General features: G+C 38.6%; 9 protein-coding genes across 16 annotated transcripts in view; 4 read left to right on the top strand and 5 right to left on the bottom strand.

The window, feature by feature from the left end:
* The window catches only part of fbxl19 (F-box and leucine rich repeat protein 19), a 24437-nt gene extending 14713 nt beyond the window's left edge, over positions 1-9724 (top strand). For all 3 annotated transcript variants that reach the window (XM_018751019.1, XM_018751017.1, XM_018751018.1), the window contains 5 exons: positions 1213-2300; positions 3316-3479; positions 4698-4859; positions 5994-6212; positions 7844-9724. In XM_018751019.1, coding sequence (XP_018606535.1) covers positions 1213-2300; positions 3316-3479; positions 4698-4859; positions 5994-6212; positions 7844-8001 — 1791 coding nt within the window. In that variant the 3' untranslated portion in view covers positions 8002-9724. The remainder of the gene's footprint in view (positions 1-1212; positions 2301-3315; positions 3480-4697; positions 4860-5993; positions 6213-7843) is intronic.
* Positions 9725-13330: 3606 nt separating this feature from the next.
* Positions 13331-54314, top strand: LOC108933547 (integrin alpha-M). The gene is made up of 32 exons (XM_018750702.2): positions 13331-13423; positions 25011-25122; positions 26993-27081; positions 27504-27571; positions 27898-28012; positions 29215-29345; positions 31992-32134; positions 32326-32473; positions 33446-33572; positions 35942-36015; positions 36631-36751; positions 37253-37395; positions 38313-38453; positions 40363-40560; positions 40662-40792; positions 42324-42481; positions 43317-43483; positions 44515-44637; positions 44781-44848; positions 45982-46123; positions 46950-47048; positions 48842-48921; positions 49105-49185; positions 49321-49399; positions 49639-49746; positions 50105-50146; positions 52072-52188; positions 52435-52536; positions 52628-52663; positions 53031-53141; positions 53547-53675; positions 54102-54314. The coding sequence occupies exons 1-32, from the start codon at positions 13375-13377 to the stop codon at positions 54141-54143; spliced, it is 3474 nt and encodes a 1157-aa protein (XP_018606218.2). The 5' UTR covers positions 13331-13374; the 3' UTR covers positions 54144-54314.
* Positions 54315-55901: 1587 nt separating this feature from the next.
* LOC108933686 (nicotinate-nucleotide pyrophosphorylase [carboxylating]-like) lies at positions 55902-58848 on the top strand. The gene is made up of 5 exons (XM_018750885.2): positions 55902-55957; positions 56223-56516; positions 57408-57718; positions 58089-58220; positions 58447-58848. Exons 2-5 carry the CDS (start codon positions 56264-56266, stop codon positions 58639-58641), a joined length of 891 nt encoding a protein of 296 aa, XP_018606401.1. The 5' UTR covers positions 55902-55957; positions 56223-56263; the 3' UTR covers positions 58642-58848.
* A 1491-nt stretch (positions 58849-60339) lies between these two features.
* rnf40 (ring finger protein 40) lies at positions 60340-78656 on the bottom strand. 4 transcript variants are annotated; one of them, XM_029259085.1, is made up of 21 exons: positions 78595-78656; positions 78259-78452; positions 77662-77830; positions 76417-76584; positions 74255-74435; positions 72331-72537; positions 71864-71985; positions 71583-71729; positions 70462-70536; positions 70211-70330; positions 69004-69183; positions 66929-67064; positions 66214-66335; positions 65483-65763; positions 64867-64984; positions 64548-64697; positions 63738-63950; positions 63055-63180; positions 61527-61667; positions 61282-61383; positions 60340-61049 (listed from the first exon to the last, which is right to left on the bottom strand). In XM_029259085.1, the coding sequence occupies exons 3-21, from the start codon at positions 77803-77805 to the stop codon at positions 60873-60875; spliced, it is 2910 nt and encodes a 969-aa protein (XP_029114918.1). In that variant the 5' UTR covers positions 77806-77830; positions 78259-78452; positions 78595-78656; the 3' UTR covers positions 60340-60872. The 4 variants fall into 4 exon arrangements, with proteins under 4 accessions (XP_029114918.1, XP_018606606.1, XP_018606608.1 ...); XM_018751090.2 differs by lacking the exon at positions 78259-78452 and having other exon boundaries at positions 78595-78645; XM_018751092.2 differs by lacking the exon at positions 78595-78656 and having other exon boundaries at positions 78263-78588.
* A 2245-nt stretch (positions 78657-80901) lies between these two features.
* On the bottom strand, positions 80902-91132 carry LOC108933599 (tubby protein homolog). The gene is made up of 12 exons (XM_029259300.1): positions 91091-91132; positions 89743-89899; positions 88974-89192; positions 87762-87860; positions 87436-87440; positions 86282-86437; positions 85227-85385; positions 84380-84492; positions 84116-84230; positions 82212-82310; positions 81484-81655; positions 80902-81035 (listed from the first exon to the last, which is right to left on the bottom strand). The coding sequence occupies exons 1-12, from the start codon at positions 91130-91132 to the stop codon at positions 80902-80904; spliced, it is 1470 nt and encodes a 489-aa protein (XP_029115133.1).
* Positions 91133-92988: 1856 nt separating this feature from the next.
* On the top strand, positions 92989-102115 carry ube2m (ubiquitin conjugating enzyme E2 M). Its single transcript, XM_018750738.2, has 6 exons — positions 92989-93481; positions 94902-94996; positions 95355-95393; positions 99286-99389; positions 100664-100727; positions 100857-102115. Exons 1-6 carry the CDS (start codon positions 93367-93369, stop codon positions 100995-100997), a joined length of 558 nt encoding a protein of 185 aa, XP_018606254.1. The 5' UTR covers positions 92989-93366; the 3' UTR covers positions 100998-102115.
* A 2452-nt stretch (positions 102116-104567) lies between these two features.
* On the bottom strand, positions 104568-122065 carry nup133 (nucleoporin 133). 2 transcript variants are annotated; one of them, XM_029258792.1, is made up of 26 exons: positions 121799-122065; positions 121598-121716; positions 120925-121031; positions 120362-120466; positions 119158-119289; positions 118638-118808; positions 117657-117812; positions 117471-117541; positions 115259-115406; positions 114750-114900; positions 112751-112908; positions 112062-112150; positions 111266-111429; positions 110479-110573; positions 110069-110293; positions 109823-109945; positions 109412-109511; positions 108810-109061; positions 108371-108504; positions 107953-108111; positions 106557-106692; positions 105915-106033; positions 105504-105584; positions 105135-105199; positions 104854-104942; positions 104568-104710 (listed from the first exon to the last, which is right to left on the bottom strand). In XM_029258792.1, exons 1-26 carry the CDS (start codon positions 121933-121935, stop codon positions 104574-104576), a joined length of 3423 nt encoding a protein of 1140 aa, XP_029114625.1. In that variant the 5' UTR covers positions 121936-122065; the 3' UTR covers positions 104568-104573. The 2 variants fall into 2 exon arrangements, 1 of the variants encoding a protein (XP_029114625.1); XR_003798225.1 differs by having other exon boundaries at positions 104631-104710; positions 104854-104928.
* Positions 122066-123996: 1931 nt separating this feature from the next.
* On the bottom strand, positions 123997-130071 carry taf5l (TAF5-like RNA polymerase II, p300/CBP-associated factor (PCAF)-associated factor). Of its 2 annotated transcripts, none has more exons than XM_018750833.2 (5): positions 129914-130071; positions 128378-128519; positions 128119-128223; positions 126203-126945; positions 123997-125232 (listed from the first exon to the last, which is right to left on the bottom strand). In XM_018750833.2, exons 2-5 carry the CDS (start codon positions 128514-128516, stop codon positions 124435-124437), a joined length of 1785 nt encoding a protein of 594 aa, XP_018606349.1. In that variant the 5' UTR covers positions 128517-128519; positions 129914-130071; the 3' UTR covers positions 123997-124434. The 2 variants fall into 2 exon arrangements, with proteins under 2 accessions (XP_018606349.1, XP_018606348.1); XM_018750832.2 differs by having other exon boundaries at positions 129918-130071.
* Positions 130072-131610: 1539 nt separating this feature from the next.
* On the bottom strand, positions 131611-137490 carry LOC108933553 (acylphosphatase-2-like). Its single transcript, XM_018750711.1, has 4 exons — positions 137335-137490; positions 136872-136888; positions 136456-136565; positions 131611-132211 (listed from the first exon to the last, which is right to left on the bottom strand). The coding sequence occupies exons 1-4, from the start codon at positions 137468-137470 to the stop codon at positions 132097-132099; spliced, it is 378 nt and encodes a 125-aa protein (XP_018606227.1). The 5' UTR covers positions 137471-137490; the 3' UTR covers positions 131611-132096.
* Positions 137491-144179: the final 6689 nt, after the last annotated feature.

Genomic DNA, 144179 nt, shown 5'->3' with positions numbered 1-144179 from the left:
ATACCTTTTCTGCACAAGCTCTTAAGTGCCAAATGTTGACTGAATTATCAAAAAAAAAGGAAAAAAAAAAGAAAAAAACATGTAGCATTTGTCATCTTGTTAATGATCACTTCAACTCGTGAACACCAGACATGAGCTGCAAACATTCTGGAAGCCTTAGGAATTTAGATGATCCCACAGTCCTACTTGGTTTCAGTGCATTTTACTGGCAACTAATAGCTGGACAAAGTAATGTAGATTATTCTGCTCTGCAGCAGACACATCTGTGAAATAATAGACAAGTAAAGAAAATGCAGTTAAACAAAATTTGTAATTCATAATGCAAGCATCCATTACACTAGGAGTCAAATTATAAATTACTGTTCACATAAATGTCAAAATTATAAACTGCACAATTTTGAAAAATAAAATCCCAGATTGATTCAGCATTGTTTTAGTTTTTTTTTTTTTTAACTTTTAAGTGTAATGAGTCAGAACTCAAAAATGCAAAGGCAGAAGTGCATAACTAAATTAACAGATTCCTCTGTTTAGTAAAAATGTTCCACTAAGTTTAACTTCATATTGTCTGCATCACTCCAGCTATAGAAAGCTTTAGTCTCTTTTTTTCTTTTCCCTTCTTCCCCAAATAGCAGAATTGACAAGATTCCTCATTTCAACTCCATCTGCCTTCCTTTATTAGCACTCCTCTATATTGCTTATTGGAGCTTGATGCTGTAGTTCCAAATTAATCTGTAATGCATGCAAACCCACCACCTGTCTATTTGACATTCTAAAGCAATGTACAGTGATTACTGGCCAATATTTGACTGAATCCTTTATTTACATTTAGCTGACGCTTTTATTCAAAGTGACTTGCATTAAGCTACTTATTAGTGCTCTTTTATAAAGCTGGGGAATTTTTACTGGAGCAGTTTGGGGTAAGTACCTTGCTCAGGAGTACTATAGCCAGCATGGATTTGAACCAGTCACCAGAGGTAGCAGGTCTAACCCCTTTATCAAGGGCACAATAGCATTAGTGGCCTTAGATGAAGATCACATCACATTTTGGTAGTTATTCATGCAGAAATACAGATAATTTTAAAGGGTTCACAAACTTCTCACAACTGTAATTCATCACTGTCAGTCTCTGCTTTTCATGTAATTATTAAAAATTGATGTATAAGACCTGTTTTATATTCACCTATCCTTCTTTCCTTCTCTCTTCCACTGAAGAAACAGAAACCCAGTTCATCTGATGCAGTAGATTCAGGTGTTCCCAACACTACATCCAGCTCTTCACAAAGCTTGGCCAGCACCACTTCCCAATCTGCGTTGGCTCCCGTCAGCCAGTTGACTGACCAGCGTTCACACCAGAGAGAAAAACTAGAGCGGTTCAAGCGCATGTGTCAGCTGCTGGAGAGGGTGCGAGAATCTAGCTCTTCTAGCTCTTCTAGCTCAGAGTCTGACTCGGATTCGGAGACACCATCTGGATCAGAGGACCGCGGAGGCTCAGAGCCAAACTTGTCTCCCCCAAATAGTCACAACATGAATTCCTCTAGTGATCCGCGTGCACAGGAGCGTGAGCGGGACCGAAGACTGGCAGAGCTGGGCTTCAGTGCTAGTGAGGAATCTGATGAGGAGGGGATGGAGGACGGGGATGGAGAAGACACCAAGAAGCCCAGAAGATCAAGTGAAGGTGAGCCCAGGTACCACAAGTTGGTAGAAGAAGAGCGGGACCGAAAGCCACCCCTGTCTCCTCCCCCTTCCCCTCTCTCGTCTTCTTTTCATGATCCCCTCATCAAGCAGGAGAAAGGTGGCGGGGGCAAACGGAGCAACGGTTCAGAAACGCGCAACGGTCGAACACGTGCAGGAGCTCGGGAAAGAGAAATGCAGGAGAAGGAGAATGCAAACAACAGTGTGAGCACTAATCACTATCGGGGCAAGGGCGTAAACCGGGGATGCAAGGTCCACAATGTGGGGCAGAACCATCCAGGCTCTAACCAGCAAAATGCCACCACCAATGGGTCTGGCAGTGTGGGACCCACCGGCAACTCCATCAATCCCCCCGGTGGTTCCCGGTTGGCAGCCCGCTCTCAGTTGCTGAAGCGTAGCCCTCCCGTTGTGCTCTCTCCCCCCCGGCCCGTACAGATGGAGCGGCATTTGGTTCGCCCTCCACCAGCGTGCCCTGAACCCCATTGCTTGCCTCTAGACTGTGGTGAGTCCCATGTGATGCAGCGGGACGTGTGGCTCAGTGTCTTCCAATACCTCACCCATAGGGAGCTGTGCGTCTGCATGAGAGTCTGCCGCACGTGGAGCCGCTGGTGAGTCAGAAGTCCCCGCTGTGAATTGTTGTATGTCTTATTAGCACACAGAAGTTGAGAAGTTTTCTTGCTTTCACCTCATTTGACTTTACTCTCCCAGTTTGATGTTGTTTTGTATGTTGAATGTGCCTGAAAGAAAATCCACCATATCAAAAGCCTTTTACATGCAAATGAACCTGGGCATTAAAGTTGTATTTATCCATTTCATCTGGTGTGATGGAAAAACATAATCTGCAGATTTTAAGGTCTGTAAGCACATTTTTGACCAGCATATTTCAAGACTATTGTTATTTCTTTTCACAGTTAATAGAAGTGTTAATTGTCTCTTCGAGCAGCCCTAAATGTTCAATTGTCTTATGTGTCTAATTGTGTTGCAGTGGAGACATGTCCTGTCTGAGACATGACCTCTCTTATGCCCTTTCCTGCTGCTGTAGGCTTTGGTCGGTTGCCATGTGTTGAAAATGAATGCAGCGGCACAGCAGGTAGTGCTGCTGCTTCACAGCTCATGAACTGTTAGGGCATAGGTTCAAATCTGACTCGGTCTGTGTGGAGTTTTCATGTTCTCCGTCTTTTTTTGAATTTCCTTCCACAGTGCAAAGATATCCATGTCATGGTAATCAGTGACTGTAAATTTCCTACAGTCTGTGAATGTGTGAGTGAAAGTGTGTGACCTCCTTGCGATGGACAGGGTGTACGCTTGATTAGCCTTGTGTCCTGTGCTTCTGGGATAGGTTCTGGACCACCGTGACCCTGACTTGGACAAGTGGTTATTGGTAATAAATGAGTGTGAGAAAATGAATGGATGGGTACTGAAATTCAGTAGCAAATAATTTTTTTATACGCCTTGACAAAACATAAACATTATTCTGTCTCCATGTCCCTATTACACATTTTTCTAAATATACTTATTTTGCTGCTCACAGTATAATCCAAAAGCCTGCTATACCTACCAGCTCTGACGGTTTCAACACATTTGTGTAACAAGCCCTCTTGCTGTTCTCATTCCTCATAACAGGTGCTGTGATAAACGGCTGTGGACACAGATTGATTTGAGTCGACGACGCTCTATCACTCCACTAATGCTTAGCGGTGTAATTCGCCGGCAACCTGTCTCCCTTGACTTGGGTTATACAAACATCTCCAAGAAGCAGCTCATGTGGCTCATCAACCGTTTACAGGGTAACCAGCTTTGTCAGCATAAAATGAAAAGTTGTGTACTTAGAGTTGATAGCAATGATTTCATGTTTATTTTGATAAAACAACCAGTTGACAGCTAACGTGGGTCTTCAGTTGCCCTCTCACCTCTCATAGTTTGCTAAAGCACCATAACTATTTTCTTACAAAGCCATAATGTATAACTTTGTCACGGTATTAAAAATCAAAGAAATTAATAGTGGACATTAGTTATATTAGGGTAGCTTCAGGGTCTGATAAACATGCACAAAAGTTGTAGACCTCTTTCAGATTTGACTATTCTTTGAAGATTTAAAGATTGAAATTTGAAATTGAGAGCTTACCTACCTGGCCATCTAACTGGATAGTGAGAGATGCAGTAGCTTAAATGATCAAATTTGGCAACATTGAAATTCCTTATTGTAGGAATTTCAGAAACAGTGTATACTTTTGTACTTAGCTTGCTGAGTCCAAAATTTTCAAATGGGTATATTTTTGTGGAAAATTTTATATAACTTTTGTGTAATTGTCCAGATATTTTTTAGAAAGTCATGTCATTTCCTCTTATCTGGTATAAAGAAACATCTCTGCTTCTTTCACAGTTTGCAGGTGTCTTCAAAGGAATTTGACTTCTCATTTCCCTTTTACATATGATTTGATTTCACATGTCTTAATGAATAAAAATCTAATGCTTGAAACTTTGCTGCTGGAGGTTAGCTGTAGTTTTGGAGAAAAAACTGGATCAGCATTAGTACTTGGACAGCCAGATAGCTATTTGATATCCGTAACGTGTTTTTAAATCTCTTAAATGTGTTCTTAATTTTAAAAATTTCTCTGATTTTGATGCAGGTTCATTTTTTTTAAACTCTATTTTCTCTGGGGTTTCATTATTTCATTTTTAATATTGAGAGCACTCAATGACACTCCATGTTATTATAGAACTGTATTGTACAACTGTCAAAAGTAAAAAAGAAAACATTTATACTAGATGAAGCCAAACTTATTGTGTGTAGGGCCCGTTAGCAGAAAACTGAATCAGTACTCATGGTTATTGATTGATTAGTTAAAAACCCTGGTTTATATTTAGGTCGTTTGATTCCTATCCCAGTGATTAAAATAGAATTTTTAAAAAATTTTTTGTTAGTGTCAGATTTTGTAAGTATCAGAGTAATAACTATGATTCCTTGGTGTGCTCGTGCAACTGTCTATTCCTTTTACCCCCAGGTCTCCGTGAGCTAATTGTTTCGGGCTGCACTTGGTCTTCTGTATCAGCACTGTGTCAAGCAGCATGTCCATGCCTCTGGCTGCTGGACCTTAGTGGAGTTGAAGATCTCAAGGACTCCCAGCTGAAGGAGCTGCTAACAGCCCCTGCTGATATACGCACAGGTTGGAAGCATTTTTACTCATGCGTCACATGTTTATCACCGACAAATGTTTATGTTCTTATTCCATTCCACATTGCTTCTAAAATTCCAGCATAGCCTCATTTAGTTTTTGAAAATGGCTATTACAATTTGGTAAGTCACCTGGCAGCTAATATCCATCATTCAGCTGTAAATAGGTATAACAGAGTTTAGATTGTACAGAAGGTATATCATAAATTTAATTCTGACATAAAACCCAGCAGACACCAGTGGCTAAAACAAAGGCAGCCCTTTTTTTTTTTTTTTTTAAACTGTACGAAACAGCTCGGTGTACGTTTGATCACATTTGTAGCTGCACTTATTTTGGATGTATCTGAAATATTTTTTACATTGTACTAACTTGGGTGGATTTCTAGTTGTGGTACAGCGTTAATGTTGCTGTCTTAGCTGCATGTTTGATTGTAAGTTTGAATCTGATTCAGGGTGTGGATTGTTAGCACTTTCTCCTCGTATCTGCAGTCCAAAGACGTGCATGGAACGCTCTAGTACCCTCCCTTACAATTAATATAACACTAGTTTTTGTCATAAGTCAAGTGTGACTCTACAGCATGTACCTGCTGCATCAGAAGATTTTAATCTGGTTTAGGTCAGGACTTTGGTCTATTCCATAGCTTCAATTTTTTCTAACTGTTGTAATGTTGGTTTGCTTATGATTGTGATTGTTGTCTCTCTGCCTTTCTCCTTTAAGTTACTGACGTGAAGTAGAATTTATTTATTCAGTGATGGCAAATTGTTCAGGTCCCAATGAAACAAAACACCCACAAAATACCATTTACAGTGAAGTAATGTGTTTGGTTTTGGCAACCATAGCAGAGTCCTTGTACAAAAAGTTTAAACTTTTCATTGGTCATTCTGCAGAACATTTTCTTGGAAATCTTGAGTCATTAAGGAGCTTTTTGGCAAATTTAAAACAACCTTAGATCTTTTTAGTGCTTTCTGGCTTTCTTTTTCTTCCTTATGTCTTATTTTTGCCTTTTTTTGGTATTATAAACACTGACTTTAGCTAAGGCGAGTTTGCGCGAAGCAAGATATGTTATAAGGTCACTATGAATTCTGGATTCAGCATGTGTTCATGATGCAGTTCTCTATTTCTCAGGTAACACTGAAAACAAGGGGCGATTCCAGAATGTGACAGAGCTGCGACTGGCAAAGCTGGATGTGACGGACTCTTCTGCTCGCTTATTGGTGCGCTACCTGCCCCACTTGACCAAACTGGACCTGAGTCAGTGCAACAACATCACTGATCAGACAGTCCACACACTGACCTCGCCAACCTCCCCACTTCGGGACTGTCTCACTCACATCAGCCTGGCAGGTAAAAAAAAAAAAAAAAAAGAAAAAAACCGCCTTCAAACACGTTCAAACTGAGAGAGATGATCAACAAACCTTTCAATATATGCAAATTTACATGCATTTTACATGTGTCCACTGTTATTTTGCAGCATTGCTGTTAGAGGTATGCAATGCCCCTGTGAAACTATTTTACTCCTTTGAACCCCCCCCGATAATAAATGAAACTGGAATAAAAACTAATAATTGTATTTGATTGTATTTGTTGCAGTGAATGTTGAGGGATTGAATTTAACTTGACAGTTGTGAAATATCCCAGGCTATAATTGCACATTTGAACAAAATAAATACAGGCCTTGCTTGCCTAAGTATTCCAGTTTTCCATCATTTTGTACAGTTGTGTGATATATTGGAACTATTTAGATTAAGTATCTGTACAAGTACTTCAGTGGATTGACTGGGGCTTGAACAGAAAATTTGTAGGTTCGTGTCCTTAAGTACTAGCTGTATGCTATATTATGACGATGAATTGATTTAGTCAACAAAAAATAAATTTACAGTAAGGCAAAAAACAAAGCAGTTAGGATTTCCTCATCAAATGTTATGAAATAATGTTTTCTACTTGAGTGCTACAAAATGTGAGGGGATAGGAGGTGCATGGGATAAAAGCTGCATCTTCAGAAGTCTGTAAATCAGCCACTTGGAGGCGTGAGACTGTATAATTACATTACTTATGGGGAAAAAAAAAATCCATGGACAGCAGTACTTGTCTGAAATATATATGTATATAAATTTAACTTTATGGCTTTACTTTTTTGCATAAAATGTCCATCTTTCAAGTACTGCAGAAACAGTACTATGTGTCCTGTCATGGAGTTATAAGTGGGTAAATAAAAAGGTGTTTTAGAATTTCCGTAAGTGCTGAAACTGTTTCGCTTCCTTGCTTTTCCATCATGTAGGCTTTGTATACATAGTCAGAGCTTTTGATTAAAAAAGAAATTACTTTTAGTGTTTGCCTGTGTCTCACCACTTTATGGTGGTATAAAGACATGTCTGGTAGGATTAAGCTATAGTACATTTACATTTATTCATTTAGCTGATGCTTTTCTCTAAAGTGACTTAGTGTTAAACTGCGTACAATTATTTACCCATTTATACAGTTACATAATTTCACTGGAACAATTTAAGGTTAGTACCTTGTTTAAGGGTGCTACAGCCGAAGGTGGGATTGAAACCTGAAACCTTTGGGTCCTAAGGCAGTAGCTTTAACTACTGTGTTACCCACTGCCCATATATAGTAAATTGCAACAGCAGACAAACATGTGCTGCAACAACTATCATTCATCATAACTAGTAAAATGTCTGAATGCTTGCTCGAGTTGTGTATCACTTTGGAGACGAGTGTCTGCTAAATAAAATTCTGATTGTGTTAAACTAAAGTATTTGAGAGAGAAATGAGTTCTTGTATTAGGAAATGTAGATTGGTTAATAATCCAGTTCCAAAAAAATTTAATCCAGTTCCTGTTGAACTTGTGCAAGGTTCCCCCCCCCCATCTTTTAATAGACATATTGGTAGCTACACTGTCTACAAAGTAAAAATAATAAAACCATAGATATTCAAAGGGACACTAACAATGTTATTCTTTATTTGCACAGGATGTGTGAAGGTGACGGAGCAGTGCCTGCCCCTGTTGCGCCGCTGTGCCTCTCTGCAGAGTGTCGACCTGCGATCCTGTCGTTTAATTACCCCAGAGGCTTGCCAGTTGCCCTCTTTCTCTTGCCCTGAGGATAGACTGCTGCTAAAGAACAGCTAACAGCACACACAAACCCAAACAATGGTACCAAGAATAGAAAGGCATTCAGGGAGCAGGAACGAGAGAGAAAAAGAGAGCGAAAGAAAGTGGTCTGTTTCTGAATTTCTAGTGGTTGAATCTTTTGAATGAGCATTGAAAGTATGTAGCTACATGCTTAGAAACTGCACACCGAGTGTGTATATATGTAATTTTCTGTAAATGAACATGGATGCCACTCCTATCAGATATGTACTATAATTTCGGGCTCTCAGACTTGCAAATTTGCACTCAAAAATGTCCCTCTGTAAAACAAAAAGAATGTACTGTATATTAGGGGCTGTAAACATCAAAACCTGGTGCAAAGATGCTGGATAAATGTGCTGTGTGAGAGAGACCACGATTGTGTTTGTGTGACTTCCCAGCTAAGAACTTCAAGGCTCAAAGTATGTCCCCCTGCTGGTTTCAAGAGCCCTCAAGTCGACAAATCCATCCAAACCTGAAAACAGAATTATGTCCACTGCCTCTGTCCCAAACTGTGGAGTTTACGTAGTCTTTTTTTTTGGGACTGCTAGAGACTTGAACTCAAATTCTATCCCACTGACCTTTACTCTGTCATCCAGTGTGCCATTATCAGGTCCCCCTTCCCACTGCTGACTCTTCCAGAGTCTTCTCCCAGCTTGCTTTTTTTGCCACATTTGGTATGCACCATTGGTCTCTTGTGTTTTTAATAACGCAAAGTGAATGCAAAAGTCACAAAGCATTACTGGACAATGCACTCTACCTGACCTGCCCACACTTTTCCTCACTACTCAAAGGAATGGATTCATTAAGACCAAACTGTTCTGTACTTTTGAGATTATTCTACACAAACCTGTTATGGACTGTACTAAATTATACTCTTTAAGTGGACAGAGCCATTTTGGGTTGTACTGTACAGAGCTGAATCTGACTGTGGAAAGCTGTGTCATGTTGAAATGATTTATAATGTATTTTTAACTATCTGCCTCCCTGTATGGTACGGAATAATTTTATATGGTCATACTGGACTGATCTGTAATGTTGTTTATAGTGTTGAATTAAGTCAAATCGAACAGCAAATTATCTTAAATGGTTTTCAACATTGTTTGCATGATGTTTAAAAAGTTCATGATGGGTTCAGCCTAGTCAGAAGATGGAGGAGTCTGCCTTGTCTGCAGTTAGATGAAAAGATGTTTTATTGCAGTTTAGTCAACAGACACAGAAGTGAATATGTTGACTGTGGCACTAGGAAAGGGAAAGTATTGCTGTTCTCCACTGGACTCGTCTCTCTATATTGAACTTCTCATATTTTTTGTTGTGTTGAACCATAATGTTGGTCAACTTTTGCACTCATAATGGTGTTAGACTGGACTGGGCTGGCCTGGACTGTATAGTAGTGTCCTGTGTTTGACAACCATATTGGACTGGACAAATACACTGGACCAGTATTTTTGGCTCTCTACTTGCTTGGACATTTGCCAAATTTCAGAATTCTTGATGCGGGAAATACATTTTCCATTTCGGGCTTTGTTTTTATTAATCACTTTGTTCATAACTTTCTTCTGTTTCATTAAAATTGATTTAAATGTAACATAATGGAGAAGACCAGTTAAAAGGATCTGCAGTATGTGAAACTCAAACATGAATAAAGGCAGCTACTTAAAAGTAACTACTGTAAAATGACAAACTAAATAAAGACAAACAGGGTTTTTATAATGTTTGGTTTTCACTGATTATTTAGTGCTTAGCTAACACTTTTGTCCATCATTAAGTGTTCATACAGTGTCTTACAATTGGGTAGGTATTTTTACTGGAGAAATTCAGGGTAAGTACATCAAAGGTACAATAAGGGTATTTTGGATGTCGAGTACTACAGTAGCAAAGTGTGTCTTTTCAGGTACAAGTCCATATCCTTCACCACTGCAGTTCTGCCTGTTTCTAATAACTTATCCATGGTTGACCTGTATAAGACAATTCTCCACAACCAATGTTCTTGTTTTGGCTATTGCCTTGTTTATTTCCTTTCTTCCATTAAAATTTTAACAGATTTATGTAGCATTTATAGTATTACTTCTTGTCAAAATGATATAGGTAACATTAGAAATATAAAGCTATGCCAAGTTTTCCTAAAGCCTAGCTATGAAAATAGACCAAAGATGTCAGAATCCTATAATGTTCCTTAATATTCCTTAAGGGTCCATTGTAAGCTGGCAAAAGTATGACGGAACCCCACTGCTGAAATGCTTAATTTATGAAAATGCTGTCAAGCATAATTTTTGATTTTCTTACTTGGTATAGATGTCTAGTTGCCATGTTTTTTTTTCCCTTATTCCTTTCCTGTTTCTAATTTGTCTGTCGTCGTATTGTCTTCCCTTAGTAATTCTGTTTTGCCTGCTGCTCTGATTCACCGCCTCCGCTCTACGACTGGATATTTCTATCTGGATATTTCTTTGTTTTTATTCCCCCCCCCCCCCCCCCCCCCCCCCCCCCCGTCTCCTGGTCTTTTTTTTTTTTTTTTTTCCATATTTGTAATATTTCTTCTACCTGCATTTGACCCTTTTTTGTACTTGCCTTTATGCCCTAATGTTTCTGTCTAAGAGTCTCTACTCAAGCCTTTGGTAGCTGCTTCTCTTCTGTTTCAGTGGTGCTTGTTTTCTTGTCACATACTGCTTGCACCTTGTACTTTTTGTATCTCACAACAGCTTGCCTCTGTGACATCTCTGCTTGGATGACTGATTACCAGCTACAGTTCAACCTTTTCAAGACTGAGATCCTTCACCTCCCAGCAAGTTTGTTAGGAACTCCTATCAAACTGAAAGACATTAATTTCATCTGCTTCGTTGGTTTAGAGCCCAGGAGCAATAGTTGACTCATACCGCTGCTTCTCCCAATACATCAATGCCATAACCCTGTGCTGAACAAGTCCTGCATTGTATCACAACACATTTATGCAGCTTCTGGTCCAGGTCATGGTGATATCCTGTGTGACCTACTGTAATTCCCTAATGTCTGATTTTCAAGCCAACACTATTAAGCCCTTTCAGCTGCTAAGGAATGCCACTGAGTTGTACCATAACAAAGTTTTCCTATGCATCTCCCTTTCTTCATTGAATTCCTGTAGCTGGTGAATACTCTGGTTACAGCCTACGACACCATCAATGGACCTACTCACTGATACCTACAGGAGCTGATCACTTGCTACAACCCTGCCAGACTGCTCCATTCCACTTCTGTCTGCTTAGTGGTCACACAAGAGGTCCAAAATCAAAATACCTGAAGGTTCTGTCTTCACTGTGGTAGCATGAGCTCCATCTCACTCAGAACATCTGAATTCCTCTCAACATTCAAGGGTCTTAGAGCACATCTCTTCAGACTTGCTTCTCTCCCAATTTTCTATCTCCTCTATAAACTTTCATTATATTATGTTAAAATTAAAAAGAAAAGTCTTCTTTATACAGCTGTTTGTGTAATGCATGCTGGCAGAAATTCATCAGTACTACTGCTCTGCCAGGGCAGCTGGTAGCATAGTGGTTTGTGCTACTGTCTTTAGACACAAGGATCACAGGTTTGAATCCCAGCTGTAGTACCCTTGAGCAAGGTACTTAGCAAAAATTATAAAACTACACAGCTGTACAAATGGGTAAATAATTGTCACTTGACATTGTAAATTGTTTTGGAGAAAAGTGGCAGGTAAATGAATAAATGTAATCAACTGTATTGAAATAATTTGTCTTTTGGTGAAATGCACTTTAAAGAAAATTGCTGAATGAATAATTCAATGAAAACAACGTACCTGTTATTTCCTGTGTGTTACGCTACCCCTGCTGTTGGGCCTGTGCCTCCTGCTGGCCATCCTACTAGACTGCATGCTGCTGCTTCTCTTCTGCTGGAGCCACTGCACTAAAATCCATATTGCACCCCAGTTCACCTGAGCTCACAGTTACATCATACCCAAACACACTGCTACACTTGCTGCTTTCACTGGGCTGCCCTGAGGGCCCCTGGTTGGCCTGTCCTACCCTGTTACTCTCTGTCTCCTGTCCTTTGTTCCTTCTGCTCCTGTCTGCTGTCCTATTGCTATTGCCACTATGGCTGTTCTTCAGCCCTACCTCCTGTTCCCTAATGTTGCCAGCAGACAGTTACTAACCTTACTTTTTCGCTGTGGGCATCATTTTCTAAATAGCTTTTGCATGTTTGGTTGCCATCTAATCTGCTCATCATTTCCTCTTCATTGCTGGGAGTTTTGTGCAACGGTTGCTGCATTTTTGCTTTCAATTTGACGTAGCCCACACTTTGCCATATACTATAAATGGGTGCTCGGATAAATATTGGTAACCCAATGACAGTTAAGTCGAATGTTTAGTCATTTTGAAGGGGACCTGTATTTGCTGCCCCCTCAGAGCATGCCCTCAACGGTCCAACAGCTGCTGTACACCTTGCATATTTCCTATTCAAATCCTTGTGTTCTCTGAAAGTTTATTACACTCACTTCAAAGTGTGACTAAAGAACTAAAGTATGAGAGGTTTTTCCTAACCATTTTACATTTGTCCACCCCTCCATGCCATCTATTTTTGACTTTTTTTTTTTTTTTTTAATGACCCATGTGACTTCCCTTTGCACATCTGTTTCACCACACTTCCAGCATATTTATGCACAGATGTATAGGCATACAAAATAACTCCCACAGCCAAGATGATCATCTGAGTTGGAAGTGAGTGCAATTTCTTATACTCCACACCAAATAAATTCACAGTTTGTATAACCGGTTTCAGCAGCTGAAACCGTTGTGTCATTTGTACAGGCATATACATCTCCATTTTTATTAAGCCTTAATTAATTAATGAATATATTCTTTAGAAATCAAAGAAACCCTGTATGTGCTTTGAGAATGGGAATACTGCAGCGGCACACATATGGTACTATATGTACTGCCACATGCTTACAGTAAAATATTTAATTTTGGTTGAATATTTTAGTTAATGTGCTCATTAGGTATAAAGATGCTGTAGTAGTCATTTAAAAAGAAGGAAGAGAACTAAAAGAAACAGAAACCTGAGTGTGAAGGAACGGAAATCTACCGCAATGTGGTTGAACTCAAAATCCACCCTTCCTGCTTTTATGCTGTAAATTTGTTCCTGGGGTATTTTTTATAATGGTACAAAGATTACCACTTACACGCTCCACAATGTTTGCTATTAATTGGCTGCTTTATGTGCATGTTTTCTTAATCATATGCTGTAAGTCAGAAACAGAACAAAATTGTGAGAACGCCTTGTTTCTTTTGTGCAACGAGAGGAAACACCCTCAAAGGTTAAAGGAAGTACGAGACAAGACTGATAGTTTGCTCCATTTCACTAGAAGACAGGAAGGGAGCCATGTCTTCACCATGGTGTTTTTCTCTGCTCACATGCTTTATGCTTTTAGGTAAGACTCCATGTGCCCCCTACATCTTTTTTTTTTTTTTTTTTTTGTTCCAAAATAACCAAAATAAAGTGCTTAAGAGTTGGAACATTTCAGCTTCACTCAATCTGTTTAAAAGCTGTGCAGACCACTAGTTCTTTTTGCTATTAATAGAAAAATGAGCTCTGAAATGTGCCATTAATGTGCTACATTAGTTTGATTTTAGAGTTTTGCATTATAGCTCAATTCATGACATTGATAGAATAAAACTGAATAGATTTCTATAGCAGATGAGTGTGTTTTGGCACTTCCGTATGATGTCTATTTGTCTTATTCCGTATGAATCAGTCACGTCAAGAGGATTTCTGTAGCAGTAAATTATACATGTTGTACATGATACCATTTACCCCGTGTATAGAAGAAGTTCTGGATAGAATGGTTTTCGAGAAAGTCGATTAAAGAATTTCAGCACAACTTCTGATGAGCGGCATCCCAAACATTTCTGTTTTCTCTTTGTCTGATACCCATATTGATTTAGTTAAATTCTCATTAGATTGCCATTTGTTAATTGTTAATATGTTGTAGCTATTTTATTTTACATAATAATGTTATTTTCATAAGGTATGTAGAGCTCATTGTAAGGAATAGTTGAATCCTGCATATAAAAGTAATCAGAAGAGAATCGGTTTGTGTGAAAATGGCTTCAGATCGCTGTATTTCCAGTGTATTCATTTGTTGAGTAACACTAGCATGACAGGTAAAACTCACAATTTTGTCTAATTAATAAAATGAGTGAATGTCATTGTTAAAATGGTTTATTTTCTGTATGTTTTCCTGTACATCTTTTTTGAAAAATTTTAAAGTGAGGTATATGATTACCGGAGTCATGTCAGTAACTGGTTTTTAAAACCCTACATTATCCAAGAGCAACGGAAAGCTTTTCCCAAAAGTATCTAACAAGTACTGCAACATTTATATCAAATCGATTAGCTACATTTGAAAGGGAACTCCCAAATTCGTACGTAAAGATACACTTCGGGTTGTTCTGTAAACTAACATGATGGACAGAACAATTTTTATGTTTAATTTTTATGCATCAAAACACTCAGGTTCACCAAGAACATTTGAATTTTTCCTTGCATTTGAATTAAAGATAGTTCTGAGTGCTTCTTCATGCCTTTAGCTTTCCTAGTTTTGCACAGTCTTTGAAGATTGGTGAGGTTTCAAAGGTGGGTGTTGTATCGGAAGGGGTAAATAAAGTTTCTGTGTGGGGATAGAGGGCAGGTCTAGTGCCTCCTATTACTAATCAGAGGCAATTTATGTACTAAAGCAGATATTTAAGAAAACAAAGTAAAATGCTTCTTAGCTATTAGCATAACTTAGACTGTTTTTTTGCTAAACCATTTATCATTTGTACAACTTCCAAATGATGACGTTATGAAAAGTGATAACTGTCACACCAGTGATAGTGTGAAAAAGTCAGCCTGCTAGTACTGTACTCTGAAGTCACCAACTCCTCACATAAGGTGCTTAATTTTTTCCGTGAAATCTCTATGTTAGGTGAATTCCTGCTGCGAGGGATCACATTACCACTATTCATCGTTCAAAAGTTTCCATATGAAAAATATGTTAATATTAAGGGGCAGAGGCAACTTAGTGGTTGGGTATTGCTATGGAAGGACCTGAGCTGAAACTCCACATTCACTGCAATACCTTCGATCAAGGTACTTGAATTGATCCAGTAAAAATTACCCAGTTGTATCAATAGATAAATAATTGCAAATATGTTCACTTTGTGAGGGCGGCACAGAGGAACAGTGGGTTTGGTCGGGTCCTGCTCCCTGGCGGGTCTGGGGTTCGAGTCTCGCTTGGGGTGCCTTGTGACGGACTGGTGTCCCGTTCTGGGTGTGTCCCCTCCAGCCTTGCACCCGGTGTTGCTGGGTTAGGCTCCGGCTCGCCTCGGGACAAGCAGCTTCAGACGGCATGTGTGTATATTCACTTTGTCAGATGATTTGTCGAGAGCATCAGCTGAATTAATAAATAATGTATGGGACAAGCGGTTCAGACAATGTGTGTGTGAATCTGCTGTTTCAGTTGGGATTTATACATTTTCCTTAACAGATGGTTGTGATTGCTTGAGACTGTCAGTGTGATAGAGAATAAGTAGGAAGTGTAAAAGGTTTTATTAAATGTGGAGTGTGACCAGATTAATAAGCCACTTGGCAGAGTATGTGTCTCCGTCCATGTTTATGTGAAAAGAGAAGAGCTGCTTGTCTTTGAGTTGTGTTATGTGCCAATTTATATTATTCTGTCTGCATCCGTGTTGTTGTGAAACAGCTTTTCTTCTGATCAGCTGTAAAGCAAATTAAAGAAGAGGAGTCTAACAGGCATCATTCGAACTGCATGTGAACGCAAGCAGTAGTTGTTGGCTGGGTAATTCAGAGGCGAATAAACAAGATTTTGGCAGAAAATATCCACATTGACATCAGTGAGGGCCAAGAATCCCTTGCGTTTGCGTAACTAAGTATGTACAGTGCTGCGTAAACGTACCTCTTCCAATGTTCTCTATTTTTGTAGCTTTTTAATATTAAATCTGTTTGCATATTTTTGTCAGCTCTACTAGTGTATGAAGAGAGCTTCAGGAACAAAAAAAGACACCATTATTGTTTTACATCATTTCCTTGATGTGGAAGATAATGATGTGGAAAAAGTAATTCCCTGTAAGTGTTACTCACACTGGCTGAAGCCACTTGTCCTGAATGGGGTCACGGCAAGCAGGAGCCTAACCCGGCAATGCAGGGTGCAGGGGGGAGGGGGGAAGGGGAAGGGAACACACCCAGGATGGGACACCAGTCCATCGCAAGGCAAACCAAGCAGAACTCGAACCCCAGACCCACCAGAGAGTGGAACCTGGCCAAGCCTGCTGCGCCACCATGCCCCCTCCCCAACTATAAAGAGCTTAATTAAACAGCTGATTCAAGTCAGCTCGTTAAATAAAATCAGGTCTGATTTGGGCAGCCCTGCCCAATATAATTTTCAAATACTTAAATCCCTAAGGCAGAAGGCAAGTTGGCAAAACAAGGAGTCATAGAGGCACATTAGGCCATGCTCAAAGGATGGATAGATAGATAGATAGAACTTTGTCATTGCATAGTACAAGTACACAGCAACGAAATGCAGTTTAGCATCTACCAGAAGTGCAAATAGAATTGTGCAAATGAACAAGTGCAGTTAAAAATAAGAAATTTATGTACAACAAGTAAATAAAATAGAATATGGCAGAGAGTATGTACAGAAGCTGTTGAGCAGATAGTAGCAGGAATATATATATATAAATATCTATAGAGTGAGAGAGGGGCGTGGTGGCGCAGTGGGTTGGACCGCAGTCCTGCTCTCCGGTGGGTCTGGGGTTCAAGTCCCGCTTGGGGTGCCTTGTGACGGACTGGCGTCCCGTCCTGGGTGTGTCTCCTCCCTCTCTCCAGCCTTACGCCCTGTGTTGCCGGGTAGGCTCCGGTTCCCTGTGACCCTGTATGGGACAAGCGGTTCTGAAAATGTGTGTGTGTGTGTGTATCTATAGAGTATGTACAACAGTAGCAAGCATGATGCACTGTGTATGTACAGATAGTATACATATTATATATCTATGTTATACATATACACACACACACATTTTCAGAACCGCTCGTCCCATACGGGGTCACGGGGAACTGGAGCCTACCCGGCAACACAGGGCGTAAGGCCGGAGGGGGAAGGGGACGCACCCAGGACGGGACGCCAGTCTGTCACAAGGCACCCCAAGCAGGACTCTATACATATATATAAATATATACATTTATCCATATTATATACACATATAATATGTGTATATGATATGGATAAATGTATATATATATATGTGTGTGTGTGTGTGTGTGTGTGTATATATATATATAAAAATATAGAAATAAATGTGTGTGTGTGTGTGTGTGTGTGTGTGTGTGTGTGTGTATATATATATATATATATATATATATATATTTACATATATATGTGCGGGCATGGTGGTGCAGTGGATTGGACCAGGTCCTGCTCTCTGGTGGGTCTGGGGTTTGAATCCTGCTTGCGGTGCCTTGTGACAGACTGGCATCCCTTCCCCCTCCAGCCTTATGCCCTGAGCTGCTGGGTTAGGCTCTGGTTCCCCACAACCCTGTATGGGACAAGCGGTTCAGAAAGTGTGTGTGTGTGTGTGTGTGTAGATATACATACATATATAGATATACACAAAGATAACTAGGACATGCCATAAATGAACAATTCTTACAATTATTATTATATAGAGATAACACCAGAAATACAGGGTGGAGCAGAACCACATGACGATTAAAGGCAGTGAAAAACAATAAAAAAGGTAGTCAAAAAAAGCAAAGTATCAGTGAGACATCAGCGACCTAACAGTGAAGTGTAGAGTTCAGTAGGGTGATGATTGTAGGGAAGAAACTGGCCCTGAACCTGCTGGTTCTGGTGCGAATGGCCCTGTATCTTCTCCTGGATGGAAGGAGGTTGAACAGTTTGTGACTGGGATGTGAGGAGTCCTTGATGATTTTGTGTGCTCTGCACAAACATCTGCTCTGGTGAAGAAACTCAGTGGCAGGTAACTGTGTGCCAATGATGCATTGAGCGGTTTTCACCACCCTTTACAGAGCTTTTCTTTCGCATGCTGTAGAGCTGCTATACCACACTGTGAAAGAGTTGGTCAAGATGCTGTCAATGATGCAGAGATAAAAGTTAGTTAAAATCTCAGGGGGCAGATGAGCTTTCTTCACTGTTCTCAAGAAGTAAAGATTCTGTTGCGCCTTTCTAACCAGAATTGAGGTGTTCTCATGCCAGGACAGATCCTCAGAGATGTGGACTCTCAGGAACTTAAAGCTGGAGACATGCTCTACCTCAGTACGGTTGATGTAGAAAGGGGGGGTGTCTGCTGCTGTCAATTTCCTGAAGTCCACAATGAGCTCTTTGGTCTTCATGGCATTGAGGGTGAGGTTGTTGGTAGAGCATCATGCTGACAGGCGTTGTATCTCCTCCCTGTAGGCCGTTTCATCATTGTTACTGATCCGGCCAACCACTGTGTATCATCTGCATACTTGATGAAACTGTTAGAGTTATGCAGAGGAATACAGTCATGAGTGAACAGGGAGTAGAGCAGTGGGCTCAGCACGCAACCTTGTGGGACGCCGGTGTTCAAAATGAGGGATGAGGACATGTTATTGCCCAACCTTACAGCCTGGGGTCTGTTGGATAGAAAATCCAAAAGCCATCTGCATATGGGTGTGCAGATACCCAGGTCAGTGCGCTTTGTGATCAGTTTAGAGGGGATGACCGTGTTAAATGTGGAGCTAAAATCAATGAACAGCATCCTTATGTATGTGTTTTTGTTATCCAGATGGGTGAGGGTTGAGTGAAGAGCAGTGGAAATGGCATCCTCTGTCGACCTGTTTGGGCGGTAGGCAAACTGGTGTGGGTCCAGTGTAGGTGGGAGGCCCGCTATGAGGTGACTCAGTACCAGTTTCTCAAGGCACTTCATAACAATAGGGGTGAGTGCAACAGGACGAAAATCGTTCAGTCACTTGAAGCATTTGAATGCTTAAGCACAGGTATGATAGTGGTACTTTTCAGACATGTGGGAACAGAGGCCTGGACCAATGACAGGTCGAAAATGTCAGTGAAGACCTGTGCCAGTTGACCAGCACATGCCCTGAGCACATGCCCGGGTATGTCATCAGGGCCAGCTGACTTACATGCATCTACTCTGCTTAGTGCTGACTATACCTCAGTTGTGGAGAGTGATAGCGGGGGGTCAACAGAGGAGGAGTTAGCATTTGTGGTGTGATGTCTGATACCTTGGTCAAAGCAAGCAAAGAAGTGATTGAACTCATCTGGGAGGAAGGCATCACTAGTTGGTAGCCACTGTATTGTTGGTTTGTGGTTGGTAATAGATTGGATGCTTTTCCACATGCGTCTGGGGTCCGAGTTGTTGTGGAAGTGCTCCTCAGTGGGAAGTTTATATGAATGCTTGGCTTTTCTAATGTCCCTTTTCAGGTTGGCCCTGGCTCTGCTGTAGGCCTCTGCATCGCCAGATTTAAAAGCAGCATCTCTTGCTTTCAGCAGGAGGCAGACCTCAGAGTTCATCCACGGCTTCCGATTAGGAAAGTTTTTCACATGTTTAACGCTAGTGACGGTGACAATACACATATTGATATGGTCCATTACAAAGGATGTATAAATATCAATGTGTGTGAGTGAGTCCAAGGTGGCCTGTGAAGCGAACATATTCCAGTCAGTGTCCTGAAACTGTTGCTGTAATGAAGAAATGGCCCCCCTGGCCGTACTTTCACCGTCATCACTGATGGCTTCACACATTTGATGAGTGGTGTGTATTTGGGTAGCATGAACAAAGAGAGATGATCAGACTGACTCAAATGAGGTAGGGGAATGGCCTTGTATGCTTCAGCAATGTTTGTATATAGATGGTCCAGTGTGTTGTCCCCTCTAGTAGAGCAGGAGACATACTGATGAAATTTGGGAAGTATAGTTTTTAAGTTGGAGTGGTTGAAGTCTCCAGCAATAATAAAAGCTCTATCGGGGTGTACAGACTGTTGTTTGCTTATTGCTGCATGCAGTTCTTCCATAGCTAACTTAGCATTAACATCCGGAGGGATCTACGCTGCAGTCAAAACAATGGCTGAGAATTCTCTTGGTAAATAGAAGGGTCTGCACTTAATCATCAAATACTCTAAACGAACCAAGCAATGACTTTCAATTACAGTTGAATCTGTGCACCATGATTTGTTAACGTAAATGCACAGTCCTCCACCTTTTCGCTTACCAGAGTCCACTGCAGTTCTGTCTGCCCGGAAAACACTGCGACCCTCCAACTCAATGGCGCTGCTGGGAATGTTGGTGTTGAGCCATGTTTCCATAAAAATCATGACGTTGCATTCTTTAATCCATTCGTTTGTTGTTATCCGGAGCCGCAGTTCGTCCATTTTGTTCACCAGAGACCGTACGTTTGCAAGGGATATTTCTGAAGACCTTTAGAGAAAAGTTCCTGAAGCTTATCAGTGCTAAGAGAGGCCATCCTGCCAATATGTCTCCACAAGCAAGGTGTCGCTTTGCTCAAAAGATCCCATGAACAATATTCATGAAGTGCAGGCTTCTTTAGTCTCAGGTCCAGTCAGAATTTATGACTCCACAATGAGCAAAACACAGCAAAAATGAGATATACTGCAGAGAGATAGGCTGAAACCACTGCTCACCAAATATGAACATGAAAGCTACAGTTCACCAGAGAAGCACTTAAAAGTCTCTCAAGAGTGCCAGAAGAATATTCTGGAGGCTGATGAATCAAAAGCAGAATGTTTTGGATGACATTTACCCTGTTTCATCTGGTAAAAACCAAATGCAGCACTTCAGAATGACTGCCTTTAATAAACAATGAAGCATGGTGGTGACAGCATCATGGTCTAGAGATGTTTTGCTGTCACAGGACCTGAGTATTCTACTATCAATGAAGCAAACATGAATTCACCTTTGTATCAGGGGATTCTAAAAGACAATTTCAGGCCATCTGTCCATGAGTTGAAGCTGAAGTATAGTTTAGTCATGCAGCAAGACAAAGATTTCAAACATACAAGTAAGTCAACATCAGAATGGCTGAAGAAAACAAAATTGAAGTTATGCAATGGCCTAATCAAAATCTTGACCCAAATCAAATAGAGATATTTTGGCATAACCTGAAAAGAGCTGTTCTGGCTCAAAACCTGCAAATGTTGCTGATCTAAAGCAATTTTGCATGGACGAGTGGGCCAAAGTTCCTCTATAGCAATGTAAGATGGTGTCAACAGCTACAGGAAGTCTTCAGTTGCAGTTAATGGTGTTGCAACAAGTTACTGACTGTGAGGCGCTCACTTTTTCACACCCATGACTGTAAATTATTTTCCTTTGCAAAGGAAATGACATAAAAATGATACTCGTGTGATCTTTTTTCCCAGGCTCCGTTCATTTGCTGCAGAAACTGTCGAAAAGATCTGATCAAGTTTATTGATAAAAAGCTGCGAAAAACAGACAAAATTTTAAAGGGGAAAAATACTTTTTGACAGCACCGAATCTCTATTCCTGTGATACAAGAGTTTGAAGCAAGCCGTTCTACAGAATCAAGTACCTGTTGTACTAAGTGAAATAATCATATAACGTGTAAAAATGTCACTGTACTGAAAACATGTATTATATAGAAAAGCATATATCTTCGTAAGCTTTTGTTTTTGTTGTACAGGACCCTGTTATATGAGGACTATGTACTCAGGCAGTTAATTTGCAATGTTTTTGAATCAAGTTCACAATTCCCTTCGCTGAGGGGGAAGGAAAAAATAACTTGCAAATGATAAAAATTAAATTTTAAAATGATAAATGATTAATATGATATTTTTTTCAGTTATCACTCAAAAAATATGCATTTTCAGTTCAGTAAAGCTTATCAGATATGCAAATTAAAATTTACATTTATGCCTTTAGCTGGTGCTTTTCTCCAAAGCAACTTATAATGTAAAGGTTACAATTATTTACCCATTTATCGAACTGGGTACTTTTAATGGAGCAATTTTAGGGTGAGTACCTGGCTCAAGGGTAGTACAGCTGGAGACCAAACCTGCAACCTTTGGATCCAAGCAGTAGCACTAACCACTACACTACCAGCTGTCCTGAAAGAAAAATAAAACAATAAGAAGGGTGCAAAATTCAGTTTTATAAACCATGCTGTTGTAATTTATTCACCACATGAACCTCACATGTCATACGGCACCTAATTTTCAACACCTGCATAAACAACCCAGGTAGAATAACTTTATTGTGAGTAATCAAATTTGTTCCAACCCTGGTCCTATTCAGTCATATTAATGATACTGCTGGATAATGAGAATTACCAACCAACCAAGCAATATCAATAACCACTTGTCCCAAGCGGGGTCGCAGTGAGCTGGAGCCCATTGGGCGCAAGGCTGAAGCGGTGGGGTGAGCACACCCTGGATGGGACACCAGTCCATTGCAGGACCACAATTAATTACCCAGGCATACAGCTGGACGAAGGCACTGGAGCAATGGCACCTTGCTTAGCCACCCCAGAATGAGAATTAGAAATGTTAAAATAAATAACTATGGAGTCACCAGTTATTAGTACTTTATATGTAACAGCAGGTGAACTCCTAAGCATGGAAAACTTACTGAGTCAGAGTTAGTGTCCAGTGTGTACAGGAACAAAACTGTTATGGGGTACTAATGGTTACCCTGGACTTACACCTGAAAAACTGTTGATACAATCTCACAGGTTTACATCAGGGACAAACATTTATGGATATACGTTACGATGTAAAATTTGTTGTCAGTTTTGTTGCGCTTAAGCTCTTTTTTTTTTTTTTTTTAAATTTATTTGAATCTAGTGGTAATGTGCTAGCATGAAATACAATGATAAAGAACTATTGTTGAAATATATACAGTATTTTTTATGTGTTCAATGACATGCCCTGTATACATTCATTAATACCACTTTCAACAGAGTTCAGAAAAAATGAACATGTCTGCTTTTCCCAACACTGATTTAAACTCTTCATGTCCAGAACACAACCCTCTGTGTAGAACACTTTGGTTTTTCATATCAAACTCATGGCATAGCCATTTTCCTTATTGTCTTGTTTCAGCAAGAAATTTGGAGACAAAATGGAAAAAGCAAAAAATAGTGACATGAACTTAGCCCACACACCTTATTCACCATGGTGACTTACACTGCTTACACTGGGTCGCTCATTGATACATCAGTGGAACACACTCACTCAGTATGGGGGAACCTGAACAGCATGTCTCTGGAGGGTGGGAGGAAACCAGAGCGCCCTGAGGAAACCCATTTAGACACTGGGGGAACATGCAAACTCCACACAGACTGAGCGGGGATCAAACCTACGTCCTCTCGCACCACCCAGGAGCCGCGAGACAGCAGCACTGCTCTGCGTGCTAATGTGCTACCCTCCGTGACATATTCCAACGTTTTTAAGAACTGCAGCTGATGACAGGTTATACAATATTTCTTCCCTATCTGCTATTTTGACATTTATAGGAGCCCTTCACAGAATTTTACGATGCCTCCTTTTAGGACCCTAAAAGGCAGTACTGAGCGAGTTGGTGTGATTAAATAGAAGCGCATTGCAAAGAAAAAGGGAAATCCTGTTCTCCTCTGGCTGTCTGTCGGAATGTATCTTACTGTAGTAAGTTGTGCCTTTCCGCCATGTAGCAGCAGTCATTGCTGGTGGAGGATGTGACTTGATGCACATTCCACTGTATGGCTCTCTGAGAACTACATTCCATGTCATGTCCACCTTCCAAAGTCTATTCTAGGAGTAGAGGTAGTTTTGTTTTAATAAGGCTCATTGCTATTATTATGTTCTACATTTATTCATTTAGCCTAGGCTTTTCTTCAAAGTGACTTAAATTATTCTGATTATTTATCCATACGAGGGGGGTGCGGTGGCGCAGTGGGTTGGACCACAGTCCTGCTCTCCGGTGGGTCTGGGGTTCGAGTCCCGCTTGGGGTGCCTTGCGACGGACTGGCGTCCCGTCCTGGGTGTATCCCCTCCCCCTCCAGCCTTACGCCCTGAGTTGCCGGGTTGGGCTCCGGTTCCCCGTGACCCCGTATGGGACAAGCGGTTCTGAAAATGTGTGTGTGTGTGTGTGTGTGAACTTGTATGTGAGGCGATACCATTTGTTCAATAAGTTCATTTGTTGACTCAGTAGTCTTGATATGTTGCCAACAAGCACATTGAAGTCAAAGCTCATGTGTGTCTCATGAGGTCTACTCATAGAATTTCCTGGTAATCTGTACATGGTTGAGACAAGCAGGTCCTCTTTTTAAGTCTTCTTTCTTTGAAATCCTTCCCAGTGAAAAAAAAAGAGAAAACAATCTGTACTGGTCCATTCGTCCCTGTCAACATGTAAACACTCGGACAAAACAATACTCAGAAATCCCAGCTGTGGTTGGTGTGGTAGTGCATCCTGCTACGCTGCTTGGTCAACTGCAGAAGCAGTCATCCATCCACCACCAAGCAATTGCTGTCCCATATTCTGCCTCTGGCATGGTCCAAGGATTGGTGCTTCTGCAAATTGATGCCAGGAGAAGAACGCAGCCGTCAACACCCTAACCATCCGTACAGTTCACACACGGCAACCACAACTGCACTGATTTCCGCTGGATTCTAGCAGCACTTCCTCATTCATATAGCTGTAGTCATGCCATTCTGCCATGCTGTGTGTCTTCTACTTGCTATTCCGAACAAGGATAGCAGCACAGGCATCGATTAAAAAAATACATCACATAAATCAGAAAAACAAAAAAAAGTTTCTGCATGACAGGAAATTATTACATAGAACAACGGTTGCCACAGACATATGTCATCATTGTTTTTAGGGAGAATGAACTCTAACAATATCTGTCATGAAGAATTTTACTATACTTTTAGAATGTTTAAATTCGCTATTCACTTTAGAATCTTAAATTGTTATAATTAACTACTTGTGTCTGTGTGTATGCCAATAGCACCTCTGTCTATGGAATTCAGCATAGATGACAAAAATCCGAAAATCTTTTCAACGGATGAACCAGACTTCGGATATAAAGTCCTGCAATACAGATCTGAGCAGGAGAAATGGTAAGTCATTTCACATTTCCATTGCAGAACTTTCAACAGCACTGGCACATACTTTTTTTTTAAATTTCACACTGGCTCCTTTTGCAATGTTCCAGAGTGTTGGTGATGAACAAGGTGTTGAACATTACAGTTGTCAGAAACATGAGTGCAAGTTTTTGTGATGGACTGAAGTACAAATTATTTACAATAACTAAAGTGAAATATCAAGCAGGAGAACAAGGAAAGGGATCACAGAGGGATCACTAGAACACACAAGGGAGGGCAAACTTGACCAGTCAGATAAGTAAAAGGACACTGGATGACATTCCATAGCGAGATTCTCAGTTGGCTTCTTTTTGATGTTCTCCTTAATGGTCTAAACCTGGGAGGAGTGTGGTGCCAAGCTGTCTGGGTGGTCCATGTCAAAATCCAAAATAAGAGATGAGTCACACATGTCAAGTGAGGCACTAAAGAGTGATCCTTGGGGGAAATAGGCCTGATTCTTCTGGTAGATCTCCAGGAGAAGATCTCCTACAGCCCTCCCATCCAATGGACGATTGAATACCTCCTAGAAGTGGTGACTGAATAGGGTATATCTGGCAATAGTGGAGTGCTTCTAGATCCATGTAACTAAGGTCCTTTGGAGACCTTTACCCAATAGCAAGGAAACCATGAAGGCTATATTGGACAATCAAACAACTTGTCTCACGATTGTCTCCAATCACCAAACTTGATCTGTGAATACTGGGATGACCTCTGTTGTGTTTCTACTATGTCTAAGTTAGTTTTGCTGCTGACTGTTGACTGTATGCATATATGTTCTAAAAGTGAGTTGTAATGAATCACCTAATCTATATTGGCCTTACTAATGAAATTTGATTCTGTCACAATCCCCCTGAATTTTGAAGCAGTGTTATAATTTTAATTTTGCACTGTTTGTCTTCTATACTGTGTATTATGTATCAAACATAGTGTAGATCAAATGCTGTTATGAGATGATAATCTAAAATTGTTTCATTCCATGATTGTTTCATTAGGTGAATGAATGTGTAGCATGCTTCACAATTCGGGCAAATCCTACAAATCCTAAAGAATTTATCCAGCAAATATGCTGTGTCCGACTCTGCATTTATGAGAATATTAAAATTACTCATAAAAACTGTTTTATCACAGCTGACAACTAAATTTGCTAGAAGGCAGCTAAATTCAGCAAAATGAGAACTAAGGGCAGGGGGATGCAGTAGCGCAGTGGGTTGGACCACAGTCCTGCTCTCCGGTGGGTCTGGGGTTCAAGTCCTGCATGGGGTGCCTTGCGATGGACTGGCGTCCCATCCTGGGTGTGTCCCTTATGCCCTGTGTTACCGGGTAGGCTCCGGTTCCCCGCGACCCCCTCTGGGACGAGCGGTTCTGAAAATGTGTGTGTGTGAGAACTAAGGTCCAGGAGGAAAAAAGACACAAGATTTCTTCAGCAACACTTTATACACTAAAAACCTGTAAAATTGAGCAGAAGAAATTCCAAACTTTTGATTATGAGATGGTGATTAAGATATTATTTTTTACGTGTTAGCTTGATGTAATAATTAATCAATAATTCCTTCGCAATGAAATTGGCAGCCGCAAAGGAACATTTGATAGCATGTGTTTGCACCCTAAGGTTATAGGTTTGAATCCCATCTTTTGTACCCTTGAACAAAGTCTTTACCCTAAATTGCTAAAATTTGGTGTAAAAATGTTTACCCAGCTGTTTAAATGGGTAAATAGCTGTAAGTAGCATAGCGTGAGAAATTGCTTTGGAGAAAGGTCTCAGATAAGTAAATTGTCAGTCTATCTTTTTTTATTCTCAACGTTGATAATATGTAATGCTCCTTCATTTTTTTCTATTTACATTTAGGATTGTGGCCAGTGCACCTCTGGGAAACAATGGTACTGGAAAAGTCTACAAATGTGCTAAAGATGCCTGTGAACCACTTCATCTGGAAGGTATGCTGCTTTAAGAAGAAAATGGACTAAAAACACAAACACTGCACTAGGAATACACACATTTCTCAGGAAAATTCAAAAATACAGTTTTTTTGTAACCGTGTGACTTTGTAACTGCTTCAAGTCTCAGGTCTGGTTGTGGCACCCTTGAGCAAGGTCTTTACTCTGAAATTGCTACCATAAAAAACCCCAGCTGTATAAATGGGTAAATAATTGTACATATACAGTATAAACATTGTAAGTCATGCTGGAGAAAAGTATCAGCTAAATGAGTAAATGTGAAAATATGCATTTACAGTCCAACATAATTTATGAGATATGCAACTGAAGATGTTTAAATAAAACAATAAGAAGGAAGAAGAAGAAAAATTATGTTTTATAAACCATGTTATTCTAATTTATTGATCACATTTATTGTACAGCATCTTCTTCCATCAAATCCATTGGAATGTCCATGGCTGCCAAGTCCAGTTCCCCAGCACAATTTACAGTAAGATTTTTTGGACTATTTTGTATTATTTAAGTTTGACAATTATGACATTTAGCAGTTTTTTAAATTAAATTTCAGATTCATTTCAAGTTTAATTGAAAAACTGAGAAACCAAGATATTACCTTATTGGTCCTTAAGCACATTACTTTATGTATAACATAGGTGTGAGTTTGTCTATCTAGATGTAGGTATTATAAAGGTAAAAGAAAAATGTACTGTAGATGTACAGGATCTCGGCAATACAACAGTTTTGAATATTGTATAACCATTTTGTTTTACCTGATTAGTTTGTCGTTATTTTATGTCTTTTTTGATGTACATCCAGGCTTGCAGTCCGGGAATGATTCATGAGTGTGACAAAAACGCATATATGAATGGCATTTGCTACAATTTCAACGAACGCCTGAACTTAATTTCTAACATTACACCTTCCTTTCAAGGTACAGAAATCTTACTTTGAAATATTTTTTCCCTTCCACTTTCAGAATCAGAAGTAACGATGAAGATATTTAGCTAATCTACATGCAAGATTTTGCAAATGTTTTGAAGTGGAAATAACTTGGTCATTTTAATAATGTTTTCAGTAAATAGCTAGGTTAAAATACGGAAATAATATACCCTTTACTGTAAGAAATTTAGCATGAATTTTCTTACCAACAATGAAAAGTTTCATTATTATCAAGACGTTATATATGTACAGAACACATATTGGCAGAAAAACAAAATAAAACCAAGCTTATGTTTGTTTTGCTAATTAAAGACACATAACTGAGCAATACTTATGCTACAAACTATTTTTTCATAAATTCACCAAAAGAATTGTAGATGGAGACATGGGATTCTTGTAGCAAGTTGATGAAGAACCGCTCACTCACTTCATATTGCATTTGACTAGTTTTTGAGTAACAAACCAGCTCTTGGTCTCCGTTACTTTTGTAAATAATGAAAGCACTTTAATTGTATTTCAGGTGTTTCTGCACTTGAAACTTTTTACAGAATTGCACCATACATCCAACTGTTAATTTTCTTCTCAAGATGTAGTATGAAACTTGCAGAAGTTTCAATGTAGTCATATTCTTAGAAAGTAGGTTTAAATGAAAGCAATGTATTGTATGCACATACTGTATATATTATTCTCAGTGTGTGTGTATAGAATATAGTGTTGCTTGAAAGTATGTGAACCCTTTGTTTACCTTAGTTTTTACTATGAAATTGCTGTTTAATCAGGCCAAATCTTTACCATCTGACAAAATAGGTGTGTAATGACCAATTCATTATGTTGGTTTAGAGGAAATCATGTGTATAGAAGAAAAAGTAGTAGAGGTGCAAAAAATAAGTGAACCCCAAAATGCATTGGTTAAACCAAGGTAAGTAGAATCAGGTGTGTGAATCATAATCATTTGTCCATTTTATACATTTATTTTAAGATTTATGATTTAGATTTTAGAAGTTTATTTCAATATTTTGTACAATAGTGACCATCCCTATAGGGCTCACATACTTTCAAGCAGCACTTTACAGTATTAATATTCAGCAAGTTTTCATTCAATTTTACCCAGCTCTTGCGTTATTAATCTAACAGATTTTCATGTTCCAGTTCATTAAAACTTCAAAGAATAAATCTTATCTTCCCCTCTTCCAGAATGCACTAAGAGAAAAGTGGATTTGGTCTTCTTGTTTGATGGGTCAGAGAGTGTGACAGAAAAGGATTTTGAACAGAGCAAACGTTTCATCTTAAATATCATGAATTTCTTGAAAAACACATCAGTTCAGGTTTGATAAATTTCATACAAACATAAAATGTGTGCAAATGTCTGACATTTCTTATTCCAAATTCTTGAATTCTTAACCTGTAGCAGTTTGCATGAAACCAAAATACACACATGCACGCATGCGTGCACGCTGTCTGAAACCCTTGTCCCAAGTGGGGTCGTGGCGAACCGGAGCCTAATCTGGCAACACAGGGTGCAAGGCTGGAGGGGGAGGGGACACACCCAGGACAAGGCACCCCAAGCAGCACTTCAACCCCAGACCCACCAAAGAGCAGGACCCGGTCAAACCCGCAGCACCACCGCACCCCCCCATGAAACCAAAATACCCAAACCTAATTTTTTACTTTTGCAAGAAGTGTACAAAAGTCAAGATAAAAGTTGTATGACATATAACATTGTTCTTAAATCGGAGGTATTTACATTCTCCCTCTTGGGGCAGCTAAGCTGAAGAGAACAACTTATTTATCCTTAGTGAGAACTACCACGTCAGATTTCTAAGTGCTGACCTTCGTCTTGACTGGATCACACTGAGCTGTAAACTGTTCTAGTGATTCTAACAGGACAACATTATATCTGCAAAGAGCACCAATGAAACCCTGGCGTCCTGGAAAGCCACCATGCGGTTTGTTCCATTGTTACACACAATAATGAAGGGGCACCTTTGCCAAGAAATCTCAACATTCAATATCTCCAGTATTTCTGATTGAATTTCATCTACCAAGGTCAGCAGTTTTGGAGTTGTCTTGCTACAGCAGTAACCTTGGAGCCTGATTCTTCAAAAGACTCTGATCTCCTACAATGAGGACTGCTGGCTGGGTTCAGAATTTCTTCAAAGTACTGTATTCACTTCCAACTGATAAGGCTGGTTAAAATCACCACGGTTTCAGCATTTTTGAGAACAGCATGTGCAACAATTGACTTTGAGGGCAGGCAAACATCACTTCCCATACCCTCACCAGACTTCTTCCACATCTGGGATTTTGCTTCTGCAGATGTTGCTGCAAACAGGGGTAGAGGTTCTAGACTATAAAGGATGTCCTAAATATCATGGGATAATCCTTCTCAGCTAAAGTCTATGACAAGTTCCTGGAGATGAGGCTACGACCAGTAATCAATCGGCCAAAATTCTGGTGGAACAGTAATAATTTCATATAACCAAAGAACATTGAACAAGCTCATAATTCCTGCAGGGATCCTGGGAAGGATTTGGCAATTTGCAAATAACATTTATATGAGTTTTGGTGACCTGAAGAAGGCCTACGATTATAGGTCCAGCATATTCTGTGGGAGGTGCTGCAGAAGTAGGGGGTGCCATGTTTTTTCTAGTCAGGACCTCAGTGGGAAGATAACCAAAATCAAAATCTTTGGGTTGTAACCAAAAGAATAAGACTCTAAATACAAGCAGAGGTTATTAGTTGCCTTTTCACGGTAACTGGGCTTATAGTCTGTGGCAGGGAACAGAGCTCTGTAATCAGAGATGCCTTTCGATTAGATTGAGAGGAACTTGTCAAGGTTGTTAGGGCATCTAGCTAAAACACCTGTAAGGAGAGCTATCAGGCGTATTGCTGCTGACCCAGGACATGCTAGAAACATTATATTTCTGAGTGGGCTTGGGAAGATCTGCTAGGAGGAACTGGAGACTGCTGCATAACATTTATTCTTTCAACAGACACTTTTCTCCAAGGCAACTTCAAGGGAGGGGGGTGCAGTGGGTTGGACTGGGTCCTGCTCTCCGGTGGGTCGGGGGTTCGAGTCCCGCTTCGGATGCCTTGCGACGTACTGCCGTCCCATCCTGGGTGTGACCCCTCCCTCTCCAGCCTTATGCCCTGTGTTGCCGGGTTAGGCTCCAGCTTCCCGCGACCCCATATGGGACAAACGATTTCAGATGATGTGTGTGTGAGCTTCAGGGGAACACTAAGTAGTATTTAACTGGAACATTTTCATCCTAGGTGACATACAATGCTAAATACATTACAGCACACTACCTGCAGTTAATCACTCATCTATACACCAGAGCAATGAAACATAGTCTCTCCAACACTCACGTACTCATTCACACACATATGGGCAATTTTGAATCACCAGTTCACATGAAAGACATCTGTGGATTGTGGGAGGAAACCTACATGAACAAGGGAACAACATGCGAACTCCACACAGAATGAATGGGGATCGAAACCATGTCATCTTGTACCATCCAAACATTGTGAGACAAAAATGGAAAAAGAAGCATTGTCTCTTCTGCTTAGCCTGTTGCCACCACAACCCTCACTAAGACAAGTGGCTTAAAATGGATGGATGGATGAATTGATGCATATATGGATGAATGTTCATGAATCGGGGGTGTGGTGGCGCAGTGGGTTGGACCGCAGTCCTACTCTCCGGTGGGTCTGGGGTTCGAGTCCCGCTTGGGGTGCCTTGTGACGGACTGGCGTCCCGTCCTGGGTGCGTCCCCTTCCCCCTCTGGCCTTACGCCCTGTGTTGCCGGGTAGGCTCCGGTTCCCCGTGACCCCGTAAGGGACAAGCGGTTCTGAAAATGTGTGTGTGTGTTCATGAATCATTACATACTAGATGTCTAGTATGATGTATAGCATGCAATCATTAAACCATTTAGATTGCTTGTGAATTTCAAATTTATATTTTGCAGTTTGCAGCAGTGCAGTTCTCTATAACAGCAAAAACAGTTTTCAGCTTTACACAGTTCAAAGAAGGACAAGCAAAGAAATTGCTCAAGGAAGAAAAACAAACCAAAAGTCTTGCCAATACTTATAGTGCAATGAATTATGTTCTGTAAGTCTTTATTGATTATTTCTACTTCTCATTAGTTGCCAAGCATGCTAATGTCAGCCCCAAGAAAACCAATGTGTGTTCTTTGCTGCCCAATGCATTTGTGTAAAATGTTATCTGCGACAGCATGTGTTCTGCATAATTTTATAACTAATGTCTTTAGACAGGAAAATCATGTCTATCTTGTGTTCCAGGGGTAATGTATTGACACCAAAAGCTGGTGCTAGTCCGGATGCCACTCAGGTATTTGTCATCATTGCAGCTCAAATACCTACTGATGTGGACAGTTACAGGATTGCTGAAACCATTAAGTCGAAAAATATCATACAATACGTCATCACGGTAAGAGAAAGACAGTTGTTTTTCTGGAAAGTAATTTCAAACTATTTTTAAAAATAATTTGTTTTTGGGAATTGATACAGTAAAGAGTTAAGCAGGTGCAGTTCTGGTGGGTAAATAGTTGCACAGCTGATAAATTTGTACCAACAAACTTTACTTAGGTCTAAGCAGTTAATTAATTGCGTATGGAAACTATACTTCACCAGTAACATTTTGAATTCTTTCAAAGGTGAATATAATCAAAACTCCGGCGACATTAAAAAGAACAACCTGTTTAAATTAAAATGTTTTAATTCCTCTGAAGGGGTTATGCTTAGTATGGCTGTGTTTGTAAATGCCTGCTTTGCTCAGAGTTCACCTGACAATCAAACTAATCCTCTGAGTTACCAGTCTTCTCTCTCATCACTACACTACCTGCATGGATCATTTATGGATATTGAAGAATTTATTTTTTAGAACTTCTTATGGAAAAAAAAATGTAAGCCACCCCATATGTCAATGTAATACAAAGAATATCCTCTTTATCAAACTGCAGAGAAGTGAAAAAACATGCAGATCCCACTAGAAAGTTTTGCCATTTAAAAATGTAAATTTGGTCATTTTCAATGTCCAAATGAAATTCTGTGGGTGACAATTACAAGCTTTGCATGCAAAAAAGACCCACATACACACAGCTGAAGCAGTTCTATGTAGGAGAATGGTCCAAAAGTCCTCCTTGTGAAATACACACACACAGTTATTTATGCCAAATGGACAAGAAATGAAAGCAGGGATATACTTACTGAATTTTGTTTTCTCAACAAAAAAACACCCATCTGAATTTTATTACAGTGTCCGTTCTCCTAATGGCGTTCCCTAGCTTCCTAATGCTTTCAACTTTACACAGTGTCTGTTGATATCTGTTGTTTCAAGCCAACTTCACCACACTCTATAACTATGATTTCATTCATTTTCCTTCCTTCTGTTCTTCGGCAGGTGGGACGATCTATTCCAAACATTGAATCACTGGCATCGGATAAGAACAACGTTTTTTCTATTAATGACTACAGCGGACTGGAAGGGATTCTAAAAAAGTTACAAATAAAGATCTACAACATTGAAGGTACGGGTGTTCTCGTAATACAGTGACTATGAAAAGTATTTACCCAAATAAAAAAAAATTAAAAAATGGTTTAATTTTGAAATTTGTACTGTTGATCAACACAAAACTCTGTTAGTTCATTGTCTGGTTTTATTTTGAATAACAAAACTTTGCTTTTATTTGATTTGTGTGTCAGTGGTAAGGATTTCCAGTTAAAACTATTCTGAATTCATTCAGTAAAAATGTGCCAAAAGAGGTTTTTTGTATCCTCTGTATGTCTACCTTGTGACCAGTATCAAGCCATCAATGTCTCAGTTAATGTTTGACTGCTGGCTACATTCTGCTCTAAAAGCTCAGTGTTTGCTTTCTAGAAGGTGGTATTTGTAAATCAGTTTCTATGTTTAGTACCTATATTTCATTCTGTTTCTCGGATACTAAAGAAAATGAAAATATCTAAATTTGTTGGTAAAGGTAAGTGGTGATAATCCTCTAATAGAAATTCTATCCTAAATACAAAAGGAGAATGGAACCCAATGAATTGTAATGAACTCTGGTTTGGTGAATCCAAGGGCAAAGATGATTCATTTACAGCAACAATGACCAAGAACATGTACAAACTTGAAAAACTTACTATACCAAAACAAGACTTAACAAGACTATGACCAAACAACTGGATTGCTTTCATGACAAGAGATCAGATCACTAGGACTCTGAGACTTTTCTAACAATTTAGACTCCATGTGGAATTCCTTCAGCTGCTCTTGTTTGGAGTCTGAAAAGGCTTTGATGATGATTAGTGGTGGTGACACTATGGGGCTGGGTAAATCCTAGAGGATACTGGCAGTCCAGATGTCAATGTGAGTCATTATCTTACAAGATTTGGTAGACCACTGATAAAGAACTAGTATTATCATGTTGTGTCATTTGGACACTGGAAGATCTATGATGATGTGTGTCATCAGGTGGGACCTAGGTCTGCATGGTTTGAGGAAAGGTTCCAATAGCCCTGCTGCATATTGTTTGCTAAAAGTACAAATTGCACAAATATTCTGATGTCCTGGTGAAGAGTTGGCCTCTAATAGCTTTATAAAACCAGTTTAGTTTGGGTTGCTGGGATGACATGTGGCTGGGGCACAGTGAGTTCACTTGAGTAGCTGGGGCCAGAGAGAGGCTCGAATATATACCTTCTCTGATATGCACTCCATCTATCCACGGTCCTTGCAGAACAAAAGCAGTGAGGCCTCAGCAAGCTTCATGGCTTCTACCATCTTCCAGAATACTGGCAACAATAGCACTTGACAGACATTTAACTGGTTGGAGCACTCGTGTTCTTTTCACTCTTCAACTCTGTATGCGAGTTTGAAAATGAAGTTGTCATTAAGCCTTCTTCTGTGACTTGCCTGGAGTGCTGTCTTATTGAAGACACGCACAATTGCCAAAGATAAGGGTTCCAGCACATATTCTTCTGCTATCTGCTTCCCTGATGAATGTCCAGAATCCAGTCAGAATCTATTTGTTCAAAACTGCTTTGGCCCACCCAGTGCCTTGCTGGTGGGTACTGAGATCACAACAGGAGCTTTTATACACTCCGAACTGAATGCCTTGAGTTTGTATGAAAGTACAAGTCACACTGGAGGAGGAAACCCAGGCAGCACTGCCATACCTTCCCGTCACACCTGCCCAGTACTGCAAGCCACATGTATTGCAGTAGAGCTCCCAGTACTGATGGTTGTGATGACTGGGTTGTCTGTGCCATGATTTAGCCAGAGTTGCCCAATAGGAGGATGCGCAGCAATTTTTCCATTGTGTCTATAATACTGCAAGTGGGTTTCTTGGCTTCTTGGGAGAGTGGCCTGAGCTGGCTCCCAAGCTGAACACTGGAGTATTCATAGCATCTATTTCTGTTGGATTAAATCTTTGAAATCAACTCTGAACACAGGTTTGGTGCCTCCAAATATGTTTACAATGACTCTGATTATGAAAAACTCTAAAGTACGAACGCTAAAGATTGAACAGAACAAAAAAGATTAAACAAGATTACAAGTAGACGTGACCTGGATTGCAAACTAGGAGACAAATCATTACATTATGAGGCTTTATCCAGTTAGATTCCACATTGAACTCCATGCAAATGCTCCTTTTATCCTTGGCCTTGACTGTCAATAGGCTGCAGGTACTCTATGTCTTCAGTGGCTCAGGATGTTCTTCTTGGTTTTTGTCAGTGGGAAGGGGTAATAAGGAGATGAGAGTTCTGGAATATTGAATGTGATTTACTGTCAACCCACACAACCTAGTTTTTCTTTCCTTTACAGCAGTGTAATTCAGTTTTTAGAGATGTAAAATATTTGTTGTCATATAGAAAGTGTGTAACTATGTTTGTTTCTCACTAGGCACTAAAAATGTGCTTGGCAGGAAATTTACAAAAGAAATGTCTCAGAGTGGGTTCAGTGCTGCTTATCTGGAGGTGAGCTATCCTTTTAGTTTGTTATTTAAATGTTTGCCTGACAATTTGGCATTAACTCATTTATGATCTCTGAAACAGACAGGAACTTGAATTCAGTGTGGCATTTGACTGTCTGGAATTCATCACATCCGATGTTCATTTTGACTCCTTGACATACCTAAACCCAGCTAAACAGTTGCTAGGTGTTATGTATCCACAAATCTAGTGTTACACTGGAACATCGTAGTTTTCATTTACTTCAAAAAATTATTATTCAAAGAGAGACACATGCAGCTGAAGCAGTTCACTTTAGAAGAGTTGCTCAAAATTCACACACACGGTTATTTATGCCAAAGGGGCAAAATATGAATCCAGGGGTGTACTTACATTTACATTTACATTTATTCATTTAGCAGACGCTTTTCTCCAATGCGATGTACATCTCAGCGAAAATACAATTTGTGCATTACTTGCTTTTTGCACCCCAGGTGAATTTTGTTGCGTAAATACCTACAGAAAAATGTTTTTAAATGTGGTCCCTTTAATCCATAGATAACATTGAAATGACAGACATCTATATCTTATTATATTATTTTGAAAAGCAGTGCTTTGAGAATATGTCTGTGTCTTCTACAGAGAACACTAGTTTTGGGGTCAGTGGGTTCCAATGATTGGCGGGGGTCCCTTTTAGAATTTGTGAACTCATCTGAAAAAGAAGAAATTCGGGACAGTATCATGGAAGAGGATTCCTACATGGGTAAATCACTGTAACTGATTGACTAAAATTGTTTATGGTAGCACTTTATTGATTTATTCGTAATAGATGTCAATTTGTGACAAAGATATTAGCAATAAAATACTAGTAAATGGTTTGTATGACAACCTTTAAAAGGTGAAGAAATATAAGACACAAAACTAATTTAATGACAGAGGACCTTAAATATTAGAGAATAAATAAATCAGATAAAATTTTTAATAATATTCTTGAACTGATAAAACAAAGGAAATCAGAGATTATGTGGCTGGGTACCAAAAAAGTTTACAAATTCTAAATTTAGGTTGTTACCTATACAGCAGAGCACTGATATGTATGTGCTATGATATAGACGTTGAATACATTGTATATGGCACAGTTTATTTCAAATGCTTTTGTTGCCATTAACTTGTTATTTTTGCATGACTGAAGCAATGTTTTTATTTAGGCTTTCTTGTTCCTGGAGAAAGAACATCTTTAATTTGACTCCAATATTTCCTGCAGGGTACTCGGTGACGGTGGGAAGGAAAAATGGAAGAGAAGTATATTTTTCTGGAGCTCCCAGATTTAATCATATAGGACAAGTTGTGGTTTTCTACAAGACTAAGAAAGAATGGCAAATAGAAGATAGACTACATGGACAACAGGTTTGTGTACAAAATTGCATGTTCCCCTTTCTGTTACTCTTCAATATTAGATTCAAAATGTGGAGCAAAATTTACTATTTGATTTTAGGATTAATTTTCAACACTCATTAATGAAATGTATCCTTCATATCTGTAGAACAAATATATTCTTAAATATTGTGTTGTCAGTTGTGTCCTTACAGAAATAAACAGATAAATATTTACTCTATTAAAATAATAAAAACGGAAATCTGTATTTTTTACTTACTCAACGCTAATGTGAAATTACACATGTTGATTATACTTTTGACTTAAGGTAGAAATGTTGGGAAACTTCAAACTGGTAGAAGTTTTCATTTAAAACAACAGACGCCACATTTTGTTTTGCTAGTCAGGGTCTTGTTATTTCACAGATGTTCACCCACACTTGTGACCAACTGTGCAGAAAGACATTTCTGAAATACTATAAAGACCTAAAATGTGTTTCTGTAAGTTATGTATAGTAAGTAAGAGAACAGTTGACAAGGTTCATCTCAGAAAAACGGTCACGCCATGCTACACCTTTCTCCAAAGATATCTATTATAAACCAATAATAATTCACAAAAGAACAGGAGAGAGACATTCTCTTCATTCAGTCACTCAAATTATGCAATATAGCACATTTTGCAAGCAGGACTGAATTTTTTTCTTTGTCTGCAAAGATACTTACCAAAATGTGGAAAGTTAAAGTTACTGTATTCTGCCTCACATTCAAAGGACAGTCATGAAGTAGAAATTAAAAGTTTCATTTCCAGAAGCATACAATTCACCATGTGCATTAAGTTTCCAATAACTAATATTGACTAAATAAAAATATAAATGATAGGTCAATCATTTTATTTAATAAAATGTCATTGGGGTAACAATCTTATTAATCTTGTAATAACTTTGTTTTTAGATTGGATCATATTTTGGAGGAGAATTATGTGCTCTAGACCTGGACTCAAATGGTGAAACAGACTTTCTACTTGTGGGAGCACCACTATATCACGAACCACAGAAAGAAGGCAAAATGTTTGTTTACTCGTTAAGTACACAGGTAATATTACATTTCTTTATTTGTTTTTTGGGATTTATACTGAGCATTTTGTGCACTTGCTTAGTATTTATTGTTAAACATAATAAAATGTGAATGACTCTAAACACACAAGCAAAAGTCTTAAATATTGAGACTTAAAAGGCTTAAATGTTAAGCTTCAATACATAACTAACACCTCCAGTGTTACAACCCACCAGTGCTCATATATGCTTGATGCTTCTGCAACACATTCAGTGTCTATTTTGTCCTTTCCCTGTTTTCAGACATTATCACATGAAGTCCCCACCAAAAGTAGAAATATTCTCAATCAATGAAGTAATTAAAGTTAAAAAAAAAAATTAAAATAAACAGCAATTAAAAGTACTCATCCCCTTGGTCCATATTTATTTGAACTACCCTTGGCAGTTATTATTGACTGTAATTAATAAGTCTCTGTTTACTGAGAGAGAGAAATAATTGGCAGTAATACTGCAAAATTGCTGAAGCTGACGAGAGTTTGGCTGCGTATTGCTTGTGAACAGCAAGTCTGAGGCCTTAGTACAGTTTCTTCAATATGGTTTCAGGTTAAGATTTCACTCAGCAAATCAAGGGCATCCTGTTGTTTTTAGTTACTCCAGTATTGCTTTTGTGGGATTATTCTTCTGTTGAAAGACAAATTTCTTCCCATTTTAGCTGTTTCCGAGAAGACAGCAGGTTTTACCCAGGACTTTTCTCTAATGTGCATTATTCCTCATTCCCCCATTCACCTTGACAGCATTGCTTGCCCCTGCAACTGATATGCATTAATATTTAATCATGCTATCATACCATGATTCACGGTGAAGATGGCGTTACCTGGCTCATGTGCAGTGTTTGATTCATACCATACGCACCCCTCAGAATTTGGGTTTTAAAAAATCCAGTTTATTGTTATCAGACCATAAGACTGTTTATGACGTCTTTGTAACATTTGCTAGCAGGCATGTTTCTTTTTTTTCACTCGGGTCTTTGCCACTCCCCTCCAAAGCTCTTCCTTGTGAATTGCTTTGAAGATTTTTCACTAATGTATATAATCTTCTACTTCATCCAATGTCTTCTGCAGTTTATTGAAGTGCCTGAGTTGCCCTTTAAATGGTTTCTATTCTAAGTACACTTTTAGTCCAGTAACTAAGTTTAAGAGGGCAACTTGATCAAAGCAGTCTCTAGTTTCATATACACACTTCTGTACAATGGAGTCTTTTCTATTTTGTTTTACTTTATTTTATTTTAAAATATGTGTTTTAAAAAGAATTTATAGCAAGTGATCCACTAATTTCTTAGAATACCTCTGGATTTCCCAGAAAAATCTACTCAGCCAGAATTCACCCCTCACATATCATCATACGCAGTGAAAAATAAGATATAAGAAAAACTGTTTCCTAAGAAGTAAATTTTCAACATGAGTTGAATGATAGTATCCGTTGAATAAGCTAGTATATAAAATACTGTAAAGACACGCATTACTGGGAGTTTGAGCAGGAAAATGGGTTTATTGTAAATAGTTGTATTGTGGGTAAAATGGAGTTGTGTTCAACCACTGTGCGAACTCAAAGGGGTGAGTGTGTTGGCCAGTGAAAGAACGGGAAAGCCTGAGGGATGCTAAGCAGCTTGAGGTGCAGGTCCTTGAGCTGAGAGTATTATTTCCTTGTGCCTGGGTCAAAACCGTTTGCTATGTTCTAACAAACATTTGTAATGAGCACTGTCCTTGTGTCCTTCTTCGCCCCATCCAAACCCAGAGTGCAGCACACTACAATTCTTTTGATAAATAATACTCAGTTGTCATTACTGTACATAGCATCATTGTATAATTAAAATAATCATTAAGAAAATTTAGATGTATTGATACAGTGATGGCTTCAATGTGTTTTTCCTCTCTTGATTTTTCCTTCAGGTGAAATTGGAGAGTAAATCAAATGTTTCAGGGTTATCTCAGGGTAGATTTGCCGCCACCATTTCCTCCATACAAGATTTGAACGGAGATGGACTGAAGGATGTGGTTGTGGGGGCACCACTGGAGAATGACTATAAGGGGACAATATATATTTTTCTTGGAGAAAGACTGGAAGGAATTAGACCTAAATTCAGCCAGGTAAGGTGGAAAGAGTTTCCAAGATAATAATTATAATGAGGGCACATGTAATAAAGGAAATTTTTCTCTGATTTTTTTCTTGTTTTGTTTTCAACATGTAGCGTATTATGGGACAAACCATTTCACCTGCACTGCGATTCTTTGGCCTGTCAGTTAGTGGAGATACGAACCAGGAAATGGAGGGATTGGTAGACCTTGCGGTTGGAGCTAAAGGCAATGTTGTTTTGCTGAAGTAAGTAGAGTTAAATGAAGATCTTAATTTGTTCAAGAATTCCAGTGGAAACAGATACTCTTTGAATATTCTTACCTTCCAAAACAAATGGAAAGGAACAGGTTCCTTTCAGTTTTAATGTGATAACTCAAAGTGACTCCATTGTTATCATTTTTCAAGTATTCTAGTAGAATTTTTCCTCCACCTACTAAGATTTCATGTGCTGGCAAAGATGATTAAGAAAAAATGCATAAAGCTACTGAATTCACATTCACATTTACATTTATTCATTAACAGACATTTTTCTCCAGAGTGATGTACATCTTAGAGAACAATACAAAAAGTGCATTATACCAACAGAAGGAAAGATCTGAGTGCAAACACGTGATTCTTGACTACAGTCCATTTGTCACATACCATTGTATAAACCAGTATATATTAGACAAGAAGCTGCATATAGGGTTTTTTAAATGATTAGATAAATCACATAGTACACATTTATACATGAAGTGAAAAAAAGATGATAAGTTGCGGGGAAGTGTCCTCTAGGAGAGATGAAGAGATGGGACGGAGGGAGCTGGTGATTAAGAGTGGCAGCAGAAGGTCTGAGATTTCATCTTCTGACAGGGGAGAACGAGACTTCACCGGGAGGCCTGGCAAGATTTGGGCAGCTGGTGCAGAGAACTTGTCTGTGATTGAGTTGAGTTTATCTCAAAGGCGCAATCATCAGTGTCAACAGAGGAGCGAAGAGGAGGGACAATTAGTAAAGAGAAGGTTATGAAGAGTCTGTGTGAACTGTTGACTACAGACTGTAGTTTGTTGTGCAAGAAGGTGGTTTTATAGCCAAGGAAACAGTAGAGTTGAAGTTTGCTAGGAGTTCCTTGTAAACAGTCAGGTCTGTGAGAGCACTTAACTTCCATCATTGTCATTCTCTGCTCGGAGTTTGGTCTGTTGGCATGTAGTACATCTCATAACCATGGGGTGGGCTTGGGTTGCTGTGGTCTGGAAGTTAGAGGACAGAGGGTCTAGAGAGGAGGATATGGTTGAGAGGAAGACAGTGTTAGCTTTGTTTGTGGACAACTCTGAGAATTGTGCAGTAGAAGGACAAGGGCAGAAGATTTTGAATTAGAGTAGAAAGCGACAAGAGGGTGCAGAGGCAAAACTGCATGGAGATGAAGAAACAGTCAAAGATATGCAGCACAGCGACAGAACAAAATAGCCACATTTTTTAGAGAAGGCAAGGTGATTTCTGGACTTGTGAGTGGTACAGGACTGGGACATTGAGAGGTACTAACATGAAGCTTGATGATTTGATATGATAAACAAATAAATATTCAATTTGTAGTCTACTATCATAGGGATATACTGTAAGTTACGTGCAAATACTTGTTTTAGGGAAACGTATAGAGCTACTCTGGAAATGTGAATATATTTATTCTAAACTCTTTCTATGATGATAATTATAAGCAATATGTATTTTTTATTTGTATAGAATATCTTATTTCAGTTTGCCTTTCTTAATCTGTTGTACTGCTGTTCTGGATCCCATCAGGTCTAGACCAGTTGTCACTGTAACATCCCAGTGTGACTTCAGTCCTTCAGAGATAAGCACCGACAAATTTGACTGTGTGACTGAGACGAAGAATGTCTTTCCTGCTGTCTCACTAAGAATATGCTTTAATTTGACAATGACTTCAAAAGGTGTAACAGGTAAGCAGAGCACAAAAGTTAAAAGCAGAAATTATACTTCTAGTAGGGGACTCTAGATGGTACAAGACATATTGTGTTCAAGCTGATTTCCTGCAGAAGCATTTTTATTACATTACAAGCATTTATTACATTCTTATTATTATTATTATTATTATCAACAGTTTGTCTGATTATAAAACCTACGCTGCACGAAGAAAATGCAAGAAATAATACTGGCATAATAACTATGATATTAATATGATATGGTACAGCATGGTTATACAAAAAACAAGAACAAACAACATTTAAAATAAAATGATCTGAAATAAAATGATTACACAACAGTGAGCCCCAGAATCCTTTCGAGGAAAATTGTTTTCACTATTTGCACCCTCAGTCTTGTTCTTCATCACTACACAAAACTCATGACCGGAAGTAAGGATGAGGATGCAGAACAAATGGCAAAGCACAAGTTTTGTTCAAGGTTTATTACCAGCATGTATAGTATAATCAGATTAAAATAAATGTTCACAATAAAATCTGTCATAAATCCTGAAACCCAACAGCTATTTTAACTGAAATAGACACTGATGTACTGATATATATTCTCTGCAGATAATAAGCTAAGACGCCAATTTGTAACACATGGCCTGTTCTTGCCATTAGGATTAGAGTTTAAGGTTTAGGCAGCCATATTTATTTTGGATGAGTTTATGACTATTTACAAACACAGTTGGGGTTAAATTACTTTCTGAATTACCCTCTAAGCTTCATAATAAATACTATTTCCACATGCAGGAAAATATGTTTTGTACCAGTAAGATAAATGGCTATGATAAAATTGTTTGTATATTAGACGTAGGACTGTCCAAGATGAACGTCTCCTATCAAGTGGACTTGGACATTCGAAGGCAAAGGAGTCGCGTCCAGCTGAGTGACAACGGCAGTGGACCCAGGAAATTGCAGTCTTTCTTGGAGCTGAACCAGGAGACAACTTGCGTCAACCACACCGTCTATATGCCAGTACGTTTTTTACAATACGAGACAATGAGTTGAAATATAGGGGTAAGAGAACAAACATATGGAAACCGTAGACTGAGGGGAAAATATAAAACCGATAAGGCTGTGCGCTCAGTTTTTGCACAAACTACATAACTTATAAACGTTTCATACTGGGATTATTTCATTATAAAATGTATTAAATATGCTATAATGATTAATTCAAAACAATTTAATTCTTTAAAATATTATTTGTGTTAATAAATTTCATAGTGTAAGAAATTACAATATGAAAATATAAAATTTGTAGCAATGACAAGACTATGAGTTCACATAAAACACAAAACGCAGATGAAAAATTGATTTAATTCTTGAAAATGTTAAATCGCACAAAACTCAAAAGTCCCGTCCTGGGTGTGTCCCCTCCCCCTCCAGCCTTGCGCCCTGTGTTGCCCGATTAGGCTCTGGCTCGCCATGACCCTGCTGGGGCAAGTGGTTTCAGTCAATGTGTGTGTGTGTGTGTGTGTGTGTGTGTGTGTGTGTGTGTGTGTGTGTGTGTGTGTGTGTGTGTGTGGCAGTATCTTTAGCACACCCACTTCAGTCACATCAAAATATGCTAGTAGTACTGCATAAGTAATGGAAATTTTAAAAAATGGGAATTAGCTTATCCAGTGTTCTGATCTCAACCTTAATGATGGATTTTCAATAACTAATTAGGTTTGGATAAAGTGGGTGAGTATACAGAATACCATTGATGCAGCTGTAAACTATATGAAAGATTAAAGATAAGTCACAAAATCATTTGTAAATGTAATGTAGTTTATATATAGACTGAATATGTAGGCAATTATAACAGTTCAGTTTGGAAACTGCATGATCAGATGTCCCAATATGAATATCTACTTAATGAAATACATTATTGCAATCATCAAAAATGAAGAGAGAAAAAACTGTGCATTAAATTAAAATCAGTTAAAAGCCTGTAATTTATAAATTTGTTTAGTGTATTATGCCTTTTTTTGAAATTGCGATTTTGAAATTTATTCCTCACGCAGGGATGTATTGAAGATACTCGCTCAGCAGTGGTCATTACATTTAACTATTCACAGTCTGAAACACAACAGCACACTTCCTCCGCCATTCTCAACATTGACAGCAAAAGAATGGATCTGATAGAGGTACAACTTTCTGTTCAATTAATTTAATTACCTTTTTTACCTATATACTATGCTTCTCAAAATGTCTTGCATGTTGTCATTTTCATTGCTTAGCTTCACTTACTATTTCTATTTATTGTATTTTTTTACTATTATTGTATCAGGTTCCATTTCAAAGAAACTGTAGAAATGACACCTGTGTCTCTGATTTGGAGCTGGATTTTGCCTTTGGGTATGTACGAAAACATATCTTGTAGAAGCTTCAGGAACATTTTGTACTATTTGATGACAGAGTATTCTCTTTGGAAAACAGTGATTTGTGTCCTCCTGCATACTGTTAAGATGAACATGAGTTTAAGTAGCAGGCCACTCAAATTTTATGAACATACATACATGACGCCCTATCAGGTTAATACGTAACCTTAAAATTATTATACAGACAAGTATGTGCATATCTCTAATGAGTTCATTTAAAACCAAAGTAGCTTTTTCTAGACACGTTGTAGTGCTATCACTGGCTATTTCGTTCATTTTACATACTGAGTGATGTTAGTGTTGTTAGCATTTGTTAGTCTCCAAAACTTTCTAGTAACTTACATACAGTTCTGAACCCTTTGCGACAAACTTCTGGGTTGCAATGTTTTTTGTTACTTTCTGAAATTCACCATTTTTTTTACCATATTTTGAACCATATTATTCTCTAAGAACTGACCTGATGTCGCAATGTGCCCTGCCTTAATAAATAAACCTGTCAAACATTGACATGAACTGAAGAATTTGGAACCACAGATGTCAAGTTTTTACTAAACTTACTAATGTTATTAGTAAATGTATTTTCACACGCAACAAATTTGAAGAATTACGGAAAATCGAAAGTAAGACTAGGAGACTTTTTTCTTTTTGGTAACACAGTAAACAGCTACATTGTAACTTAAATGGCCTTTTTAGTCTTAGGAGTTGTGAAAATGAAAAATCAATTACATTACAAGCTTTAAAACTAAACTAGACCTGTGTCATATTTTTGCTAAACTCTCTCAGTGGTCTGTGTGTACCTCCTAATCTAGTTCCATACTCAGGAGACTGGTAAAAACAGAACGCCTATTAGTTCTTGACTTCATCTCAAAATTTTAAGTAACTTAAATAAATAGAAGGCAAATAGAACAGTATTTAATAACTACCACAGTGTTACTTTTTAAATTGTCCAGTAGAAATGTAGCAATAGTATCTGATTGTAAGACAATTCTATGAAATATTCTTATATGATGTTTTCAAGAAAGATTTTTAAAAATTAGTTGATTTTTTAGTAATTTATTCATTAATATTCTGACAATCTACCTTGTCTGATTTGCCTTTTTCCACTCTCAGAACATCTCCTTTAGTAGTAATTGATCAAGAGTACTTCAATGTGACGCTGAACTTGAGCAATAATGGAGATGACTCGTATAACACCAGCCTGTCCTTCCATTACCCCCCTGGCCTGTCCTTTTCCAAGTTGCAAGTGCAGAAGGTAATATATACGTTCACATTCATTCATGCTATACTACCTTGTAAATGGTTAGTAAAATATATTGTAAATTATGCACATATCCCAAACTTTGTGTAAGAATATCTCCAGCTGTAATATTTCTTCATAACGTAACTCTCCATTACGCCCCGTGTTACACTGCTTATATTTATGCTAAATGACTATTTTACGCAAGTAATTAACAGATCTTCTACAGTGAGTAAAATGAGGGCAAGTGAACAAATACATCAGCACAGAGTACCTAGCAACTTCAGGAGAACAAACAGCAAAAGATAAAGAATTACTTTGGAATTAGACTGTACTTTTACTGCAGTCATAGCAACAGCAGATTCTTTGTGTATATGGGACTCCAACTCCAAAGTCAAACATTCTTTCCCCTAAAAAATATGCTATACATATAACTAAGCTAAACAAAAAAATTACGTATTTACATGGTATGTCAGCTCAAATAGTAAAACATGGTTACAACTGCCTCTGACATGTTGTTTTCACTACAGTTTTCAATCTTTTTTGAACATTTTCAAAGGTTCAAAACCCTCTGGTTTCCTAACAGCTATAAATGTTAGGCAGTACAGTAACTGAAGCTAAATATGTCAAATTAATTCACTGCATGTTCAGTCGGAAACTGAAATTTTTAATTATTTCAACCAAACTGGAGATATGTAATATGTTCTACATAACAATGAAAAATATGGAATGAAGAAAAGCTATTTTCATTATACTTTGCAGCTTTCACTAAGATGATATTTATTATTAAGATTTCAATTATTTTATTTATTATTATTTTATCTTGTGTTTCCATTCGTAGGCTTCAAGGAGAACGTTGACCTCCTGTACTGGCCTAGAAGATATAAAGAACAGAACAGTCTGCAGTGTGAGCCATCCTGTCTATCCCAGCCAAACCACGGTATATATTAATATAAATCTTAAGTTACAAAACTGTTTCCACCCTAGCACCCTGAAAAATAAAACATTAATTCCTCTGACATGTGTTTGCTTGAACAGTGAAAATCTATATTGCTGTAACTGCAGTCTGTCGGTGTATTTCCTTTAAAAATTTCCATCTACCTATAACTGAGATTGCTAAAAACTTACTGTAGGGTACAGGGTTCCTAGAATTGTTAAACAAATTTATTAAAGACAGTTGTTATGCTAGTTACAGTTTGCCCTACTAAGGTGCCTTTATAGAGATCACTTTTGATGTTGGTGTGATATCAATGTATTGATGGAAAATGGATGGAAAAACGGATGCAAAATTCAAAACTCGTTAGAAATGTTACTTAAAAGCAGGAGCAAGAAGTTTCAAGAACTTCACAAAAAACAGTTCTAAGCTTGGGCTGTGAAGCATGAACTTTTTATTACACTTTTCTTAAGTGTAACACGTAGTTCTCTACTAAGCAGCAGGAAAAAAAATCAGTCGACTGGTTCCCTTTTGAGGGCACAGCACTTTCAAGCGATCACATTCATTCCATGGTGAAGCCCTTCAATCCTGATGGCAGTGCAGCCTTCCGTGGTGACAATGCTCCCATCCACAGAGTCCGAGTGGCAAACGAATGGTTTGAAGAGCATGCCACTGATGTAATCCATATATTGTGGCTCTTCCAGTCGCCACATTTCAGCCACTGGGGTATGAGGGAGCGCTTGTGAGAGTTGTTGTGAAAAATTCTTGAATGGCCTATGAGACAGCATTTTTACCAGCACTGAAACACATATAATGGAGACATAAAGAAGCAAACAAAAACACAATAAAGTAGTAGTGGCTGGAACAGTATAGATTATACAGTTGTTAAAAGAGTGAAACAGATTTCAGAATGAACTGGAATTATCTACAACTGCTTTATAGCTAAATCAAATCACGTACCTGTTGGAGGACAATGCAGTTTTTTATCCTATGATAAAGAATAATGTTCAGAGGTTCTCTACTAAAAGGACTTAAGACATCAAACATACACACATCATCTGAAACCACTTGTCCTATACATGGAGAGCTGGAGCCTAACCCAGCAATCCAGGGTGTAAGGCTGGAGGGGGAGGGGACACACCCAGGACAGGACGCCAGTCCGTCAAAAGGCACCCCAAGAGGGACTCGAACCCCAGACACACCGGAAAGCAGGACCCAGACCAACCCACTGCACCACTGCACCCTCCTCTATCAGACATATAGTTTTATTCAATTTTACTGAATATGCTAGATTTAATTACATAGCTTACATGCAAGATAAACTAGAATTAGAGAGGAATTTTACACTGAGAAGCTTCCTCATATTAACTTTGAATTATCCATTTCTTTTTTTCTCCAAAGCAACTTCCAACAAACTCTGTGTAGTGTTATCGGCCCACACACCTTATTCACCGCCGTGACTTACACTGTTAGATACACTACTTACACTGGATCACTCATCCATACATCAGTGAAACACACTCTCTCTGTCACTCACACGCTAGGGGTGAACCTGAAGAAAAGAAAAGAAGAATTTCTTTTAGTAGAAAAGAAAAATGAATGAAAGCTGAAGCACAGACGATCAGTGTAGAAAGCCCTGATGACTTGAAAAATTAAAAAAGGCATTGTGGTGACAGCGTTTTGCTTATAAAGCTGTTTACCTAGGAAATAGGATTCACCCCTTTTGGCTTTTTTCACAGTTTATTTTCTTTCATAATTGAAGCTTTTGTTTTTTTTTTTTTTTTGCTTTTTCTTATTAGGCAAATATACTCAGTACCTTTCGGATTTCCAGTGAGTACCATTGGGGTGAAACCATGCAGATGACCATCAAAGCTCACAGGTATGCTTTTATGTCAAATAATGCACATGTAGTAAATGGCACTGTAAAGTTATCTAATTGTTATTTGTATATTATAACGATTCACTTCTTTAGAGTTTTCACATCGTACACAAAAAAATTAAACCGCTTACATTGATCAAGTTTTGATGTTAATGGATAAATTAAAATCAATTTTCTTTACAGTGACAATGGAAAACCTTCCAACACCACCATAATGACAAAAAGTCTTCCTGTTCAATTTGCTGTCGATCTGGTTGTAAAAGCGTAAGTTATATTAAGGCAATAAAAATATTTTTGCTGCAGTAATTTATCCAGATATTGAGGGTAATTTGAGTTTCACACATTAATTGCACTGACTGTTCTATATTTGAATAATGTATGTACTTTTTCTTTCTACAGCCTTCATGAAGACTCTGACACATATCTTAATTTCATTCTGAATGAAAGACAGCCAAAACAGATGAAACATGTTTTTGAGGTAATTTTTAAAATAATAATTTCATATAATCTTAAATAGTTACAAATATTAGATTCTGTTTTTATCATTAGTGTATTTCACTTTAGAAAATCATAGCCCGTGCCACCTTACTGTAGTCGACATCAGTATGTGCCACATAAAAACATTTAACAGCATTACTTGTACAGAGGATTCATACTAATATAATGAATATTGGAATAAAATTACTGAACACACTTTTTGATTTGTTTATTCTGCAGGTCAAGAATTTGGGTTCTGCATCTTTACCTGTTAACATAACCTTCACTTTCCAAACTCTACTGAAAAATAATTTTCAGCTGAGTGCCTATCAAGTAACCCCTTCAGAGGTAACATTACATCAGTCATGCACGTGATGTTATTAAAAAAGTTTATTTTATGCAAAATGTCATTCTAAGACTCAGATAATATATTTACCTGAAACATTACTCTGGTATAATGATTTATAGTCTCTTAGTTCCACTTTGTACTGCTTCACTTTTAAAAAATTAGTGGCAAATTTATAAAAATTTTATTTGCCGTAATTTTGTTTTCAACATAATTGTTCAATATTTTTATGTTCACAATACTCAGTTATCACTATAAAGGGAAATGTATATGACAAAAAGCTGTTGATGTTACGTGAAATTGTTTAAATTACTACACTGTGAGCATTTGGATGTTCTAATTTCTTCATTGTATTGTCAGAATTCATCCAAGTGTATTGGCACTGCTGATGCACAAGCACAGGTGAGTATTTTTTATATGCATTCCTCTATTACCCTTTATTATTCCTTTGGGTTCCTATCCAGGTCAAATAGCAGAAGGAACCCATTCTGCAAGTTATCTCATGACCAGTGCTTGTAGCTCTTTAGCTGATCAGTCGAAGGAGACGTGTCAGTGGGGCGACTTCTTGTAACTTTGTTTTTCATCCCCATAACAGCTCATTAAAAGCAAACATCTTAGTACAGATTTATTTAGATACAGCTAAGTAAAGAAATGGCTGTTCAGCTACCACAACGAAGGACCAACCAATGACTACAAATGTACAAGTGAAAAAGCAAGCAATGCCAAAGCCAACTCATGAGCTCATCACTAAGCACACAACTACACACTAAGCCAGAGGTTCCAAACGGAAAGTTTCTCCATTCTCTTCACTTTGTAATTTAATTTTTAATCATTAATCAATCATTGATAAGATTCTTCTGTGAACAAGCGACTTTTAGGTGTGGCTATCAGTCTGGGTGAGGACTGGGCATATTTCTTGTTTTGTTCTATTTTGTCTGTTTTGTTTTATTTGAGAAGAACTCTGGATAACAGATGCATATTTACAAAAACTAGCATAATATTCCTAGTCACAACTTTGAAAAATTTTGAATGAGATGGGGAAATGAGCTGTGATCAGAAATCCTGAATAAATCTATTTTTATTCCACAATGAAACGTAAACATGAAAAATGACAAAGTTGTTAAAATTTTCATTACGCCTTCATTCTAAGTCATATAAGCACTCTATACAGTGTTATACTTTTAGCCTAAAACATGTTAAATCTTCAGTTGTGTCACATTCTGCAGTATTATTTTACATAAGAAAAATTGCTCGTAGAGTGTTTAGTTCCCATGCAGAACAAATGTAACATTTATCTTTGGAAATTCTCTTTTGTCTTTATTGTATTAGAAAGTTTCACTTGATGAATTGAATTCTGACATCATAGAGTATTTTCTTAGTTTACTAGAAGTTTCTGCCATGTTGGAGAAATTGATCTTTTTTAAACAATGACAGAATTTATACAATGACAGTGATGCCTAATAGGGAGTCTTGACGTCATTTTGTCACATATTCTTCATAAACTGTAATCAGTCCTATTTATTGAAGGTCTACATATCAACATATCAACATATAAACATACTAAGTTTAGATAGCTTAATACAATAATTTTGCATTTCTCCCAAATAAATTTTTGGCACATAAATAAAATTACTTACACTTAAATCAACAATAAAATGCACAGGTAATCAATGCCGCTTTAGACTCATAGAAAATCGCTCTTTGTAGGATCTTACCACTGGTCCTGACAATATCTGGCTTTATTTCTCCTCTGTGAATAAATTATTATTATTTACACACCTGACTCTGCTTACCTACTTGGTTAACATTTGCCACTTGGGGTTCACTTATTTTTTGCACTATACACCTGTTACGTCAGATGAGCATGACTACTCATTAAAAAACCATATTGCGGTAAAATATAGGAACACAAAGGGTTCACATACTTTGAAGCAGCACTGTATATTCCAGCATGACTAAGAGATTTCTGCTTGGTGTCGAGTTCAGGAAGGTTGCTGTAAAGGTTGTTGGTTATGTATTTATGTGCCATGTTGGCTCGGTCAGTGTCGGACAGCCTACCAAAACACGGTGATTCTTCTATTAGCTTGCAGTGTTCACATTCACACATTTTTAAGTAATAGATTATTTTTAAAACCTTTCAGGAACAGGTCTTTTTACATCAGTTGACATTTAAACCCTAACTTTGATGCACCTTGTATTACAAATAAAACATTGATCTCTTTCGGATAAAAAGTCCTTACTTTACATTACTGTTCAACTTCCACATCCTGTAAAAATCAGTATGCAATATTTTTTACAAATTTTATTGAAATGTTTTTATGTTTCAGGCCTCCAAAGACCAGTACAAGATTATAATATGTGAAATCAACAGTTCAAAGGGTCAAACAGTTCAGTTTATACTTTCTGGGCAAGTCACTATTCTCCGACATGAGGAATTCAAACAGGTAAGATGTATAAGATATATAGGAATAACCACAGATTTACAAGATTTATAAAAATAGCCAGAGAATCTATTACATTTTCGTAAGTTTTATGTTACATGCCACATTTGTGCTGAAGGAGCTCTCTGTGAAGTGAAGAAATACACTCGCTATTGGGGATATCTGCTACAGTGCTGTAAAGAGTCTGAGTAAAACAAATGTCACACAGCTAGCGATAAATGTACTGATATATTTTTTCTCTTTTTACAGAGCCTGTCTTTTCAAGGAAGGAATCTGGAAGTGAATTTTTTCAGCAAAGTAAAACTCTCCTATGATACAAAGCGATATGTTCAGATCACCAGCAGTTCAGTGGTAAAATTTCACACCGACAGCTTTCATACGAAAAGACAAGGCCAATATAATAAAAGTTCTGAGGTGATGACATTTCTTTTTCTCATAACAGGCCAACAGTGATCCCAAAAGCTTCCATGAAACAGAGGTAATTATTTTCAGTAGTAGTAATAGTAGTATCAGGTAAGGTAAACTGGAAGTTGTATCATTTTCAACAATTATTTGGCTGCTGAATGAGCTATTTGAATACACTTGCATCGATTCCTAGAAAATGTGCGTACTACCTGTTTACCATAACTGCTATAAATGAGTAAGTAGTACGTATTGCTTGAGCCTTCCAAAATCTGAAACACTAGATCCTTCACAAAGACACTGAACCCACTTTCCTTTACTTGACCCATTTAATAAAGCCATTAAATGCTGTCTTCTCTCAGTTAAAAGCAACAAAACTAAACGCATATTTAATTTATGAGAGAAATAAACTGTATACTGTTTTTTGTGTCTTTCTTTGTAAGGTTACTACTCGAGTAGAGCTGACCATCCCTCCCAGTCAACTATTTATCGTTGGAGTGGGTGCTGGAGGAGGATTGTGTCTTCTGATATTAATAATTGCGATCTTGTACAAGGTAAGATAGTAATGTGCAATTTTCAATAATTTACTTAGCATAACAACATGTAATGTATAAGTAATTCCACTTCAGTAAAATGAATACTACATTTGTAACATTTTAGAATGTACCTTATTGCATTTTTCCTGATCAATAGGTCAGGAAAGGAAGTCATTCTTGTTATACAACTTTGCAATGTCAAAGGATGTAATTAACTAGGGATTTCATTGGCTTCAGGATTATTTTTTCTATATATTGTTCACGTGACGTTCTGTAACAGAGCCGAGATATTATACGCCTGCATTTATGAAACAGTAACCACAACAGATGCTGGTCATCAATTAACTGTAATCATGTAGTTTCTGAACTGAACACTATTATCAGGGATCAATGTCTGTCTATGTATTACTTTTTCCTCCTCAGCTGGGATTCTTCAAGAGAAAGAGACCTTTTGAAAATCAGTGCAATGAAGTTCAAAACGAAAATGAGGAGAAAAATGGACCTGAAGAGAAGGAAGCGAGCCAGTTACCAGTAAAAGAAAGTGATGGTCAGGTAGAGAACAAACCACTGATGGCATAAAGAAAATTATGTAATGTGTCTTACATTAAAAATCTGAACACACATTTAAAGTTCTATTATATTTTTTAAAGTACATACTGTATGTCTCAGAAGAGAGCTAATTTAGGACTAAATTAATACATACAGCAAGTGTACATGTAACACTTTTAAATTCACAAATACTATTTATTCCTGCCGAATAAAAATTTTGTAATGAATTCTTAATTTAAATGACTTGTACATTGCTGCTTTTTTTTTTTTTCTTTTAATATTGGTGATATTTTCTCAGGAAGATGAATAATACTGCAAAGAGATGTAATATACTGCAACAGAAGCTACAGAAAATGCTATGTAAAAATATTATTGGCATAAGGCCTTACAGGTAGTACCCTGACTTACACAATATTCTTCTTTGGATAGGTTTCAAATTGCAATGATCTTGATGATATAACAACGAGCTAAAAATGGATGACCAAAAGGATACATTTTAATTTTCAAAAAAAAAATGTTGGTAAGAAATGCTTCAGTCAGGTAGTGGCCTTACATTGCATTACATGCTTCCTTAGAGATGCTTCAAAGCAAAATGTTCAGCTAGCGAGGAGCTAAGATGGATGAACAATGAATGCATTTTGATTTTCAGTCAAGAAATGTTGGTAGGAAATGTAAAAATGAAGCTTATATATGTATTTTTTCTTAAATATGTTTAGTCTTTGTTCTTATTAATGTTCGTTCTGATTTTAATCTTTAGAATTATATCATTGAAAATTACATTTCTGTTTCGAATATACTAATATTATATCAATCATATGTAACCAATGCATTTTATTTTATCATTGTCATTCTGCAATTTTTTTCAACAATAAATCTAATGGTTACTTTCTGCTTTTTTGAGTGCTTTTTGCTTCCCGCTTTTTGTTTCATAGACTTCTGATTATCTACTGTATTACTATTAACACCACAACTTAAAAAAAAAAAAAAAAACTATGAAAACTATACTTGAAAATATTTTAAATGTATTTTCATATACTTTACAAATGAAGTGGCCTAGACAACGTATGGGTTAAGATTAATTAGAAATCTATAATTGTATTGTAATCATATTGTATGTAACAGCAGCACAGTGGTGCAGCAGGTTATTCCATGGCCTCACAGTGCTGCGGTTGTTTCTCTGGACATTAGTACAAATCTGACCCTGCTGTGTGCAGTTTAAATGTCCAACCGTTATTCATCTGAGTTCTTACCATGTTTTCTTGGAAGACATGCATGGAAGAAAACATACCATCACACCCAGTTTATACAACCAACCAACCAACCAACCAACCAACATCAACAACCATTTGTCCCAAATGGGGTCAGGGCAAACCAGAGCCTAACACAGCAACACAGGGCACAAGGCTGGAGGGGGAGGGAACACACCCAGAATGGGACACCAGTCCATGCCAAGACACAAACCCCAGACCTACCACACCTCATTAATTCATACTGATCACATTTATTTATTTAGCAGGCACTTTTCTCCAAAGCAACTTCCAATGAACTCTACATAGTGTTATGAGCCCACACACCTTATTCACCGCGGTGACTTACACTGCTAGATACACTATTTACACTGGGTCACTCATCCATACATCAGTGGGACACACTCTCTCTGTTACTCACACACTATGGGTGAACCTCAACAGCATGTCTTTGGACTGTGGGAGGAAACCAGAGCACCTGGAGGAAACTCCACATAGACTGAGTGGGGATCAAACCCATGTCCCTTCATATCACCCCAGGCACTGTGAGACGGCAGCACTACTTGCTGTGCCACCATGCAGCCGGTTTATCCAGCTGCTATTTTCCAGAGCAACTTTCAATGAATAATGTGCAGGATTAAGCTACAAACTTTTCACCCATGGTGACTTACAGTGCCACATACACTAGAGTACCTACAGTTAGTCACTCCGCTATTGACCAGAGCAACACACTCTCATTCTGGCCAATTTAGAGTCCCCAGTACACTCGAAGCACACAGCTTCGGACTGTGGGAGGAATCCGGTGCAATAAAATCTTGACCCCGTGTCTCTTAGACAACATACAGTTGTTTTGTTTTACTAGGTGTTCTTAAAATCTTTTAAGTTTACTGCTATGTCAATGAACAGGCAGCGGTTGCACTTTGCACTCACACTGTTTACTTTAGATTAGCGTGTAGGCTGAACTGTCCTGGTCCTCAGTCACTGCAGTCCATATTGGGCTGCAGGTTGGACTGGGCACTGACTCTCCATATCTAGCAGGTAAGATGGAACATGCATATATGTATTATAATTTTTCCTTTTTTTTTTGCTACTCATTAAATCCTGAAAAATTGAAATGGAGTTTCAACTCAAAACTACTGCTTCTAAAAAGAGAAGCATGAACTAATGCAGAGGCTACATTTGTGATTGGCAGAAAATATTTGTTCTTGGTTGATCTTTCTGGTATGGTGGAAGTACCCTGGTAAGTGTATCTAATGTACATGCAAGACTCATGAACTCACGATGAATACGCATTCCTTCACAGAAACATCCGGTCTATTGCCTTCTTCGGATCTGCCTTGCGTAATGACTACCTCCACACCTGATTTATCGCATGTGATCCCACCACAAACGCTGACCAAACTCGTGCGGGAATGGCTGGCCGAAGATACCCCGAACTTTGACCCTGCTGGACTCTGTGTGGGAAGCCAGGAGGTCAGAGCTGTTCTTCTGTGCAAAACTCCAGGAAGCGTGCTAGCTGGCTGCCCCTTTTTCGGCGCGGTCTTCGCAGAGCTCGGCTGCAGCGTGGAATGGCTGCGCTGCGAAGGACATAAGTTTGGTAAGCAAGGAGATGGCTGGTCTTTTAACGCAGTGTGTTGGGTAGTGCTATAATTAGTGCTATTTTAATAACTATAGACGTATGTGGGCGGCATGGTGGTGCAGCAAGTAGTGGGCTGCCTTACAGTACCCGGGCTGTTCAGCCAAAGGTTTGAACACAGCTCGGTCTATGTGGAGTTTGTATGTTCTCCTGTTGTCTGCATGGGTTTCCTCTGGGTGCTCTGGTTTCCTCTCACAGTCCAAAGACATGCAGTTCGGGTAAATTGGTAATGCTCAATTGCCCATAGTGTGTGAATGGGTGAGTGGCTGTATGTGTGCCTACCGCCTGTCAGCCTTCCAGGCAGTGATTGCAGGATAGGCTCTGGCCCACCGCAACGCTGGTGAGGACAACCGATAATTGAAAATGGATAGATATACATATGTACAGATGCGTTCAAGGGGCACAGTGGTGCAGCAGGTAATGCCAGTGCTTTACAGCTCTGGAGAGTTTTGGTGGGAGTGGGGATCAAAAAAAATGAGCAATGCTTGTTCACGTTGACAAAACATTTTGCAGAAGTTAGTTCTAATAGTTAAAGCTGTTGCTGTCAATAATGTTAATATGTAAACAACTTTTAAACATTATGAAATCACGAGCACAATCTAGCTGAAGTCACTGGTTAAGTTATGTAAGCATAGGAGGGATGCACTGTGAACATGACCGCATAATAATAATAATCATAATAACGAAGCTGGCTTGATTACGTATTTGCCACATTTGTCAATGAAAACAAATGCTTTTCTTAACAATTGTCTCACAATTATGACTGAATGGAACTTAAATTTCACAAAAATTGCCATGTCCACACAGTTTCCTTTCATCAAATCACAGCGCCTCCGCTCTTATAACTTGCAGGTTCGGATGCAGTGACAAAAGCAGCAATAGTGAAAGGCTCAGCAAGATGTGTGTTGCTGGGAGAGAGACCTGCTCTCAACTGCCTGGCAAGGACTTCTGGCATTGCCACTCGCTGTGGTCAATTCACTGACTTGGCTAGGTCTGCGGGTTGGACGGGCCAGTTAGCAGGCACACGCAAAACCACTCCAGGCTTTCGACTGGTAGAGAAATACGCGATGCTCGTTGGCGGTGTGTCCACGCATAGACATGATCTAAGTGGAATGGTCATGCTTAAAGATAACCATATCTGGACATCGGGAAGTATTACACAGGTAAGCAGCAGAGATCTGATTTCAGCCAAAATTTTCTCGTTGAATTTAGTCGTGATTTGTCACGGGGGAAATCTGAAAAAGTCACTACAAAATAATATAAAAACCTTGTTCTGAATTTATTTATAATATAGTGCGGAACAAAGAAGATAAGTATAAAATAAAATGAAACAAACATAAAATGTATTCTTCTTAAATTTATTTTAAACATAGCCTTAAAAAACAAACATAGGAACTTCTCTGAAAATTCACGACTCAGCTGTTTATAATAGAAGACACTGCGTTATTTTTTCATGCAGCCATTGCTTTATTTTGTATAATCCAGTGAAGGATGAACCATATATGTTAATCACTTTTTTTCTGTCTGTGTCAGGCCCTAAAAAATGCACGTTCAGTATGCGGATTCAGCAGTAAGATTGAAGTGGAGTGTGGGAGCAAGGAGGAGGCGAGAGAAGCAGCTGCAGCAGGAGCTGATATTATTATGCTGGATAATTTTTCCCCTGAGGTAAAACTGACTTTCTCACTAGCAGTCACATTGCAGAGTCTATATATATGTAAGAAATACATCTTCTGTTCCATAGTGATGGAGTTAACTGAACAAGTACTAATACTTGATTTATTTGTAAATTGTAATTGCAATTGTAATTACAAAAATTAAAAAAAAATGTAATTTGTATTTGTAATTACAAAAAATCAGTTTCAGTTTTCTAACTTCTTTTCTTCTGTTTCAGACACTACACAGTGCGGCACTTTCACTGAAGCAAGAATTTCCCTCTGTGCTCATTGAAGGCAGTGGTGGAGTGACTCCACAGTCGCTTCCACTGTATTTTTCCCCACATGTCGACATTCTCTCTCTTGGCTGCATCACCCAGGGGTGTCCGACTGTGGATTTTTCTCTCAAGATTGAGAAAAAAGCGGTTGTTTGAAGATCACATAACCATGGAGACAGTACTGATTAAATCGACATCACTCAAATGCAACACGTTTCCAGTCAGCTGTTTCTAAGTATTTATGTATGTATGCGCAACTCATTAGTACTCAGAAGAGTTAAAGCTCAACATGCATCAACTGTCTTGTGTGTAAAATACTACACAAGTACTACAATAGTGTGTGGTCACTTACCAGTTCCAGAGTACTCAGAGTACTGGTTCCAACCCATACTTACCTTAGTGGATAAAATGCAGAGGCTAAGCTAAGAATTCTTGAGTTATGAATCTCCAAAGACACCTTTTTGGCATTAATGTTTTGAAGAACTTGCATATTTTCTTCACTTCTATCTATTTTCTAAACTGAAGGACTGATTTTTTTTTTTAGCCTTTCTGAATACTCCCCTCAGATCATGATACTGGGGATGCAGGTTACCTGGAAGGCTGGCAGTGGTGCTTTCTACAGAAGTAGTACAATATGGAAAGGACAAGCACAATCTTCTACACAATGAATACCGAGACATTCAATCTTCTTTACTCCATGAGAACATGGGATCATGGATAATGAAACAAGGATAACTGAAAACTAATGAATTTCATAATGAAAAAGGAAATATTTGATTCACAAAGGTCAACTTCAAGTAACAATGAAGTTATCATAAGGTCTATTCTCAGGGCCAGATGGCCTCCTAACACTACGTTAAGCTACTTTCAATTGCCCCATTATATAGCTTAGTAATTTCACCATAGTAATTTAGGGTAAGTACCTTGCTCAAGAGTACTACAGCTAAAGGTAGGATTTGAACTTGCAATCTTTGGATTTGGGTCTGAAGACAGCAGTTTTAACCAATATGCTACCAACTATCCCAAGGCCTCAGGGAGTGCTGTCAGTCTACTTGGGTCACATAACCCTAACCCTGTTACATGAGCATAGATGAATCAGGTACCAGGAATGTCCAAGGTGGGGGAGGTTTTCTTCATCCTTTCCTGCTGAAGATAAGCCAAGGAAATGGTGTGAATCAAATCCAGGCTCCATGAATCATTACCAAAGGCCAACTCCACCTTGAGGCCATCCTTAAGCTTGCATCAATCCCATGCTCACACCACCCCAGAATTTCAGCTGGTGGGGACTGCCAGGACTTGGAACTCCATGGAATGTTCTGCTGCAACAAAATTCCCTGGAGAAGATACGAGCACCACTTCACCTGCTCAGACGCATTTGACAGGCCAAGCGGCTTGCTAAGTTGTTGAGAATTGTTGTTACACTACCCTATCCAACACTTTTTTTAAACAATCATTTATAACCATCAACATGTATTTCTGACAAGAGTATACCAATTACAAAGTTTCAGTGTATAGTCTAGCAGTTCTGATGCCAAATAATTCATATCAGTTTTAGTAGTTTAGGTGATACAACTCAAATTTTGTTACAATTTGTAGTTAAGTTCATGTAGGTACCAATTTTTTTCCATAAAAAAAATCATTCTGCCCCCTCACAACAGGAATGTGCCTAAACTTCAATTACCTCAATGGTGATTTCATAAAAGAAATGAATTCTGTTACGTGAGAAATGGTTGTATATTTAAATTGAAAATGTGAAGACACAAAACACAGGCCAATAATTTCCATATAATTTTATTAAACAATCTCCACTGAGTGAGACAGAAAAAACCAAAATGAACAATGAAAGAATGGCCTCAAAAATCTTTCAGCAAAAATTTCTGACTAATGCATTTATTTGTTACAATCCAGTTAAAAGGACTAGCTCTTGTTTACCAGGTGAAAGCACACTTTTATGATTACAACAGCAGAAAATATAAATTTTAATACTATGTCAATATTTAAAGTAATTATGTTTTCCAGTGCTGTCTGAACTCCCAAAAAAGTAATAGGCATGACTAATAGAAAAAAAGATCACCTAGTTTTTACCTTGTGGGAACACAAAACTGGCAGTAACAATTACTTATTCTAATAACTGACAATTATAGTAAAATTAGCATATTTGCCTTGCCACTACATTTCTTAGTGACCACTAGTATCTGCAATTACTGTGACAGTTAACTCAAGAGAGTATCACGCTTTGTTTTGCCTTCATCTTCATACACAAACAGTTCATGAGATATGGTAGAAGTACTTAACTCCTTTCTTCTAAACTAAATACCCTATCCTGTTTTAAAAAAATATTTTTTGGACACTTTTGTTCACATTAAAAGAAAAAGAAAAAAAAAGGTTTAAGTTATGTAGATACGGTGAAAGTCATTAGCTCCAAAAGCTGCATTGCACTTGGGACACTTTCTCTGCCGAGTGTCATAACGCGTCTTTAGACAATCGTAGCAGAAGACATGGAAACACTTGGTCAGAACAGTCTCCTTGTCTCGAGTGTTACAACAGGGGCAACGCAACTTTGCCTGTAAAAAGCACAACATGGAAAGGTAAACCAGAGTCAGAAGCAGCAATGAAAAGACCAGAGGAGAAAAGGGAATGAAGCAGTAATAATTATATTGGGCATATTGATGCAATTTTTAATCAAACTTCCAATATTATATTAAAACTACAAAAATTACATACATTGATAAGCCATATGTGTGTGTGTGTGTGTGTGAGATAAGCCATAATGGGAATAGAGGCAAAGTGTCTGACCTTGTACTGGTTGATCTCCTCTTGTAAAATTTCATCTGCATCAGTATACATCTCCACTTTCTTTTGCTTCTCCAGTTTTCGACGCAGCCTAGACAAGTCTTCCTATAGGAGCACATTTTTTTTTTTTAATATCAGCGCTATCACAGAATTTCTGTTGTCAAGAAATGAACCATCTAGTTGTTATTCTTCGAATGAACTGACCCGACAATACCGTAGTTTGAATGTTGAACATATTCTGAACGCACCTGTGCCTTTTTCAGGTTGAAGCTCTCTCTTTCACGGGCTGTACGGTTATCTGACACAGAGGCTTGGATCTCCCGCAACTTTGCTTGAGTGTGCTCCAGTTGTACCTTTAAGTCCTCTGCCAGCTGTGCTGCCTCCACTGCCTGACAGAAAATTTGTGGAAAACAGAGTGCTTGACAAGCAGAGTAAATTATATAAAACACTGACCATATACAATGGGGTAGCAGACCATGTTGCTATTAAAGATATGCACCTCAAACCTGAAGGCTGCTGATTCAAACCCCACTTCTCATTACTACTGTACTTGCACTAATACTGGTCCAGTATGTTGCTTATGAAAAATGTAACTTCATTTGTACCAGATTTTGACAACATGCACACCGATAAGGGTTTGGAGTACGATTGCTTGAGATGCAATCCTACTATACTAAACCTACTGCCTTTAGAGACAATTTATGTCGCAAAAATTTTTCAAAACAGATTTTTACTTGTAGCAAAACTGCATTGTAAAGGTACCTACTTTATATATGCACCTTTTACTCCAATTTACCAGACTCCAATATATAAGTATTTTTATTGATATGATAAAGTGAAATTTGCACCTTAAACTCAATGTATGATACACAACAGTTCCTAGAAATTCATTGACAAAAAATTATACTTAAGACTCTGCTCCTTCACAACACTGAGAAACAAAGGTGCAAGCCCACATGACTACGAGAAAATCTCCCTTAGCAGAGCATTTCTTGCGTGTTGATTTTCTGCAGCTGATTTTAATAGGCATATTATACCTATGGTTTTTGTCAATTGTCAAAAACCTTTTTCAATTGTCAATTGTCAGCCTATGTTATTGTATGGCAGATGGAGTAGCCACTGTTAGACATTATGACCAAACGTTAGCACTCAAAAATATATTATTTTGCTAATGGGACAACCATTCTTAAGTCTGGGTGGTCGTAAGTCACGTGTTGTAAATCGAGGTCTACCTTGTATACACAAATGTATATAAAATAAATTCAGTCTTTTCCAGACATGTTAAGTCACTATATAATTAGCAGACCAGTAAAAAAAAAATTACATAATGCAATTCATAACCAGAAGTGAAACATGTACAGTAACTACATTATTAGAGATAATGAAAATAGGCAAGCTTCCCATTAATTAAGAACTTAATTTCTTGAGCTGAAATATTTAGTCCCGTGGTATAATGTATATTTTACCATAGTCAAGATTCTGTATCTGGATAGCATACTGATGATACATCTTCAAATGTCCCTTTAAAATGGTTAAAAACAAAAATAGTCATACTGGAATTCCAATGTGTCAATTGTTAGGGACTTATCAGCTCTCAAAATGCTATTAAGGTCAGACTATATGTATGTATGGTGTGAATGAAGGTCTGTGCATATATGTGTATTGCAGCAAAACTAAAAATTAAGCACCATCTGTGCTATGAATTTAAAGTACAGATGAACAATATTCAAAGAGCTAATATAAACACTGTGAAATTCCATGTACATTTCCTCCTACCTTTCTTTTGTTGAGCTCTAGGGCTTGTGTGCGAAGACTCAATTCTTTCTCCAGTGCAGCAAGTGAGCTTTGAAGTACACCCTCCTTCTCTTCTAACTTCTGCACTACAAGGAGCTGAGCATCAACCTGTGATAATGCATGAGAGGGAGCTCTCTTTGAGACACTGTTCCTGCTTTTATAATATCTGTTCCCAAACTCCACAGCTGACCAGAAAGCTGACAGCTAAATATCATGCAAAATGTATGTCACATTTCTAATAAATGCATCAGTGACTTTTCAAATACCAAGTGACCAATGGGAAAGAATGTCTTCATTCATTCAATCGGACATGTTGTGATCCTTTATTATAACTCTCAGTGACAAACTAGAAAACTAATTCTTTGGTATTCACAAAAAAGATTATCATGGATTTGTTTTATTTCATCAATGGAAGCAGAGCATACTGGGCAGCGAACACATGTGTCAACTGGTTTTCTTTCTAAGCCTAATTTAATCAGCCTTACTTAGAATTTTTGTTTCACGCAATTAAAATTGCAAACAAAAATTCAAAAAACTAAATGCGTTAGCTGACATCAATGGTTTAACATGATTTACTCCTGGGCAAGGTCAAGGTGGTCTTAGTCTCATGTTTCATAGCAAAGGTGATCTTCATTGTACTTAACCACTCATCAGATCAGGTTTACCTGTGTCTTAAGTGTTAGTACTTGGTCAGCCAGCTCCTCCTTCTCTTCCCGTAGTAGTTTGTAGATCTGGTTAGACTTGATCCTCTCACTCATTAGCTTGAAGTTGGCATCATCTTTTTCTCTTAGTTGCTGCATCAGTCGACTGTTCTGCTCTTGCATGTCTTCGAACGCTTGACCTGTAACATCCATCTCACTAAGCAAGGCCTCCTCCTCCTGCAATGAAAAACAGCCAGGATTTGTCTCTCAACAGATATACTTCGTAATGATAGCTGTAAAACTATTTAAAATAAATGGGAAATGTAATCTCATTAAGAGGGCAAGCAATCAAATATTTGGAATTGCAATAGAGGGGTTCAAGCTTTATTCAGTCTTACTGTCTGATCAATGTTGCTGCAGGGTCTGTTAATTCAAATATAATACCACTTTCCATCAATTTTCCTCATTCAGAGACTTCTACTTTAAAGCATGCGATCGCTATGTAGGTATGAAACTGCCAGACATCACCCAAATGTGGGAGAGAGGAAAATATTAGAGGTGAGTGAGACAAACAACAGACACGACCTATAAACACTAAAAACTTCTGATTGCAGTTTACTGCCAAATAACAGCTGGCCATGGTAATGTAGGTTTCTGTTGCTCTGCAATAGAAATTTTAGAAAACAGGCAACTAAAGAAAATCCTACTAAAAATGAAGAAAATGTTTGTACCTTTGAACATTTGGAACTCAAACATATGGAAGACCAAGAGACATTGTATATACAATTAAATCCTTTTCACCTTTAAAAAAAAGCTGACTACACCTCTGATTACCTGTTTTGTTGCTGTAAGCTTCTTCTGCAAATGTTCAATGGTTTCCTCAGCCATGCGAATCTTCCTAAGGGCATCTTCATCAGCCAGTTTTTTGCTCTCCTTTTTTTCCCTCTCTTCCAGGTCTCGAACTCGTACTCTTAACTCATCCACCTAGGCCAGAGATTGACAGAATAGGACACTTTTATGCTTAATGCCAGTATTAAATTTTGCATTATTTAATTCTGAGTTCCTTCAGAATTTCATAATCATAAAGCTTTGTTTAAGATGTGAAGCTGATTTATGAGCAAGTACAGACAGTTATTAAAATTTCTGAACATACCTCAGCTTTAGACTTGCGCTCTGCAGCCATGAGCTGTACTTTGTCTCGCTGTTCTTTGGGGGCTGATTTATACATGTCCAATAAAAGTTTCATCTCTTTCTGTGATTCTTGAGCTTTCCTGGATAGGGGAACAGATGAGACAATACTAAATGGGCTCAGAGGAGTTAATACAATATGACAAAGTGGAAAACGGGTCAGTCTTTTGTAATTTGCACTTTGATAATATACATATTAAATTATACAGTGAGAAATTGAACACATGAAAAAGTAATGGGCAACCGTGGTCAATTAAGTAAATGAGTAAAACAAGAACAAGCACACCGAGTGCAATAAGTACCCAACCCATATCTTAGTGTGATTACAAAAGTTAATTTGCTAAACCTTGTAACTTTTTGGTGGTTGCTCCGCCAGCTGACCGCTCTGCAAATGCATGCACAAAGAATCACAAGTGATCACAGAGGTGAGCTAAGCTAACAGAAAGAATTATCTGAGCTCTGCTTTATAGAAACCTATGGCATCTATCAATTACAACCTATTTCAATTAATTTTTATGGAGCACTCTTCTCACACAGTTACCTACTTTATTATTTATTATACAAGTATGTGATGCACTTACTTAAGCTCAGTCCTGAGCATCTTAAGGGTGTCTGAATCCTTCCTCTTCAACTCCTCACTTCTTTGCCTTTCTCGTTCCCTTTCCCGCTCCCGTTCCCGTTCTCGCTCCCTCTCTGCCTCCCTCTCCCTCTCTCTCTCTCTGGCTCTTTGCCTCTCAGCCTCCCTCCTTCTGTCTTCTTCCTCTTCTTGTTCATCATCCTCCTCTTTCTTGACATCCACCCCTGCATCGCTGGTGGGTTCCTCCAATGTTACAAACCCTACGTCACCACTCTGACATCGCAGCTAAGAAAAAACATGATTGGAATCATGAGCCTGAACATGGTATACAAGATAAGAAAAACAAGGTGAAAAGAAAAATCTGAAAAATAAAAGTATTTAACTTTTACTCATTTTCGCAAGTATACAGTGTGATATAAAAATTTTCTCCATGTTTTTCTCTATTTGAGCAGTCCTATGACATTTAATTTGATCACACTATTTTACTAGCTTATGAAGGAAGTCTGAGAGGTAAAGAATCAGTGGTTAAGATGCTGACTATTAAACACATTGAAACGGTTTAAGTCATTGAAATCTGAAAAAATGTGTGCTTTACAATTGCGGAATTTTGGTGTACAAGTTTCGTTCAAAATCTAATGGTATTCAATGTTAAACATGTAAAAAGAGAAAATCTTGACATTTTCATGCCACTGAATGAATGCTCACTTGTATGCAAAGCATCATTCTGTTACAAACCTTATTGATTTCAGCTTGTGTCTCTCGAAGCTTCCTTTTGTAGCGTTGCAAATCTCCCTTCAACTGATGATTGTGATTCTGAAGGCTACTAATTAAGTGACGCATCTCTCTATTAATAGGACCTGGGGAAGGAAATATATATTTTTACTCAATTTAAATAGATCAACATCCAGAACTGTGTAAAAATACAAGATTAGCATTGAGTATTAATTACTGCACTATTAAATGTATTCACAAAATGTTTTAATTAGAAAAGTTACAGGTTATAAGTATTACACATAACCTCACTGCACTGGACGGGAGAAGAAACACCAAAACAACTGCACTAAAAACGTGTCAGTACTTTTCATATTTAACACAACACCAGGAATGATGATTAGTGATCTAATTAAAATAATAATTAAAAAAAAAAAAAAAAAAAAAAAAATACAAGCAAGGGACAGAAAAGTGCTTAGAGCAATTGCCTTGCAGCGGACAGACCTGATTTCCAATCCTTTGTCTCACCACAAAATCCTGTGTGCCTTACACGGCACTACCATATGAAAATAAACATCCACAAGAATGTTAGAGGAACACAAACGGTAAGTTCTAATGTTGCTGTACTCTTCACCTATTCATTTCAACTCAAAATCACATCAGTAACTGAAAATATTAAAATAGTGCAAAGCTGACAAAAGTCTTGCAGGACAAAGTACACATTGAAATATACTGATACCTGCTTGCTCATTAGCTGCAAGGTTCTGCTCAAATTCAATTCTTAACATCTCATACTCCTTGCGAACCTGGGCCAGGGTATCCTCAAGCTGAATGACTTCTGTCCGGAGCTTCTTCTGTAACGACAGCTCGTCACTCTGAAGACAAAGGGGAAACAAAAAAAAACTAAAATTTAAATAAAGCTTCTCTTTTATATTTAACTGTTGCAGAATCATACATTTCCCCCATTCACATTTTCACCTGTTTTTGACAGTCTCTTTCATCATTAATGGTCACACATCATTAATGGTTACACACTACCACAGCACCCTCCAGATCCATCAAAAGATCCATCAAAAGTGATTTTAGAAGGCCTAAACTGCAATTGCATACAGATGCACACCAGATCAGGAGGCCTGAGACTACCAAAACGTGGCTTGTGTTCACTCTGACTAATTCTGAACTGGGCATTCACATTGAACTTGGCTAAGGAAGCAGCCCATACAGGCTCAATACAATACTGGGGAATGCTCACAAGAGATGTGCGCTCACGTGCCTTTGGACCCCACAGGTTTATATTTGTCAGAATTCCTTGGTAATGGGAGGTTTTTTCCACTTTTCCTCAGTTGTCTGACAGCTTATTTCACAATAATATGCAGGCCATCCTCGGAACAACATACTATACGGGGGATGCTTTCTGTGGTCCTGAAAAATCCACTATTCCCAGCCTTTTGAATTTTCGTATACTACGCACACAAACATGTATAAACACAAATGAATATTAATTCCACCTCTTATATTTGCAATCTTTTTCTTTTAGTCAGACACTTTTCTGGAAAACTAAAGACAGAATTTTGTATTTTTTTTAACGAGCTTAGGCTTCTGCCATGCTGTTCTCCCATGTATCTTTTTTCTTTTTGCACAGTATCTTTCTAACTGATATGATTTCAGCTAAGAGGCTTATAGCTCCCTGGATTTGGTTCTGGGGTTCTTTCTGACCTTTTTGATGATTTTACACATTGCTCATGGAGAAATTTTGGCAGGATGTTCACTGAGGAATACAGCTTCAAACATGCTTCAGAGACTAAGAAGACCTGGCTATGAAGCAATCTAAAAGTTAACAGTCTAACAAGTTTTCACCAGACATCTTGAGCAATTTCTTGTGTTGTATGGCATGGTGAGTCTCTGAAGAACCTGTGTTTTGACTCAAACATTTCATGGTAAGAATATGACTAAATTTATATTGGACAAGGCTGGTTTTTTACCAAGGTAGTCAAACAGCTGTCTATAATTACATCCTCACTTAGACTGAATTAACTTTGGGGCAATTAACTTTTCACCCCTGACTATATCTCTCACACACACACACACACACACACACACATTTTCAGAACCGCTCGTCCCCTGACTATATCAGATTCTCTTATTTTGCACACAAAAGAAAGGATAATGCAAAAGTTATTAGGCAAATGGCTGAGCTTTTGTCGGTTCGGGTACCTCATTTGCATGGTCCCTGCTAATTGCTTCTTGAGGCTACATAACACTTCAATATACTAACCCATAAAAGTAACAATATTTCAACCTGTGTTGTCAATACTTATGCTCATCACTGTTTCTGAACAAAGGTTATCTACAAATGGCATAGGATGCTGTAGCACGCCGAGGCCGCCCGGGGAGGGGGCGGAGACGGGGGCAAAGCAGCCACAGCTGGGGCTGATTTCACTCCGTATTTCTTCCCCGGTGCACAGGAGTAGGGAGAAGAGACCGAGGAGAGAACGAGGCGAATCCGAACCAACCCGACTCTCCCAGCCCCCCTGACCAGCATAAAACTTCTCCCTACCTGTGCCCTGGTCCCCCTTTCCTGTCTCCTTCCTTCTCCCCTGTCTAAGGGCAAATAAAAGCCCACAGTAACGGGCGACTGCATCTCCTGTCTTCTGCCTCGTCTCTTACAGATGCGTTGCAAATACAAGCTTAATACCTTTCAAAAATTCTGCTGGATCACTAAACCCCCACCTCACTGATTCAGCACTCATGTTGCCCTTGTAGCTGTATGGGACTGCTCAACACAAAAGGCAGAGCTTTGCAAGCTTTCCCTACCTCCATATGTTCAATTTGGCGCAGATGTGCATTCTTGGCAGTGAGCAGCAGTGCTCTGGCCTCATCCAGTTGTGTTTTTACCCCAAGAGACTCATTGTACAGTAGAGAGAACTGTGACTGCAGGCACTTATATTCTGGAGTCTCTTTAACCACCTCCTCTGGAATGTTTCGTAGGTCCATCTGAGAAAGACATGGTTGAGAAGAAATTGAAGACAACGGGAAGATAAACTCTTTAAAAAGGTCACTAAAATTTTAAACGTACACATGTACAAACCTTATAGTATCTTTACAGATTCAGGCTTTGCTCTTTACAACTACCATCAGATAGCTTTGTTGGAAGTCAGGCATCAGTAGTACTACCAAATAAACCAATCCCCCAGAATCCAAACCTAATTTATTCATAAAAACCATCTCTGAGAATACTGAAGAGTCTTCTCTAATTAGTCCTAATGGTAAACACTTCATTCCATTTCCAGATTGACACTAGTTAACATTCCCAGCATCTTCAGCCTACACACTCACCTGTTTCTGTGTTCATCCACTGGGAATACTGCTCATTTGGTTGTAAATGCTCCATCTCAGATTTAGTGCATTTATGGAAAGAGCCTTTATACTGGAATGTTTAGTACAAATTCTTCATGTCCAGACAAGCGACCGTCTATATGATATGAGCATTTGTATAAAGCTAATGATGTGACAGTCTCTTCGTAATGGCTTTTTTTTTTTTCCCCATGGCTATATTAGTCTTTCAGCAAATAGGTTAAAATTTGGAAATCAGGGAATAAACCAAGAATGAAAATATGGATGACAACAGTACTCTTCATTTTTAATAAACTCAAAAAGAATCTTAAATCTCCCAATGATCTTTCCAATCTTGTCAGGATAAATTAGCAAACATGTAGAAATTATGTTGAGTCCACACCCTGGAAGTAAAATACCCCATTTTTTATCAAGATCAACTTAAAACTTTTCAATAAGCTGGGGCTCCTAGCTGATGACTTTGCAGCTCCTCTGAAGGCACCGGGAAAGGTATGACAAGCAAGGAATATACACCTATCAGTATATGTAATGAACCGCAACTGCTTTTTGATTTGATTTATAAACATGGTCACAGTGAAGTCTGATAGTATTGAAATCATGCATATTAATACAGGAGTACAATTAGGTCACTCTGTTACATTATCTTTAATAGGATAACAATACATACCTTAAGTTTTTCACTTTCACGTACAGCTTCCTGAAGCTCTAGCTGCAACTTCTCCAGCTCTGCCATCCGGCTATTTGCCAGCTCTTGGTTTTGCTCAAGCTCTGCGTTCAAAAGCTCAAACTGAGGAAAAAATAAGTATGTCCATTAAATTAACCATCACTGTATACAATACCATAGTATTAGAAAAGGTTTTCAGTTAGAAGTAATTCTGATGCACACGTGTCACTATATGTACAAAATCAAGTTCTCACCTTTTGTATGTTGAGTGTTATCTGGCCACCTGGAAGCCCCCCTGAACTGCCACAGGTGTTGTACCCAGAGTTCAACTAAAGAAAAGAAGGATTTTTATGAACTTTCAACAAAGTAACTGAGGAATGCATCTACTCTTAGTCTGGGACAATCCAAGGACAACTGAGAGAACAATTATTTACCACAGTCTGAACAACCAACTTGCACTCCAGAAGGTAACTCATGCTGTGTGTCTGAGTCTCACATGTATAGTCTGGATGAAGTCAGATTCAATTTCTACATTAGACAGCAAAATGACATATGAAAAGCCATGGATACATGTTGCATATTCTAAATTTGGGCAGTGGGATTTAATGTTTGTCTATTCTACAATCATCCTGGTTTCGATGATCATGTGACTTTCTGAGACGCAGTACCCATTAGGCAAGAAACGCTCATGGCATTTTCATGCATCTTGGCAATTTCAACATTCAGTCAACCAGTAAATAAACTCCTTTATGTTGCCCTTTTTTTTTTTTTTTTTTTTAAATTAACAGTCACGGACATAGAATGGGTTCCCATATAACAAAAATTTGAAATAGACATAACACAACCAATTTTCCTCACGTATAATCGATCTCTGGTTTGATTTTCTGGTATTTTTGCCCATTATTCTACCACTATACCAAACATGACAATGCACTACACTATCTGATAGTTTGCCATATGCTTTGATTGAACTTTGTGAATGCGCTCCATTTTCAGGATTGAGCGCCACATAAAATTAAATAGTAACTTTACAATTTTTACAATGAATTGTGCATCCTACTTAGATATTAGAGTGAACGAAAATGCAATACACGAGGTAACAAATGACATTTTCTAAATTGTCATGTACCATTAGCAGTATGTGGCAGAATCAAATGGGTTTAAGCAAGAATAAAGCTAAGTGATATATTTAGGAACAAAATGCACAGAAGTCAGTGAAAATCTGTTCGGAACCAACTGGCTGAAGTAAGCCTAGTTGTGGACTAAACAAAAGTATCAACAGCCATTCTACTTTGAAAATGTTTCATTCTAGGACTAAGCTTATCAATGTCTGGAAAGCTGGTTCAGGAAACCGAGAATGTGATTAATGGCAAACCTGTTCCAAAGCCTCAGCCAAATGCTTGTTGAGCTTCTGCTCCCTCTTGCGAAGTTTCTCTATATCCCACTGCAAGTCCTCCACAGCAGTTTCCATTTCTGACACTTTAGTCTCCGAACTTGTCACCTTATCCACCAATTCATTATACTACCAAGGAGACACACAGAGGAACAATGTTATTACAGACAAAGCTTGCTGCCTCTAATGAAGTTAGTGGATATTTGTTCTTAAAAAAAACTGTTCATTTAAAATTTTAGACAAACGCACACAGGGTAATTCACCTCCAAAGACATTCTGTGGTGTCTACCCTGCAGGGATGAAGCAAGATCCTGCAGCTGGCCGTTTTCCTCCAGGAGCGTCCGGTTCAAAGAGAGAACATCTGCTTGACTGCCCTCATCGTACACTGTCAAAGTACGAAGGCATCTTTGGCTGAATTTAATTTGATTACAAAGTACCAGCTGAAACTGAAACTTACTGTTCAGTAGCAAGTTGTCCTGTAGTATGAACTACACAATATAAACAGAAAAGGTGTTTTAACATTACTCACACTATATGACCTTCTGTGTCTGCAGCATCAAAGTAAAATATGCACCTTAACCCAAACCTCACCTGCATGCAGCATTTCTATATCTACTACTTTGGTGTGTTAAATAGCCAGTAATGTATTATGAGATTATTATACACAAACCCCTGAAAATTTCACATTTTGTTTCTTTAAAAACAATTAATAAATACATAATTACCATACCATCATTTTGGACATGGGCACACAAGTCTTCAATGCGATGGTGTAGATGGTCAAAGGCACATACAACATGGGCCACAGCCACTTTGCTGAATTGCATCCTGTCCTGTAACTGCAGACTCACTTCTTCTTCGCTGCTACTGCTCAAAGTACAAAGGAAGTTCTTGGCCATGTCACTGAGAGCAGCAGGAGGACACCCACGATCTGTGGCTAATAACCATTGAGAAAAATAGTATTAGCATTTACAAGACCCCAAGAAAGATATATTTTCATATGAAGAATTGACTATGATGTGTGAAAAGACTACTGTGTGATTTTTGCCGATTTATGCTATCAAACCGCTATATGAGATTACTTGAATGTCTTTTTAATTGTCCTGACTCTTTGAATTGCAACTGCTTGAATTTTTAAAGAAAATCTGACCTACGCTGAAAGGAGAAAAAAAACAACAATTCTTAAAGTGATTTAAAAATTTTAAGTGCAGCTTATGTCTGACTATTACTATTTAGTTTTACTGTGCATTTTCCAGGAGAACCCAGGTTGGCCGCTTTATCTCCAAGTACTACAGCATTTGAAGGTGCAGTTGGCGCATAAATTTTGCAACCAGATACCTTTCCTGATGTCAACCCTCACTATTTACCTGAGCTTGGGACTGGCACCGACTGACCAGGGTTTGGTCTGTAGGCAATTCAGCGTCACCAATTGACCTGAAACATGTCTTTGGACCATGGGATGAAACCCACGTGAACATGGAGAAAACATGAAAACTCCTAAGAACAAGCAGAGAACAAAACTATGTTCTCACACCACCTTGGTCTGGTGACACAGCAGTGCTATTCGTTATGCCACCGTGCCGCCCCAGCTTATTCCTAAAATACATTCAAATCTATATTGTGCAATTGCTACAGAAACATTATGAAGGTCCCTGCATAAAAGTACACTAATCCCTTATAGAACAGGTTTCTGAACAATGAATATTAAGAACATATTATAAAAATGTAGGTATACCCCAGTATACAGACTTTCTACATAAAAAAAAAAGTTGTATCCATGTTCAGTACATAGACCGACTGCTCCTGGCATTACATACTTTTTTCCCGTGTCTGAGGCAGACTTTTCCCTGATGATAAAGAAGTCATGAACCAATGCAGTGCAGACTTTTCAACAACGATAACCTCTTCCTAATTCTGAATTGTTTTTCAAGTTGTTTTACTACAGTTTTGAGAAATGTTTTCCTTTCTTTCCATGTTTTTTGTTCACATACCGCTGTACATTTAAAAAGGGTCTCAAAACATCTTTCTGTCAAATCCTTATCTCAAGTCCTTGTTATGCTTAATAATTTTAATAATCTGTTTAATAATGGAAAGCCTGTATGCAGCTACTCATGCGATGTATACTGGTTCATATGGTGGTGTGTGACAAATTGACTGTACAGCCGCATTCAAACATCATGTTGATGTAATGCACTTTTTATATTGTTTACTGAGATTTATCACTTTGGAGAAATGCATCCGCTAAATAACTGTAAATGTACTATGTGTTTACATGTACTTGCTGTATAGTAATTTAGTAAAAAAAAAAAAAAAAAAAAGTCTGCCCTAATTTTGTCTTTGTTAAGTTATTAAACATGGTTAAGGAAATTATCTTCCTAACGTTTTCATTACCATCTCTTTAGACTGTTTTTATGAGTTTGAAGGGTTCGTGGAAATATTTGGGCATATCCATAAAGTAAAGCTTTTTTCAAAGAACAGAATTACAGTGCATTTTTCCTCCACATTTAAAATAATGGGAAAGGACCTCCTGTTACCGGACTCTTGGTATACAGAGTGTTTTGAAAAACCTTTACATAATAAGTAAAACACAATGAAAACTGGAAATTAAATGAATTTAGTAAATGAAAACTCAGCAATAACGATAAAATCCTTACCACTAGTCTCACACTGCTGTAGTTCCACACCTTCTTTATCAGCCTCATTAGCTTCCACTGAATCCTTGGGTTCAAGCTGGCTGCTTTCCCCTTCTTCAAGATTTGAGTCAGAAGGATTCATATTTTCCTTGTTTACATCTGGATCAAACTTTTGTAGCATGACCTGAACAGCATCATCCAACTGTGAAACGAGGAAAGATGATGAATTAGCCAAAAATACACTGGTGGAATTATAGAGGCTTTAGTTTCATCTAACTGCTGTTCCAGGTGAGGGTCGCAGTGGTAGCAGGATGGCCCACATTTTCAGTTTCCAATCAACAACCTCCAGCTCTTCCTGAGGGATGCCCTGGCATACTTAGGTCAGCAACTTGACTGCAAGGGGTATCCATAGAGACACAGCCTGGTACACAAGGAAAAACCTGGTTCCAAATATGTAAGGCCACCAGATATAGTAACAGATATATGCAACAATTCACAAAGTGAAGAATACACAACTTGGGCTTCAATTTATTCCCAGAATATTATTTAAAAGTTCGCCCAAGGTACGCAAAATTAATAATTTTATCAGAGTAACAATTTTATAGAAAAAAAAAAACACACACAATACTCTAGATCATAACAGTGGTTTTACTTGTTCAATAGACAACGAAAATCAAACTACAGCAAAATAGCAAAGGTGGGCAATCACTTCTGATTTTGCAGAAGATCAGGAGTTTGACTTAATGCTTTGCATCACAAATCAAATTAAGCAAGATCCAAGTTAACTTTTTCACATTTAACATGATCTGAACAATGTGATACTTTCAGTCACAAAATGATTCCCACCTCCAGCTGCAGTACCCTTGAGCAAGGTACGTACCCTAAAATTGCTCCAGCAAAAATTAGAGCAGTATAAATAGGTAAATAACTAAGTAACTTTGGAGAAAAGCATTAGCTAAATAAATAAATGTAAATGTAAAATACCTTAGTAACTAAGAGCTCAGCTAGAAGCTCACAAAACAAAAGGTCTAGGATTCCATACCCCTAAAACATAGTAACTGTATTGTACCAAACAGATTCCAGGGATTTCTCCTAGCTCTATAGCCACCAGCTACTACCCTGGGAATGTTTATCACATAAAATTATATCCATACAAATACTGCTGTTCCGTCGATACAATACAGGCTTTTTGCTCTACAAGTCACTCGTTTTTAAAATACACGTCCCCATTTACTTTAGTTCTCAGGTCCACTGCAACACTGCATCAGACAAGCAATTATTGAGAATGGATGGATGGAAGTGTCAGACTATTTTTCTTTTCTATAACTTTGAGGGTTTTACAGAACCAAACCCATTAATAAGTGGATGGACAGGTGTACTGTTCGGTTTTTATTGTTTGCAACATGCTGGTACACGTGACTTAGTTATCAAATTGAGTGATAAGCAGACTTCCAGTCTCAAATCTGTTCATAAACTGTGGACCTAATGAATAAAATATTGGGAATGAAATTGCTAGAGTGATAAAACAATGCGATTCTACAGTGCAGCAAACAGGAACAAGATTTCAACAACACTGCAATCTCACAGAATTTTCTATTACAGTAGATGCCCTCAACTCCAATTCTGCAAAGCTGTTTTCCAAGTGGTTCAGTAATACCTAGTTCTGTGCACTGATCCTTAATAGGTTGAGTGCATTGCAGTGTATTTCACACAGTCTCTGCAAGGCACAATATTATGGAGTTGTACTTGAGGTGTCAACAAGACGCTAAGTGTTTGCTACAACCTGGGCCAAGCAGTAGCACACTGGTTAGAGCTGTTACCATGCAATCCGAAGATCTGCAGTATCTGGCTCCCTGTTCCTGCTGTAGCATGCACAAAGCACATGCTTCCCTCACATAATTACTGATTTGTTACTGAAAATCTGTAGCTCTACAATGACTTACAAAGGGAGATAATTTTGGCAAAAATGGGGTGTAAAGTGTAACTAAAAGACTTCAAGTATGGAGCTCTCTAGAACCAAAGTATTCATCTTACGGATACATCCACTGCATTGTGTCAGTGTATTTATGCAGACGCTGCCACTTATCTGAATAAACATTCAAAGTTCCCGAATTCCAAAAATCAGAATGCACTGAATGACACTAGTAGTCATTCTGTGAGAAATGTTTTACAGAATAAGGCACCTGGCTCCAGCAGCGGTTGACAATAAGAAGAGTTGTATCATCAGTGGCTTGACGTTTCTCCAGCTTCTCAATCCTTTCACGAAGCTCATCCTCCATAGCCTGTCTCTGTTCCAAACGCTCACACAGTTTCTTGTTCTTAAACTGCAAGACTTTCATGTCCATTTCCTCCTGTAGACATACATTTCACAGCATAAAACAGATCAGAATGAAGTATACTCTGAAACAGAAAAAAAAACACACACTTCTTTAAGTCTGCTGCATTCCTGAAAATTCTCTTTTTCTATCAATGTGCAGCAAGTGGAATTTATTTGAGAACTGTTGTAGAAAAAAAAAGTTTATCCTTATGTAATTTTTGTTTATAGTAAAAAAAAAATTACGAGATTGGGACAGAATATAGCACACGAACAACAAGGTGTAGGGCCACACTTTACCTTCAGAACACTTCTAAAATACCTTCATACAAGTCCTAAAAGGAACTTGTAGTGGAATTTGGGGACGATTCGTCAAAAAAGCTGTCTCCATTTTTTTGGGTGCCTTTCAGCATCAAATAACATTAACAGGAGAAAAAAAATTGCAACTAAATCTTGAAAAAAGATTCAGAATTAAAAATTCATAACGCAAACATCTGTAACACAGGGAGCCAGTATAATTGGTATTCAGATTAAAGACTCGCTTGTGCAGCCACATCTGCAACTGAGATTCAGTTACTTTAAAGTTCAGCTTACTTTCCCATGTGGAATTTCACATCAGGCTTCTGTTGATCATGTTGTTTTACTGAAGACCATGTTGTTACTTTGTTGTGCAACTATTTATCTAGGCACTATGACATCATAACCTGTCACAAGGCCAGTGGACTGCATGGACTGTCCAGTGGCTCTCTTCATGTAATGTACAAGAATGCTGATGAAGGCACTCAGGACACAACAAAACTTGCACATGTTCTGTGCAAATTCATTTTATTGTTGCTTCTTGAAGTTTGACAGTGTCAGCCCTTTTTTTTTTTTTAAACAATATTTAGACTAACAATATTTACTCTTTCTTGTAAAATCTAATTAAAAACAAAACAGCAAGCTTACCAAATCTAAGTCCGAGAACTCTCGAAAGATTTTAAAAGGTTGTTCATTAGCTTTTGCCCCAGTTTTGACGGCAAACTGAAGATTCAACTCTACAGCACAAAGATCCTAAAAAGTACTGAGAGAGACATTTATGTAAAATTATTAAACTGAAGAGGCTTAAATAACTGACCGTAGAGGACACTCCACCGATGCGAATGGGTTCAATCAATGTAGTGGTGGTTTTTTCTTCTTTTTTCCCTTTCTTTTCCACGGGTCCAGGTGGGCTATCCCCTCCATGTCCTGCTGCCCGCTTCCCTCCACTAGTACCAGACATGATTGCACCTGGGCAATCAAACAACCTGAGTTGGAAACCAAGAAAGCACATCAACACACAACAAAAAAAAAAAAAAAAAAATCAACAGCTTCGCAAAATTCAACACACAGAGTGGTTACAGTCAGGAGACAAGTGTAGTGGTTAGAGCCACCACTTCAGACTCAAACATGAAAGGTACAAATAGATATTCTTGTTTTTGTACTCCTGATCAAGGTACTTACCCTACACTTTCACTGATACAGTAAAAATTTTCCAACTTTATGATATTCAAGGAAGGGTAAAATCATGTCAAGAAAAATTCCATACCCTAGAAGTTCTGTCAGCTTACTAAGACCGGTGTCAGAGAGAAAAGAGGAGACTCCTTTAGTACAAATCTAGGTAACGCTGAAGTTAAAACTGTAGTATATTTGCAATAAATCTTTCCAGCAAAGCAAGGACAGCTACGTTACGTACCCACCCCGTCTTGATGACTGATGCTGTTTTTATTTTTTATGAAATTACAAACATGCTATTAGCGTTGACGTAAATATGTGGAGGGAAAAAAAACAAAACGTCTGCTTCGGATATTTCTAACATAACTCAATTAGTAAACATGATGATCGCAAAAAACTGTGGGATCACCGATCAGTCAGTTGTCTGGTCGCGACCTACGGGATACGCAAATGAAAACTGTTAGCTACATATACATAATAGGGTTTACACCATTTTTTGTTTACCAGTTTCTTTTTCTTATAATATAAGTAACGGAGAGACACAAGAACTAAAGCATCTTCACAAAACGACACAAACCTCAGGATACAACACGATCACACACTTGGACAAACTGCCCCGGAATTCGTAGAACATAAAGGAAGTTGCCTTTACGTCACTTCCTTTCCATGGCGGAACTGCTGTTCAACCGGAAGAGTGCCATCATTGCACAGTTTTCAGCGGAAGTGGAAAGTCCCAGTGAAAATGTGCGTGCTAAACTCCAACCGAATAAGAAAACGCCTGCAGTTCTGTTTTTTTTCTGTTCCGCTAAAGGCCATTTCTCCCGGAGTCCTACATACATTTTCATACATTGTGGTTATGAAATAGGAATGAACAAATCCGTATATTTTCCATGATTAGTATCCACTTGTCAAATCAGGTGAAGTGGAGATTTAATAACTACCTTTAAAAATCCGGCCCTATTATTAAAAAAAATGTACTGAAATGATCTGAAAAGAAAAGAAAAAAGAAAGGAAAAGATAAATGTACTTAAAAGATCCACCGCAAACACTGTTCTGCCAGCTTTACAGTACAGTTTCTGTCACCAAGACAAATTCCTTGTATGTGTGAACATACTGGCAATACAGCTCGTTCTGATTCTTACAGCAAACATACCCAGTATTTAAATAGATCAAATACTTTGTCACTTTGCATGAAAGCATCTAAGCTGCACCTACTTTAAGGACTTACTTTAACGCAAGCTACAAGTTTAAGGTGAAATGTTAGAGCTGAGTAAGCGCAATAAGTCTCGCCCATTTCCACACCACTCTCCAACCACATGATCGTATTTGTTCTTGTAGATTTAATAGTTGTTTCTTCATATTTTGTATTCATTTGCTAAAATGGGAAAGGTACACCTGTTGTACCTTTCTCCTTATATTTTTTTTTTTTTAGCCAAACAATGTTGATGTACTTACAGGGAGTCACACATTTATACAGCTGGAACCTTGGTGGGGATGCAAACCCCTTTTGAAACCTTACAGTTTAGGGGGGCAGCTCTAACCACTATGCCACCTGATGTATCTCAAAGTGCACCATGTATTTAACATATTTAACAGAAGTGTTGAGGAAAAAAACGAGCCACAAAATTCATTTTTATTACTTTTATTAAGTTAGATATTAGTATACAGTACAACAACTAGAGTTTAGTGTCATGTGTCCTAAATGTAGAAACACAGTTGCAGCTGGAAGTCTCTTTGCACCTCGATATGCTCCTAACTCCAGAATCACCTTTACCGCTAGATAGCAATCACAAAAGCTGAAGAACACACATATCCAGCTAGTTACTAACAGGTTATGTTGTGGAAAAATCTCAGACATATCCATTATCATCTATTATCAAAAAACAACTTGTCTAATGCAGGGTCGCAGAAGCACAGGATGCGCTTTTGGATGCCACTACACTGCACTGTATTGCTGTAATTAGTTTTTAATTAACTTTACTTTAAGATTAAATCTCTTTTAAAGTACTGCAGATAAAAAGTAACATCTCCAGAACCTCTCATTCAATGCTGTCGATACGAGCATGTTCAATATTTGTCAGCTTTCAACATCCTTGTCTACACAATAATATCTTATTAAAAAACTCTCTTAGCAATTTATTTTTCTGGGCCAGGTTCCATTAAAAATCCTGGATATAGCTGCAGTTTAAAAAAAAAAAATAGTGAGTGCTTTCATTTCGACAGTTTTATTATCTTTGAGCTAGATTGAAAGTAAAACTCAATAGAAATGACTGAAAACAAAAATAACATGTTCCAGTAACCCAACAACGTAAAAAGGTAAACATTAGAACAATATATCGGAAAACTGAAAAATGGTATCTCCCAAACCCAATCGTAAAACACTCCAAAAATGGAATGTGATAGAACTCAAGATTTTGGAATGGGGCTCATTAAATTAAAAGATTTGTAACAAAAAGTTTGATTTATGCTCTGTCTATATTCTTGATCAGTTACAACCTGAATTCTGTTTTCAACTAAGTTGTCGGACATAAGTCAACTGCTCCTACATTTTTGACAAAGAAATGTATTTTTATGATATACATCAGACATGTCTACAACAAATATGTGGTTCGTTCAAGTGTCTCATTTTCGTTTTCCATCGAAAAGCGTTGCATTCAGGAAGGAACCAGGCAGGGAACTGGGGTTTGTGGATTTGCGGAAACATTTTTTTCTCCTCATAATTACAGAACACACAAACTAAAACTTTCGAAATCAAATAACAAACCAAAATGAGAAAGAAAAATGAATCACCTTGAAACTTTTAGGGAGCTAAGGGAAGAGAACAATCTATGAAATATCCACAGAACAGAAAGTCAACCACACACAACTGCCATCCAAGTTGTAATTATTCACATGCCAGTTTCCCATCAAAGGAAGACAGTGTAATGGCAAAGGCCTGCAGTGCACACAATGGAAAACTGTAGTCCATGGAGAAGACATCTTCTGCCACCCGACCAAACTGCATTACAATGTAGTCCTCTGCAAAGAATGACAATGAAAACAACAAAACTGAATAAGGTAAACAGAGACGTGCGCTCAACTTCACTATGAAATATGTCCAAAATGAGTTCAGTTAGAAGTAGCAAAAAGCAGTGAGTACTAAGTTAAACCTCCTTGTGGTACTGACAGTATTAGGTGAGTTGCAGGGATAAACCTATTAAGCGTTGGATTTTGGAGGTGATACAAATCTGGAAAGTCAATTATTTATATCTTGGAGGTAATTATTTTAGCATGGCAGTGCCAGCAAACCACGGAGTAACAGTGAAAACAATATGTAGAATTAAGTGGCGTTTTAGTATGAGACTTGGGACTGAACCGCTGGATTCTGGAAGAATGGGGACTAAAGTGGAACATTGTCATTATATGCTACATCACTATATCTCTCAAAAAGATGCATAGTCGTTCTTTGTGTCATTATTGCTCTTACCATTGTCAGGATGAATGATCTGAAAGTTTTTGACAGAAGCCTGAGTGACTCGACCATGGAAGTTAAGTACATAGGACTGTGTCTGCTCATTCCAGCTCGGAGACTTATTTATCAGGGTGACCAGGTTGTCTGTATTGCCATTTTCATAGCGACAGAGCAGAGACTCCAATTCCTTATATAAGGCGTGAAACGGAAGACAGGAAGGAAAAGAACATAAGAACATTACAAGTGGAAATGATATAACTGATGAGAGCAGCTCTTCTTGCTCACTCAAATTTTAATTTTGACTTTTGAGACATTAGGCCATAGGAATTCAGTGTTACACTGCTTTGCAGTGTGGAAACATCCCATGCCTTTTTTGAAAGGCTTCAGAGCTTGTAAGTCTTTATTTTTATACAGTACAGATTTTTTCCCCACCCATTACCTCTCAAGTAGAACTCCTTTGGCTCAGAAATAATGTTTGGTCTTCTTTCAAGCACTGCATGTTTTAGATCTCCCCACACAATTGTGGAAGTATTTTAAAGTATCAACCATATATAGTACATATCAACCATCGGTTGCTGTGCAAGTCACCTACAGATACAAATACTACTAATAAACATATCTGATATATCTGCATCAATATTTTAAAAAGTGGAGGTGGTTATATATGACTGTACAACAAAGTTTATAATTAGTCATAGTTTCAATACAGAATCACTTGGTTTATGTGGTGTTAAAATACATACATTTTTAGGGCGAATCACAACTCTCTCATCATTTGCCCTCATCCCAGGAATGATCACAGTCATCTTCCTTGGGCCTTTAAACCCCAGTACATTTTTCTCCTAAAAGCAAAAGAAAGGGGAAGAAAGATTCTTGGCACAAAGCTGAAAATTTTAAACTAACAAGCATTTCTGAAAAAACAAACTGTTTTCACTTTACAAGTTCCAGAGTTTCAATTCATTTGCAGCAGCCTCATGATACAAAGACATGTCAGTCTAGCTCATTCTTGAGAGACAAAATCTTTGCCATCACCAGAAACTTCTCAACACCCTCCTCCTCCTTCCACATGACATTCAACAAGGTTTCTTGCATTCCAGCCCCTCTGTGAAACCAGCATCTCCAGTCTCCTGCAATCACACCAAACCACTACTTGCCATCTTGACCTCACTCCCTCTTCTTTTTTCAGACCATCTCCCAGCAACTATTTCCCTTTATTTCATCCATATCTTTCTGTCTCCTCTGGTTACTTCCAGTCTACCTTTAAAACATGTGACCCACTGTAGAAAAACCCTGTGGAACCAAAATAAGCCCTGAATTACAAACAAGTCTCCCTCCTCGCTTTTCTTTCTAAAATCCTAGATCACCCTCTTTACAGTCAATTACCCACTCCTTTTGCTCAGAATCACATACATTGTCTGAAACTGCTTGTCCTATGCTGAACCAGAGCCTAACCCGGCAACATAGGACACAAGGCTGGAGGGGGAGGGGACACGCCCAGGATGGGACACCAGTCCGTTGCACGGCACCCCAAGCAGGACTCAAACCCCAGACCAGGCAGGGACCAAACCCACCGCGCCACCACACCCCTCACTCTCTTGCTCAGAATGATCTTCTTAATTATCTTTTTCTGGATTTAAGATTCAAGATCAACCATTCCACTGAGACTGCCTTCCTCACAATGCCAGTAGTTTTCCAGTCTCTTAGACCTGACTCACTCTCTTCTGTTCTCATTCTTCATGACTTCTCTGCTGCATCTTACACAGTCAATCACCACAACCTTTGCATCTTACTAGAATGGTTTTTTGTCAAAGGATTACGATTGAAATGGTGTGAATGTTAACTATCAGGTCGATCTTACCAGGTGGTTTAGCATGGTTCCTTCTCTGCCTCTCAAGCTTTCTCAACAGGGGTTCCACAGGGCTCAACACTTGGCCTTTTACTCTTGATTTATAGCACTTGCCTTACCTAGGTCATTCCTTCTCACAACTTCTATCACAACTGTGCAGACAATACACCGCTATTCCAATCTTTCACTACGTACCTCCATCTCAGGCTGCCTGCTTGTACAGCAGTATCACACAAAGAAACTGCTTCAGGAATCATGTATGTATATAGAAGCCCTCTGTCTATTGTGGGATGCACTTTTGTTTACTCTGAGTTGTATGTGACTTTTTTAGAAAAGTACCCACCAGATGCATAAATGTAAGTGACAGCAGGGGAAACTGCAACATTGACCAATAGCTCAGTGTGGCAGATGAAGTATAGAACTGAATACTATCCATCAATCCATCCATTTTCAATTAGTGCTTATCCTGATCAGGATTGTGGAGATCCAGAGCCTATACTGGAATCAACGGGTGCAAAGCTTGGGGGGGGGTAAACCCTGGATTACACACCATTTACACACTAAGGACAATTTAGAGTCACCAGTTGACCTGAACTGTTTAACTTTGGAATGAGGGAGGAAATTGGAGCATCCAGAGAAAACTCACACAGACATGGGTAGAACGTGCAAACTCCACTCAGTCTGAGCTGGATTGAAACCAACACCTGAACAGCCCAGGAGCTGTGAGGCAGCAACCCTACCTGCTGTGCCACCATACCATGAATGTCAAAAACATTTAATGTACTGTAAATTTCAACTCACATAGCATATTGCTGCAATCTCCTGGCGAAGGGTCTCTATTTCTTTGATGAAAGGCTTTTTTTCTGGATTTTCTCCAGCATCATACACTGTGAATTTAGTCCCCAGCACATTGGATCTTTCAGGACAAAGCATGTCATATAAACAGCAATAAGGATTAAAACAGTTTACAGAAAAGCATGTTTTTTTTTTTACAGATCAAAAGAATGCTAATATGCCAACAACAGCTAGAATACATGTAAATTAAAACAAATGATAGAGAGTAACCGTAATTTTCCTATGTAGCTTTCTGTATCTCTGGACAGGTCAGTGGGATCAACAGAGATTAAATAATTTGAAGTTTTGCTCTTTTTCCTCTTCCTGCCTGCCATGAGAAAAACCTAAAAAAGAAAGAAAGAAAGAAAATAGGGAGGGTCAGGAAAATGTCAATGGATTAAATTTAGATGGATCAAAACAATGCACACAACACAGCAAAGTATGTCTTATCTTTATATAGTGTAAAAAGTACCACTGTATAAAACGAAAGATTATTTACCGGTTAGGGATGGGCAAGACATATATCTCTATATCAGAATGGCAAATATTTTTTGAATTTGTACCACTGATATTAGTTGTAATACCAAATCCCAAAAGGTGTAATTTTAAAATGAAAGGATTTAAATTTCAGCTTTAATCAGTTGAAAAACATTTATTCATTTAGTTGATGCTTTTCTCCAAAGCAACTTACAATGTTAAGGTGACAATTATTACAAGCTGAAAACTTTTACCCATTTACACAGCTAGGTAATTTTACTGCAGCAATTTAGGATTAGTACCTTGCTCAAGGGTGCTACAGCCAGAGGAGCTGAACCTGCAGCCTTTGGATCCAAAGGCAGTAGCGCTAATCACTACACTACCAGCTGTCCTCTAGTACTATTGCCTCTGTTTCTTGGAATTTCAATTTATACCTATGATCCCCCCTAGTTTCCTGGCTCTGGAATGCCTGCTACTGCTGAGTTGCAGCTCCAGGCCGACTCCATCTACCCCTTTTCCAACTCTGGACCTGATCCAGAATTGCTTTGTATTGCTCTTCCAACTTGGATTGTGTTTTAATAAATATTTCTTGCTCACACACCCTCTTTCCATCTGACTTCTCGAGATGGAGGTAGTACATGGGGTATATGCCTTTCTCCATACCCCTTCTGTCCCGGGTAATTCGGCACTGAATTGTTGTGTTTCTTGGAGCAGGGCGCAAGGAAAACTGCTCCAAGTCTTCAAGAGAGAGGGGAGAATTCTGAAAAAGACAGAAACAGATAGTTAATGTTAGATAAAGCAAACAGAAGAATTATAACTGAAAACTACAGAATTGTATACATGGTCCCTGCTATGCAGCATCCATTAACTGCAGATGTACACAGACACACACACACACACATTGTTTGAAGCTGCTTGTCCCAAGCAAGGTTGCGGTGAACCGGAGCCTAACCCAGTAACACAGGATGCAAAGCTGGAGGGGGAGGGGGGACAACCCAGGACAGGATGCCAGTCTGTCGCAGGGCACCCCAAGCGGGACTCGAACCCCAGATCCACTCTAGGGCAGGACCCAGTCAAACCCGCTGCGCCAGCATGCCCCCTCATTGCAGATGTACTGCGCCTTATTTTTAACCATAACTCACCGAAAGACACTTTTACACTGCAAATACATTGCAACATTCACGGTGGTATGCATTTTATCTGAAAATTAACAATTTAAAAAAAAAACTAAAATAACTATTAATGTTTAAATACTCTTCTATGGAAAGAAGGGGCAGCGGTGCAGCAGGCTTGGCCAGGTCCTGGTATGTGGCGGGTCTGGGGTTCAAGTCCTGTTTTTGGTGCCTTGCTGTGGACTAGCGTCCCGTCTGGGGTGTGAGCCCTGTGTTGCTGGGTTAGGTTCTGGCTTGCTGCAATCCTGGTTGGGACAAGCAGTTTCAGACAGTGTGTAGTCTTCTATGGTAATAAATGGTGCTTTTGAAGAAAACACAGCACTGATAACGTGATGTATTGAATCACCCCAGGTGTTTCCACTGTTTCTTAGTGGAAAAAATAGCTCTGCTATATATTATTTCACTATAGGAAGCAGTAGAGTGGTGAACATCTGTATTCCAACCAGTTATAACAACTCTTGTACTTATTAATCTCTGTGTTTACCCTTCCAGTAGAGTTGCTATCTGAAGAAGAATGCCGGTCATTAGTATTGAAAGTGTGGAGACATTGAGTTTTCCCTTTTTTCTTTTTGGTCACTTTCCAAGTTTTCATATCCTTTTGCTCCTCTTCATCCTCCACCTCCTCCTCTTCATCCTCCTCTTCCTCTTCCTCTGTGTTCTTTTCATTTTCACTGTCACTCATTTGATCCTGATTTACTGTATCAAGGTAGGATTTAAACAGTTAGCAAGCAAGAGTTTTAAATAAAATAATGATTTGAAGCAGAAAAAGAAATTAAATTACACAATACCAAATATAAGAAAAGATATGGCAAATACACTCAGTTTCCACTTTTACAAATTATTTTGTAAACTTTGTATATTTTGTTCAAGAGTATAACAAGATCTCTCCAGACTTTTTATAAGTCTGTGTTCACTACACTACCCGCTGCCAATATAATTCTTTAAAAATATTTATACAGTACAGTTTTGTAAAGCGATTTGTATTTGTAATGCAGTACTTACATGGACAGTCCAGATTTTTTTTCCCATGAGACTGCATGTTGGATTCACAAGAAATGTTGCTGCTATCATTGTCAGTGCTCCACTTGGGATTTCCATCTTCTGGTTTTTCATATTCCATCACAGAATCAATGTGAACAGCTAAAGAAGAGAATTATTGTATGTGGCAGTACAGTGGCTACAGCAGTCACATCTACAATTTTTTGCAAAATTTTGAGTACCCTGGATCAAATTGCATGTTTCAATGAATCTCAGAGTTAAATTCCTGCATGATGGTGGCACAGCAAGTAGCACTGCTGTCTCACAGTGCCTGGGTGGTGTGAGAGGATGTGGATTTGATCCCCTCTCAGTCTATGTGGAGTCTGTGTGTTCTTCCTGTATCTGCGTGGGTTTCCTCTGGGTGCTCTGGTTTCCTCCCACAGTCCAAAGACATGCTGTTCAGATTCACCCATAGTGTGTGAGTGACAGAGAGAGAGAGTGTGTGTGTTCCACTGATGTATGGATGAGTGACCCATTGTAAGCACTGTATCTAGCAGTGTAAGTCACCTTGGTGAATAAGGTGTGTGAGCTGAACACTACATAGAATTCATTGGAGGTCGCTTTGGAGAAAAGCGTCTGCCAAATGTAAACAATGTTTACCATATCTTAGGAAGGAAAACATAAAGAAGACATTTTTGTATGTTTTAATGCGCATTGTGTGATACTGCACAGCTACTTATTTGCTGAATTTAAGAAAAGTTTAAAACATAAAACTGTGAATGGACACCCTGTCAGCTGGTATGAACACCTCTTCTAGGATTTTCCCCCCACTGTTTGTACTTTTTAAATTGACTCTGAGACATTAGCTTCTCCAGTCTGTTGATATTGGCTGAATCTATTCTTCCATGCACACAATACTTCCTAATGTTTTCACTAGCTGCCAAACAAACCTCAAAGTATGACTTATCCAGCCCTTTCTCACTCACATTGGTGCTGAGATGTCTTATTTTCCTTCTTCTCAGAGGGGGTTCTCTTCTCTTTGGTTTTTTTGGTTTTCTTCTCTTTTTCTCTCGCTTCGCTTTCTACTACCGAGACAAAAAAGAACACAAACTAATGCATGTTACAAGAGCGTAAAATTGAAACACTACAATCCCTCCATTGAATGCTTTCTGTTAAAGAAAGATGAGTTCTGTACTGGCAAGTAAATGAAAATCCACCAGTTTTAGCTGTTGCTAACGCTGCTTTACGCAGTCATCTTATTTTCAACAAAAACTGTTCTGAAAAGTATAACAATTCAGAGGTAGAATTGAAACGCTTGAAGCAACAACATGAACAGACAGGCTCAGGCTAACTGGAACGGGTTGCCCAATGCAAAGGCAAGACAATTTGAATCACATTAAACATCGTAGTGAAAGGCTACTCTTTCTTAAAAACCAAGCTATGATGAACTTGACAGCTAACTTGGCCATTTTCTTGCCTATCAGCTGAAAGCAGTACACAATGATAGGTCTCTTAAGGCTTTGCAGACACTTTTTTCCTTATTTACACATCACCTCCTAGCAATTCATAACACTTGAGATTTAGGTGTCTGTTGAAACTTCTTGGGATCAAGGCCTGACTAGTGATCTATTGCCACTGTTTTTGAAGAGTATGGCACCTTTTTTTTAAAGCCCATTTACACCTGAGAAGATTTTGGAGGCTAATTAATACTATCTGGGAAAAGTTGCAGCGTGTGAAGGTTGTCCAGTAGATTTCTGTAAGATGTGCTTGCTCAAGACATCCCCTGTATTTATGCAGACAATGAATATCAGAAGGCTGTACTCCAGAGATCTGGAACACAACCTCAATTAGTCTGATTTCAAAGGACAAAAAATCATTAGAAAGTTCTTCCCTTGAATATTGACTTCCAGACTGTAACAAAATCCTTGCCCCAAAGGCATGATAGTCTCCTTGAATGTATCTTGGTGTGAAAGGTAATAATGATAACGGTTACTATAATGTTTTATAAATGTCAGTTTCATCTCATTAACAACTATTACTGTATAAATGTACCCAATTCTTCATGTTTCACATGGTTAGGGTTATTCATATTTCCATATATGTTTGGCAGTTTTTACTTGCATACCTGACCATGCACATATACATGCACATATAAAAAGATCAGTAGTATCTTACATAAGAAACTGTAAAAAACTCACGTTGTTCTTGTTCTTTTTTCTTTGTCTTTTTCCCCTTAAGATTCTTTGCTTCATCTCCCGTATGTCTGCCTTCAGGTATACAATTTGCCTGTAAGACAATCCTTGTGCTGGCAGGCGTTGTGCTGACTGTCTCCTCCGCAGTTCTGTTGGTTGTCGTGTTTAATTCACCTATGCTGATCTCTTCCAAAGGGATGTCATAAAGGGCTTCAGGCTCAGGGGCTGTTACATAAAGTAACACAGAGTAGAATATAGAAAGAAAACAAATGATCACCAAAGTAAGCCAAAGGAGTACATGTTCTGTTAAGAACTTATAAATAGATGATTCAGAATGGTTTAAGCAGGAATAGCATCCATATTCATTTGATTACTTTTTCATAAATTTAGAATTAAATGGGATATGACTTTAAATTTAGGTATGTGTCTGCTCAAGTGAGTGAGTAGGAATAGGGAGGCACCTGAAGTACAAAAAAAATTCTCCCTATAGTATATTACAATTAACCCAAACACCCAAACTTTTCATATGAATGAATGAATGAATGAATGAAACAAAAATGGCATTTTGCCTCAAATGCCATAGAACACAAAAGAAGACAGCTACCAAAAAGAAAAAACAAAGCTCACAGAACAAGAAAGAAAAAAATCAAATGTCAGCCAAAATCAAAACACAACCAAATTTCACTGCTATTTAACTACCCTTTACCCTTTAAATTATACACTTTACAAAATGGCCAACAGGTATGAATGTTTCCATTTACTACTAAGTATTAACCTTTCAGTGACGTATTGCTCTGTGACTCGCTGACCAAGGGAGTCATATCCTCTGCAGCAGCCTTCTGCCTCCGGTTTTTGGGTCGAACATCATAGTTGGCAGTCACCATTTGGGTGTCTGTTCTCCTTCTTTGCTGCTTCTTAATCAAAAGAGATCTCTGAAAGAGAAATTAAAATATAGCAAAGACATGCATGCTTATGTGTTAAATTAAAATGTCTGAGCACAGCATTAGCCTTTCCCGTTGCATTGCATGGGTGTTGCTAAGTAGCTGGTCACCACTTTGAATAGCTTATTCCATCTCATTTGACATGTACTTGATTGAGTTAAAATCTGGAGACTGATCTGGCCACTGCAATAAGCAGTGATTCTTATGGCACACTATTAAAGCAATGTCGCTATAGATAACTAAAGAATTCTAAAGAATGGCCCAGAGATATTATCAATAACACAATGCTCATACTTGATCTATTACGAGCACAGATGCTCAACATGATGCCAAATCAAACAATAAAGTACGATTATCAAGACCATCCTACTGACACCAAAGACGTGAAGACTGTTCAGAGAAATAGCTCCCTTTTATAAGATTTGATAGTCAAACCTATAGATGTGACAAAAATATATTAGAAATTTTGGCAAGAAGTAAAACTCATCAATGCAAAAACAACTTCAGTAGAACCTGTCCATGCAAACGATGAAAATAGGAAACAAGTACATTTTTGACTAAAAAAAATTATAACCCTGGAATTATTTGTTAAAACAAACCATAATTCATCATGTACCTCATGGTTTTAATTGCATTTTTTGTCTGAAATATAACCAGTCTTTCTCTGAAGAAACCAAAGGCAGGCTTGCTTTGATTGGTACAAAATCTTTGTACTATCAATATAAAAGATTTTTAATTTTCAGTGGCCATACACTTTGAGTAATGAAGCCACATTGGAAGACATATTGGAAGACACCATCAGTTATGTGTTATGGGACAAATTTCCAAAGAAATGAAAAAGAGACATGCCTCCTCAGGTCTCAGTTCCATATTTTTAGGTATCAAAAAGAAACATCACTAAAGAGGTTTTTTTGGAAAAATATTTTTTTGAGAGCACTCGATCACATACTCCAGTCTATGAAGGACCTTTGCCAGTGATCGCTTCTGGTTTCTCATAACCTTTCAGTAATATTTTTACTATAAAAACCTTTGTGTGCATCATACTCTGACCTCCTCTGCCTTCTTACACACATACATATACTTTATACACACATGCTGCAGTACATGGCATAAAGATCAAATGTGATTCATTGTTGGAACCTTAACTTTTTGCTGGATTATTATAGAATTCTAGTGCCTTACCTGATTTTCCAACTTTTGTTGACGGGTTTCAGGGTTCTCCATTCCTGGGAATTAAGGAGAAACTAAAGAAAAAATGTATACCCAAGTAAAAGAAAATAACACACACTATGTAAATACATGGACAAAGAGAAGACCCAAGGAGTCACAGTAATATTTAATGTGTAATTTGTGCTTCTTCGTACTGCCCTTTCCTTCCTTACCGTCAGGCACTGTTTATGCCCTGCCTGTAACAGACTGTAAAGTGGATTATGGAAGATAATGTTATTAAACTCACAAGCAGAGTGCTGCCCTGTGCTGCACTATGGCCACCAGCTGGACACACTGTAGGGCTAACAGAGGATCACTGAATGACGGAAAATGCTATTTCCCTGAAAGCAAATTTAAAAAATTCCTGACAATATACATAAAAGAACAGACACGTTACTTAAGTCAAATAGTTTTTTTTTGTAAATTTAATTGGAATTTTTTAAATTAAAAAAATGTAAAATTAATAGAAGGCATAAAACTGAGAATAAAGAAGATTAAGTTAACACTGCTTAAAAAAGGCCACACAGGGCAATGTAACCACCTTTGGAATGAGGCTATACCTTTTTTTACAGAAAGAATAATTGAAAATCAAAAAATCAAATACAAAACAACTGACAGCACCATTTGCAGTCTTTATTTGCCAGTAGACATGGTCTTCTGATTTTTTTATATATTATTTGAGACTGATCCTATCCTACTAAAATATATATAGTGTGGGGTTTAATTTATTTAAGTCATTTTTATGGCTATTAAATTTACCGATTAATATAATTACATTCATATTTCCCTCTGCTATGTTCATGTTCCTGAGTTTGGTTTCAGAATAAACATAAACATCCCTAGTTTGGGTGTGAATAATAAATCTGTATAGGCGACACATGGCGGACCAACGTATCCCATAAAGCCCTCGTTCGGTGACGTAACGGTGATGTCACTCTTCCAGAAGAACCAAAGAAAACCGGCTAGCCATTTGACAATAGTTTCAATGCGGTGGTGCTTTGAGTTATTAGAACATTTTCACGAATAATTAAAGCCTTGACTAATTGTAGCATCTTCTACTTACAACTAAGCTTTTTGTGACTCATTGTATACGCTAATTCATTCATAATGCATCCTGATGTTAGTGCTAACAGCTAGCGATGTGTGTGTGTGTGCGGGTGGACACGGCTTGCACTGACAGTGACGGTGTTAGTTTTTCGAAACTAAGACACTTCTTCAATAGAAGTCATTTAGTAAATCCCAGTCTACTAAAATTACTCCATAAATAGCAAGTAAGACAATGGGTCGCTCTTAGCATTTATGAAATAATTGATTGCTTACCTTTTTCCAGCTAATACATGACTTATGCTAATTTATTAAGTCATTTCACGATGTGATGAGGAAATGGTCATGGTGGTGAAAATCAATTCTGATGTTCTGGTGATTTATTTTAAGTACATAATCTAATCATGTCATACCTTCTAGCAGTATCGTGAGATCGATCGAAATTTTTTGGCTTGTAACAACTAGTGACATACACACATAATATGGGCATTATTATTATTATTACTACTGTCAATCTGGATATATTACATAATCACCTGATGAAAATACAACCTACAAGGATTGGACTCATAAAGGACACTAAAAAATATTTATGACTGGATTCTTGTGAAGAAATGTTATTAAAAATAAATTCAAACATGTTCCCAGTAATGCCAAAATGTCAACAGCTTAGCTTTAGTTTAATATACATTTTTCAATTCCCGTGATTATTTTATAATAACAGGAATACTTAAATCATATTTGTTTACTACACAAAATTCTGCTGTCTGTGTTCCTTTGCTCTTAGTGCCACGTTAGTGTTAAACCAGCTGTCACATGAGTGCATGTTGAGCTAAATTATGTGGCCAAAATATATCTTCCTACTGATATTCATATTCTTAAAGCAAAATATCATAGTGGGAAGATATCATAAGATGCGATTCTGAACAGAATCTGGTACAGTAGTGTAGTATGAAACTAAATTAAATGTAAAAAAAAGAAAAAAAAAAAACCAGTAATATTAGAAGAAATGTTCGCACAAGTGTGTTCCGAGTTCCCCCTTTTCTGAAGCTCTGGGCTTTGGCAGAAGAAGCAGCTAGAGCTCCATCGCCATCCATTCTGGCCGCCGTGTCACAGTATAGTAAGAGTCTTCACATCACGTATATGATTAGGGTCAGGTCGAAGCATTTGAGCGAAAAAACAGAACTTGAAGACAATATTTAAAGATGATTAAGCTCTTTTCGCTAAAGCAGCAAAAGAAAGATGAGGAATCAGCCGGAGGAAACAGATCAGGAGCTGGGGGTAAAAAAGCGAGCGCGGCCCAACTTCGAATACAGAAAGGTAGTTAAGATAATTATCCTTTTTTTCCCCCCCTTAAACATGTCACAGCTCTTAATATTACGGGAATGTTGTTTGTCGAAAACGGTGTTGTAGTTCGGCCTCTGTCTTAGACATTACTCCTGGTGTTTTTGTTTCAAAATAACTGGAAAAGGTGGGTAGCATCCATGGAGGCCGTAAGCCACGGCGTTGCCTGTGACGGTATCCCGGGTTCGATGGCAGTGCGCTTGTGGCACTCCGCCTTTTACACCCCGCTGAAACGAGCCTTGGATACATTTTGCAATGTAAACAGTGCTTTAATAATGCTGGGATCTGCTCCTGAAAGGCCTATAGTGTTTTACGAAATTGTCAAATATATTGTGGAAATTGGAGGTAGCCAAGAGACGGATAGTAGTTTTCGCGTACATCTTAGCTTAGCTACATGATCTGACGCCCTCGTATTTCGTGTTTGCTGGTTAGCTCTCCTAAAACGAGGGAAAAGCCTTTAACGTGTATATAATGGTCGGTTCTTACAACAAAAACTGCCTGGAGATTAATAAAACACGCCAAACTCGAATATATTTGAAGGCTGTACTCTTTTTCGAAAACAGTGACTGAGGTGTTTAGCTAGCCGAGACATGCTATGAGAGCCCTGCCATTCTTTTATTTAAATAAAACAAACGACTCAGTGAATATGTAAAATGAAATATTGGACGGAGAAGTAAAGTGAATTTTGTTGTAGAAGTTGTATTTAGTTTCACAGCCTGGTAGTGGACAATAGGAACAGTCGTGTAAAGAAAACTAGGGGTACATCGATCGAAGAGCAGTTTTAAATATTATATGGGTGTCAGTGGAATGAAATAATAACCACTTTACAATTACAAATCATGTGTAATAATTCCTTAGAAGGGTGTGTTATCCAGTGCAGTTTGGTTGGTAGGAGGTGTGTGTGAGTGTACAGAGGTGGAAACGAGGTGTTTTGTTGGTGAGGCCCATCCTTCAGTGTGATCCTGCACCCTAAACATCTACATTTTACATTTTTTTTTTTAATTTATCAGACACTTTTCTCCAAAGCATACCAATGAACTCTATGTAGTGTTATCAGCCCACATACCTTATTCACCAAGGTAATTTACACTGCTAGATAACACTACTTACAACATCTGTCTCTATGTCCATTACAGGAAGGAGAGAGAGGCTCAGACTCATTAAGTTTGGGTCTCAAATTTTGAGAATACAGTATTTTTTTAATAAACAAAGAAAGTAGATCTTCAGTATTTCTTCATATTTTGACGTGCTGTCGGCCTACTGCGTCACGTTTGAACGTTTCATTCATGCTCAGTTTGAGGTTTTTTTTTTTATTATTATTTTGAATAATATTTCCATTTAGTTGTTTCTGATACACTTATACGGTGTCCCCCCCCCCCCCCCCCTTCTCTCTCAGATATAAATGAGCTTAACTTGCCAAAGACTTGTGAGATCGTCTTTCCCGATCAGGATGATTTACTGAACTTCAAACTTATCATCTCTCCTGATGAGGTAAGATCTTCATTTCGTCAGATTCATCCATAACAAATATATTTATGGTCAAGAAGCCATGTTCTTCGCAGTGGGTTTAGAAACACAAATTAGGTATATTGTGCATATTTAACATGAAGAAAAACATTTTAAGGCTGCAAGTCTGTACCAGGTGCATGAGGTGTCTATTTTATTATTCTGAAGTTGGCATTTTTTCCATTTAATCTTGTGTATACTTAACAAAAATGAAAGAAACATGATTTTAAAGTAAATTTCAAATGGATCCTATGACACAGTAAACCGATTATACTTGCGCTGCATTATTAGCACTGTTGAGAAGAGAAACATGTATGATTTGTAATTTTTTTTCTCTTTGCAGGGATTTTACAAGGGTGGGCGGTTTGTCTTCAGCTTTAAGGTGAGTAATTATGACTGAAAATTTAGTATTTGGCAGAAATGTTGCAACTTTTATTCAGGCAAAGGAGCAGCTTTATGGAGCTGTTGCAGAGATGCAAAGTGAGCTTTATGAAGCCAATACAAATTTCAAACATCCAGACCAAGAAATGTTTATCTTGGAGAAGTAAAATTCCCCACATGGTTGTATCTACTTATAACAGAGGTTCTTAACCTTTTCTAGGATATAGACCTCTTTAAGAAACTGATAAACACTGCAGACCCCTAATAGAAAAATGTCCATAAATAATTTTTGAGAAAATATTGCACACAGGTAGTATGGTGGTGCAGTGCGTAGTACCATTTCCTCACAGCACTTGAGCTGTATGTGCAAAGGTTTGAATCCGGCTAAGTCTGTGCAGGGTTTGTCCATTGTCCTTGTGTCTTTGCGGGTTTCCTTCAGGTGCTCTGATTTCCTCCCATAGTCCAAATACGTGTTTCAGGTGGACTGGGCACTCTAATTTTCCCGTAGTGTGCGAATGTGTGCATGTGTGGCTACCCTGCGGTGCACTGGTGTTTCGTCCAGGGTGTACCCTCCTTGCGTTGCACCCAGTGATTCCGGGATAGGCTCCAGACTGCTGCGACTATGAACAGGACAAGCAGTTAAGGAAAGTGAGTGAGTGAGAAATTGCACGCAATTTATTTTACTGAACATTGATTATCTTCACAATATTTTCATTGATATTAATAGCATAGTGTTATTTTTCAAACAAGCCTGCTTTTCACAGGCTGCTTGGATCACATCCACAGACCAGCCACCCCAAAAGGGGGTCCATGGACTCCAAGTTAGGAACCCATGACTTATGAGGAGCAGAGTTGCCCAAAGGACTACTGAAATCTGCTATATTGACTTCTTCATCAGTTTGAAATATTTTTGAAAGAATTTTAATATCATCCTATGAATCGTATACATGTAGTCTGCATACAGTTTGGACAATTTGCATTATCTGTGGCTGTTGTGAGCGTAAAGTATCTACATTAGTTTCTTACAGTTACTAGCCAATTAAAGTATTTTTGTTTGGTAATCCAGTTTTTGAAAGCTGTAACTTCAAAGCTTTTAATTTGAGATCATTCAAAAGAATGGTCTGTTACTCTTAGGCCTGCAAATCTGGTATCACAATTTTAGAAACATGGATGTAAGAGGCACTTTAAAGTTTGTTTTAGAAAAGCGCTTAAAATTTTTTCAGGAGCCATGAGTGTTCTAGTAGGTATCTAAATTGTGAAGTTATGCAAAAAGCTGGCAGAATTAAAATCTCAAAAGTATTTACATTTATACACTTTCCAGATGCTTCAAAGCAATGCACAGCAGAGTATTCATAACTGCATTCCATAACAGATGATTATTAATGCAAACACAAGATTATTAAAGCACTGATTTTTTTTTTTTTGCCAGCATGCATTACTCAAATATCAGCCTATAGTACTGAGAAATGGGTGAGAACTATATGGCTCTCGATTGTGGACCACTCATGATGTGGGCCAGCAGGCAACAAGAGGAGTGCAGCGTTGATTGATTGGGTCATGTGGTTATCAGTGCTGATCTTTTCATTGTCTTGTAGGTGATAAGTAGAGTCTTAAACTTTATACAGGCAGCCACAGGAAGCCAACAGAGAGACAAAGAGTGAAATGTTTTGGCAAGTGTAAAACAACTTGCACTGTAACTGTTTATCAGTGGTAGAGTCTGGAAGATCAGACAAGAGGGAGTTCCTGTTGTCCAGACAAGATATTACCGTGGCTTCAACCAAATAATGGGTAGGTTGTGGTGTATGGTACTGGCACATTAACCTTTTTTTTTTTTTTTTTTTTTTTTTTGTAGAGAAGGTGTTTGCAAGATCAGGTCATGGCTGCGGTTTGTGAGAGAAGCATTAATTTGTGTCAGTTGTTAATAACAGGCTTGAGTATGACTGGTTACATGGATGAGATAAACAAGTTCTCCAGTCTGATGACAAGTTCTTGACATGCAGAAGGACCAGCAGAAACATGTAGGATTTCAGTTTTAGTCATGCATAACAACCTGGGAACATCTATCTGATGAGTAAGATTCAGACTATTTCAATGATAATCCTTTGAATACCAAGCTCTTCTAGTGAGGTAAGGAAGATGCATCCTACATGCATTTGTGTTGACTTCCTCTCCATGCTTCGGGTTCCTCCCACAGTCCAGAGACATGTTTCAAGTTAATTGATTACCCTGAATTGTCCGTAGTGTGAATGTGTGTTTTTGTGTGGCTGCCCTGCAGTGGACTGGCATCTTGTCCAGGGTCTACACTGTGGGACGGGCTCCGGATCACTGCGTCCCTGACTTAGATGGTTAAAGATACGGAGTGAGAGTGATGATAATAAAGCTTGATGAAACAGAAGTCCCAGCAGATGAATGTACAAACAGCTGTGTGTAAAAGCTGACAAAGTAAACAGCTGCTCTTTCAGTTTGTTTACATCAAAGACTGTGTTCTGATGTGGATATCCTATTTTGTAGTGTTTGCCTTTATTTTGGTTTCATCATGGACCCAAGAAATTAAAGATGTGTCAAAAAATGTAAAAATGGGAGAACTGTTCATAAATAGCGTATACAATAGTGCTTAGTTCTACTGCATTGAAGTGTGAGGCTGCCTAGTTTGAATCCCACTCTTACTGTAGTAGCTTAAGCAAGGTACTTTTTCTGAATGATACAATAAAGTTCCCTTTTATAACTAGCTAAACAGTTATTTGTTTATTTAGCTGACTCCTTTGTTCCGGGCAGCTTCAACAGATATTTGAGAAGCCAAAAAAGTTCTAACAAAGTATGTCACCTAATTTCTGCCATTTAGTGTACAAAGGTAACATTATATTCATGGTCAGCTAAGTAAGGAATGTTTAAGTATAAGCAGGTTTTGAAGCATAATGAGTGTTACAATCAAAGTTGACAGTAACTATAAACTACCATTCAAAGTGCTGTAGAACTTACTTTAATAACAGTATTTAAATCTTTATAAAGTGGCAAAGCAAGTTTAATGAGAACTTTAAATTACACAAGAACTGCAGCACAAGACTCATTTTAACATCTTGTTTGTGGGCTGTGTAAGGAACATGCCTGTAATCTGAACAATTTAAATGAGATGTCAAAGTCAGAAACAGAGATGCAGCAGAAATGGGCCAAAATGGGAACTTTGGCTATAGTGTACAGTGTTACAGTATAAGTGATCTGTCATTACAGCCTTCTTTCTCTCACTACACAAGACACTTTTAATTTTACACTTAAATGATGAGCAGCTGACTTTCCCCCAATATGTTCTCAAGTACTTGAGTACTTTCTTTGGTCCTAAAATTGAACCATAGTGCATTGGGCCTTTGTGTTCCAGATTTGCGTTATCAATTTTCAAACATGCATATTTTTGATTTTATTTTTTTTTTTTCAAAATTTTTATTTTTTTTATTTAGTTTAAAAAAAATTTCTTGCTTTTCTGCGAACATTTGTTAGTTGGTAGTAAAGAGCACCTGGACAGAATAGTGATGAGAGACTGGATTAAAGCAGCTGGATGAAAGCATGGAGTTGGCATATTGTCACTTTGTTTACATGGCTTTTGTAAGATGTTTATGATGCACAGATGATGTTGAATAGGAGTGGGGCATTTTCAACTACTTTACATTTTGCAAGTGCAAGTCTGCTGCTAAGCTAATAGATCTTGTATGACATCACATCTTTCCAAAAAATTTCTTCTGCCCCTTGACATTAGTACTGCAATACAAGCAAATGTTTTGTTTTCAAACCAGATGATGTTGCTGTGGGTATACATTTTATTTTTTTGTCATTGTTTCTGCATACAAGCTTAAACTCAGCCCTTTTTTGCAAATAATGTAGGACTCTTCCTTATTTTTAAGGTGGGACAGGGATACCCCCATGATCCTCCAAAAGTCAAATGTGAGACCATGGTGTATCACCCAAACATTGACCTAGAGGGCAACGTCTGCTTGAACATCTTGAGGTAGAAAAAACATTTTTTGTACTAAATGCAAATTACCTGAATGTGACATACTGTTGCTGGTACAGGTTCTTACATGTTCTGTTCTTATTTGATTTGAAAATAGTAGTCTTGTAGCGGGTTTTTTTTCTTTCCTTACATCATGTGGGGTTTCATAACTTGTTTCCATTTATTAGTAATGCCACACGATGCCTGTAACAGCATAATATCTATGCCCTTTGCAGAGTGTGAAATCTTGTGAAATTATTTTATTTATTTAAATATCAGACTTTGTCTAGGGCACATCCTGGAGACTCCAGACCTCAGTGACCCTGCATTAGACGATAATTGATATTGATTGAAAATACAGTCCATCAACAGAATAATACATTTTTGAAACAACAAACAGCAGTCAAATATTTTAATCTACATGAATAATTGTTACTTGCCAGGTAAAACAAGCAGAGTATCGTGCATGATATCCACTGCTACCATAGCAACAGAAAGCTCTTTCCTACTTTGGTTATTGACGTTAAACCATTGGCTCTTAGAGAATGGGTGGGACACAGCTGACTTCTTTAGCTATGTGCAGACCAGCCTTATGATTTTGACTTTATGTAATAATATTTCTAAGAATAGGTTTGCCTTTTTATGACTACTTTACTGCAAGGCAAAACATGACCCTGGATGGCACACTTGGCCATGTTACAACTTTTCTTTGATTATTAGGTGATCACCACGCTTGGATTTTAACGTCAGCATTTCATTACCAGTCAAGGTAGCGTTATCAACATGTGGAAAGAGAAAAGTGGAGGAAGGGAGAGGAGTGTGTTTATATTGGTTATGAGGTCACCCCTATAGCTGAAGACTGATCGCCAGATTTGTCACTCATCTTGAGCCTTTACCATTAACCTTTTTGTTTTGACACTTCACACATAAATACATTTTTTTACAACTTCCCACCATTTTCACTTTCCACACACTGATGATTTTACTTCAACTGGTAAAACAATTTCCTGATAAATGTGCAGCGGAGTGTTCATGTAATAATGAAAGTCATCCTCCCAGACTACTTTTTTTTTTTTTTTTGAACAACCTTACAGCAGGAAATTTCCACATCCTTGGCGATCTGCATTATCCTGTATTTATTATGTCATACTAAGTATGGTTGTGTATGTGACAATTTGAAAATCTTTTTGTATACAGACACTACATAAACTGTATAGAATACCATCTGTGAGCTTGTCAGTACAGTGGAACCTATACCAACTATAACTTTTCCACTTTTTCTTTCACAGAGAGGACTGGAAGCCTGTCTTGACAGTTAACTCCATTATTTATGGATTACAGTATCTGTTTTTGGTGAATATTTTTTCCATACTGTTTATACTTTTTATTCTGTGTCCCTCTTTGCTTATGTCCTCAACTCTGTCTTTCAACATCTGTCCGGTTGACAGTGAATGCATTCAGTGAGTTGCTCTTCTTTTCTAGGAACCCAATCCAGAAGATCCCCTGAACAAAGATGCAGCAGAGGTCCTGCAGTCAAATAGGCGGCTATTTGAGCAGAATGTACAAAGATCACTCAGGGGTGGATATGTTGGAGCAACTTACTTTGAACGATGTCTCAAATAATGCTCACGTGCTCCTAGAATATACCATCACCTTACCAAGACTTACTGACAGAGCAGACAAATCACTGTGTGGGTGGGGGCAGACAAATATGGACCGTTAATAAATGCTTTCTTAGAAAATCAGAATGGTATACACCATTATACTGATACCCACATCTTGCAGAGATTGATGGGACTCACTCTCAGATATGGACTGATTCACATTTCTTAAATGTATGCATTTAATGACTGTAGATACAAGGACGGACAGACACTGAACACTGTACAGGACTAACTGAAACACACACTGGACAGATAAAGAAACAGGACATTTAGACAGGGGAACATGCAGGTGCGCTGACTGAGGAATCCCACAGTTGTGCAGATAGGGCTATGTTTTCGTATGGCATGAGAACATATTGTTCGTGGGCTTTTTTGAAGGAGTACCTATTTTGATGGTTTGAAAATGTTACAGTGATATTGTGTATATTAAAATCCTAGCTGTTCACAGCTGTTGACTGCGAAATGAATAGCATTTAAATATAAACATTAATTATAATTACAGTAAGATACCCAACAACTTATATTTGAGGTTTGACAAGGTTTTTTTTTTTTTTTTTTTTTTAAAGATCAGTCAGTGGCAGTGAATTAAGTATTTATGTTGCTTGTCAGTTTCAATATTAGTGTAGATGATTACCAGCTTTTAGTTTTCTTTAAATGTTTTAAGTGCCTGCCTAATAACACAAAGAACAGTGTTATGATGCTTAGGTACTACAAGGGTCTAACGCTTGAGTTACCACCTTTGTTCTGCATTTTGAGCAGTCTGCAATCTACATGAAAATGCCCGCTTTATGAAAGCCCCCTGTAACCCATCTTGATGGTCTTTAGTTATGTTTTTTTGGGAGATCAGAATTAATAAAAGAATTGCAAAAACAGGCTGTGGGTAAATGTTTGAAGGAGCAATATAGAGATAATGAAGAGGATGGTGACCAAGTGTGTTATACAGCTTTGTTCATAATGCTGTTAAAATAAATGTTTCTAAAATGACCAATAATAATTCAGTATTCTCTGCTCTTACCATGACTTCTGATAGGTTGTCAAGAATACCATGAATGATGAATATGAACGGACCGATTAATTTGTTTTTCTATCACCATTCACAATTTGTTCAATCTCATGACACTATGGAATTCATTGAGTTGATTACTGTCATTCTTCTGACCCCTTTAAGGCAACCTAAAATGTCAAGGCTATTAACCTACATTTATTCATTTAGCAGATACTTTTCTCCAAAGCAAGTTACATTGTTAAGGTTACAATTAGTTACCCACTTATACAGCTGGGCAATTTTTTTTTTTTTTTTTTTGGATAAGTGCCTTGCTCAAGGGTACTATAGCCAGAGCTGAGGATCAAACCTGCAACCTTTAGAGCCAAAAAGGCAGCAGCTGTAACCACTATGCTACCACCTGTCCCTATAGTTATTAATTTAGGAAACTTTTCTCCAAAATGATGTACATCACAGAGAAAAATTCAAATGTATACAACAGTCACGGGAGTACTTGAAAATAGTGCTGTTAAAGATACCCTCTCTGGGTCCTGACTCAGGCTACTAAACACAGGATGAAACCCAAACTCTTGAGAAGCGCTCAGCAAGGCACATAAAGATCATTGAATGATAGGGTAGAGCAGCTGCTGAACACCATCAAGGTGTCTTGCAAGAGGTGCTAAAAAGATAGGACTAGATTGTACTTTATTCATTCCTGCAGGGAAAGTCATAGAATAGTATTTATCTATGAATAATAACCAAATAAAGATAAATTTTAGAAAATGGCAAGATCAATATTTACAAGTTAGTTATACAAAACAAAAATAATAAGATTAAACCAGGGCAATGAGTCAGGCACTCAATGCACCTCACTGAGGAGCTAACACACACACACACACACACACACACACACACACACACGACTGGTGCAATGGAGACACATTGTTTTTAAGAAAGGAAACCAAAAAGTGTCTCTTTATGCACCGGAACTGAACAATCCAGTGACTAAAATAGTGCAAGGTCAGAAAATTGGAAGCAGATCCCATGTTAAGACGAGACTCGCTGCACAGCTTGAAAACCAAGAGACAATTCTTTCTTTCATCATATTTGTGAAAAACAGGCATGCAGAATAAACAAGCAGAGCTTGAATGGAGGGGAATATTAAGGAGGGACAAGATTCTAGAAGTGGAGGGTCATACTTAATGGTACTGACAGCAAACAGTGAATTAACTGCATTATGTACACAAGCATATATGATTGTAATTCTGCATAGAATAGCGGTAATTTTGCCTCTATGTGAGCCTCCCTAGAGGCAGCATTTAAGACAAGTCATGAGTCCTATCACCAAACACTGGAAATATGTATTTCACTATTACAGTTCACTGGCTCAGGGTCAGATGCAATCCAGCTTTTCCTCCCAATAAGGCTCCATTACTCCCAACATAACAAGGGCTGTGGAGTATGTAGGCAGCACCCTCAAGTACACCACCCTCTGTCTGGAAACCCTCTTGTCCACTACAAAGAACTTCAACTGCATGACCATCAGTAGAATGTGGGGATGCTCACAAGCCCAATATCTGAGGCATTTCACCAGTAGGGACTGTAGAGACAGAGAGGCCACACCCATGAAGGTTGGTTCCAGAGCCCACACTATACACAGAGGTGAAATCAGCTAAAAATAACCAGTATTTTACACCTCCCACATCAGCTCTGGCCATTTCTCCACCACAAAGGTGACAGTCCATGTTCCCGAGACCATTTCCAATCGCTGGAGTCCAGCCCACCCAGGTTTAAGTGGTCCATGCCTCCCAAAATGTCTGCATTGCACTAGAAAACTCACCTCAAGGTGGCTCCACATTGTCATTTTGGCCTGAGCCAAACCAGGTCTTGTGGGATACCAGACCACCATACAGTTCACCAGCCTCCCTCCACTAGCAGATTTCGGTAACCCTAATCCAGGCAGGTTAAAACTGGTTCTTATTTGGCATAAGCAGGACTAATTCATTGTTTTTTTTTTTTTTCCTCTCTACATACCGCTTTGTTTGTCCATGTGGAAATGACCTCTGACTTCATCCACACTACACTCACGAGACTGCAGGCTCATTATGGTGCCGGGAGACTCTTCAGCAGCAGACTGGTGAAGTTGAACTGTCAGTACTGCCTGCCGCACTCCTGTTTGTCTGGGTATTCACCTCTTCCAATCTTGTTCCAATGTCTTCTGTTATGACTTTGTTGGATGTGTTCTATTGTAGCCTTGTGCAATTTCCTCCTGGACTTATAAAGTTCTACAAACCTGCGTATCAAAGAGGAGGTGATGTTTGCTTTTTGTAAGGGTCACTCAGTACCTACACCATGTGTGTTCAGCTTACATTTCAAACATGAAACAACTTTTTTTGGCAAATCAGATTTTCACTTTTAATAAACCAGATGGGTTTCAGTGTCACTGAAAAAGCCTATTTGCATTATTTATTATACATCCTTTTAAAAAAAAAAAAAAAAAAAAAAAAAATTAAGCCAAAAAGTACAAAACCTGTTCTAAACAAATATTCTATATTACATTTGGACTTGAAGGTAATGTTCATAGTTTGCACGCAGAAGAAACTCAAAATATGGTTTAGATGTCAGTCTCTCCAACTCTTCAGACTGAAGCAGATCCTTGACATCTGGCAAAAAACTCTCAAGACAAACACCTTGAAAAATACAGGAAAATGTGTTAAAACATTTTCAGCACAACTTTAGATAGATAAGAAATGACACTGAGGTCACCTCATTATTCTAAGAAAAATAAACTATAGGTCATGCAGTTTATGTAAAAATGAATAACTGTCCTTACCTTCTTGAATGAGTTTCTGCAAGATCTTAACAAAAATGCTGTCTTTTGCTGCTTCGAGAGGATCATCTGAACCATCTGTAGAGGACCAGCTATAAATAACAGCGTAAGAACTTAATATACTACACCACTGGCTTTTCTTATAGAAGGTTGTTTTAAGAGTTTTGTTTAAATCAATTTTACATCAGTTCATTTTTCACATATACCAACATTACAACAGTTGCCATTATAAAGACATAAAATCTTGACCAACTACTTTTCTCCAATAATTGTTCAATACCCACTCGTCTTTTTTTAGAGCCTTGCAGAAGATCTCACACTTCAGGGCTTGAATGTCCACTGCATCCTCCTGCAACAGAAACGTAATTTAATCAAAAGTGGTGGAAAAAGAGCTTTGATGTCAGTTCATATTACTATACAACCGTAATATGCAATAATGTGGATAATCAGAAGCAGAGAACAGAATTTGCTATTCTGCCAAAAATCCCCAAAATCTGTTATACACTCTAAATATTTGAAGTTTCAATGGCTACAAGTTCAAAAATGTCAAGTTCTGAAGAAACTTTTGACAATGTAAAAAAACTCACACAGTGCTCCCCCAATGAGGCTTCAAACAGCAATAAAACTAGGAGAGCAAGAGCTCAGAGCAGTACCTTGTCAATGTACTCCAGAAGATCAAGAGCTTTCTTGAAATCATACTCATTGGCCATCCTGTTGTCATCGGAAATATACAGCTATGGAAAAAAAAAATCTCTACGTTACACTATTTAATCAAACACCACAAACAAAAAGGAAAAAAAAATTATATATACCTGGTCACAATAATTTAAGCTATTAAATACACTCGTTTCTACTCTAACAGATGAAGGTAATACAGTACAATTTTAAGGCTTCATTCATCAATGTTATCAGACTAACAAAATTTTCTATCTACACATCTGAAAGCTAATCCAAGACATCAAGACATTTTTTTGGCCTCACAGAGCTGGCGACCATTCACTAATCAGAACCAACAAGCACAGCTGAATGGCTGCTGTCCAGGTGGAGACAAGATGTTTTCTCACTTTGATGAGATTGATAGCGTTTAGCAGGGGCATCGTGTCTAGATTTAGATTCTCTTCCTCCAACAGTTGCTTGGGCAGAGTTTCCTGGTGAAGGAGGAAGCGCTCCTGTTCCAAAATATCTAAGGCAAAAACAAAGTTCATGACATGGCAGACAAGTGCAGCAAGACTTTCGAGTTAAGGCATGCATAATCTGTGTGTCGTAAGCGTACGATCACATGTACAGGGACCAATGTGCTTACATCATACCATTTGACAACACCAAATGTGCACAAATTTGCTAGTCACCATTTCCTGCCATGCTAAAAACATCCACTGAGGAAACATTTATATACACTGCTGCAACATTCCTATATCAGAGAGCTAAGTTTGTAAATAATTTCAAGATTCTTACTTTATTTAATAGTAAGCATGTAAAGTCCATTACATAAAAGAAGCAAATGTAGACAGGAATGTATGGATATGTGCAAGATTCACGGTTTCCATTAATGATCAATTTCACAACAGAGCACAGCAAACTACTTTTGTGCTTTTGGAACGTTGGATATTTCAATGTAGTGTCAAACTACAAAATGAATTTATTCATATGATGGTAAAGAGATCACTCAATAAAACCTAGTGAAAAAGAAGGAAAAAATAATTTACCGTCCAGTTTCCTCTGCAGCACAATCTCTGAAAAGTCAGCTGCCAAGGCTGTAAGCTTGCTCAGCGCCAGCAGGGTCTTCTTTTTAGCAAAGTACCTCGTCTCCATGTTGGCTAACCCATACAAGGTCCGGTGGGCCTGCGGAAAACAATTTTACATACTACTCCCTACAAGCACAGGAGGTAAGAATGGAACACCTACAAAATAACTAATGCACCGATAAAGTTTTATGCACCGTCACAGAAATGCACAACGCTGTCATTTTATATGAGGAACCTTTGAATACTTTGAAAGGGAGCCTTGTAGCTATCTTTCATGACATATACAAATAAATTCAATTCATTAGAGCACTTATATTATTCCAGGTCATTAGTACCCAATAAAGTTTAGGCTAGATTTTCAGATTTTAAAGATTAGTGTCATGACAAAGTGCCATGAAGCCAATTTTGACTCATGAAAGCGCTATCTATAGTTGTCCTGAACTGTGTATGGTTTTCAGTCTATTGGCTATCTGGAAGTGGCATCCATAGCTATTATTGTAGCGATACATATTGTTTATCCTATTATATACCTAGCATTATTTACCTTACAGAGACTTCTTTCCTTTAATTGCCTTTTTATTATTTTGGTTATTCCACATATTGCTGTTCTTTGTGACAAGAACTCCAGAGACTGCAGAACAGTGCATCCTTGTTGTTTGTACTTTCCCCACCAGTGACTGCGACAGCAGAAGGCCACATTGACTGGGTTTCACTAGCATGTTTTGGGAATTTCACGCATAAAAAGGACTGAGTGATCACTGTCAGTGTGCGCTAGAAACAGATGTGATGGAGAACTGAAGTAGATATTGTGTACAGAAGAGAACTGAGCAGCTGTACAGTGGTAACATCTGGAGAAAAACTGCAAACAAATGTCTTAAAGTTTCCTATGCCTCATAACCAAGTCCCCAGAAAGTCAGGAATAATCTTAAAAATAAAAAATAAAAAAAATTTAAAAAAAAAAAAAACTAAATTCCATAATCAACAATTTACAGGCCAGTTATTTACTTGAAGACTACCACTAACTGGCACAATTTTAAACACACACACACACACACACACACACACACACACTTTCTGAACCGCTTGTTCCATACGGGGTCGCGGGGAACCAGAGCCTACCCGGCAACACAGGGCGTAAGGCCGGAGGGGGAGGGGACACACCCAGGATGGGACGCCAGTCCGTCGCAAGGCACCCCAAGCGGGACTCGAACCCCAGACCCACTGGAGAGCAGGACCTGGTCCAACCCACTGCACCCCCCCCCCCCAAATTTTAAATATCACTTATATAAAATATTATAAGATTGGTACACATGAACTGTGTGGGGAAAAATATGTAGGTATTCTGTATCAGTCCCACCTTCTCAAAGTCCTGAACATTGACTTCATGTAACCAGCTGAGGTGCTCATGGGCCTGCAGGAAGCTGGAAAGCTGCTGGTGCTGTGCGATGGGCTGAGAAAGTAACTTTCCCCTTTTGCCCTTCTCCATGTACCAGCGGAACAGGAAATCTGCAAAGTTCTACCGCAGGAAAACATTCTTACTTATTCTCATCAAATAATCAGCCATTTATTTATTATGTCAATAAAAAGCACAAATGCAAGAACAGGACATGTTTTCAAAATCTGTGCATTAGCAATTTACAAACAGTGGGTGAAGGGACAACAAACTTAAAAGCAGTTAAGTGACATATCCAAGTATATAATCTTGGAAATAAATAATTTGATACAAGGCATTCTCATATTCCATATAAGTATCTAATTAAATGAAGGAGGGTTACCTGATCTGCAAACTTGGTCATGTAGCGCTGTAACCGGGTCTGGTTGTCAGTTTTCTCACACAACTGCACCAACATGTCAAAGTCACAGTACTTCTCAGCCAGAACTGCCACCCACTGGTACTGGCCAAGTTCCACTGAAAAAGAGATGGGGAGGGGGAGCAAACAGTTTAGAAGCACATAAATCCATGCACTAAACACCAGCGTCATGTGGCTTTCACAACCAAATTAGTTAAACCACTCACTGACCACTGGGTCCATGTATGTTTTAGCTAAACATAAATTTTACAAAAAAAAAAAAAAAAAAAAAAAACCCACTCACTTTCACACTAATAAAAACTGCATTTTCAGAGAATCTCAAATATAGAAAAAAGGGGAAATCAGTCACTCTGGGGAAATGCATACATTAAATAATTATAATTTTATTTAATGCCTCACTCACAGAGTGGTGCGAGAACTTCTGAGCGTTTCTGAGTGTATTCCATCTCCAGACTGTTGTAACGCTCTTGCTGACTGGGCCGATTCAAGGACATCAGCTGTGCTACGTAAGCTCCCAGGAAAGAGTCAAGCAGCATCATGAGCTGCTCATTCAAGGTGTTGCGGAGCTCCGTGTCTGCATGTGGGTACACAGTCTTCAGGATTATCTCATGTTGCTGGAGGGTAATTGTCCGTATTCCACCAGGGCCACTGGATGCTGTACACAGGACACACATTGTTTGCATGATACAAATTTCATTGATGTGGCAAGACACTCGGACAGAATCAAGAACCACAGCACAGTCTCCAAGGGCCTCTCCCCTATGGAACACAGTTATGCTCTGTCTGGGGAAAAAAAAAAAAACTGTAGTTACTAAGAAAGAAATATGACACTTTTTTGAATACTTTTTGCAGCCCATCACAATTTATACAGATATTTGGATCTAGATCTCTCTTTCTGTTGATGTAATCACTTATTTTTCTCAGAGATGCACATTGCTTTGGAAAAAAGCATCTGCTAAATGAATAAATGTAAGAGCTTCACTACCACAGACACAGATTTTTTACCTGTCCAGGGAATGTATTCAGGCTCAGTTTTGCCATTTACAGGAGCTCGGTATAAATCAGCCTTGGTTTCTCTGTAATGGCTTGCAGCTTGTAGCATGTCCTTTTACAGAAAACAAAATTTTAGAACTTGCATCCATTTTCCTTTCTTTAAGATAGAGCTTAAACAACTGTAGCCTGATACCCCCTTTCAAAATGCAAAAGTCAACAAAGTGAATCCTAAGAGGCATCTTATATTTTGTAGGTATCACTATACAGATTTTACAAATAAAACCAAAACATTTCCGAGCTGTAATTGCAAACGACTGACCTTTAAAAATCATACCTGATTTTTTAAGTAAAAACAGCTTTTTTGCTCATACAATGTTGAGTTTGTGGTCCATGCAATAAAGTCTAGAGAACTGCACTGTGTACCTTTACAATGTTGTTGACATTGACCACAGCCTCAGCCCATTCCACAGAGTCTACAGGGAACTCCTTCAGCAACCTTTCCTCCTCCTCCAGCAGGCTCTCAAAGATTGAGGAAACCTGGGATACCTGAATAAGGAATATAGAGTAATGATACATACAGCCTTTCAAAAAAAAAAAAAAAAAAAACCCATTAAGAAGTGGGGGGAGGACTTTGTTCAAATGAAAACAGTGATCATTGCCCATTCTCACCTCTCTGAAGAAAACATCTGCTGGAGTGAGACTAGCAGGCACGTCTGCCCCACGTTTCCTCAGGGCACTACTAATGGCTCTGTTGACTAGTGCAGGCAGTTTTGTGTGGTAATTCTTTAGCACAATGGCTGCAGACAGTTTCTCAGCATGCTCACATAGGGCTAGCCGCGTGGCCATGGGCGCCGAGCGTACAGTCACGGCATTCAAACGTTCCAGGAGGCCGACCTACAGCGGGGCATAGTTTTAAGGAAAGCCCACTTTCAATTAACAGTATTCAGGAAGGGAAAGGGGAACATTTACCAGTCATTTTCACTAACACAGAAATAATATTTTACTGAAAAGTTTTAATGAAATGCATTAGACATTTGAGGTCTGTAAGTTGACCAAAAAAGAGAAACTGAATTCACTACCTGCTGGAGAAAGTTCATGAAAAAGCTATGTGCTTTCATCTTGTCCTCTAACTGATGGAGAAGGATAAGGGATGTAAGTGTGAATCCAGCATTCTCTGCAAGAAAAAAGAAAATATCACTGACCTTGACATGAAAACCACCACCACCATCATCATCTATTCCACCTATTATACTATTTTTCAGAACAGAAGTCTGAATTAGCCCCACACTGCTATTCTGTCTAGGTTCACGTAGCTGACGTCGCCCGGCTCGGTGAGTAAACGTGCAAATGCACGTTACAACTACTCAACAACATGCAAAATGTAGAAAACAAAATCGCAAATATATAGTTTGCATCTTCATAAATTGGCAAGTCAACTGTATATAATGAGAACAAATGCACTTATTTACTAGTAAGAAAAAAAGAGCTAAATTCAATGTGCTGCTCAATTCTTGACAAAAGCCTTTTCAGTATTAAGAAAAAAATTTGTTACATTTCTTTGCCCCAACAAGTTATAATATATATAATATGCAAGTTTCTGTACCACTGTGGTCAGTACTTTAACATTTTTTTTATCCAGCTAAGAATCTTTCAATTCTTGCTATAAGATTTCTTTCCTGTTTGACTCTTCCTTGCAGAACTCATCCAACTTAGAAATATTCTTGTTAATCTTCATACACCGCATGTTTGTTATTGTCCAACAACTCCAGGCTGAAATAAACTCAGTATTTTTAGCAGCAAGAACTATAACATACAAGGGATGAAGACTTAACACAGGACACACTCAAGTTTGTTGTTTCTCCTCACCGTCAGGCACAGACTCAGCCCACCGGGGGTCTGAGGCAGGGTAATCATCCACCAGATCAAGGTTAATGCGCATTACCACTTCATCCATGTCAGCATCAGTCTCCCCATCACCACCAGAGGGGAAAAGTTCATCAGTCATCACTTGGGCCCCAAGAAGATCTTTCCTATAAAATCATCCAAGGCACACATTTTGAAGACAGCATCATCAAAGGCTCCAAAGTACTGTTTAGATAGAGCACAGCACTGACAGTAACCAGATTGCTTAAAAAGGGAAAAAGAAAAAAAAAATTTAAACATTATTCATATACCTTTGTATCTCAGCTTACAAATGTAATTGGGACCCCGACACTGGAACTCTTTGTAAAGTCCACCCGCTTTGTCAGTCAATCAAAAATGTTAGAATCAAAATCTTAACAGCTTAATCCTTCAATTTATTCATGGTGAGGTACTGCTAAAATCAGACGAAGCTAAAACGAATTTATAATTGTATTACATTTCCATCAACAGCCGATACAGTGCAGTCTCAGTGCTCCTGCATACAGTATTGGAAACGTCGGGCATTTCCTACTTACACCATTTGTATATATATACAAGGTTCACCTGTGCATGGTACACAAGATTTCCACATACAAAATTATGTGGTGGACATGCATGTACACATACTGACATATGCAATTCTGCAAGCAGTTTTTTTTTTTTTTTTTTAAAAAGCTGCCACTTCACCGAGTCTATATTGAGGAAGTAGCTTTTTACAATTAATTCAACAAAACAAATGAAACCTCATCTACAGACATACCGACAAAACAGCAAGAACGCAGCTTTTAGAAGCTTAGTTTTGTCTTCTTGTGCAACAGTCTCTGTCCTTGAAGCTTCCAGAGCAGCTCCCTGGAAACAATGTAAGACTTAAAATTACACCTCAGAAACACACCCTATTTCCTCACTTTTCGGTAGCAAAAAAAGTGGACCTCGTTAACCTAATGCGGGCGAAAACTACCTAAATGACACTCTGTGCTTCTCAAAAAGAATGCAGACTTTTATACATTTCCAGCACCTTAGTTTATGCAGTTTCACAATAAGCTTAAGACACGGAAGTTTTCCGGTGTTCCAGTTTACAAGGACGTTCAATATTTACACTGAATACTTTGAGCTTCGTTTGGTAGTTTGATTTGAGAGTAGCCAGTTTTAATATTAATCTTATAATTTCAGTTAAGAAAATGCAAAGTCACAGCCAACTGATATTCTTAGTTCCAAGCAACTGGATGAATAAATGCACCATTCCAAATGTCTAATAAGTGACATTTTATGCATTATCATATAGACCTGTTAATTTAAAGCTATCTACATTATGATTCTAAGTAATATATATACCTACTTTATAGTTTTGAGTAGATATTTAAAAGTCAATTGCAAAAATGGAGACAAAGTTGTATGCAGTCAAAAGCATACAGCACATGTATTATTTTACAAAGACCTGCTATATACCACCTCTGGAATGACTGCTGACAGCGAGGACGACAGCGAATCTTCCATGGTCTCTGGCAGGACAGAGATTTTCTCCTGGGCCACTACAGCTATAAGGCCACTGTTCTGAGAGAAAAACACTGGCAAATCTGCACAGCATCCTGCACCCAGGAGACGATCTCCTACAGAAAAACACGACACAGACAGAGACACATTTAGCTGATGCTTTCTCCAAAGCTACAATGTTAAGCTATTATTATTATTATTATTATTCACCCATTTATATAGATGGGTTATTTTACTAGAACAATTTAGAGAGGGTACCTTCCTCAGGGGTCCTAGAGCTAGAGGTGGGATTTGAACCTGCATGCTTTGGGTACAAATGCAGCATCTCTAACCGCTACACTACCACCCCCTAAAAAAAAGTATACCCTGCATAAAAACCGCTGCAGATATGTTCAAAGGTGACTATGATTGGTTTAAATAAAAACAGCAAATGTAGCTCTGCTGTACATCAGATTTTTAAATACTGGAAATGAATATGAAGAGCTTTTCCACAGCTGAAAGTCAGGTACAGCTTTTAGTGCCATTGTGTTTCTGTATTAATACTAGCTTTGTCTACATCAACTAAATTACTATCAGTAAATTTGCTACATTTTTAAATTCTTTTTCGCTCCACTCTTTCCCCCTGATCAAAGTACATACCCTACCCCCATATTTCATCACTGACCAATCATCATGTAACCATTTCTCTTTTAAGGAAATAAGTGGCAAATACAGGCAGGCCCCGGATTACGAACGAGTTCCGTTCCTCCATCTGTCTTTAAGTCAGATTTTGACGTAAGTCGGAACAGTTAGGTAGGGTTGGAATTTAATGTTAGTCAGTCAAATGTTTGTCTTAGTATATGTATATTGTGTACCTTTCCATGCATAAAAAAAAAACACTTCTGGATACGATAAACAACTTAAATATAACAATACAGTAATAATAATACAATGTAACTATAGTATTTATAACAAAGAGAGACATAGAAAGAGATAAAGTATTGCTACTGCCAGGATGAACAGAGGACACGGAGAAGGCTGAACCCAAGTGCAGGATCGTTTATTCAAAATCAAAGGACTAGACGTGTTCTCGTGGTCGGTCAATCGGCGAACTGAACAGAGGCAAGGATGCGAAAATCGTGGTCGAGGGACAAGGCAGGCGGTTGTTATCAAAGATGTGGAATGAGACTAAGGAACGATGAGCGACAGGACTTGGAAGAGCAAAATGAGTTAGGGTTGAGAATACAGAGGGGACTGCTGTCTTGCATGAGATTCTGCAAAAGGGGAAGTGGTTGAGAAAGTGTCTTTTATAGCTGAGTGCTCCAGTTGAAGCCAGATGCTGCTGGTTGAGGTACGGGCATGGTCATGACAGCTGCAATATTTATAATAGAGAGAGATAGAGAGAGTGTGTGTGTGTGTGCGCGTGCGTGCAAGTAAAAGAACATTTAATGCTCGCTATTAATGTTTGTTGATGTTTCACCTTTTTCCAGTTGCTTTATTAGTTCCACTTTAGTTTTAATCATTATCGTTTTCCTTTTCTTTAATGCATCACCATCACTTGGGTCACATTTATGTTTTAGTGCCATGGTTAGGAGGGTAAAAACAAAAAGTAGCCAAATACAGTAACACAAGAGACACTTAACGGGAAAAGAAGGAAGTCTTTGCTCTACCCTTATGCTCACGTGTTACGCCCACGAACCACCGTAGTAGTGCAATGTTTTGATGTGTGTCGCAAAGTAGTGCCCATTTGTCATTACAAATCATTGTATGTAACTCGAATTTTTAATATAGTAGGCTTTACGGGGGGTGGTTCGTAACTACAGGTTGTATGCAAGGCCAAGGTTCGTATCCCAGGGACTGCCTGCATGAATAATCTACAACAGAAATGAAAATGTCTTGTATAAAACTTTTCCCCCAATGAATTTCAAAAAACTGGAAAAGAAAGTGCTGTGCAAGGTGTGTTATTCATGTCACCAACCTGGAGAACTGAAGGAGATTTTCTCCTCAGGCAGTCTAGCCCTTCCGGTGCCCGTGGAGCAGACGTACACCAGGTCTTCTCTGTAAAGATATGCTACTGGGCTCGAGGAGTGAGGTAACAACACTCTAACCATCTGAAGATCCTCTTCACTCTGTGCATAAAAATGAGACCAAGATACTTAGTCGTGAGCAATATAAAGAGAACATGTGTAAATTAGTTTCTTTTTTTGCCCATTTTCAGCAGTATCTCAGTTTTATTACATATGTAAAAATTAACACTTCAGACTTGACAGTGTTATGTGAAACTTGAAGTTTTCATAGAAACATCAGGGAGAAAAACACAGCAGTTTTATGACAAAGAATAATGAGGCACTTTCTCCAATTCTGTTAAAACTACTGCTGTGAAGAAGCCCTAAGGATAAGCCATCCAAGAAAACTGGGAACGCACAGAAAAGCGTCACCCAGACAGGTTTCACACAAAAAAATGCTGACCAGTTTAGCATAACATACCTGAAAGACCGGGTTGTATTTGGTGACTTCTACAGAGAACATATCTGCCACACGCGAGTCATTCTCTTGCAAGGTGATCAGGCAGTAATAGGCCAGGCAGGGGCTGTCAGATGGATGCCAGGCCACTGCCAGCAAAACGAGCCCTTCCCTTCAATGGAACACACAGTGGAGTACAAGTCAAACAGCATCCACTAGTGGACACGTAAGAGGAAAAGGTTGCAGCATCACAGTAGCTACCCCTAGCCCTCCCAACTGGACACCTTACCAGGTTGAGCTTCACCTTTACACCCTGCCCATGAAAATTGCAAACAGGACTGAAGAAAAAAAAAACAACCTTTGCAAACTTCAATGTTTTATTATATGGAAATGTAAATATGCACACTGATATGTTCTGCAAAAAAAAGCAAGTCAAATAAAAACTTAAGACTTAAAAAAACAATGTAATGAGCACTGCAAAACTGCAGCCTACTTTGGGAAAGTAAGAGACGAAGAGCCTCATGTGCTAGGCTTCCTCTAATTGATATATAAGCTATGATGAGTCTACATACACTGGTCTTCTGAATATTTGTTTTCCAAATGTTTGTGTGCATGCAAATGTTTGTTTGGATGCTTACATGCAAACACACACATAGAGGCATAGTTTTACGCAAAAGTTTGGGCAATCCCGACCAAATTACAAATTCAGTTAGTTTAGGAAGTGAAAAGTAGTAAATTGTTGCAGCAAAAAAAAAAAAAAAAAAAACTTTACATATTTGCAAATGGCATTGCAGTTAACTTAATTTCAGGAATTTTAAAATACAGGAAAAAAGAAAACACTAATTGTGGTATGTGCAAAACCTTGGACACTTGTCCAGTGATAGACTTTTTTGCAAGGTCTCTGACCCTAATAACCTAATCAGGTTTTAATAGCCATTAAGAGTTGTCAGCTAGTGACAATTGCAGAGCTTAATAAATTCCCTGACACTTCAAACTTCGGGCTGTCACTCAACAGCCATGGGCTCCTCCAAGCAACTGAGTGAGTATCTGAACATGAAGCTAACTGGTGCCTACAAAGGAGGGGAAAACTAAAGATTGCAAAATGCTTCCATCTTGCATTTTCCACTGTGCATAATGTCATCAAGACATTGCAGTTAAGGGGAACTGTTGGAAATCAAGGCAAGATCTGGAAGACCAAGAAAACTTTGAGAGGACTGCTCATATGCTGGCCAGGAAGGTAAACGTAAACCCCCATATGACTGCAAAGGACCTGCCAGAAGGTTTGGCTGACACAGGAGTGATGGTTCACTGGTCCACATGCAGCGTTGTTTGTGCAAAGAAAATGTGCACAGAACAGTCATCAGGAGGAAGTGTCCTCATCACAAAAGTCAACATGTAAGGTATTGAAAACAGCATCTAGATAAACCAGAGGCCTTTTGGAAACCAGTGCTATGGACTGATGATTTGGCCACAACAAAGATTTGTTTGGAAAAAAAGAAGGAGCAGCATTTGATGAAAGACACCTTGGCAACTTTTAAACATGGGGTGGATCTATTATGCTTTGGAGTTGTGTGGCAGCCAGTGGCACAGGAACATTGTATGGGTAGAGGGAAGAATGGATTCCACTAAATAACTAACTGCAAATTCTGGTCTACAGTCCGCCAAGAAGCTGATGCTGGAAAGGGGATGGCTTCTACAAGACAATCCCAAACATGCCTCAAACGCCACAATGAGCTACTTCGAGAAAAGCAAGCTGAAAGTTTTGGAATGGCCCCTCACAGTCCCCTGACTTAAACATCATTGGAAATCTGTAGTTAGATCTTCAACATGCTGTGCATGTAAAACAGCCCAAGAATATTTCTGAATTAGAAGTGATCTGCAAGGAAGAGTGGGCAAAAATCCCTACAACAAGAATGGAAAAAACTCTTAGCTGGATATAAAAGGCATTTACAAGTTGATATATGTGCCAAAGGGGTATTACTACTGTGTTACTACTCACTTACAAACTTAAATGTGTAATGTGGCCAAGGGTGCCCAAACTTTTGCATAAACCTGTATGTGCATGTACATCTGTATTTTTTGTAGTACTGACCCTGAATTTGCCTAGTAAAACTTACTTGGCTGCATAAATGGATAAACTATATGCAGCTTAGTGCAAACACCAACAATTAGAAGTCACCTTACACAAAGGCATCAGTAAAACGAAATAAAACAATGTTATAAACACCATACTCACTGGCTAAGCTTCAAGTCAAGATACATCACATTCACACCCTCCTTGATTTCTTCGTAGTTACTTTCAGAGCCCTAAAGTGTGAAAAGGGGGAAGATTACAAAGGCAGTGACAGCCAATAAAAGGGAATTCAAATATAATGGGATGTGAAAAGAAAAACAAAGCCAAGCACTGAACAAAATAACTAACCCAGATTGCATCTATGATGTTCTCCCTGAGGTTTCGGTTGAGGTCCCAATTCAGAATCTGATGCTCAGAGGTCTCATCCACTTCCCACTTGCTGAGGGTACAGCTTGTCAGAGAATAGAGGCAGCCATTCTCCTGATCCCACAGCAGACTATACAGCTGCAGAGAAAACACAACCACACAGGTCGGCACTCCATGCATAACCAAAAGGAACAAAACACCACCCGCATTTAGGGCCAGTAACAGTGACAACGGATAATGCTGCTGAATAACAATCTAAAGGTTCCCGGATAGAACCTTACTCCTTTGTTTTCACATTTTCCCTTGTTATTAAGCCATTTAACTTTAACAAATATTTTCTAGGTGCTTTTCTTTTACTCCTCAGGAGCCATTTTCACAAGCTTCCTGTAAAACGGGCCCTAATTACAAGAGTTCAGACATATGAGCAACTACAATCTGTTCCATAAAATTCTGATACGTTATCAATTACTTGTCAGTAAGCAGTTATCACACTTGCACAAAACACCCACCCCCCGTTAACTTCAGCTCACCACAATCCTTCTTCTTTCCCTTAGATGTACAACCGAAAAGAATGTACCAGTACATAAACAGCAAGATAGGATACAAGTCCTAACTGAGAGATGGCATACATAATTTGCCATCCATTCTATGTTTTCAACTTTCTGAAACAAAAAAATAAGCCTTACACTGAGAAACTATCAATACTTGTGGTTCATCAACAGTTAGCTGCCACTGCTACACCTCAGGAGATTATAATTTTGAAGTACTAGTCATAAGTTCCAACCAGAAGAAACCAGGTGTCCAGTACTCTTTGTGGGTCTGACAGGGCACTAGTTCAAAATTATCTTCTACCAAACCAAAGGCATTCAATGTAGCAACACAAATTAGGGAACCAAAAAAAAAAAAAAAATGAAAAAACTTGCAGACCTACAAACTGAACAGGTCATATAGTTACTGACTTACAACAGAGTCAACAGGAGGGGCCAAAATGCCGAAGAGGGTGGAGACACGTCGACCAATTCCAGACAGGACCCCCTGTCCTTGCTGCAGTGGTCTCTGCTGGAGTTTCCCTGAACTGTCCACTCCCAAACGCAGTAGCTGACTTTTGCAGGATGAAAGGACAAAACTGTTTCCCTAAAGAAATGGAAATCAATGGAACCCAAATGCATTTTTAACTCATCCGTAGGGCGCAGCTCACACAAATATGGAATGATTCATATACAATCATATTATCACCAATATGTCAACATACTGATCAAAATGGTCCATGTAATGTTCAAAAGTCACACTATATACTGTGAGACAACGTGCACCCATTAATTGCTATATCAAGTTTTGGCTGTGTAGAATCTTGTACTGTGAGGGATAACTGCACAACTGAATCTTGACATCAAGTGCTGATATTCAGTTTTACCTTCATTTATCAAATGAGTTGTATTATCAAACACAAATACAGGCAAATTAAATCTTATAGGCACGTTACCTTCACAGGTTTAAGAAAGTTGCAGAAATTGCCACCCAGGTCTGCTACACACTCCGCATACATGGTTTCATGTGCCAGGCTGGGCCAATACCGTACTGTTCCTTCAGGAGAAACTGCCATGACTGAGACTGACTGCAGATGAACAACAGACAAATATGGATTTGCACACCTTTACAACCACTGCTAGCACTTGGACCTCCACCTAAGACTGTCACATTGACCTTCCAAACCTAGAAGAGTCTCTGCAATTCGGGTCATAGTCCTGATTTGTGTTATGTCATTTACCAGTTGCAAAAACCTCTTGAAATGGAGAAACACTCTAGTATCATACCAAGCCACTTCTTGGGACTGGCAAGCATTTTAGAGTTGCATCACTCCCACTCTGCACTTACCTTTCCCCGCAAGAAATATGAAGTAAAATGTAAATGACAAGTCACAGAGAGACAGAAAAAAAAAAAAAAAAAACATTCTATTAGCTCAGCCATCCTTTCCTCCCCATTATATGCATAGGCACTGGGGAAAAGTTATGTTACAGTACTATAAACAAATGTGCAACACAAGACAGACACACTTTAAAGAAAAGAAAAAGAAAATGCAACAATTTGTGCACCACGGTCTCAAAAGGCAAAGAAGGAGACTGCATACGAGGTATTGGCCTAGATAAACCAGCAACGAGAGAAACAAAACTGTATCAGCAGCAACTTAATAAAAGATAAATGAGGTCAAAGGTATGATAAACTTTGAGAAATTACTTTCATATTTGTCGTTTTCATTATTGCATTATACGCCAACTAACAAATTCTGAGGCTAATGGTTTAAATTAATATTATCTGAATGATCCCTCTCAATCAAGCATAACGACTGTAGTGTTCAGCTGGAACAAGAACCGTCTCGGAAACGCAACATCTAGAGAATTTCAGTAACGGTGACAATTCTTAGGGAAATGTGACAGCAGCAAGTTAAAAACTACATCAACATCATAAAACAAAATGTATGCTCTTCATAAAAAATGTTAGCATGGCTACTGATACAAAGGTTGTCCATGTAACAAACTCGTAATTGATGGGTGGATGGATAGATATACTTTACTGATCCCACAAGGGAAATTACGTTACAGCAGCAGAATACAAGTCTTAAAATACTTGCAATATAAAAAAAATAAATATATAAAACAAGTGGAAAAATACACGAGTTTTGCACCAACCTGAATAGGAGCTGTTTCTAGCGGGTTTGAAGACGAGATGGCGATCAAGTCTGCAGAGTACATAAACTGACTCGCGGACAACTGAAGATCTTTACAGACGGACAGCTGTTAAAGAGCGGGAAAAATATACAAACTAAGGCAAACATCCACAAATAAACAATGATTTTTTTTCCCCCCCCCTTAATAAAAACCAGCTTTGATTAAAATAATGAAAAACAGAAGATGATCATCATCATCATCTAGTGTGACACTACAAATAGTTTAAAACTGCCCTACTAATGCATTTGTATCTAGTGACTATTTTTGTATACTGGGTACTTTATATTTTTAAATATTTTTTATCCCTCATTCACATATTCTATCTTCTCATCTGTGTCTTGTCACTGTCATTCTGTCTGTGCTGTGGTAGTTCCTGTCACCAAGACAAATTCCTTGTATGTGCGAACATACTTGGCAATAAAGCTCATTCTGATTCTGATTCTAATAATCAATCAGTTTTATACCTAAGCAAAACAGCAAGAGTAAGAGAGGCATACAAAACCAGTAAGAAAATTCAAGAGCACCTTGGCCACCGCAGTCTGACTGATCTTCCAGATGATTAGTCTCTCGCCACACACCATCCAAGCCCAGCCACTTTCCTCTACCTTGACTGAAATCTGGTCACTGGTCACTGGAAAAGACAGTAATTTACTGCTCAACTACCGCATGCAGAAATATACAGTCCTTATTCGAAAAACAAGTTGGTCATATCTAGCAACGCCAAAGTCAGACCAACATGATAAAACTTTTTTTGGCCAACGAATGTCACCTGATATACAGGCAAGTGTTGGAGATTCTAACAGCAAGAGTAAAAAGATGTACTATTACTATGAGAAACTGAGGTGGTAGTGAACAGGAATAAGATTTTTTTTTTTTATTTTTTTTTTTATTTTCACACTTTTAATTTAGTCATGTCAATCAGCCCACAATTATATTTAAAAAAAAAAAAAAAAAAAAAAAAAAAAACTGTAAAACAAAGACAAAAGTGCTTGTTTCCCCCATTTACAGCAGAGCTGAAGCACGACGTCTTACAGAAGTTAGGGAACAGAGATGTGTGCACTGACTCTGCTCTTATATTTACCTACACTAAGTAACTAATCTAATTTTCCTGCTGTCTGTGCCACAGTGACACGGTGTGTGTCCTGTTATGCTGTGATGTCATGTGATGTCATGTGATGTGATCGAAGACGCGCGTACCGTCTGCCATTGTCAAAGCCTCCATGACCTTAACGGGCAAAGAGGAGCCAAAAGTCTGCACGTCAAAATTGACCGACTCCGCAGGCGTCTGGCTCTGCACTCTGGTCGGAGTTGCAGCTCTGCGGAAAACGAGGGGGCAAATTAAGCCACAGGTCACGTGCACACGGACGGACGATTGGTGGGAAGAACCACTAGTAATACCTGGCGGTTAACGAAGATCTCCGAGCGGGGGAGAGAAGCAGTGCTGCAGGCGTCGCTGTCACATTCATCTTTCTAGCAGCTACTGGCACCGCCGTTGGCCTACGAGCCGAAGCGGGAGTAGAACGAGCTGCAAACATGGTGTGTTCCTCTACGCACTATCGATATACTATACACGTCGAAGATAAACCTCTGATACTACGCGAAAGCGCCAGATCCTTTCCCAAAGTTTTCTCCACCCATGCGCCACAAAATATTCGCGCGCTTCCCCGGAGGACGCACATTTTACGCGTCACATCCAGCCGTGGCCATGTGACCGGAAACTGCCATGTTTGTCTTCCGGTGTCAATGTGGTGCAACTGCGCCCGATATAACTGGACTATGATGAGGTCCCGTGTCTTTAGTTAATATTTGCTGCAGTGTCGTTAACTGTTGTTTTATTTTTAATAGCCGTAAATGGTATGTCAGTGTCTGATGCGCCTCGTGTGTTGTGAAATGCACTCTGTTGTACGCTGCTTAGGAAAGTGCTACACTAAATGAAATGAAAACGTGATAATTCTGCTGCAACTTACTCGTTATAGAAATTGTTTCAGGAGAAATAAGCAAATTAAACACATGCAATATGTCCACTCGGTTTATTGTGTATTTTAATAACTAATTCCCAAGTTTATGCAGTGAGAGAAAGTGTTAGAGGAGTCAGAGCCCTGATTTGGGGCAATCAATGAAACAGTCAGTTTGTCAGCATTACCATAGCACGTGCCAAACACTGGCAATCCGTTCCACTCACCAAGGTAGAGGTAGAGACCCACAGAGAGGTGGCGACACACTCCCTACCCTTTCCCTCCCTCAGTGTGTTCACCACAGACTTCACCAGCAGCAGCTGAACAACTACAGTATCTTACTGGTTTAAACACAGGCCTGGCAGGAACTTTCATGCATTATTAGTCACAGCTTATTCACATCTGAAGTGGGATTTAACAGGTCCTGGAACAGCAGGGAGCGCAGTGGTCAGAGCTATAGCCTTTGGACTTGGAAGGGCCCGGGTTCCACTTCCAGCAGTATGCTTGATCACCGTTCTTACCCCGAATTGCTCCAGTAGCCTGTTTGTACCAAAATGTACCCAGCGTTATAAACGAGGGAATCATAGTAAGTTGCTCTGGAGAAAAGCATCTTCTGAAAGCAAGTGTGATGTTCTCCTCCTTTAAGTTTTAATTATTGAACTCAACACAAGCAGCTGTTGACAGACAAGACTTCAGTGTGTTCATCTTGCATTTGTTCTTCAGCAACAAATAACTTAAAACCACTTCTGGCAACTAAAACTTTCCAGATGTTTGAAAAAATAGACGTTTCACAGGTTTTCTGCACAAATACACAAAAGTTCCCTGGATTCTTATTTTTGTTTGAATATGGACAATGTCACATTTTGAACAAAGCTGACCATTCAGATGCTTTAACAGAAAAGTAAGATCAGGATTTTATTTCACAATTCAGGAAAAAAAACAGGCTTTCCAGTGAGACATTTGGTTTGACTGATTTACTATAGACATAATTACAAAATGAAACTAAAGGAGTAATCTCATCTTTTACATTTTATAAACCCCACAGATCTGTAAAGAGCTCCCATTCCCCAAGTATAGTGTTCAGTGAAATAACACCTCATATTCCAATCATTTGTGAACACAGTCTTGGAAATACTGTCTATTTGTAGATTCTTGAAACATTTCCCCTACTAGTCGTTACATATGGCGAATCTAAAATTTACTACATTTAGATGTCTTTAGGCCACACAACCTTTGCTTTAAAAATGACACTTTCCACACCAGGATAAAAAGAGAAGGAACACCTGTTTGGTCTCCCAACAGTGCTTATGCATCTTGGCAAATATTATACATCATGCCAACTAAATATACTTATACTGCTGTATGGATCAGTGTGTTCCAATTCAGCTTGGTGAACTTCAAAGTAAAGCAAATTGAATTCAAATCCCAAACTAGTTTCATAGCCAACACATATATACTACCATGAAAATAAATGGAACACAGTTGTATTTAGGAAAGCAATATAAACTTTTTTTTTTTTTTTTTTTTTTACACAAGATTATCAGCCCACATTTTTTCCTGAAAACTTGGTTTAAAGAAAGGTTAAAACAAGAAAAGAAACTCAGTTAATAAAGGTTGTAATTTGCAATTTAATAAGGCTTGGAGACTTTAAATCTTTGGTTAATAACTTTATCATAAAAATTCAATTACTTCAAAGTTCATTTTACAGTTTCACCCAATCTTGATTCACATTACAGCGTAGACATGATGTATTATTTGACAAAGAGCATAAAAACCCCTCAAAAACACTGGGCCCAAAAAATACTCAAGATTTGGACCTCTTTAAAAAGATCTCAATTTTTTTAATGTAGTCTGGTGTTTAACAAAAACACTCTGGTATAAACATTTCTATGGATGACAAATCTAGTTTTGTTCAAACATGAAGGTCTTGACCCATTTTAAGGCTTCTCTTTCTCATATTTAAATTCTTTTTTCAGAACAGCCTCCCCACAATATTTGCGAAACGGAAGTGGTTCATTGGTTTTTGACAGCAGGGATTCAAGATCTTCAGCACACTCCCTCTCCCCCTCAAATCAAATACTAGTGTTCTTGTTTCTCCTGAGCTGTACCTGTCACTAGCAGCAAGTTGCATGCCATGAACTGCACACTCAGTACATTGCTAGTATTTCCAGTATAAATACCTACCAGCTCATTAGAGGTACCATCTGCAGTGGTGCTGGTGTGGGAGGTGCGCAGGTCCCAGACACGAACTGAGTTGTCCATGGAAGCAGAAGCAACCAAACTACTATCTGGACTGAAGGACAGGCTAGTGATTGTGTCCGTGTGGCCACGCAAGTCCTTGAACAGTGTCCCTGCAGCCAGGTCCCACAACTTGAGACGCTGGTCCTCACCAGCTGAAGCTAGGTACTTACCATTGGGGGAGAAGGCTAAAGAGAGAACAGGGCCCCGGTGGCCTGTGAAGAGGCGCACAGTACTACCCTGCTGAGTGCTCCACAGACGCACAGTTTTGTCAGTTGAGCCAGTGGCCACATAATTAGAGTTCGGGTGGAACTTGACACAGTCTACATCAGCTAAATGGCCAGCGTACAGCCTTAAAGGGTATGTGCGACTGAAGGTCCAAAGTCGGGCTGTCCTGTCATGAGAGCTGCTGGCAAAGTACAGACTGCAAGGGCTAATGTCCACATCCCAGACTGGGTAAGCATGACCCTGATAGAGAACAGTATTGGTGAAGCTGTTCAGGTTCCAGTAGCGGATGGTGGTGTCCTCAGAGCAGGACAGTAGGCCTGAGCTATTGGTCAGGAAGGCAGTACAATACACCGGCCCACAGTGGCCCCGAAGAATCTTCATCTCACTGCCAGCACTGTCCTCATCATCAGCCTGTAAAGTGAACCATTAACATCACATATTAGTGACCAGTTTCTTTCAAATCATCACAAGTTCAAATACAGTCACACCCCAAAATATACAGTAGCTATTTCAGTTTGGACAAATTAACATTAGGAGTCTCATTTAATGCCTCTGCTTTGAATTATGAGGCATTTCTTTATGGTTATGGGGAGCAAACTTCAGCACAAAACATTCACATTTCTTCATGTAGCAAATCATTTTCACCAAAGTAATTTACAGTGATTACCACATATTATTTAGCTGAGACATTCATCCAAGTTGAGTTACAGTGCTACATACACTGTACTAAAATACTTTCAATTATTCACCCATCTGTACACCAGAGCAATGTAACACACAAATGCAGACAGAGAAGGGGCAATTTAGAACCACCAGTTTGCCCAAAACAAGGCCTTTGAGTATAAAAGTAAATCTAGGCAAACACAGAGAATATGCAAGTTCCACAAAGACTGAGTAGGGACCAAAGTCATGGGGAATTGTACAGCCCAGGTGCAGCTTTTTCAGTGAGTGTGAATTCATTTGCATTGCTTTCATTGATTTCTTTTGTCTTTACTGTTCTTTTTTGCACTAAAGATTGAATTAATACATAAACACTGAGTGACACAAGTATGTATGTTTTGTTTCTGACAGTTTAAGTATATGGTATGTAATAGCTACAAAAGAGCTGAATGAGCACAGGGAGACAATGAAACTGCCTTAATTAATGAAACTACTTTGTTATGTTATAATAACTGATGTTAACCACTGAAGTAACAATCCATGTTATTGGGGAAACCCTTTATGAAGGAGATTTTGGGAAAGCATTACCTTCATAAGGTGGGGGAAAACTATTCCACCATCAGTGAACAATTAAATGTTTATCATAATATATATTTGTTGGAGTGCTGACTAAAGATCAAGATGAAACTGTAAGATCCCTATATACAGTGGAAATTCTCACCTCCTCATCCAGAATATCACAGGCAAGGTGAATAGATGATACATCCACGGTGTGAGGCTCAGCCTTTAACTTGCGTGCCCGTAAGCTCCACAATTTGACACTTGAATTGTCAAACCCAGCAGCCAGCAACTTGCTGTCGGCAGATATCTCAGCAGTGTTAAGGAGCTGGTCGGTATGATGGAAGGCGTAGAAGCAGACAGTGGTGAGGGATGGTGGCCCATCTTTAACCCGCCTGATACAGTCCTGAAGTGACTCCATGGCTGCTTCATTCTGAAAGATGCTGGAGGTTATATCGCCTGGATCCAACCCCTCCCCAGCATCCACCCCTCGTGAGGAAGATCCCCCACAAGCACCCCCTCCATACAGTTGGTAGTCCATGCGCTGGACTGCAGTTACCTCTACCTGCACATGAGCACTTAGAACCCGACAGAGGGCAGAGTTGTCAGCACTCTGGAGGTAGCGTAAGAGGTAGCTGTATGCTGGATCAGTCAGGTGCACCACATACTTGTGGTCAAGAAATGCAGAGAGCTTAGGGTTGGAAGAGACATCTTGAACGGCAAGTACATGGCGCAGCAGCTCCACGGTTTCCTTCTGCTCAGCATTTTGTAGAAAGAGGCCCTGGAAGCGGGTGTGAAAACTGTCCACAGCATTTTTTAGTCCACAGCGCACCATGTCGAGATGCAAGTAGACAAACAGCGGATACAGCAGACAGCTCACTTCTTGGCCCCATGGCACTTCTGCCTCTGAAACGGAAACAAAGCATTTAGACAACATTTCGAACTCAACAAGACCAGGTGAATGGACTCAATCACAGTGATGATGGACACCTCCTTTGAACCCTAAGGATACAAGTAGAGGACAGTAGTTGTTGGAGGGCCATTATGTGGTCACCAAGAATTAACACTGACTCAACAGAACCTGACAACAAGAGGAGTCCAACAGGACTGCTAACACTAGGAAGTTCAAAATAAGGCAAGTAGTTTAATCTCCCCTTTTTAAGACTAACCCTTCTTGAGCTAGGCAGGTAAACTCCAACTACACACAGCTGCCAAAATGTAGACTCATGGCACATCACCAAATCAACATATAATGAAGACTGCAGAGGTTGACAATGCTTTTATAGATATTTAAAAATACAGGCAAATTTAGAGATATTTCACAGTGAGAACACTATGCCTTACAGTCAGTATGATTCAGAAAATTATAAATGGCTACCATAAAGGGTTACAGAGTGCAACACAGGAACAACATAATCAAATGACATTAAAAAAGTAAAAGGGTCTTTGGTGCACTCCAAACAACTAAATTTAATCACCAAGAACAGTGATGATTTTGCAATCGTGATATTATGGACAACCATACTGAGAAGGTCAACTTTCTATAAGAAACAGACAATAATATTAGCAATGGTGGCATATGTTTTGGTTCATTTTTGAGTGAAACTAGTTTAGTCTATGAACAGAATAAGGATAAGGAAAATGCCCTGCATAACAGACAAAGTAATATGGTTAGAATAGTATTTCTCATGCTTGTTTGGGGTTTGGGTTGCTTTTGAGTGAACCTGCATTTGGCAACATGATATAATTTTAGCCCATAAATACTAATGTAATAGCTTCCTCGATATCCAGACCCCTACCAAATTAGGTTTGGATAAGGGTTTACAATGTTCAGAAGAATATCACATAAACTAACCTGAGGAAGAACACTCAAATTCATCCCAAAAATAACAGCAATGCTGGTTAACACAGCCTCTTTTCTTCACATCAACAGTTAACTTTTAACAGGCTTAACTTTCCTACCTTTAAGAAAAAGAAACATTCAGTATTACAGTACACATAGCCTAGCAGCAATTTATTGTTGAATGGCACCCCGTTTTACGAAGGCTGAGTGTACAGTGGGGCGGTGAAGAGACATACCAGCCAGAAAGTTCCGCAGTTTGGCAAACTGCTTCTCATACTGCAGAGGGTCTGCTTGACACGGAGCTGCAGAGACCACATTGGTACAGCCAGACTCTGACTGAACTGTAACACCAAGGAGAAAACTGAGGCCTACCCAGCACAAATGCAGACACCAATTCGTCATAAATGTATATTCTGTTTATTGAAACACCGGTGTGTAAAAAAAACAGCAACACAAATAACAGAACAAAACTATGATACTAAGGTAATACATTACCTGTAAGGTTAGCTGCCATCTCTTCAGCGGAGTGAGAAAGTTTAGCTCCTTTCAAGGAACTCTCGGTGTCCACATACTGCCTCCGCTTCAGGTACTGAGCCACTGTGTATTGGATCTGCTCAGTCCTCACTCGCTTCATTACCTGTGGGATAGACCCCAGCATTACATTTTACATTTATTCATGTAACTGATGCTTTTGTCCCCCAGGTGCTTACAATTCTCTACCCATTTATACAGCTGGGTAATTGTACTGGAGCAATTCAGAATAAGTACTTTTCTCAAGGCTACTACAACTGGAGTTGGGAGTCAAACCTGCATCCTTTGGATCCAAAGGCCGTAGCACTAACCACTATGCTACGAGCTACTGTCCCACAGCGATATCATTTATATTCACAGTGAAATACATGTTGGCACCACACAGTAACAGAGATGCACAATGCTTCTAAGAATTGGTCACGAATATGAGTAAATCTCAAACAAGAAGGCTTTAAGTAATACAGTAAAGTAATACACTGTGTATGTAGGCTTGAGGATGTTAGGACACCCACATGGCTCCCTCAACAGTGCCTTCCAGTAGATGAGGGGGATGTGGAGCGCCCAAGACTCCATTTTTGCTGTATATGACTCACATATGTAATAAAAATCATGTTGTACAATGCCTGACCCCACTGCTTACTAAAAATTAAAGCTTCAAGAGAGGGCTGTGTTTAGTATAAATAAAGCAATTGCTACTCTTTCCTTCTATCAATCTATGACTGTTGAAATATTCCTCTTAATTCCACGACCATAAGTCGCTTCTAGTCTAGGTAATGAGTGTGAGATTGGCAGTGCAACAGAGAAGGGAAGGAAGAGAAGGAGCAAAAAAGTAAACACGAGTGAACTTTTTAAATTAAGTAAGTGTTCAGGAAAAGCCACAAAGTTCAAATTTTCCAAAAGCGACTTAAATAAATAAATAAAAAGATAAATAAATAAAATGCAAGCTACTACATTTTTCTACCAAAAAAAAAACGGCGTGAAGAGAAACTTTCTCACTTAGCCTCAGCGAGCAAGGGCACACAACATTTCTAAGTTGGGAGCGGTTAACGCTGTCAAAAACTCTTCAGGCAATTTAAAACTCGTTTTTAATCACCCTCTGAAATGAAAGTGCCGCATAACTTAATACGTGTGTTTTATTCAAATTATTTTGGTGTCTAGAGTCACCGACCTCCGGCATCACTGGTGCTACGCTGGCTAGCAATGCTAGTAGCTAAACAACCGTTAGCAGTGAGTGAGTCGTTCGTATAACAATCGAATCGGGGGAGAAAAAAGTTTTTAACCTCGTTTAATAGAAAACTTTGAAGCAACTACGGAGGCACGTTCTTTGCTGTGACTTGTTTGCAGCAGTAAAGGCGGCAGTTTTCCGCTCGCTGACTGTGAGGAGGAGAGGAGAAGAGAGACACACACACAGGCCTTCCAACCTTCGATTCCCAGCACTGGCACTGCAATCGCGTTTCAGTACCATGCAACAAGTGCATTTTACATTACCGCCCTACTTACTTACTGCATATCGTGATGTGCAGTCCAGATTTGATGCGATTAAAATAAAAAAGACGAAATTCACAACGAAACAATGCGTCCCGGCACTTTCTATTTGGTCTCGCGGCTGCAACTTTGAACAGCGCCTCGTTCTCCTAGCGGAGAGTCTCCTAACCGGCTCTGAGTTCCATTGCTTCTGTCTGGGCTGCACGCGCATTCGTCACCGCCGCCGCTCATCTTACGTACAGGCCCTATCACGCATTTCATAGTGCAGTACTGTACTGTATGTAAAGTGTACGCTGGCTTTGGCAAGTCAGTTCGTTCCGTGAAATCCTTTCTCGGGAGAATGCTCATAAATGGAAGACGTTATTTCCATATAGTAACAATTTTTATGCGTTCCTGCCCCTTATTGACACCCTTACTTTGAGTCAAAAAATATCACATTATTAAAATACACCTTTACTTCAGTGAGTCGGTTAGATCACTGATCTGATCAGTTATAAAAGCAGAACAGAAGAGGTTTCCCTTCAGTGATTATTCTTTGATTATGCGTATGGGTGTTTACCTGCGCTCATTCACCTCTTCTGCACGTATTAATGTACCCGTACTGTACAAACACTGAAAACATACATACCGAATGCTTCTGTTTAATTTAACCATTAATGCAAAAAATGTAAACGAAACAAGTGTATGAGAACAATGCATCTAAGGCATGTACTTCATTATTTGGGATTTCACACTCCTGGCAGCTTCTGCAAAACAATACGAAAAAACAGTGAAGTGCCTGTAAAACCTAAGGAAAGGCAATGACACCCATGCAGAGGACAAAAATGGGGACAGCAGGAATTGTAGTGGATAGAACTGCTGCCTTTAGGCCCAAAAAGTCACGGGTTCATATCTCACCTCTGGCTGTAGTACCCTTGAGAAAGGTAGCTACCATGGGATTGCTCTGGTAAAAATTACCCAGCTGTATAAATGGGTAAATAGCTGTAGGTAGCTTAACATTGTAAGTTGCTTTTTGAGAAAAGTACCAGCTAAATGAGAAAAAAAAAAAGGGAATTACAGTTTCTAGACAAAGCACAACAACTCTTAAGGCTGTTGACTTCATACAAATCCAAAGTGAGATAATCATTATAACATGTGAATCTAGTAAAAAAAAAAAAAAAAGGTGACTGAGAAGACAACTGTGTGGTGGCTCTGTTCTCCTGCCACTCAGCTGTTAGGAGGCATGAAAAATACAAACGTTGTCCTTGTAGCTTCAAAGAAATATTTCTTTAAATTGAGGTAGAGGTATTAGATTTAAACCACTCATTACCTCAGATTCTTGTAAACTGAATGTTTGTATCTCAGGGGTTACTGTATTTGGCACTTATATTAAAACAACAGCATCTCAGGTTGTTTAAGAAATTTTTTTATAATATTATAATGTAATCTACAGCATAATGTTGCATTTGTGAGGGTTATTTTTTTAACCACCAAAATTGTAAACCATTCTATTAAGCAAGAATTATAGCATACTGCAGTCTGGTCTGTGCTGTGAAACGGTGGTACACTGGGTCATTGTTTTATCAATGTTTGAGTGTAGAATTTTCAAAGAAACACGTTGTTTTCCAGATTATTTTTAATTGCATTTTTCCTCACCTCCCAACAAACTTCAAGATCAGTGTCAATAACAAGGAACATTGCACATGGATTATGGAATAAATTGGTCAAAAATCTGTGTGTAAAAATGCACCTTTATTAGTTACAGTAAACAAATTCATATACAACAAATTTTACTTATTTCTATGAATATTGTGGCACATTTTCTAAAATCTCTGAACAGCCAGTGACATTTCCCCATTCTAGCCAATACTAGAATAGAATGAAAACACAAAACATAGACGAGCAAAGACAGCAAAATATCAATATGTCAGTCTGTATAGACGTTGAAGGATTTAAGATTAATACCTTATTTATTGTATTTTGAATTTACAATATATTTACAGTAAAATAGTTTTAAGTTAATTTTTCTATAAATGTTAGAATGAAGAAAAGTCAGATTTTCCTAAGAAATAATTGTATCTTTTTTGTATAAGATCCATACTGTTGTGTGAATGTTGTGCCTCTGAAATTGCAAAAGTCAAATCTGTCTTAATCAGAAGTCATGCTATATTCTTCACCTTTTCAGCTACTAATGCATGCAGTTGCATTGTGTATGATTCTCAGTAACGTGTGCCAAAGCCTCTCATCTCCAGCTTGGGGATGTCCCGCTCATTGGAGAAGACAGCACGATCAATACGTGAGCTAGGGCTCCCAACCTTGCTGAGCCACACCTTCCTAGGTGGAAAAATAATTATGTTTTATTACTTCCAGAGATTTGTTCTTGAAAAAATACATACAATTCACATACAATTTCAAATTATTTCAGCAACAGCGACAGCTGGTAGAGTAGTGGTTAGAGCTTCTGTCTTTGGCCCTAAAAAGGTTGCAGATTCAATTCCCACCTCTGGCTGCAGTACTCTTGAGCAAGGTACTTACCCTAAAATTGCTCCAGTAACATTACCCAACTGTATAAATAGGTAAATAATTGTAAGCTGCTTTGCAGAAAAGTGTCAGCTAAATGAATAACTGTAATTTCAACTGTAAAACTTTCATTTTCCTGAATGACCTATCCCACACTAAGTATGTTTGCCAACAAAGTTGCAGCTATTTAATGAAGACCTATTCACTTCCTCACACTGGCCAAAGACAACTTTTCTAACAAAGGCACAAAAACCCTGGCAGTAACATGATGACAAATTTATGTATTGGCAGGGCTGGAGTTTCCATATCAAGGACAGTAACTAGGAATGCAGCCCATCACATTTACTCATTACAAAGTGACTTACAATTATTTTACCAATTTATGCAGATGGGTAATGTTACTGGAGCAATTTGGGGTAAGCATCTTGCTCAAGGGCACTACAGCCAGAGGTGGAGATTGATGTTGGAACCTTTGGGTCAAAAGGCAGCAGCTCTAACCACTACACTATCAACTTTCCTATGCTGGACCTCACCATTGACATGTTAGATGTGTATAAAGAACGTCAGTAACATTTTACCCTGTGGCACTGTTGCTGAGGAAAAACTGAAGGATTGTGATAGTTCACGTTTGATCCCTTCATGGGAGCAGTAGATGTAGGAGCTTCATTCCTGTCACATGCACTTGAGCTCATGCAGATTACCCTCATGCAAGGTCAACAATGTGTGGAAACTTGCCATCCAGCTAAAGGTTGTGTAGACCCTTGTTGCTGTATTCAGTCCAGGATACACCACCTCTCCTACAGCTGCTCCCTGTGTAAGCAGTCTAATGCTGGCATGGCGCTGAGCATCAGTGTTGGATGGCCCAAAGATCCTGGCAGTACATGCTGGGGTACAGAGGGGATCAGTCATGCAGACTGAGGCTATAGAAAGTTTTGTTGTGGCTGGTATTGGCTGGTCTTCTTCAGCAGGCATTGGTATGAGGTCACAATGGGCAGGACTTCTTGTGGGTGACCAGGAGGAAGAAGAGGAGCAGGAGGGAGGTTGAGTTTGTTATAGATACTGAATCTGAGGTCCCAGGTTTAACACGTGCCCCTGATGAAGGCAAGGCAGACCTCACTCCTTTCCCTATCTGACTGGATAATTCAGGTTTGTTGATCATTAATTTTTCCCATTTGGGGAAACCTTGCAAGTTTAGCTTGTCTGGACTTGTGGACACATACCCACATGGTAGCTGGGGAAGAAGGGGGATTATGGCTGGAGAGATTGTTTTATTGCTTATTATAATATGGAATTGCCAGCATGTCATTTTTCAAGGTGTTTTTAAAGTTATAAATTTCTTTTTCTATATGAATGGAATTTATGTATTTTTAAAGTAGCTATCAATAATAGATTTTTATATGGAATGTAAAGTTTAATGTAAACAGTCTAGCAGAATATAGCCTTAGCTTTTTTATCGTGATGTTTTTCTGTTGCTTTGCAATTTTTTTATTTCTATATTGCACTCTTTTCAATAGCGTGAGAGAGTGCTGACCAAGAGACTACATACTTTGCTTTCACACACAGGAAGTGCCAATAAAAGAAAGAAAAATAAGCAGGGAAGGCAGCTTGATGATGTATTAGTCAGAATTAAGCCATCTTGCAACTGAGGAAAAGAAAACAAAAAACTCCCTTGTCAAGGAACTGGGAGAAATATAAACCTCTGGAAGTCCAAGAACCAGCTCAACTAACCTGAGCATAAATTTTTGAAAGTTTAATTTTAAAGTATTTGAATTTTACTCACTTATTTTAAAAAGTGGGTGGCACAGTGGTGCAGTAGGTACCACTGACATGCCATAGCTCCTTGGCTGTGGAATATGATGTGTGTTTGAACTTGGCTCAGTTTGTGCTGAGTTTGCAAGGTGTTCCTCTATTCACATGGGTTTTCTTTGGGTGCTCCGATTTCCTCCAATAGTCCAAAAACTTTTTTTCAGTGAATTAGTGACTCTAAATTTCCCTTTGTGCGTGAATGAGTGTGTATGATTGTCTTGCGATGGATTGGTGTCCCATTCAGGGTGTCCACTGCCTTACACACTATTATTTCCAATACACTCTGGACCACCGAGAGCCAGAATTAGACAGACTGTTCAAAAAGTTGTAAAAAGTTTTGATACCATGAAATTTTTAATTTCTATCAGATGTGAACAACTGATGGTTTGATTTTATACTATCTTCCGCTATGTTGTCATGCTATGTGTATTTTGAAGGTGTTATTAGCATACTGTCATGTCTTTTTTTTCTTTTTTTTTTGACTAGATTCTAAATGGTTTTAAGTGATGATGTCTGATAAAGCTTCGGTGTGGAAAATAAACATGTTTAGTGTTCAAGATGATATTTTTGAAAAGTTAAAGGGTATCATTGTAAAAAATTACTATAAAACAAATTACATACTGTACATTACAAAACAGAACAACCCATCAGGTGACAATAAACAGAAATACATTAAAATTTATCAAGCATTCTTGACAATAAATTTATTTAGGGGTATGACAAGGGAGTTTCATTTCAAATGGAATTGAAATGAAATTGGAGGTCTACATGTGTAGTGTTATCAAAATAATGATTCCTAACCTGGTTTAAAAACTAATGATATATGAAATAGCTTCCAGAAAAGAAATAACCATTGATTACCTATTGGAAGAGCTACATGTATTGCACAGTGCAAAAGCATTAATAAACAAACACCAACATATGCAATATTTATTACTTCATATTATGATATACATGCAAACAAGCTGAAAAGAGCTGGAATGGACAGACAAAATAATTCACACTACGAGCAAAACCAGTTACTGGCAGTCGTGATTTAGACTTTCATATCTCTGAAATCCCACAGATACTTCAGATGCAGTCATGGAAGAAAACACAAAAGTTAGGCAGTACCACTTTGTAACTCATCATTGGTATGGTTTACTTCTATAAGTGTTTATATTCCAGAAATGAGTGGCTATGCAGGCCATAGCAAGGCTCATGGAAGAATTGTTATGCTGTATGCTTAAGTAGTTTTGGCCAGCAGCAAGTTGGAAGGTCTACAAAATACAATGTTAGAAAAAGCAACAAGACCCTGATAGACAGATGTTTTCCCCGCTGCTCATGATGAACTGACTTAAGCAGCATGCTGTGAGTGACCAAAATATCCTGACTCCGAAAGCCATTTAATTCAGCTAGCTATTATAGGAAACATGCATGCCTGTATAGTGGGGGAGGTTGTTTTGATTATATAAAGCCGCTATTTTTTCTGAACCCTATTTTAGAACTAATCACAGAAATGCACAATTCTCTGTCATTAGTCCTTTTCGAAATTTACTGGAAGATGGTTGGCCTGGATATGACGCTGCACAAATAAAGTGGAGCATTACTGATTTTATATTGGAAACACTAAGCCAATCACAATAACACTGGAAACCTACTAAGCCAAGCAAAAATGAACAGTTCCCTTTAAGTGTCACCAGCTACAGGATGTAGGCAGGCTATACACAACTCAGTAGAGTGTGGTGAGTTAGGATCTTTCTTCAGCGCTCAGTAGAGCAACCTGAAGTGTATAATATACATACAGGGAGTGGACAGTAGACATCAGCAACCCTTATACCACATAGGACATGGTCATATGCTATGTAGACTTGATTAGCATATTCCCATGCTCTTCAAAACAACTGTGTCCAAAAAAAAAAAAAAAAAAAAAAAGAGTTGGTCCCCTGCTCCACCACCAGGACTAAATCTGGAATGTTCCTCCCTAATTGGAAACTCAACTGTCAGAACAGAGGTGCCCAACTTTTGTCAGCCATGGGTCACAATCCCTAGGTATACTTATAGCTCTATAATAAGTTCTTCATTATGGTAGCCATTAGTTGGCTGTCTTCGTTTGTATCAATTTTTCTTGCTGTATGCCTGTTAAAGAGCTCTGTGTTACTGCGTGAGAAGCATTTTTATACTCAGTTATTGGTTTCTCGTGTATTTTTCTGATCTCTTTGTACTATATACTTGTTCTGTCAACCTTCAGTTGTATCTTGGGATGCACTCACATTTCTCTCACTTTATCAGTGGGTCCCTGGACTTGACCCACAACTGTGCCCTGCCTGGTGTTCTTCACCCAGCCACTCACACCCAGTTTCTTGGCCTGGTCTTCAGTGTACTGCAATGGCATAAGAAACATACATTGAGCCTGAGACTGCATACTTAGGACCATTGTTTTATATAATTTTTGCAGCATGATACCTTGCATTATTATACAAAACACTACTATCAGATCATCACACATAACATTATGAATACAATATTTAATTCTAGGACTTCTGAAATATGTTTAGTCAAACCAATTCTAGTTATATGTTGTTAAAACAATGGAAAAAAATGTATGAAATTCAAAAAGAAATACAAAAGGTGTCGATAATGATTAAAATGCTTAGTGGGAGGTATACTAAGAAAGTTACTTGCTTACCATTCTGAAGCAGACACCTACAAATTAAAGACACATAGCGCATTATTATTTATTCGCAATTTACAAACACAACGTTATACAATTTATAAAGTTGTAAATTTGCAAAGTACAGTATAGTAACCGACAGAATCCTGCTTTGAAAAAACGTCACAGACTAGAAATTCTAGTATAATTATTAATTCTAGCAGAATTAAGAATGACCAAAAAAAAGCGGTTTTAAACCATACATAACATAGCGGATAAGGTACAAACAAACGTATGTTGAAATATATGCAATATACCTGCAGCCTACCTAGTCTGAAAGGAAATAATATGTTTACTGTATATAAATCTAGTCACCAGTTATTGCGATCAGTCAGTGTCTATATTAGGCGCGCGCTTTATTTAGGCACCGGATTAATTTACAAAACGGAACGTTACGGCGAGGGGCAACAGTAAGTTATGTTAAGTCACAAATACCTACCCTGAACATTTCCAAAAACCTCAAAATCTACGGAGCATAGATTCGCTCCTCCTTGAACACCACTACGTGACATGATAGCACATAAAAGGAAAACGATTAAAAGAAAACAACGCCGCGAAGCTCCCGAAGCGAACATTCAGCAAACCGTGAACGACAGCCGGCCAATCACTGTTGACCTTGAGGGGAGTCGCAGGAAACACCTGTCAGTCATTTTTAATCCGACCAATCACGTGGCACCTATTTGAATACGGTTTGGTTTTCTGTGTAAAGCTAAAGGTGTGCTCTGTTTTTGCGGTTAAAATTAAACGTGGGTCGGATGGAAATAGCAGTGAAAATGAGTAAGATCATAGCTGTAAATGAGCAATCACTAACATTTTGCACCCTTACAGTTTGGGAGCTATGGGGTGCTAGGGTTGAGATATGACATATGCGTGTTTATTATGGTATGGGTAGAGGAACGACTGAACTGAAGTGTGTCTAAGAGTTATCCATGGCAGAGATTGTTATGACCTGTGCTGTTTAACAAAAACAGTAAAAGCAATAATTCTAAGGACAATACATTACCATTGATTAATACAAACCTAATATTGCAACTGCGGTAGCAGCTTCAATGTTGTTGTTAATTCAGTGGTTTGTATAACTTGACACTTCCCAAAAGTGGCTTACAGTACTGAAAAGTGCTTTACAATGTTATACCCATTAATACAACTTAAGGATGTGAGGATAAGAATTTATTCATCTCAGTAACTTCTTGGTAATTTCAAGTTAGGGTAAGTACCTTATCAAGGGTACTATGACAAGATTGAGGTTGGAGATTCTATTCAGTGTGCTCTCATGTTGGTGAAGTATCGATCACATGACCTTTGTTGTGCGTGATGGGAGACAAAGTTTTTGGGGCACCTGCGTTTGCTGGGACTGAAAGAGACCATATTGAAAGTCCCCACACCGAGCGATAGAGACAGCGCGGACGAAGATGAGATTGACGACACTGATAAAAATGAAGAAGTCTACGCGGAATTGATCCAGTTTTTGGATGATAAAAGTCTTTCCCTTATAATGAGAGAAGCCGCAGATGACGGAAGAAAGGCGCTGCAAATACTGAGGGGCTACTATGCAGGAAAAGGGAAGCCGCGAATTATTAACCTGTACACAGAATTAACATCCCTTCAGAAAACTGCAAAGGAAAGTGTTACGGATTACATTATTCGGGCAGAAACGGCCATTACAGCTCTAAGGAATGCTGAGGAGACGCTCAGTGACGGACTGTTGATTGCAATGATTCTTCAAGGTTTGCCAGAATTGTTTAAACCATTCGCAGTTCATGTAACACAGAGTGATGAAACTATGACTTTTGCAGAATTTAAGACAAAGCTTAGAAGTTTTGAAAACACTGAAAAGTATGCTAGGTCAAATGACGACAACGTTATGAAAGCGAGTGGTGCAGCTCCTGTGAGAAGAGGAGAGAGAGAGAAAAACGCAGACCCTGATAATTAATATTACATGTTATAATTGCGGTCAAAAAGGACATAAAGCCCGGAGATGTCCAAATGAACGTCGTAAAAGTCAAAAACAGTGGTGTAGCTATTGCAAAAGCTCAACACACAAAGACGCATCTTGCAGACGCAAAAGAAGAGACGACGCAAAACAAGCGATGCATGAAGAGGACGCAGATAAACATGTTGCATTTGTCTTCAAAACGTGTGATTATCAACTAGACGGGCTGAAACATAAAGGACTAATGGTTGACACGGGAGCAACATCACACATAATTACCGACATCGGAAAGTTTAAGAAATCTGACGAGACTTTCCAAACGGGCAAACATTTCATTGAGCTTGCGGACGGGACAAGAGCGAGTGGCGTTGCGCTGAAGAGAGGTGACGCGGAGATATGTTTGATTGACAGTGAAGGAAAGCAAGTGAGTACAACGCTAAAGAAAGCACTGTACATTCCTTCATATCCACAAGACATATTCTCTGTTAAAGCAGCGACTGCCAACGGGGCTTCTGTTCGTTTTCGACAAGGACATGACGAGCTCATCCACAAGGATGGCACGAGATTTGAAATAAAAGAGTATAATAGACTGTACTATCTAAACACTATAGATAAGGGAGGAGATTATTGTAACGGCTGTTACGACATTCAAACTTGGCACGAAATCCTCGGCCACTGCAACTATGATGATGTTTCCAAGTTACCAGATATTGTGGAAGGAATGGAAATCAAAGGAAAGATTGACAAGTCCAGCTTTATGTTTGGGGCATAAATGTTGCTGATACAGGGATGTAACTGTGTGTTGTATTGTAAATGGACCTGTAGAGAATGAGAGCAAGTGGGGGTGTTGGAGATTCTATTCAGTGTGCTCTCATGTTGGTGAAGTATCGATCACATGACCTTTGTTGTGCGTGATGTGTTCTGATGAAGCACGTATGTAAATAAATGTTCTCCCCTTCCGGTTTAAGCAAACCGATGGTGTGAACGTGTACTTTGTTACCTCCGTTAAGTATAATCTATTTACCACTTCTCAAACGCAGAGATGGCTGCGCCAACACAAGAGCAGGATGTGAGGCTGGGTCCTCTGAGTATAAGACAGCAGCTCTAATCATGACGCCACCTACTGTCATTACATTGAGTCGCTAAAAACATGGTGCTCCACTGGTTTGCAGACTGAGAAGCACAGGCAGTATAACCAGCACCTTGCACATTTTCACACACACACTGTCTGAACTGCTTATCCCATATGGGGTCATGGGGAGCCAGAGTCTAACATGGCAACAGAGGGAGGGGATGCACCCAGAACGGGATACCAGTCCACCGCAAGGCACCTCAAGCAGGACTCGAACCCCAGACCCACCAGAGAGCAGGACCTGGCTCAACCCACTGCGCCACCACACCCCCTCCCTTGCACCTTTTCCTATATCCTGATCCTGACTGGTATATTTCAAGAACTTTGTGTTACATCTGCTTGGACTGTTTTCATGGTCTTCACGGATCAGTACTTCCTTAGAAAGGTACTATGTGGAGAAGGTCACAAACAGGTGTATTTATTCTCAAGTCATGAGAAACATAACTGTTCAAGACAGTTCTAGTACTGGTAACAGATAAAAATCAACCTGAAATTCTCTGTATTAAATATGAGTGCAGCTTATGTGAACTAACTTTGAAGGATTGTAGAGATAAAGAGGAGATTGAAATGGGTCTTCAGTGACTATTAACAGTTACGTTACTGCAAAAATCTGCATCTGCATGCCATTATTCTCATGGGAAACTGTTTCAATTTCCAAAAGGATTATAATGCAGATCTACTGTATTTTATTTATTTTCCAAACTGGAAATTGTTAAATGTTTCTAACTAATATATAATTTATTATATTTATTAATGCAATGTGACAGTTTGCCTGTACACTGGCTGTTCATCTTACAAATGTTCTTCTTTTCAAATTTCAGAAATAAAAAGTGTTTTTCCCAAAATAAAATTTCCCATTTCATTATCTATTTTAAATGCCTATATTTTTGAGGTGAGCTGGTCAATACTGGGTAGTGGAAATATGGTGGCACAGTGGGTATGAGCAATGCTCCTCAGCTCTGGGTGGTTGTTGGGTTTGAGTTCTGCTCAGGGTGTGTGGAATTTAAATGTTTCTCCCTGTGCTTTGTACCCCCTAAGACAGGCATGGAAGAAGGCATTGGCAAGCCACTTCCATTCCTCCCTTGCCTTGTAAACCATATGAGTGGTCCTTGAGTCAAGGAGTGCAGTCGATGGCACATTAATTATCATCATATTGAATAGGAGTTGAATGTATTTTTATTTTCAGTCATTTAAAATATTTTAATGTAGTTCAAACTAAATAAAAAACTTTAAAAGTTTTACGAAAAGAATCATTTCTCTTATTATAGCTATATTTGTTGGTTTTCCTGAATTTATCCTGTAAACAAAAGTAAGTTTTATTATTAAGCTTTGACTAACATGGAAGATAAGATAGAAGATAAGATAAAATTTAAATTTATTTGACCTACACTGGACATGCTTATTCCATGAATTGGTCAGTTGCTGGAGATGAATAGAATATATTCTAGAAACAGCAGTGATTTCTAAATTATTTTACATTTACATTTACATTACATACATTACATCTGCTAAATAAGTAAATGTAAATGTAATGTAAATTATTTTCAATTTTAATGTTGTTTAAAATTGATAAAATGTAATAAAATTAAAGTGTTTTTGAGTACTTTTTTATTTTTTATATCTTAGGGGTTTACAGAGTCTTACCTGTGAATGAAACAAGGGACATCTGTATTATTATATTTTATTGATTGTGATTTAACAGTAAAAGTAGCTTTAAATGAACACATCAAGTTACTCAGCCTCCCAGTCCCAACATATTTTTAAGGCAAGTCTGTATCTCAGGTCCACTATACCATGTTTATACTATAATATGATTCTAGTCTTTGTTTTTCACTGCATTTACTGAATTACAATTTGTAGCAGGTGGATTTGGTTATATACACTTTTAAGCTCACACCTCTATAAAGTATTGTTTGTAAAACATAAACATGTACAATGTATGACAATATTACATTTAACATGGTTCTTTGGGTAAATAATCCAGTTCAACCGATATAAAAATCCAGAAATGACGAACTGCCACACCATTGATTCACATGCCGTATCCTCAAAGTGACTGAAAAACACAAATTTCAGAAGAAGTTATTTGTAGAAAAATATGGATATCGTTTTTTCCCCTCATATTTCTACAGTTTCCCCACACACACAAATACACACACACACACAGAGTGGCTGAAACCACTTGTCCCAAGTGGGATCACAGCAAACCAGAGCCCAACCTGGCAACACAGGACACAAGGTTGGAGGGGACGCACCCAGGATGGGACGCCAGTCCATCACAAGGCACCCCAAGCAGGGCTCGAACCCCAGACCCACCAGAGAGCAGGACCCAGCCAAGCCTGCTGCACCACTACTCACCCCCATTTTACAGCTTCCATGTAATCAAAAATCTTACTGAGACAATTTTGTCCAATAGCCTATCATGCAATTATCTGCTTGCATGCATTTTTTACATAATTATTGAGTTACAAAAAAGTTAATAAATAACAGTATCCAGAAATTCAATTCAGAAAATTTCCATCAAATTCCATCAAATATCACAGGATTTTATACTGTGCAATATCACCAAGAAATTTCATTACAGCTTACAACCATATTTTTGACATATAATAAGCGATTTAGAAGTTACATTTCATTATAGTAAATATCCCTGTTAGAAGTGAAACAGCTAATAGCAACCTTGAAACATGGAGAGGAGTACATGTTGAGGAATCTTTGATGAACTTATAATGATAATGAACCTGATGATGATGTCTGATGAATTTGGTAATTCCTAGTAAACCTGATTGGCCTGCCTTTCTCGTGCAGCATCTGACATTGTCAGCTACCAGATCCAAATTTTCTCATAGCTTGGAACCAAAGGAAAAAACACTGAAATACAGTAGCTTGAGTCTTACGTAACAGACAGAACCTACCCAGTGGTTTAATGTGGTGCCCTGTCATCCCCTCAGTCTCTCTCAATTGATGTTCCATTGGGCTTAGTGCTGAGCCTTCTAATCTTCTCCATCTACAGCTCTTCACTTGGCTCTGTCATTGCCTCTCATGAGATCTCCTATCACTGCTACACTGACAATACTTGCCCCTTCCTCTACAACTACATGCCTGTCCTCTCATATAGCAATGTGCCTCTCAGGCATCTCTGCTTCAATGACTTATCTCCATTAATAACCTTTCTAAGACTGAGATCCTTCACTTCCCAGCAGATCTGTTCACCTATTGGGAACTCACTCTCAGACCAAACAATATTCCCATTTAATTTCTTCATGAGTTAAGAACCAAGAGTAAGAGTCAGTTCAAGCCTCTTCTTCTCCCAACAGACTGAAGCCATAGCAATATCCTGCATATTCCACCCATGTAACATCTACAGGATCTTCTCATTTCTCACAATACAATCTGCATAACTCCTGGTACTGGCCCCTGTATTATTCCACCTGGACTACTGCGACTCGCTGTTGTCTGATCTTCCAGCCTATGCAATCAGGTCTCTTCAGCCGGTCCAGAATACTGCAGCTGAAGTTATGTGTGATTTGCAAATGTGTTCTTATATATCACCCCTCCTTATCTCTCTCCACTGGCTTCCTACAGCTACCTGTATCAGATTCAAGACTCTGGTTATGGCCTAAAAGATGGTCAGAGAGGACTTGTGCACTGAAACATTCAGGGCTTGCTCACTTCTTTCACCCCAGCAAGACTGCTATGCTATAACTATAGCATCTCTGGCCAGTCGGTGGTCTCACACTCCAAAGGTGAAAAATCAAAGTCCATAGGTTTCTTCATTTTGATTCCAGTGTGGTGGAATGAGTTCCCTCGCTCCCTCAGAATTACTTATTCCCTTTCAATATTCAAGGAAAGTCTTTAAAATGCATCTCTTTAGGACCCGGTTCCTTTTGGATCTCCTGACTTCTCCATAAATTGCCTATCGTAATTTGTCAAAATCACCTCTGAATTCCCTAATTTCCTCTGAATCTGTTTGCCTGTGAAATGCACGTTTATTTACTCCTAGTTGTATGTGTCTTTGAACAAAATGTGTTTACTAAATAAATAAATGATGAAGTAAATGTTAATGATGTGGTAGCCTTGACCTTTGCCCTGTGACGAACTGGACACATGAATCACGCTGACTTACCAGTGGGAGGTGACTGAGAAGCTCATCTATAGCTACATCATCAAAACTCTCTTGGAAGGAAGGATCAGGTCTACTGGAATCACTTTGCAGGTG

This window comes from Scleropages formosus, chromosome 16 (genome assembly GCF_900964775.1).
Source record: "Scleropages formosus chromosome 16, fSclFor1.1, whole genome shotgun sequence".
In the NCBI taxonomy this organism is placed as follows: Eukaryota; Metazoa; Chordata; class Actinopteri; order Osteoglossiformes; family Osteoglossidae; genus Scleropages; species Scleropages formosus.
Note: the sequence above shows the minus strand (reverse complement) of the source record. Positions and strands in the feature narration are given on the sequence as shown.

Coding starts and splice junctions, on each gene's coding strand:
- ube2m (XM_018750738.2), top strand. CDS start 93,367: ATGATTAAGCTCTTTTCGCTAAAGCAGCAAAAGAAAGATGAGGAATCA. Junction 93,482..94,901: donor CCAACTTCGAATACAGAAAG/GTAGTTAAGATA, acceptor CTTCTCTCTCAG/ATATAAATGAGCTTAACTTG. Junction 95,394..99,285: donor GGTTTGTCTTCAGCTTTAAG/GTGAGTAATTAT, acceptor CTTATTTTTAAG/GTGGGACAGGGATACCCCCA.
- LOC108933553 (XM_018750711.1), bottom strand. CDS start 137,470: ATGTTCGCTTCGGGAGCTTCGCGGCGTTGTTTTCTTTTAATCGTTTTC. Junction 132,212..136,455: donor ACTGATAAAGTGAGAGAAAT/GTGAGTGCATCC, acceptor TTTTCCACCTAG/GAAGGTGTGGCTCAGCAAGG.
- LOC108933686 (XM_018750885.2), top strand. CDS start 56,264: ATGACTACCTCCACACCTGATTTATCGCATGTGATCCCACCACAAACG. Junction 57,719..58,088: donor CATCGGGAAGTATTACACAG/GTAAGCAGCAGA, acceptor TGTCTGTGTCAG/GCCCTAAAAAATGCACGTTC. Junction 58,221..58,446: donor TGGATAATTTTTCCCCTGAG/GTAAAACTGACT, acceptor CTTCTGTTTCAG/ACACTACACAGTGCGGCACT.
- rnf40 (XM_029259085.1), bottom strand. CDS start 77,805: ATGTCTGGTACTAGTGGAGGGAAGCGGGCAGCAGGACATGGAGGGGAT. Junction 71,986..72,330: donor TGCCCATGTCCAAAATGATG/GTATGGTAATTA, acceptor GTACTTTGACAG/TGTACGATGAGGGCAGTCAA. Junction 71,730..71,863: donor ACCACAGAATGTCTTTGGAG/GTGAATTACCCT, acceptor TCTCCTTGGTAG/TATAATGAATTGGTGGATAA.
- LOC108933599 (XM_029259300.1), bottom strand. CDS start 91,132: ATGGAGAACCCTGAAACCCGTCAACAAAAGTTGGAAAATCAG. Junction 87,861..88,973: donor GAAAAAAGAACAAGAACAAC/GTGAGTTTTTTA, acceptor TTGTCTCGGTAG/TAGAAAGCGAAGCGAGAGAA. Junction 82,311..84,115: donor AGATTGCAGCAATATGCTAT/GTGAGTTGAAAT, acceptor TTTTGCTTTTAG/GAGAAAAATGTACTGGGGTT.
- nup133 (XM_029258792.1), bottom strand. CDS start 121,935: ATGTTTGCAGCTCGTTCTACTCCCGCTTCGGCTCGTAGGCCAACGGCG. Junction 110,574..111,265: donor GGCTGAGTCTGTGCCTGACG/GTGAGGAGAAAC, acceptor TTTTTCTTGCAG/AGAATGCTGGATTCACACTT. Junction 108,505..108,809: donor AGAAGTTCTCGCACCACTCT/GTGAGTGAGGCA, acceptor TCTCTTTTTCAG/TGGAACTTGGCCAGTACCAG.
- LOC108933547 (XM_018750702.2), top strand. CDS start 13,375: ATGTCTTCACCATGGTGTTTTTCTCTGCTCACATGCTTTATGCTTTTA. Junction 40,561..40,661: donor TTAGACCTAAATTCAGCCAG/GTAAGGTGGAAA, acceptor TTCAACATGTAG/CGTATTATGGGACAAACCAT. Junction 50,147..52,071: donor CTGCTGATGCACAAGCACAG/GTGAGTATTTTT, acceptor TTTATGTTTCAG/GCCTCCAAAGACCAGTACAA.
- taf5l (XM_018750833.2), bottom strand. CDS start 128,516: ATGAAGCGAGTGAGGACTGAGCAGATCCAATACACAGTGGCTCAGTAC. Junction 126,946..128,118: donor ACTGCGGAACTTTCTGGCTG/GTATGTCTCTTC, acceptor TTTCCGTTTCAG/AGGCAGAAGTGCCATGGGGC. Junction 125,233..126,202: donor GTGATATTCTGGATGAGGAG/GTGAGAATTTCC, acceptor TTCACTTTACAG/GCTGATGATGAGGACAGTGC.